This window comes from Chelon labrosus (assembly GCF_963514085.1).
Source record: "Chelon labrosus genome assembly, chromosome: 16".
Lineage (NCBI taxonomy): Eukaryota > Metazoa > Chordata > Actinopteri > Mugiliformes > Mugilidae > Chelon > Chelon labrosus.
In genome coordinates, this window is record NC_140349.1 from 22,716,879 (window position 1) to 22,861,057 (window position 144,179).

Sequence of the window (144,179 nt, forward strand, 5' to 3'; positions counted from 1 at the left end):
CCGGTAACTTTTTTGTCTTGAACGTCATTATGGTCTTGCGACCTAATAGACTTTGGTTTATGCTGGTGCAGTGGCTTTGAAACAGTCTGATCTGCCCGTTTTGGTAAACGGACAGACTGAATATAATAATAATAATGACCACACTACCTGTGGCGTGTTGCTGGACTCCCACTCCTCACCTGGCTGCGGCTACCTGCTAGCTACCACCTCCACTCGTCCATCATGTGGAATAACGGATTGGCAGTATGGTTTATCCTAGTCTGGATTGTCCTATCCAGTATACTAGGTCCATCGACAGCCCTTCACCAGTACACAGCTGCCGAGCTCCTCCAGCTGCGGATCCACCTGTCAGATCCTCCACCGGTGCTACATCTCTACCCGGACATTGCTCGGCTCCCCCGTCGGAAATACATCCACCGCGGGTCCCGCCTGAGACTCCACATCAACCACTCATCTGCCATCAACTCCATCTGGTCCACAACTCGCCGTCCTCGCAGAAAACCCGACAGACGAGCGAACTGCGGCATGTTAGCCAACCTAGCCAAGTCGGCTAACCATGTCTCCACCTCCGTTTGCAGTGATGCCAACTTCGGACTCTTCAACATCCGCTCACTCACAGGCAAAGGACTTCTTCTCCAGGACCTCCTCCTCGATTCCAAACTGGATTTCCTATGCTTGACAGAGACATGGCAGCAACCGAACGACTTTTCCCAGTTAAATGAATCCACTCCACCTGGGTTTGTTTACCTGTGTCAGCCCCGCCTCAACGGTCGAGGAGGAGGTCTCGCGATAATTCACCACGACAAATGGCGCGTGTCGCCTCTCTCTCTTCCCACATACTCATCATTTGAATCAGTGGCTCTGCAAATTACTGGACCAACACCAACTGTAGTAGCTGCTGTTTATCGTCCTCCCAAACCCAACAAGGATTTTATTGATGAGTTCTCCTCTCTTCTGCACACACTCTCCCAATGCCATTGTGCTTGGTGATTTTAATATACACATGGACAGCATCAACCATATTTTCACGAAGGATTTTACATCGTGCTTGGACAGTTTTGATTTTAAGCAACATATTAATTTCCCCACCCATTCCAAGGGCCATATCCTTGATCTGGTGTGCTGCTCTGGTCTCACCCCTTTTAACTGCTCTTCTACTCATCTCCCCATCTCTGACCATATGTTCATATCATTTAATCTGAATTTGTCCATTTCCAAAACTAAACCATCACGTATAATCTCTTTCCGTAACATCAAGGACATTAATCTGACAACCCTCACCACGGCCATGGAATCACTTCCCAGCATCACCTCCCCTTCCACATCTGATGAACTCATTCTCCACTACAACAACAGTCTCCACTCACTGTTGACTTCACTTGCTCCCATAAAAACTCGGACTGTATCATTCACCCGCTCTGCTCCCTGGTTTACACCTCAACTCCGCCTCCTCAAAACTAAAGGACGACAACTGGAACGTCTCTACAATAAAACCCGTCTCACCGTTCATAAGGAAATGTATCACCTCCACATCCTCCATTATAAGGACTCAATCAACACAGCCAAATCACAACACTATGCAGGTCTCATCAACGCTGGTGATGGGAACACTCGGACTCTGTTTTCTCTACTTAACAACTCCCTACACCCTCCGGACAACTTCCCCCAACACTTCTACTCTGCTCAACAATGTAATTCACTCATGAACTTTTTCAATGGTAAAATTGAAACTATCCATCAGCAACTGGACTCTCACATCTCTTACAGTGCACTCCCTCCTGTACCCCCCCGACCCCCTTCCTTTCAACCATTCTCTAATTTCCACCTTCCCTCTGTTACTGATGTATCAGAACTTATCAGAAAATCGAAACCATCCACCTGTCAACTCGACCCCCTTCCGACACCCCTGGTCAAAGCCTGTCTCCCCCACCTGTCTTCTCTGATCACCACCATCATCCACTCCTCCCTCACCTCTGGTTCTGTCCCACCATCTCTCAAATGTGCTGCAGTAACTCCGATTCTCAAGAAACCTGGTTCAGACCCCAGCAATTTCAATAACCTCCGGCCTATTTCCAATCTGCCATTCCTTTCTAAAATCCTGGAAAATACAGTTGCATCCCAACTCCACTCTCATCTCTCCGACAATAACCTCTACGAACAGTTCCAATCCGGTTTTCGTCCCCATCACAGCACTGAAACAGCTCTACTCAAAATAACCAACGACCTCCTCCTGGCAGCAGACTCTGGACTCCTATCTATTCTCATCCTCCTTGACCTTACCGCAGCTTTTGACACTATCTCCCACTCCATCCTTCTCCATAGACTGGCATCCATTGGACTATCTGGCACACCCCTGGACTGGTTTCACTCTTATCTCACTGGCCGAACTCAATTCATTCAACTAAAAACTTTTGCATCCCAGCCATCTCCCATCTCCTCTGGTGTACCACAAGGTTCTGTCCTCGGTCCAGTCCTCTTCATTATTTACCTCCTCCCCCTTGGTCACATATTCCATAAATACAATATCCACTTTCACTGCTATGCGGATGACACCCAGCTCTACCTTTCCTCTAACCCCACCTCCATCCTCCCTCCCACCTCCCTCTGTGACTGCCTCCAAGAAATCAAAACTTGGTTCTCCTCCAACTTTCTCAAACTGAACAGTGACAAAACTGAGGTTCTTCTCATTGGTTCTAAATCCACCCTCTCCAAAGCTAACAGTTTCACCATCACCATTGACAACTCCTCTGTCTCCCCCTCCCCTCAAGTCAAGAGTTTGGGTGTCGTCCTGGACGGCACTCTGTCTTTCCACTCTCACATTAATAACATTACCCGGTCTGCATATTTCCATCTCCGCAACATCAACCGTCTCCGCCCGTCCCTCACCGCCGACAACACCGCCATCCTGGTCCATTCCCTCGTCACCTCCTGCCTGGATTACTGCAACTCACTTCTCACTGGTCTCCCCCTCAAGTCCCTCCGTAAACTACAACTTGTGCAAAATGCTGCTGCCCGGATTATCACCAGGACCCCTTCTTCTCACCACATCACCCCTGTTCTCCAGCAGCTTCACTGGCTTCCCATCACCCACCGCATCACCTATAAAATTCTGCTCTTAACATTCAAAGCCCTCCACAACCTCGCCCCTCCTTATCTGACAGAACTTCTCCACGTCAACACACCCAGCCGGACTCTTAGATCATCTTCATCCATCAGCCTCACCATCCCTCCTGCCCGCATGACCACCATGGGGTCCAGAGCCTTCAGCCGTTCCGCCCCCCGCCTCTGGAATTCCCTTCCACCCATCATCCGCAACATCGACACTTTGGCAATTTTCAAATCTCATCTCAAAACCCACCTTTTTCTCCAATCATACCCTCCTTGACTGTCACTCTCTCCAGATTTTTAATTTTTAAACCAAATCTTTTATCTCTTTGTTGTATCTTTTAGTGTATTATAGTTTGTTAAATGCTTTTGATTTCTGTAATGTATTTTAAACCCTGTTTTACCTGTACGGTGACCTTGGGTGTTCTGAAAGGCGCCTAGAAATAAAATGTATTATTATTATTATTATTATTATTTACATAAAAATGTGTCCCACCGGCAAGACGCAGAAGAATAAAACACGTCACAAAGAAAAGTGTTCCAAATAGAAAAGAGAAAACAGCAATTAAAGGTTTCTGTGCTTGAGGATTGAGAGGATTATGCTGTATTTCATGTTTTGTGTACATGGTATTGAGGTATATGGATGAGGTATATAGATGTGTTGTTGAGATTTGGGTGGAGACAAAACATTAAGTGTGACCATACCACATGAGTAAATTACAGTACCTTTGACAAGCTCCTATAAACAATTCCACATCATTACACAAATCCTTTCTCCTACACAGGAGCAAATTCTCTTCAAAAATGTGAACGTAAATCCCTTCAAAAATAAATATAAACATACAGTATATTATTTGATACCCTGTAACCGTACATGAGAAAATCCTCCATTTCGTACAAACTTCATACAGCCCAGTCACCTCCTACATTTAAAAGAATAAATAAATAGTCTGGACCTTCAAAAATTTCTCTTCAGTATTGTCTTCACAGAACCTGCTTCATTAACATGCCAAAAAACAGTGCAACCATCTTATCGTTAGCCTCATAGCATAACTGCCTAAGTCATATTTTAACATTTTCGGAAAACAAGAAAAAACACAATTTTTAGCAGGCACATTGGTATTTTTTAACAGTGGATAGTGTAGCTAGCTCTTCATCTCTTCTTTCCTCCTTCCACTCTCTGGGGGACCGTAGCGTTGTCCCAATGAAAGCAGTAGTCTCATTTTTCTGCGTAAGCGTACAAGAGCCTGGCTGCTTTCACTTCTGGAAAAGGAATTCACCACCCTCTGTAAAACGTGAGGTGTTTTTCCTTGTCTAATTGCTGGATAATGTCATACTCCACTTGTCCCGGATGACCTCCAGTTTTCAGCGTTTTGTCCTTGAGTTCCTCCCAGTAATGGCTCCAGTTTCCATCGCTGTCTGCTCCGAAACCAAACACATGAACCTGTGAAAAGGAGAATGAACATATAACAGCCAATAAAACTGCATAATGTATAAAAGCTTGCTATACAAGTGTTCGCTTTTCCAATCAATACGCGCACAACAGCCAAAACAATGATCGAATGATGTGATCCTCGAGGTGGAGGAATGTTCAGTGAAATGATTTTGCAAATAAAGTGCACTCTGGAAAAAAATAAAAATCAAAGGTAGCAAAAGATAAAAACATCAGATCTCTGTGAAACAATGAGGAATAGTTACGTCACAGTAATTCATGCAACACATAAATAAAATATATATATGATTTTTCTCCATCTTGTTCTTGATCTATTAGTGGCGACAAAGTGTTTTAAAAAGTTGCGCGAGATGAGATGGTGGAAACCTGCTGTAGCTTAAGATGGACAGCGTACACACATGTTCATTGTCAGTTGACCTAATTTTCTGCTGTTTACTTGGGTGAGGGGAGGATTCAAAGGCGGTTTAAAGCCTTTATATGGTGTGACAGCCAAGTGAAGGCACAGGCAAACTCATGCAAATGAGTTTGCCTGTGCCAATCCTCAGCCACACAGCACAAGTAGTGGTTGTTGAACATGGGTTATACCCTCCCTGACAAGAACAGAAGCCACTGTGCATTGACATGTAAAGCACCTCAAAACCTTATGTCTGAATGAAGATTCATGCAGGTCACAGCATATCTGAGTGCTAAGTCCATTTGCCTTTGTTTTATGTGACAAACATATTGAGCTGCTCACCTTGGAGTACTTATTCAGAAACCAAGAACTTTTTCAACTTTGTAAATTCCTTACCTCCTTACCCCTTACCTCATGGCAAATGTTCAGTGCAAGAGCCACAGTTATAAAGCCAGTGGATGGATACCGGCCCTTCTTTCCCAGCCACGTGTCGTGAGCGTATCTTATGAAAGCCGGGTTGATCACCATCACCTGTTGACAATCAGAATCGGCCTTTAAACTCACACAGGTCGCTACCTTTGCAGGCGGTGAAGCGCTTAATGGTACTCACCAAATCCTTGTTGGCTACTATCTTTGATTTGACTGCCGCGTAGGACCTGTTGGGGACAGCATGAAATGACAAATTCAAATACTAGCCCTTGACACACCATCCAAAAGCTCATCACGCAGATGTGACCTGTGGGGCTATTCAAGGAGATTCTAATTTGCATAATGTATTTTATGTGAAACTCTACAGCAACATACATAACCATCCGCGTTTTTTCCAAGGACAGTTCATTCATTATTTCACCCATGTCCTCCCCACTTTAACTCCCCCTGACTTCTGACAGGGAAGCTTGTTCAACTGAAGATTACAAGCAGCTTATTGTTTTCTACTGTACCTGGGGGAACGTGAATTAAAGGTCATGGTTTCACACCAGAAATGGACAACAGGCGGACTCGCTGCCTAACATGCTGGTTTGCTTTGGATATAAATGGTGCATTGCAAGGAGAGGCGCAACGTGTCAAGAGACAGCAGGCAACTGCGGTAATGTGCTATGTTTTGAATGACAGTAGAAGTCCTCCCTAAGGGGAACCCCACCTGACACAGTTCTACCATCTCAATTGCATTACGTGTGCCTGACTTTTTAAAGTATATGAGCACGACAACGGTGCCAAATTCAAACTGATTAGAGGTGGGAGAGAATGACAAATGGAAGCACATAATGGTGAATATTAATAACGCTAAATAGCTTAGTGCTAGTCTAGTCTTGACAGTAGGGGATTGTTCACGTTGGGGGTAGCGGGAATGGAGGTTTAGGACCCAAACGCAGGACTTTGAAGGCAGAGGCCGGAGTAGACAAAAAAAGTATTTTAAAAAAAGACCAAAAAAAACAAAAGCGCTGCTGATGAGGCAGGATATCCAAAAACCAAAACACTAACCAAAAAACTATGAAAAAATTAGAACAAGACATGGAAAAATTATGGCATGGAAAACATGAAAAAACTATGGCACAAAACACACGAACTTGGCAAACAAACAGTATGACACGACAAGGAACAGAGGGGAAGGCAGGGCTATATAGACACACACACGAGGACCAGAGGGGTGACGAGACACAGGCGAAGCAAATCAAGAAACAAGACATGGTGAAACCAATGACCTATTCAAAAGGGAAAACACATGACAGGAAATCAAGAACTTAACAAAATACAATAAACAGAAACCCAAGAAACTAAACCGTGACCACCGTCAGGATTAAAATAACAAGTGTGTCTAGCTCTGGTCCTAGCTAGTCCAACAGGAATTGCTCCTATGTTGTAATCCAACACAGCCAATCTGATTGAAGTGGAATTGTAGTTTTGCATCATGACTCAGCATCTGTAAGCACGGGCTAAGCCCTCTAACTTGGCTTCCCTTGTCACGCAGAATGACACAGAATTCCCCTGAGGAAATTCTTTTAGGTGTATGGTTACTTGCCACTCTACTGCCTCCGTTACTGAGTTTTAATAATGCATTGAATTATGTTTAGCACATATATTATCTCTATTCATTCGTATTATTGTCCCTGTTGTGATGTCCTGTTTACCGCATTACATTAAACACACCTTATTGCAAACTGGGACAGCTCACTTATACATATAATTTAATACAGTCTAAAATGAAAACCTGAAAAGAAGGGGACTCACGTTCCATGAAATCCAGTCGTCATGGCCAGTATGAGCCACTCTATATCCTGTATCTTGAATGGAGCCAACACAAGGTGAGTGTTGTTGTCTAAATCCACAGCACTCTCTGGATATACAACACGATGAGTTGTTCTGGTCCCAACATCTTCTTCGTAGCCTTCAATGCGACCTCTGTTAATTCTGAACAGCACAGGGGGAATCATTCCACTGCTGGATATCTTTTTAAGAAGAGGCCCAAGTTTAAATATGATTTTCTTCTTGGTGAATATTTACCTGATTACATAATCATGGAAATCTATCAGACGTCCATTACGTGATCCCTTCAAGTTACCAGAATTTCCCACCACAGCACAGGTCTTGCAGCTGCCACTGCTGGGCTTTATAAGCCCTGGGGTTGTTGGGAATATCTGGAACAGGCTGTTCACTGTTTGGTTATATTTGTCGTAGTCTCGTCTTTCATACTGTAAGAGCTGGTGGAGACAGATGCAGACTGTTTATCTGGACTGGCACACAGGCGCATTTCCATCCACCGACTTCAACAACGCAGAGGAACTCTGTCCTTACCTTCCACCATTTGAAATCATCCTCCGAGAGGTTGTGGTTCGCAGACAAAAGCGGCTCAACGGGGGGTTTTATAGGGTGCGAGCACAGCCGATTGTTTGGGGATAAACAGGTGTCACAGAGGTTTCGATCGTCAACAGTGAACTGAAAATTTAATTCAGTGAGTCCTCTTAAAAACACAAGAATGCCTGTGAAGCACAGGACTAAAATGATCATCTTCCACTTTGGCATAATTCTGGATGTGTGACGCTTGTGGTCAGGGAAACGGCTCCGGTCTGTGACGACAAAGGGTACAGGAAATTTACACAGTGAGCAAGAACTGAGGAAATAACCGTCACTGGTTCAGAAAAGGAAGGACACATATAATCCATGTATATGAAGTCATCTTTACAGTCTGCAAGTCTGTAGTCGGAAGAAGATGAAAATGAGAAAAGAGGAAGATGATGAAGTAATAATAATATTAATATATAACAGTAATAATAATAATAATAATAAGAGGATGGTGAAGAAAACGAAGAAGAGAAAAAAGAATAGAAAGAGAAAGAAGATGAAATAATATGGCATTAAGTGTCAAACATAAACCAATGTATTAAGCTGATAGGTAATAAAATATAAATAACATATTTCAAAAAGCAATACAATTAATTGTATCCCTTACCTGATGAGTAAATGCGTTTCTGGTCCAATTAGCACTTTATAAGTGTGGCAGTATTGACTATTGGTTAAACTGGCATCTGATGGCTCCATATAAACCCTACAAGGATTTGTTTTTCGAGAATGTGATTGGTGGCCTGCACCTGTGCTGCAGGTGTGGAGGGGTGGGGTTTGATTGGCAGCAACACAACTGAAGAACAACAATGTTCTGCCCAGGTGTTGTTGTATTTCTCCATTATATGGTTATATCTTGAATAAATGTGTCCTAAGAAGAAAACTTTGAACGGATTTTAATTTTTTTCTTTTTCCTTTGTCCACTAGTAAAAAGAATTGGTCTCCAACTAGATCCCATTTATTTGTTTATAAAATCCAGCCAAAGTAAGAAAAAAAATGTGAGTGTACAAATGCTGAAAGAGAGGAGAAAAATATTCTGACTCCTTCCCGCGGCTAAAGGGGCAGGCTGAGTTTGACCAGCACCGGGGGACGTGATAAGGACTTGTGGTGCTATAATAAGCAGTCATAGAGCAAAGGATGAAGTTGACTAAGACGCTGATCAACACTGGCTCCAGTTTGAAATAATTAAGAACAAAACAAATTAGGGAAGGATATGCGTAATATGGAACTTAAAGCGGTGCGCCTTAACGGCAACTTAAAGACTTTGATTATAATGGATGTAATCAAACAAACCAGCACGTCAGATAGTAATGGACGGATGGAAGTGTTCGGTCCTGTGCTTCATAGCTCCTCCGCTAACGGACAAGACGCAGCAGGTGCGCAACGTCTCCAAGCGTAAAAACGTGATATTTATGAGCTGGTGAGTTAAAAAAAATATATGGGAATATACTACCAGTATTATACTAATCGTGCAGGCATATTATAATTTGGAATATTGAAAACATATTCCATTGTGTGTGGTTAACGGAGCTGGAAGTATTCCTGTGCGCCAAAGGCAATGGAACAAAAAATACATAAATGAATTAATTTTAATATATATATCAAATTAGATCCCATATATGTGAATGTATATGGGATATCTACATCTATATCTATATCTATATATAAAGAGAGAGAGAGAAATTGATAGGACAAAATCGAAAAAGAGACAATGAGGGGGAAACACACACATCAGTTTCCTCAGTCTTTATCAGTTATTTTCTCCGTAGAATTCTGTAGTTTTGGTGAAACAAATAAATAAAAATGTCCAACCATACGCATGGTCGTCACTGGACAAATCAAACACACATAAGGAATGTCCACTGTGACAAATGATAAGGCATCACCAAGAGATGGCGCTGCCCTCACAGAAACACCACAGACCCCCCAGATTCACAGCAGCTTCCAACCTCAGAATTAAATTTGCCACCAGCTTGGGTTTGCCTCTGGAGTTGATCCGGCGCAATAAAGTAACGTCCATGCACCACGCAGATGTTTACAAGTCTTATTTCTAAGGCGGTCTTGCATCAGAAAACACAGTGAAATGAAGGACATTGAAAGGTTTAAAGCATACGCTACATCTACAATCATTTTCAAAGCCTCTTCAGCTTGTGAGCCCCTTGAGGAATCAGGACTTGTCATGTTGCAGAATGTCAGCAAAATCACTGAGGCTTATCCTGTTGCCAAAGTAAAGAGTGAAGATAGAGGAACAAGCTTTGTGCAGTAAATAAATAACCGTCAGTTACAATGCAACATTTTGATAAAGCTTAATGTTTTTCCATTGCCAGATAGGCTCTCGGTATTGCACAGAATTTTAACAGTAATTAGAGTGTCTTCAAATGTCACTGAAAAGTGTTACTCTGTCCACTTAAAAGTTGGCACTGTTACCCACACTCAGAGACAAATGGCTGTTAGCCGTCTCAAAGCGTGGCTCGCCATCTCCAGCACTGCTCAGCACTGTTCGTATTGTAATACAAAGGGGCGTGTTATCGGTGATCTAAAAAGTGGAACAAGCAAGCGCACCTGTGCAACCATATTTTTAATAGGGGGAATTCAGTTAAGAAAAGGAAAAACACATGGAGCACTTTTGAATTCCTCAGACTATGTTTTCTGTGTGAAAAATCAAGAGTGTATTGCATTTTTACAAAGCATGGCTCAATATGTTGTAGTCACCAGACACCAGACTATTTTGTTTGGTAATTTGGAGCACAGTTCCATTGATTTCAACAGTAGAAGTAGAAAAAGATCTGTCAGTCACGTCAACTATTGAATACCCTAGCTAAAAAAAATAAAAAAAAGTACACTGAAATATACTTAAGTCTACCGCCATGTCCACTGCTTGTAAATGTACTAAAGTTGAAAAGTACTATTTTTGCTGTACTAGAAATGCACTTATATGCTGATGTTATGTCATAAGAGATACTTAATATATAAAGAAGTTGTAATAAGGGTACTTGACTGTACTATTTTGAGACATCATTATGATACACTTAAATGCATTTAAGTACACTTTTTATAAATGTGCTTGGTTCAACATCAAGTTCATTTTGCTCCACTTTTAAGATACATGTCAATATAGGTATAATGCTTAGGAAATATACTTGGAATTTAATAGAATTATGTGGTTAACACATTCTACATATAATTTAGATGAAGTCATAAAGTGTTTTACGTATATTTAAATACATATACACATACATATTTTTATTAAGACTTCTGTTACCTTATTAAATTAAACGTGTACTGACTATGTTTTGGCTATGACCATAAAATGTTAAATACACTATTTTACAAAGTGGAACAGTCAAGTAAATGAAGTGCTACGTAGTTGATGCTTGGTCTATAAGGACTGAACAACAAACAAAACGACAAATTCCCTTCATCACAGAATTTTATTAAACTTAAAAATTTTAAACAACATTTTCATTGTTACATTTCCTTTTAATCACTGCTCTCACGTCAAACACATTTGTGGTTAAATACACAAACCGTACTATCAACTATCTGATATTCTTAAAATCTGGAAAGAATAAAACAGATGTCAGTAAATCCCTTATAGTCATCCATAAATTCCATTTAAAATTACACTGTGCTCCTCATATTAGCAATATATCAATATATCTTTTTTTTCCCAACAATATCTTTATTGAATTTATCAAATTTAGAAAACCAAACAAAACATAAAGCCAGCAAAGTGACGCATATGAGACAGTGTGTTACCATACAGTGTAGGTCCTAAAAGGACGGAGAGTCTGTGAAACACAAATATTAAAACCCTACATTTGGTTTTCCCCTTTACACACATGTGGTCACCACAGTGCAAACAAACAGGGATAGAAAAAAAAACAACAACAAAAAACATACTAAACAAGGTGGTTGATAAGATCATGAGTCCATTCAAATATCATTACCGTACAATCTAGTGATTAAAGAATGAGGAAACAGAGTTATGCAGAGGGTGCCCTTATTCTGCTCCAGGTTCATTCAACAGATGGGATAAACTGTTGTTTTTAATATATTGAAGAAATCGACCCCATACCTTTTGAAATGTCTCCTACTTGTTTTTAAGAATGTAAGAAATCTTTTCCAGAGGTAAGCAAGAAGATCATTCCCTAAACCACCTGGCTTGCTCGTACATTTCCATGTTAAAGCTATTGTCCTCTTTGCTTGTAGAAGATGCATGTTTAAAAATATTTTTTTTCATGATATTTTAGGTTATGCACATGTGGGCAGAGGCCAAATAGAAAGAGTTTGGGTTCTAGCTCTATTCTGATCAGCAGGATCTCCTGCACCTTTAATCCAGCCTCTTCCCAAAACTCCCCCACTCTTGGGCACTGCCAAAGGATGTGAAAAATAGTGCCCTTATTTACACCACACCTATTGCAAATGTCTGGAATATTTGCATTACATTTGTTTAATTTTTCTGGGGTGAAATACACCCTCATCAGCCAGTTATACTGTAGAAGTATTATGCGAGTATTACCCGTCCCTGTCTGGGCTGTTTTACATGCGCTGTGCCACTGTTCCGATGTTAATTCCTTCTGTAGATCTGAATTCAATGCATTGAAGTTAGAGTCAGAAGACTCAGCTGAGGAGGCTTTCAGTAAATCATAAAATTCAGACATGATGCCATTTCCAAAATGATTCTTTGTCAGAGTTTTCTCCAGTAGGGTTGGGGCGGGCAGGACATGTAATGAATTTGATTTGCTCTAATAAAACTCCTTAACTGGAGATATTTGAAGAAATGTTTCCGAATTTGAAGAAGTTATTAAATAGATTTTTTATTTTGGGGAAAAAACTTAGTGGAGGTGGGGGGCATATTTTGAAATAAATATAAGAGTTTGGGATATTAATATTAAGTTCATATTCATTTTATCGTGTAGCCTACTGCTTAATATTTGGACGGATAGCGTAGATGCTTTAGCCACTTGAAGTACAGTTTATCTTATACATACACCTATGCTGACCTGTCTGTCTGACACTTTCAAGTTGTGATATGTTGATAATGAACAGCAACATCTACTGTCACCGTCTTTTAGAAGTCACATAACTGGATGGCACACACTGAACAGCTACGCAGTATCGTGAACATAATCTGTTGCATATTTGCTGATAAGCTAAAGTTAGCTGAGCATTAGCTGGCGAGCTCTCGTTGTGCAACTTCAACTGTCCAAGTTGGAAGTTGTTGCGTCCCGGTCTGTAATCTTCGACTCGGGCGTTTTGTATTCTGCAGTCCGTTTTGTTCGTTTTTCTTTTTTTCTTTTTTTTTTTTTTTGTTGACCACTTCATAGTTTTTATATCCGAACGAATCCTTGGTGTCATTTTTATTTTGTTTTCCTAAACCATAGCTCCTCCTTTATTAGTGTGAGGTACTAACACGCGCGCACGCAGGTGGATATGAAATGAAGTGATGAGTGCACACGTGGCATTTTTATCTTCGGGTCTTGGGTCAAGTCTTTTCAAGTCTTAAGGCTCAAGTCACAAGTCATTGTTGATGAAGTCCAAGTCGAGTTGCAAGTCTTTCTACAAATTGTCAAATCGAATCTAACGTCATTAAATTAACGGCTCCAGTCCAAGTCATGTGACTCGGGTCCACGCCTCTGCTGTAAAGAGGAAAAAAAAATAAAATTGAAAATGTACAAAAAGTTTATCCTATTTCTGTATACTCTTATAGCAATATTAGAAATGCGGATGAGTGGACTGTACTCTTGCGAACTGAAAAAAGTTGCTGTTTATGTTGTTATTATTGTTATTATAGTATGTACAGTCAATGTACGGTTTGTTTTTTAAACTGCTTTCTTTATAAAAAAACAAACAAAACCAAAAACTCACTGCTCACTGATTTGTACTAATTTATTATTGAAATGTTTTAAATTATTAACCCTAATACCTGATTTTACATTGTTACCATTAAGGGACAAAAGTGTCCTCCTCAAAAATGCCTTAAAAATAGCACACGTTAATATTTTTTTCTGATTTTCTTTTTTACATAAATGTTTTAATCAACTTCAGTCCTAATCATAAATGTTTGAGTCATTTAATTATTTCAGAAAAAAATAAAAATAAAAAATATTAACGTGTTATTTTTATGTCATTTTTTAAGAGGACACTTTTGTCCCTTAATGGTAGCAACATAACATTCATTCATTCATTCATCTTCTGTACCCGCTTATTCCTGTTAAGGGTCGCGGGGGTCTGCTGGAGCCTATCCCAGCTGTCATCGGGCGAGAGGCAGGGGCAACAATGTTTTGTAAAACTGACACTACAACAAACAAAACAAAACAAAAAAAACCCCATCAAAATCAATCAATCAATCATTGCCATATCCAGTGCTCAAAACTTGAAAAGGACACTTTTGTCCCTATGAGGGTTTTAATACACTTATTTTAATTGCACTGATTTGAATACTATTACGCTAAAAGTGTCTTGAAACTTCTGAAAGAAGGGAAAAGTTAGTGTCTTACAGGAAAACTATTAAGTGCAAGTGAAAATTCACTAAAAATCAACTGATCTTAAATGCATTCAAAGCACACCGAAATACACTTCATTTTTACCTGGGTAAAGTTGTCCCGTGCAGATTTAGGCATGCCTCTTAACTGCTGAGACGTCCTACTAAGCATAAGTCCTCAGAAGTGTCAACTGTACTGGGTAGGAGTTGTGATTGTAATCTAATTGTAAGATAATTGTATATTATATATAATCTGAGATGTCAATCATAGAGTGTACCAAGAATAGCAATGTCTGGTGAAGATGTAATTATGAGCCTCATACCATAGTGATGTTGAAAACACTCTGTTAGTGAGTGAGTGAATGAGGGGACAAGTGGCCAATATTTTACGTTCCTTCATACTTTCCTCACTGCTGATTGCTTTCTGGTTTAGCCCGTAATCCTTCTCCTTAATGCAGAGTTTCTTCTTTATCTGAAGCTTAAGACCCTAACCCTTTTTTTGTTTACTCATAGTTACTGTAGCCTACAGTATCTGCTTGGTTACATTTGCTCCCCGCTTGAGCTCAGACGAACCAGTAGTTTCTAGTCACATAAAATGCATTGCTACCGGTGTGCTAATGCAGGAATGTTGCCATGGAATAAGATTTTAAACTCCAGTGTACTTTGTACTTTGTATTGTCTTTGTACCACACAATATCTTCCAAAACATTCATTATGTGTGTAAATTGCACACACAGCTTTTTTTGTTGCCATGAGCAGCATAATACCCCCCTAGCTTGTATGACTCATGACTTTAAAGGATTATGAGCCGCCTCCACATATATTCATTATTTAACAGCGACTACAGAACAACTGCTTTCACTTGTTATAATTTAACTAAATTCAAATTTTCAGTTGTCTGATCATAGGCAGTTGACCTCAACTGCAGTCAGTGTTTGCACTTCAGCATATCTTTCATTTTACGCACCTGGAATGGCACTTCAATGTTGACTGGCTTATCACATAAGTCAGTCAACAGACATTCCTTTGGTGAATGTGTTCACAGAATGGTATAGGATTTTTTGACCTTGCACACTTTCACATTGTTTGAACTATGAGCTCTCAGTGGAAATGAAAAGCCACAATGTCGCTACGACATTTCATCATAATGTTATGAAGCCTCAGCTAAACTCGAATTGTAAGGACGGCAAAGGACCTCGGCTGTGTATCTCGCTGCGGCGGGAATCAGCAGCTTGTGATCTGAAAGAAGACTGACATCAAGAGACAGGTAATAATAAACCCTGACTCTACTTATTGATTTCATTCATTCAGTTATTCAAGACACTGATTCTGACATTCCTATGAAAATTGTAAATTGGATGCTGCAGCACAAACAAAATAACTAAATAGTAAATCCAGTGATACACTACATAACTGCCTAGTTTGCAAAGAAGATGACGTTTTCCTACTGTGGCAATCATCTGATTTAGTTCATCTTCATGAACGCTGGAGCGAGCGGCTTCAGTTTAGCCCAACACTGTCATTACCAGTTCTTTTCTTGCCTCTCAGTGACTTTACAGCGTGAGTTTAGTGTTTGTATTAGAACACATTAGTACAGCCATGCACTATATTCAAATGCAGGATGTACATGTCTGGTCCGGTAACACATCATTTGAATTTCATTGTGAGGTTTTATTTCAGTTGAACAGAAAGAAAAAAAATTATTACAATCACAGCCCATGTCTTAGAAACAAATTCAACTCCAAGGCATGGAGATGACTCGTCTGACTATGCCGCTTTTACTTTTTTGTTCATCACCGTATAAAGTCTGCCTAAACCAGCAGATCTCTCCCAGAGCACAATTGACTCCCAACAGAGCAACTCCAGACCAACTTTCCCTGGCAAAATGTCTAATGCAGTATTGCTGTAAAATCTTTCTCACCTGCATGACACTGTGTTCTAAAGTCACTTATAGAGGTGTTTAATTGAGATCATCATAAATGTATCATCAATTTCTATCAGCTCAAAACACGGCTGGCTTGACCATGAAAATGGGAATGAGGTCTGACTTCATTTGTTTTGCCTTCACTGGCACATTTGCTCAATGCAACAATTCCTTTTACACTTAGCACAGTTTTCACATGTTCACGTGACGTTGGTGTGACCATGGACTAATTTTAAACAAACGTTTCAGTTGTAACTGGTTTAATCTGCACGCACAACTTGATTAATATCCCCTTTTGTTTGCTTTTGCAGAATACCACAAAATAGAGAGCAGAAGACAGGGTTTGTGCTCAGGCATGTTTTGTAAAGTAGAAGAGAATCCTTCAAAAAAGCATGCGTCATTTTGTTGGATACTTTAACTTACATCAATCAAAGTTGCTACTTATGTGGGTGTAATTAATGCATGAGCCAACAAAAGAAGACAAATTAATGATCCGACAGATAGATCTGATAAGACCAAGATCAACAACAATCTAACAATATTATGGGTGAGGGAGACAATAGGTATCCAAAACCATATTGAAGATTTTATAGAAATTCCTGACTTTACTCTATAGCAGGTTTTTGAAGAACTGATACTCATGCCACGTTGTCACTATACAGTATTCATAAGGAACAGACTGCTGGGGAAAACCAGTCACGTCAGCCTCTGAGTCGCAAACGCTGGTAGTTAATGCAAACTGAAATGGAATACTGACACAAACACAGAGTGCATTCAGGTCTGGACAATGCTCTACACTGTTTACATATGGTTTAAGAAATGCTAAATTATGCCTTTTGATTGACGTAATCTGTCTGGCAAAACAAATTCTTACTGTGTAAAATCTTAACATTACAATGGTATATGATGATGTACCGACAGAATCCTAGGACAGGAATCCCCTTGTCAGGGGTCTTGTAGCGGACCGGACCATAATAACATATATATAACAACAACTTCAAATTTCCCCTTTGTTTTATTCCAAAGAAGTACAAGTAGTTTGTGAAAATGTATACATAAACTATCATTTACAAACATTTTATGAACAAACTGAAAGAAAATTAAGTGCAATTTCAACAATTTTATGCCCTAAAGCCACAAAACTTTTAGTAACAGGTACGTGGTACTAAAAATATATAATATTGCATTTCAATTTACTTTCATTATTTTGACATTTTAAAACAACAAGTTTATACATGAGAGTTGTGGCGGCAGCAATAGGAAGTTCCACCAAACCAAAATCATTTTTAAAAAGATCTTAAATCTCTCTGCCACAGTGTTCCTCGTCAGGCTAATGTTGGCAAGTGCCTGTTGCTTCTGAGGGGACATGGGCCTTCATCATGCAGGTTTTCACAAACTCACCCTCACAATGTGGCTTTGAGGCTAATGCTGTTTTGCTAGCAACAAAGCAACTAGCTTTCACTGCTGCGTCACTGACCTCTTCACTACGGGTAAAAACAGATTGCTGTTTCCTCAGACCCGCTAACAATTAATTTACCCTCTCTCTTCTCAGTTGTCCTTGCAGTGTGTTGTACTTTTTGTCATGATGTGTCTCATAATGAATATTATATTCTTTCAGCGCTGAAACTTGCTGCATACAGCAGCATTTTGACATTTCGGTAATGACGGCACCACGGAGGGTAACAAATTAGGATAAGCAGTTACTTCTATTGAAAAACTGCAGTAAAAGTCTTCTATGAAATTTTAGCATTTTTGCAAATTCATCCCACGGGCCAGACTGGATCCTCTGGTGGGCTGGATTTGGCCTGCGGGCTGTATGTTTGACACCCCTCAATTAGAGGATGCAAATTGTCAGCTAGACTTCCTAGTCATGGAGGTGGTGATTGGGTTGAAGTGGGATGTGCAACACCAGGTGTAAAAGACAGAACTGTAATTGTATTTAAAGCTTTAAAATTTACAAATTTAAATTGTATTTAGATCACAAACAGGGACATGGTTAGCTTTGGGAACAGAAACAGAAAGATCATTGGTCAAGTATGGTAATGGTGCAATTGAGAGTGAATATTCTGAGGCAGTGTCAGTCTGTCCGTGGATTTTCTACACCTACTCCTGATCCTCACAGGGTGAAGTCCACAGTCTTCGATATCTGAACGTTTTCTCTTGCACCACCAGCAAGGTTGGTGTTTGTTTTTCCAGGGGAACTATCTGGAGAAATGGTTTACTACAGCAGACAGTTTTTGTTGGCTCACATCTAGCTTCAGCATCAATTTAAACATTCAGTGTATCCAGTCGTCCAACTACCCCAGACCCTGAACCACTGCTGGTCCCGGTCATGGTTGACAAACTACGCCTCCTCCAGAAGGAGTGGTAATGCCATTTCTTTCCAGGGATGAACGAAAGGGTTTTTGTTCGCCACTGATGGATGATAATGCAATCGCAACAACTGATGGAGTTGTCAGCCTAGTTTAGGGAACACAACCATCTGTCTGCCCACCGCAGCAGAGCCCATTCTTCACGCACATGCATTGACAACTTTTTATTAGATGATAAACAAGCTTTTCTCTCTTCCATTGTTAATTGCCTTTTTCTCGCCATTTTTGTAGCAACACACTACTTTCTGCAGTACAATACTGTTCACCTGATGCTCATGAGGGTCTGGTACCACAGTGTGTTCCAACACTGCTTTTATGCAGACAGAGGGGGTTGTAAGTAATCAAGAAAAGTTGGAACACCTGTAGGAATTAGTAGCACCAGCTTTCAAGGCTGATTCAACCTTCATTGCTGCAGAACAGCTTTAAATTGTTAACCCACTTCGTGTTCGCTGAAAGAGGCCTTTTTGTATAATTCTGAAATGTACATTATTTTTTCAGATTTGGGTAACTAAACCTTTTTTTTAACCTCTGGCTGTTCAGTACTTACCTTTGTACCATTTCAAGCTATTCATTGGACTTGCACGACTTGAATTGCAATAAATAACAGGAAAAATTAGGAAATTAGGGTGTTCTAAAACGTTTGAGTGGTAGTGTATATATATATACACTACCGCTCAAACGTTTTATATATGTATATATATGTGTATATATATACAAATTCATCCCACGGGCCAGACTGGATCCTCTGGCGGGCTGGATTTGGCCTGCGGGCCGTATCTTTGACACCCCTCAATTAGAGGATGCAAATTCTCAGCTGGACTTCCTAGTCATGGAGGTGGTGATTGGGTTGAAGTGGGATGTGCATGTTACATTATATTACATATGATGTAATATATATATTACATCATATGTAATGCACTCATACGTTGTTAGACATCCGTCCTGACATTACCTACCCACCTCAGCTCCAGTCACCCACCACCCCTTTGACCATTTTTGAATTAAGCTGGAGTCAAGCATCTTTAAGCACTGCCAAGGTGGCGACTGCCAGAGGCACCACGCAGAGCTTCAGAGGAATCTCCACAACAAAAGGAGTTTAACATACTCAGATTTAACTCTAAAAATAGATTATTGCGGGCGGCACAGTGGCGAGGTGGTTAGCACTGATGCCTCACAGCGAGACGGTCGCCGGTTCAAATCCATGGGCCGGCTGGGCGTTTCTGTGTGGAGTTTGCATGTTCTCCCTGTGTCTGCGTGGGTTCTCTCCGGGTACTCCGGCTTCCTCCCACCATCCAAAGACATGCTCATTAGGTTCATTGGTGATTCTAAATTGGCCGTAGGTGTGCGTGTGAGTGTGAATGGTTGTCTGTCTCTGTGTTAGCCCTGCGATGGACTGGCGACCTGTCCAGGGTGTACCCCTGCCTCTCGCCCGATGACAGCTGGGATAGGCTCCAGCAGACCCCCGTGACCCTTAACAGGACTAAACAGGTATAGAAGATGAATGAATAGATTATAGATTATTATTAATAGATTATTGATGAATGATTCATTCTATATTAAAAGGGCTCATGCACTGTATTTTTCCACAGAAGAATGCCCGTTAATGATGTGTGGCTATAAGGAGATGCTGAGGGCTTAAAGGGAGGAGCACACTCAGCCAAGAAATAGTGGTTTCTTGGTCACTCATTTCCATCCATGTGACCCTGAATAACAGTATTCTTGTTGTACAGTCTCCATGGTATTCTGTTTAACTGACTCTTCTTCTTCTTCTTCTTTGATTTGTAATTCAACTGAGATGTAAAGAGATGTACAATAGTGTCTCTAAATATGTGAAACCAAGTAAGATCATTCAATTATCACTTGCACATAGGCTCCATCTCTGAATGGAGACGTACTCCCCAAAGCACAGAGGCTGCTGGCCTGTATGTATGAATAAAATGATGATGTGTCACAAATAGCTTCACTCTAAAAATGATTTCAGCTGCAGCCCCAGAGAACAGAAAAAAAAAACAGATTCCTATGAGAGAAGATATGTTCTTTATATAGGAACTGAAACCTGCACAGCCCACAACACAGTGCCATTACTCAGATGTTCAGCATCTTCACAGAATACGCAAAGTGTCTGCTGGCCAAATATCTTAAAGCAGTTGTGTAGCTTTGGCGACATCTGGCCTCTGAGGCTTTCAACGATACTGAATCTCCTTGTATAAAGCATTTCTAACCTGCAGAGTGAGCCTCTTGCAATCCCTTGAAAATACCAGTATATATACCTTATGAAAAACATTTCCACCATTTCCTAGTAAGAGTTAATCAGGAAGTTACACACAAAACCTCAAATATGGATAAATCAGTTGGTGGTCTAGCCTTGATGTGCTGTTACCCTGTAATCTAGTAATCTGGAGTCAGTTTATAGAGAGATGTGTTATCTACAGATTCTGAGGAGTGAAACTTCACTTAAAATAGACAGAGGGTTTAAAAGGAGGACTAACTCCATAACCACTACATTATTAAATGTTTTACTTTCTAAATTTTTTAAGGAGTGTTTACATTAGTAATGCAGCAGCAGTAAAATTGCCATTCTTGGCACTGCTTAGAGGGCCTTCAAAAGCAACGTGTGAGCTTGTGGTTATGACATGGGATGTAAAATACATAAAATAAGAGGCTTGGTATTCAGGCGATAACGTCGGCTGTGAGTTGTCAGAACACCATCACACATACGTAAGGCAACTGCAAGGCTAGCAGCTTAGCGAGCTAACAACAGTGGAACTTAATGCAGGAGATCCACCGTCATAAGAAACCTTTGTTTTTGAAAAAAACACGAAGAACAGCACAAGGGGTTGACCTGGCCTCCAAATTCACTAGATCCCAAACTGATCAAGTGTCTGTGTGATGATCCACAGAGGCCCCTCCCCTCAACTCATAGGACCCAAAGGCTCCCATTAACAACATTATGTTGCCAAACACCACAGGACACCCTCAGAAGGCCCATGTCCATTCTCTGATGAGGTACAACTGTTTTGGAGGCACAAGGGAGACCTACACAATATTAGGAAGGTGGTTATAATGTTATGCCTGATCAGGGTATGCATGTTTTTGTATGGTGCACACAACAACTAGAGGCCATGTGAATTAAGTGAATAAACAGCATTAGCCTTATTTTTATAGACTGTATTCAAGGCTAAACTGATACGCTCCTTTTTGCAGAAAGACCAGCAAAAACAGCTGGTGGCTTTTCACTGAGGAGCTTGGATGCACTTTTTAAGATTTATGACATTTCTTTCAAATGTCAACCAATTGTGCACTCAATGTCTGGAGTGGATATGTGCACTTAAGAATCATTGACCAAAAAAAGAAACAGAGAGAGAGAAAGAGAAAGAAACACTCTGAAATGTGTTTCAAGCAGACGACACTTTTATATTTATATGTGATCTGCATATTACAGATTGATAATAACATAACAACATAATAACATCCATAAATATTCCAAGTTAATGGTTAATGGATTCTACAGGTAAAAACACGGCTGTGCGATGGGATCACCAGTGTGGCCAATCTCTACATGGAGGAGGTTGAGACCAGAGCTCTGAACTCCTTCACAGGAAACACCCCCACCCACTGGTTCAGGTACGTGGACGACACTTGGGTTAAAATCAAGACACAGCAGGTGGAATCTTTCACACAGCACATCAATGCAGCGGACAGCAACATCAAGTTCACTGGGAAGGACATCAGCAGAGATAGTTTGGCCTTATTGGACTGTCTCATGCACGCGAAAGAAGACCAAAGCCTCAACATTGGAGTATATAGTAAAACCCACTAACACTGATCAGCATCTATTATTTGATTCCCACCACCGCCTGGAGCACAAACTGGGAGTCATCAGAACCTTACAGCACCGAGCACAATCTGTACCCACAAGGCCGGATGGTAAGGAGAAGGAAACACATCAAACAAACACTCAGGACATGTGGATAACCCTACTGAGCCTTTGTCAAAGGCCCAAAAAGACAGAGAGGAGGAGAACATCGAGAGGAAGAACACCGTAATCCCCTACGTGGCTGGTGCATTGGAGAAACTCAGGAAATACAACATTACAGTTTAGTTCAAAACAGTAACATACATAGGTAGAAACCTTGTTGGGGTTATACCCACCAAGTTTTCCTATTTAAACCTCAACTTCCCACCAGTCCCTTAGAAAATGAAGAAGCTACTCAAATGAGCGGCGAAACGTCCACAAGTCCAGTTGCCCTATTTCAAACGCTTTTTGGATATCCATAAATAGGTCCTTGCATTTCCACTTGGCATTAAAATGCGAGGCAAGTTTGGTGTAGTTCGTATATTTTCACAAACACTGGAATAGAAATCATTCTGTGCCTAATATTTTACAGTTCACTGTTGCTTTATTCGTGTAGATAAGTAGGAAAAGATTCTAAACATCTGAATAGATTTGTCATCTTCTGAATGTTTCCTTTCCTCACCTCTGTTTCCTCATCCTTTGCAGCCAGTGTCAGCATTGTCCCACAAAAATTACCTCACAACATGCACATTTGTCACAACACATAATGAAGATCACTAATGGAAGTGACATTATTGTCTTGTGCCGCTTTGTTGTCACGTATCCTCAGCAGACAGTGTTCATTTAGGGAAAAGCGTCTTGATGTCTGAATAAAGTGGTGCCCCGTGTGTGGCACATTAAGAGTTAAATTTCTAATTAAAGCAGTTTGAGGCGCTGCTGATAGTGTTGTCTGAGAATTACAAAGCACTGGAACTTTTACTATTGCCATTTAAAGTGCAAGTCTCCGGTTAAACCCTTGGATGTGTTTGATTAAATAGCAGTCAGGAAGTCATCACACTGATGTTTTCTTTTTCCTTTTTTTTTTGTGTTAAAAATGATGACAAGCAGAAATGATAAGAAAAAAAGACATGAGAATTATTAGACGGGCTTCTGCTGCCTCCTTCTTCCTGTTTATTTAAGAACCAATCAAGAGAAAAATCAATGGTGCTTGATGTGTATAGGTGTCTGCTGAGTTTGAGCATCACAGCAGTGAGTGTTTGCAGGCCTGTAGTGTCATATTTAAACTCATTTCACAGAGAGTTACTTGTGACGCTAATCATATTCATTAAAAAGTGAGATGTTTTTATCGAAGCACTTCATAGGCACGTTAATGAAGGACATCCATACGCTGTAGAAATGGATGCTTTTTGTGAGGCACACATTTGTGGTGTTTATTCTCTCCATCTATTTTCTATCACCAGGAAGGTCAGATCTGCCCAACAGTGCACTCAAGGTGAACTAACTGAAACTGAGCTGAAAGGATTTCTGTCACCGCCCGGGCAGCACAGATGGTAAATGGTCTGCACTTAAACAACGCTTTTTTAATGTTAGCTGTACAAAGCGCTTTACAATTCCCATTCATTCACACACCTATAGTGTACAAGCTATCGGCCTCCCATTCATTCCATTCAGTGTCTTGCCCTGAGAATAATGGGCACCGTTTTTCTCAAATGAGAAATAACATTTTATATTTTATATTAAATGTGTTCATCTCTGCTGCTGTTTCAATAGGGAGAGTGTAAGTTGGTGATGAATGAACATTTATTGAGGGAACATGAACATGCAAGGTAATAGTTTGGCGTTTAGATTCCAAGAGTGACTGTGTCATAGCCCAGGTTAACATCGAGTCTATATTAATGTAATAAAAATGTACATCAATATCAGTGAGTACACTTGTAGTACTTGTGTGCTAAATATAAGTGAAATAAATATATATTACAAACATACTAGTTAAAAGTGCATTGCTCCCCCAGTTGTACTGAATTGTACTTTCAATAATTCATTATCACTTATACTTTAATTGATTTTTTGTATATTTTAAGTATATTTTCAAAAAGATGCTTTTAGCACCTTACTTAGCAGTGTGCTTTGAATGCATTAAAGACGTGTTCATTTTTAGTGAATTTTCATATTGTCATTTGCACGTAATAGTTTTCTTACTATTTCTGAATTTAGACTTGATTTGAGCAAATTTTAATTTTAAATGCAATTCATGGACGACTATAAGCAATTTACTGACATCTGTTTTATATGCTTACTTACCAGATTTGAGGAATACCAGATAGTTGTCATGGTTCTGGTTTTTCGATTCCTGTGTTCATGTTTTGAGTTTCATTCATGTTTCATGTTTTTCAGTTTCCTGTTTTATTTTGTTAAGTTCTTGGTTTCCTGTCTTGTGTCCCTTCCCGCCTTTGTGATGGTCTTCCCCACCTTGATTAGTTTCACCTGTTTCTCGTCACCTTCCTGTCCTGTGATTTCCCACCTGTGTGATTGTCTGCCCCGCCCTGATTGTTTTCACCTGTGTCTCCTCTGCCCTTGTGTGTGTATATATAGTCCTGCTTTTCCTTTTGTCCTCTGTCGTGTCATACTGTTTTTTTTTTTTTTTTTTTTCATGTCTTGTCATGTTCAGGTCGTACATGTTTCATGCCTTCGCTTTATGTCTTGATTGGAATACGTGCTGTCTCAGCAGCTCTTTCTGTTTTGGTCTTGTTTTGTTTTTTAATTAAATACCTTTTTGTTTTTTGTTTTGCCAAAAATGGTACTTTAGTACGTTTATCGGGAGACATGGAAGTATACCAAGTAAACTTAAGTATATTTCAGTGTATTTTTTATTTTTTTTTTGACAGCATGGGAAGACGGAAATGATGAGCAAGTAGAGCGACTGCCCACATTCAGTGGAGAGGAACGGAGCATGAACGGAAATGGTTTCGTTACTGAACTTTCGCCTAAGCTTCATTCGTTGCTGACAAGCTGAATTATCAGGCAAATCAGGAGATTGCCAGAGAGGGCCCAGTAGTGCCAAAGTTCCCATCTTCATCTGATGGAATTAGTGTGCAGTAAGTTGAAAAACTGAAAGTTTGTCAGGGGACATGCATTACTAAAGAACTGTCAGCTAGGTTCTGCATTGTTTGACCATGGTCACTCTAGGGCAGGCAGTGATATTATGATGTTCAGTTGGTTCATCCACTTCCCCGGCCCGACTGATAACTATTCGTTGCACTGTAGGCTATTGGCACAACTGTCTTACTGCATGTTGCCCTTGTTCCTTCAGTTAGGTGCCTCCTAAATTCTAATTCTCCAGTATTTTTAGATGATGACGAACTGCTTGTAAAGCTATCGAGCTCTGTACTTGCTTTGTGCAAACTAGCATGCAAACAAGCTCAATTAAGATGGTGAACATGGTGAACATTATACTGCAGCCGCTGAATATCATCATATTTGCGTCACCATTTTGAGCATGTTAGCGTGCTAACTTTAGCATTTTGCCCAAGCACCACTGAGCCAAAGCACACCTGGACCGGACGTGAGCTTGGCTGTAGACTCTTAGCTTTGTTACCCATTGTTCAGGTTCTCTGTAGTGGGGTTGTAATTCAGAATCTACTTTCAGTTTGTTTTACTGACCTGTCTTTGAAAACAAAAGAAAACATGTATTCATTATTATCAATTGCTTTTGTCTGGCATTTACCTTTTGAGAGCACTGCCACTTGCGTATCAGTCACATGGTGTTTTGTGGGGTGGGTGGTGGGGTCACAGAACACTTAAACAAAGAAGCTGCAAACCTTAGAGGCCAGGATTTGCATCTTGAGTCCCAGTTACAAATAAAAACAAATAAATCTCTAAGCTGTAGCTTAAGCCATTGTCAATGCTTGAGTTCAATGCTACACAGCGCCATCGTATAGGGGGGAAAGGTGATGACAATTCTAAGGGCCCACAGCCCATCAGGGCCCACACACAGCCCCCAGTCGCCTCTACGACTAAATTATTATGCATAGGCTTAACTAATATATATTCATAGTAATGAATCCGAACTAAAATAAAGCCACAAAGTCACGCAATACTTTAATTTGAATAATTTCAATAACCCCCTTGGCCTCTTCTTAAAAAATGGTTTGGTCCACACCGCAGGTTCGAATTGAGCGCAAGCGAAGTGAGCGCGAGCTAACTCCAGCAGGGAGTGAGGGAGATCAAGATGATGGCACACAAAAACACAAATCTGGACAGCAGAAAAATATTTTTTGCCTGACAAGGGTGACATTACTCAAAAGAGCTTGCCCTCTACATACAATGGCAAAGTGAAGCTGTCTGCCTAGATCTATGGTAGCCTACTGAGTAAGCCCATTTAGATTTTGTGTATTCTTCATCAGTTTTCCCATGAAATGTAACATTTAATATTTACAAAAAGCAATATGTAATGGGGCAATAAAACTTTATGCTGTGCTGCTCCAGAATCAGCAGTGGCCGCTTCGTCTGAGTTTGACCCAGCAGCAGACCCTCACCCCCAGCAGTCCAATGATGATGGTGAGTGAGTGATGTAAACACTGGTTGGCTGTTTTGGTTTATTAGTGAACTGCTGTACCACTGGCAATTACTAAGACATTAATCAACCCCTTGGCCATTTTAATTCTATAATCAATAGCAAAATAAAGGCAAAAATGTTTTTGTGGTGTAATAACGTTTTGCAAATCAGAGAAATGGGATACTCTAACTCACTGTTGAGTGATTATACACTAGGCATCAACAGAAAAACAAAGAAAAAATGAATGGGGTAGAGGGGCCCACTCCGATATTCTTTCAGGGGGCCCAGAGTTCCTAGCAACTGCCCTGATGCTACATACTGCGTCCAGACATTTTTAAATCAGACAATATTTTTTAAAGGCTGCCAAGACCACCTTTACACCGAATGAGAAGCCGTGAATGCTTGTGAGTGCTACAAATAGTTGTCAGGCAAGCCTTAGCAACAGTTTGCAATTTGGCATGTGGGTAAGTCCTTTCCCCATTTGTGTTGTTTCACATTTCAAAGTCTATATTTCACACAATGCAGTTCCTGTTGAAATCAAATAATACGCTATCAAGCATTGCAAAACACACAAAGGTACCAGGACACGGACCGGCATGAGTCAACATTATGTGGCGTGTTGTCTGTATATCATTGTTATGCCCCGTCTAGGGGTGTCTAGGACACAACATGATTTAAGGTCCCCATCTTCCCCAAGTCCCAAGTAGCCACCAAGACACTACTGAATGCAATGTAAATAAAGAAAATTATTTAACAATGAGTGGATGGTATCTTCGGGGTGGACTAAGGCCAAAATAACAAACAAAACAACCCTACTTAGAAATAAATCAGATAACCTAGCAAATGCAAACAAAGGACAAAACACTTACCTACCTACCTAAATAAGCAGGAGAAAAGAAGGTAACAAAACTGGCAGTCCACCCCTACTACTCAAAGTAAATGAACAAACAAGCAAAAGCTGTGGCCGGTTGGGAGATGAGGAGGATGAGGAAAATCCTGCTGCCAGCACAGGCCCGCCATCTTGGCACACTTGTCCCTATCTTACCTGTTTACCTAGATAGGTTACAGTAGCTTTGCCAAATTCACATTTGGCAAGGTTGAGGGTGAGGGAGGCCTTGCGGAGACGGCTGAAAACGAGGGACAGTGTGTGGAGATGGTCAGACCAGGTGGAGGAGTAGACAACCACGTCATCTAAATAGGCTTCACAATTTTCAACTCCTAATAAAACGCTATGTATGACACGCTGAACCGTGGCGGGAGCGTTACGCAACCTGAATGGCATAACACAGACCAAAACACAGGGAGAACTCCAGGCACTCGTACTGGGAACAGCTAAACCATGTTCAACATGATAGTTCGCCTCTTGTTGCATCATGGCCGTTTAGTGGGATTGACTCTATATGTATGCTGCTTAATGGGTTTGTGTCCCTCCACGTCAGTGTCATGGCACAGGACAGAGGTTTGAGGTTACCTTCAATCAAAGCAATAATATCTGCACGAGCCGAATCGGACAGATGAGCCAAAAAACCCTCCAAATCATTCAGTACCTCTGAATTTTCCAAACGAGCAGCAGGCATCAAACCACTTTTCTCCGACAACCCGTCGTCAGAAAGATGTTACTGGAGAGGCGCAACAGATACGGACATCACAGGCACCAGAGGCAGCGGAGAAACACTCTCTCTGGAAAAGTAACGTTTTAGCATGTTAATGTGACAAACTCTGGACTTTCTCTTTCGATCGGGGGTTTGAACCACATAATCTGTGTCGCTGAGTTTTCTTTCCACCGTGTATGGACCGGAAAACTGGGACTGTAAACTGGATCCAGGTAGTGGAAGCAGGAGTGAAATACACAGAGGACAGACTTATTGTCATATTGACGCTTCATTTTTGTTTGGCTTTGTGCCAGATTTTCACGGGGCAAATGACAGGGTAGGGTTAGGGTTTAGGGCTGTGTAGACTCTTAGCTTTGTTACCCATTGTTCAGGTTCTCTGTAGTGGGGTTGTAATTCAGAATCTACTTTCAGTTTGTTTTACTGACCTGTCTTTGAAAACAAGAAAACATGTATTCATTATTATTAATTGCTTTTGTCTGCCTTTTATCTTTTGAGAGCACTGCCACTTACATATCAGTCACATGGTGTTTTGTGGGGTGGGTGGTGGGGTCACAGAACACTTAAACAAAGAAGCTGCAAACCTTAGAGGCCAGGATTTGCATCTTGAGTCCCAGTTACAAATAAAAACAAATAAATCTCTAAGCCGTAGCTTAAGCCACTGTCAATCCTTGAGTTCAATGCTACATACTGCGTCCTGACATTTTTAAATCAGCTAATATTTTTTAAAGGCTGCCAAGACCACCTTTACACTGAATGAGACGCTGTGAATGCCTAAATATAACTGGAAAGACATGCGTCATGCTTTAGTTGCTGAATGAGTGCTACAAATAGTTGTCAGCCAAGCCTTAGCAACAGTTTGCAGTTTGGCATGTCGGTAAATCCTTTCCCCATTTGTGTTGTTTAACATTTCAAAGCCTATATCTCACACAATGCAGTTCCTGTTGAAAACAAATAATACGCTATCAAGCATTGCAAAACACATGAAGGAACCAGGACATGGACTGCCATGAGTCAACATTATGTGGCGTGTCGTCTGTATATCATGTGGCGCTGAAAGTCATCGAGGATGAGGAGGCACTGTCCTTTGCAGCAGCTGCTTTGCAGAAGCAGAATTTTCCTCAAATTATCATCATGTCATGGGTTGCTTTTAACTCTCCCTGTATGGAAGTGCAGGTCACATGATTCATGCGGAGGACGCTGACACAAATCAAATGTGTCATTTGCCGTTAGAGCAGATGTGAAAGTGACCTGAATTAGAATGAAAAATGTCAGTCTCTGTGTGTGTGTGTGTGTGGTTGCGTGTGTGTGTTTCTACTGACAATCTGGATGCAGAATGCTTTTCTTTCCTCCCATTAATAAAAAACAATAATGCCAAATAAAAACTGAAAACCAATCTTGAACAATGAAGAACACGATGTTAATTAAATCCACTGTCAGGACACATTAAGGGCGAGAGAAGGCAAACCTAAATGTTTCTCTTTTGACCGAACAATGCGCGTAACATGCACAGCTGAAAAGATGAAGCAGCTCTTTGATCAGACAAAGGCCAGAGAGGAGGATGAGAAGGAGCGTGATGCAGGTGATGCAGAGGGGGAGAAGTATTAAATTCAAGCCGTGTTCCTTTGCTGGAAAGTGACAGGGAGACCTTTACTCTTTCACAAACAGTTTTGACACAATGTCCCGTGGTCCGTCACAAATGATCATTTCGTTTGTGATGAGGCTGGCACGAGTCATAAATCAGTATTTATGAATGTGCCATGCAGCTAAAAGGAGCCTGCAGTCAGGCCTTATGAATGTGTTAATCATCAGGTTATTAAGAGACCACGTTTAACTCCAGACTCAAAGGACTCCTACAGCGCCCATGCCTTACTGTCGCCTGTTATTTATAACCGTGCTCTTAGAATTAACAATTGCAAATCATCCACCTCATATATCAGATGGTGTTTTAAGCTGGACTTTCCACTTTAGTGCTGGATCTTCTTCTTTTTTTCACTTAACTCCACTTGACATGTCATGGACTTGTTTCACATTTCAAATCCTGTTTCTCACACAATGCAGTTCCTGATGAAAACAAGTAATACGATATAAAAGATCACAAAACACACAAAGGTAGCAGGACACAGACACGGAATGCCATGAGTCAACATTATGTGGCGTGTCGTCCGTATATCGCGTGGCGTTGAAAGTCATTGAGGATCAGCTGTGCGTGTTCCGTGCACTTGACATGTCACAGACTTGTTTTCCCCGGCAGTCCTGATATCTCTCCCTGTGGTCAGCTGTTTTCTTCTGAGTCTACAGCAGTCACATTTGAAAACCATAAACCTCCAGGCATTATGTAAAAATATTCTACTAGTCTGACATAGATTTTTTTTAAAGTGTGCATGATTTCTACCTCAGTTTCATTTTCATCTTAACAAAGCTCAATTGTAGCCGAGAGGATGTATCCAGCCATCTCTGTTGAAAATTACCGTCCATATGGCAAATTCTCAAACAATAAATTGTGAAATCCTCCAGACTGTGAAGTGTTTAATTGAACATTTGCTCCTGCACAGGTAAGCAGCAAGTCTCTTTTTTTCCAATAGAAGCATTTGTCACGTTCATTTGGAATTAAGAGCGTTAAAGCTGCACAGCATGTCGCATCATAACACCATCAAACGGCACCATGGTCACATTACGGTGAAAAAATACATCTTTTCTTAGTCCAAGTGCTTGTTATATGCTCTCTAGAAGACTGTATGCTCAGATGAAATGAAATGGTTTGTTTCACCCTTTTAGCCATTCAGGACTGCATTGGTTCTGGCTGGGTTTCTATAACCTTATATACCAGCCAAGTCCCCTCTGATAGATGATTAATGATCCGGTGACTTGCTTTGCCAGAATGGGGCCATCTACATTGCGACTCTGTCACTTAAGATGGTGAAGGTCAAAGCCCAATAACATACAGTGGGTTGTGGTATTAATGCATTATGATTCACACCAAATTATCAACTCTACAGTTCATTTCATCTTTTTGGCCTTATTGTTTAGAATCTTTAACCCACAAGCTCCACTCTTGTCAGTCCTGCTTCCCATTGTAGTAGACAGCTGCTTCAACAATACACTCCTGCAGAATAAAGGATACACAACAATCTGTCACATCACTGAAACATCCGGGAACATTGATTATCTCGTTACCGTGGCACCCGTCACAGGGTGGGATATATTAGACAGCAAGTGAACAGTCAGTTCTTCTTGAAACCGTTGGAAGCAGGAAACATGAGGAAGGGTATTTATCTGAGCGACTTTGACAAGGGCCAGATTGAGATGGCTAGGTGACTGAGTCAGAGCATGTGGGCAGGTCTTGTGGGGCGCTCTTGGTGTGCAGTATGTGCCAAGAATAGTGCAAGGAACAACAACCGGTGAACCCGCGACACGCAGGGTCATCTGCACTCTCCTGCGTCTCCGACCCCACAGGAGAGCTGCAACAGCACAAATATGCTGGCTCTCGCAGAGGGATGTCAGAGCACACACGCCGCAATCGCAGTGTGCCAGGGATGCTGCTGTGTAGCAGCAACTGGACCATGAAGCAATAAAAGAAGGAGGCCTGGTGTGACGAATCACATTTTCCTTTACATAAAGTGGATGGCCCGGTGCTTGTCCGTCATTTGCCTGGACAAGCAAGTGTGATGCTCTGGGCATCTGGGTCCTGGCGTTCAGTTCTATTTGAACACCTTCTATCTGCCTAAACATTGTTGCATGTCACCATGTGCATCACTTCATGGGAACATTACTCCCTGATACCGCTCCTATGTACATGTATGTGTAAGTTCAGGAATGGTTTGAAGACAAAGAGAACTGATGGCATGTGCAGGACAAAAGTCTGATGCATGTATCTGCCACAACCAAAACTTTTAGGACTTACAGGATGTGCCGCTGAAACCCTGGTGCACGATTCCATAGGACACTTTCAGAGGTCTGAGGAAGTCCATGGCTCAGGTCTTCTGGGCAACACAAGGGAAGCCTACGCAATATTAGGGAGGCGGTTTTGTTGTGGCTGTTGGGTGTATTTCTCAAGAGATTTGAAAGACATTCTTCAAGGACCCAGAAACATTTGCTACTGTCTGTTGGATGCATAATGTGGCAGAATGCTTTTACCTCAAAGCTGCACTGATATTTATCTACTAACAATGAAAACTATGTATAATGTAAAAGAGATCACTCACAAAGAACAGCACCAACTCATTAGTTCCCGTCAGTTCTTTCTAAGGAGGATTTTTTTCCTATTTCAGTTTTCGCTTTAACCTCATTTGAAGCAGCAGCTGTTTTTATACAGACAAGTTATCAACCTGCTAGTAGAATTAATGAAGCCTTTTGCTTAGTCAGATTAGATTAGTCAGAATCCACGTAATTATTTAGTGGTTAATAAGTGTCATTTATCATCATATTTCCACTCGGACATATTAAATCCACCAGAGGCACATGTTTAAGGTGTTATCAACCCAGAAAAAAAAATCTGTGATGCAAAAGAATCTGTTAATGACGCCTGTGCATGCTTCACTCCAGAACTGCTATGTTATGAGGTTTTTCGGGGAGAAACGGCATCAAATAAGATAAAATGACCTGTGTCCATTGTCTATCTTAAAATAAAATGCTGCGGTAATTGGTTTTGTCTACCAAAGCCCCTCTCCTTACTTCATCTTTATGTATTACTCGCAGCTTCCTGCCGCTGCACTGTATTCTCAGGTGAGCGAATGAGTTATTAAGTCTGGTAAACATGCGGCACCTCCACCCAGTCGGGGGAGATTTAAAAATGATGGATAAGAAGGAGATTAAAAATAAACAGACCTTGATGGGGGAGAATTTAACGTTTGCGAGGAGGGGCCCTGCGTGCTTAGCAATGTTTGTTTCATTTATGGAAATCTTTCAAGCCCTATTTAGTTCCCCTCAAATGAAAAAGCCTCGCTATTCATTTCCTGCTGAACAAGCAGCGATTATGCAATACCCTTGAATGTCAGTGATTTCCAGGCGGGCATGGATTACTGGGACTCTGTCAGTCACAGAATCCGCAGTTCCAGGTATAGGACGCTCGTCCCCTAACAGTGCAGTGGGGAACAGAATGGCTCTGACAGCTTTTGATCACGACGCCTGTGAGATAAATTATGCACACGCTGCACATTAATTATTCCTCTCGTCCCTCCAACCTGTTGTACTGTAGGATTTCCAAGCGCCCCCAAGAAAAATGAATCGTAAACAATCTCAAGATGCAGGATTTCACCAGCCGTCAGCGCTGAGCGCCAGCCGTAACACAGTGGCAAGGACAGAAACCCATCTGCCAGAGCCATCACAGCCCAACACTGCAAACTTCTTTCACTTGTCACCCGGAACTATTTTTCACTCCTGACATCTGTGTTGGCTTTCCATCTTGTCCGCAAATTGAATCTCAGATCCTCCTCCCTCCCAGTTTTCGCTCTGTAAAAATGAAAGACACACGTTGAATCTACAAACGCATCTCACAACGCACAGCACCCAAGGATGGATTTCTTGTCCTGTGGTGCAGCAAATTGTATTTTTTTTTCTCCCTCTCTCAGCTGGAGGATATATCAGCTGTAATTAATAAACATGAAGCAGGGCAGATTCTCTCTGAAATCTGGAAAACAATGGAAAAGGGATTTTTTCATTGCATGTGGAAACTCTAAAATTTAGAGAAATAAATATCCACGAGACAGATAAAGAATTTCATTTGTGAGCAAGCCGCAGATTGCCCATCTTAATATGTACTGGGAATTGTGTGTTTCATTCACACCTGCAAAGTATATATCAAACTGGATCTGTTGACAGGTCTCATTGTCTGGCTCACCTGTGCCTCCAGTCATACACTTACTCTAGCGCTGACACTGAATCACTGCGGAGTTCAAATTCAAAGACAGTTGGTTATGCGCACTGGCGCTCTCCATCTGTGAAACCCATTTCAGGGGGCAAATGGAAAATCACACCCTAAGCTATGCATCGGATCTTTTATGGGGGGGGGGCAGACAGACCACAGTAGCAAACAAATGTCAGCTCTGGGTGCTGAATTAGCACTTTGACAAAGCGTAAGAGGCACTGGAGACAGATGTGGCCGCCCCAGGACAGAGCTGGGACTGATAGGAAGCACAGAGGCAACTCACTGCTGCACTAAAAAAGAAAGGGTGGGGAAAAATGGACCCCTCCTCTTCACGGCTGTGTAAACCAGAGCAATGCAAATGACTTTATTACTCCTGGGAGTGCAATCAGTTGACTGGTGAACCGATGAGGCTGCTATTTATAATGAGTGAGACTGGCATCACGGTGTTGGATTGAGTTTTCTCTGCAAGCTGTGCTGTCACCGAGGTGCACAGTGTGGCCTTGGGCTGATTATCCTCTATACTGTCGTTTTCTTAAAAAGATCACATGCTTGTAAACAGAAAACTCCATAAAAACTGATTTCCGTTTCCCCTTGAATGAACAATGTGTGTCCTGAGCTTTCACTGTGTCTCACAAGGCTTTACATCGCTATGCAAAACGGAGCTCGGAGAAGAAATACCACCCACTTTTGCTTCTCTTTGAGACTGTCATTCCAAACCAAAGACTATTTTCTTGCTGCCAGTCAAGCAGGGATAGTACTTCAAGGTCTGCCAAGGTTGAAAGCAAAAGATGTCGCAGATGTAAGAGGCCTCTCTTGTGCTTCTTTGTTTCTTTGTTTCTCTTGACAATTTGTATAACCTTGCAGTCGCCTTTATTTCACTGTAACAAACGGGCAGATGAGCACTGCACACAGACATCACGCAGCATCGAATTTGTCACACGTCTCACACTTTGAGAAAAGGTCACCTGAGCGGTCTGTGATGTGCACAGTTCTGGATCTATATTGTATGTGACAATGACATCAAGCTAAGTAATGAAATGGATGGAAGACGCGGGGGGCGGGTGGAGGACAGCACTGTTTATGTCAGGGCTGCGTAAAAGGACTGTTGTGTGTCAGTTGTGTAAGGATTTTGCAACAAGCCCTGAAGCTGAGTTATTCCTCCAAGCGATGCCGCTGCTGCTGCGGCAGCCTCTCAGCACATCACGGCAAGGACCGATTTTAATGTACGAAAAGATTTTAGAGCATAATTATTCTCGCGGGCTTCAAATGCAAAGAAACAATCACGAGACAAATGCAGGTCGCACATGACAATCTTGCAAATGCAGATTATTTATTCATTATTGTGATGTAGAGGTTGCTTGTGCTGTTGTGTCTAAATGCATAATTAATCAGCGGCATCGAAGCACTGGAAGAAAATCTGACGAATGAGAATCAAAGAATGCGGACACAGAACTGAAATCAAACGGTGAGGAAGAAGGAAAGGTGGACACGGCGTCTGCAAAGTGTGTGCATATAGAGACTCATAGTCTTCTCTGCAGCAAAAAATAAAAAATAAAATAACGAAAGTCAAGCAGCGTGAACAGATTACACGGTTCGAGGGGATTACTTTTCACACTTGTGAACCTGAAGCTTAAAAATGCAGGTGCACGAAAACCCCACTCAGGGTGAAGAAAAAGAAGGAAACTAATTCCATCTGCCATCAGGAAGGCTACTAAAGTAAATGTTTATCAGATGGAAAATAATGAATGGATTTTTGCTAAAGCTAAGAATATTTTTTTAGCCTGTCAGATCAATGTAATACTGAGAAAAATCTATGGCTTTGGTTTGCGTTGTCTCACAGAATAAACTTTATTGATCCGCTGCCTCGTGTCTGAGATATAAAAATGAGAAGCTCTGGTTGGATTAGAGGTTAATGATGTCTGGTGGCATTTGTGTTGTGTCAAAGGATCAAACAGTCACATTAAAGCATGAAGTTATCCCCGCTTTGTGGCGTATAATAGAGGATGGATAAGCCCAAGCCGTCACTTCTCCTGGTTCCCATCTGTGGTTCAGATGTTCAGACCTGGTCCCCTGGAGACCCAACAGACAGGGATGAAATCCCACTGTTGGAGTACTCCCATAAATCCTTAGCGAGATCCCCATGCTTCTCCTTTATCCAATCTATGCACCACCAGCCCCCTCTAAACTACAGATGTGGAGAATTAAGAGATAAACAGAGTAGAATTAATCCAATTAGCTCTAATGGGCATGCCTGCAATGGAGTATATGAAGAGGAAGTGCCTTGAATACTCCCAAAGCCTGCTCTAATTACTGTAGCTGTGTTTACAAGAAGACGCTTCAAAGGTGAGTTATAAAGTAAAGCATGCAACATTTTATGAAGCAAGAAAGCAACTATTAAATAACAGCTTACATGAAGTGAGAAATGTGATGAAGTATTGTTATCTGCTGTCTTGTAGCAGCTTCTTTTTGTTTACATTTCTGCACTGCCCGTGCTTCTCTGCCAGTCGCACATTGGCGTCATTCTCACCAATTCTAGTGGTCATTTTAAAGTAGATATTAAAAAGTACGATGCTTTGTGTTGACCTAAGCCTTCCTGAGAAGTCATTGTGTCTGAGGACACATTTCTGTGAGGATGTTTTGCGCCTCCTCGCTGGCTCCCTGCGGCACTAAATGGCCAGGCTCCTGTGTATATGCCTGATCTCCTCCACCCTCACTCTTCAAAGGGGTGGAGGAGCTGTTGAGGTTGCAGCACCACAACTGCGGGTACTCGTCCTGCATTTCTGAGTTTTGTCGATTCTGTGGATTCTTTTAAAAGCCAACTCAAGACATACATTACATGTTCAGACAGGTGTGTGGGGATTATGTCTGTTTTTAATTTCAGTTAGTGCCTTTTGAATTGTCTGTAAAAAATAAAAAAAAATAAAAAATCTACCACTAGGAATGATGGAATACGATGTCACTGAGTTGAGCTGAATTGAGCTTCAACTGAGATTTTATTTTGTGTGTGTGTTTTGAATGTTTCTGTTAACTTTGTTTTATGTGCCTGCAGATTTGTATGTCATTGTCAAGCACTGTGTGATACTGTTTTGAAAAGAGCTATTGAAACAAAGATGTCATTCCTATTATTAATATCATTGTTTCTGTTATTTTGTTATAAATTAAACAGTAGAAACTCAGATTTTGGCCTTGAAATTGGCTCAAAAGCGATACAATTCAATATAATACATTATGATATGATATGATACAACAGAATACGATACGATACGATACGATATGTAACGATACTTAACAATATGATACAACACAATACGATACAATACAATACAATACAATACAATACAATACATTACGATACTTTGCGATACAATATGGTATGATATGATACAATAGGATGTGAAATTATATGTCATGGTATGATGCGATTTTATATTTTGCAACACGAAACAATACGATACGAACTTCCCGAAGGTGCCAGTGGAAAAGTCAGGTGATGACTAAATTCATTTATATTCATTGACTAGGGACTGTGAATGTCCCTATACAATTGGACGGCTTGTGTCTGAAGGTTGCTGAGATATTTTCTGACTGAACCAATGAGGTGGATCAACTGGCTGAATAATATCACCAGCCTTGAGCCCCCCGTGTAGTCAATAAAGCTGTTGCAGAGCACAACATGACTAAATCGTGTGGATATATTATTTAACTTTCATTATTTATTTTTACAGAGGAAAATGGTGCCCTAATGAGCATTTCTGGCAGTAGCACAGTGTGTGTGTGTGTTTGTGTGTGTGTGAGGCAAAATAAACTACAGTGTGTGTCCATGCTAATGAAGGAACATGTCAGTCAGTGCAACAGTCACTGATGGGAAAATACCAGGATTGGTCTCATTGTTGTTATAACAGTTTCAGACAATAAAAATGCTTCTTGCGTCGTCTGAATTGTGGCAAATTGTGTTACTAGAATCCACCAAGCCTAATGACAATCTAAATCCACTGTGGATTTTTTTTTTTTATGCAAACTTTCCACATTCTACAAAGTGACTGTGTGCACTTCCTCCTGCTGGTTTTTCAAATCTTGTTAGCTGTGAGGTGATCATGTTGACACACTGGTCTGGTCTAAACGAGTTATGACCAGCACCCATCAGGCAGCCCAATCCCCTTAATGCTATTAGGACAGCGTGAGACACTCAGGGCTCACACATCATTAGCTTTTATGCAAATCTCATCCTGCAGGAAGGTAAGCAGAAAGCAGGATGGGACTCCTGACTGACTCGTGCATTTCTTCACACTCACAGTATAACAGCATTTCACTAGTTTATAAGCCTGTGAGTGAAAGATTTGAATCCTGCAACGTTACAGTAATGCTGGACGTTGCTGCATGGCCATAGTCTGCTGGCACCTGTGGTAATGCAGCAATGTCACTATTGAAACTTTAACTCGAGAACTTTCCTTGTCGTGTTTTTTTAAAGCACAATAACCATTTCTGCTGCCGTGTTTGTCCTTCAGATGTTTTACATGAGAAATAATGAGCTCAGAGAGAAAGTGTTCTGCTATCGGGGACACACTACAAAAACACTCTTATAACAGCCCTTTACTTATCTTTATTTATTATTTATATTTCTTGACCAATTTTTTTCTGTTCAATATCAATGCTTTGTTTAAAATTAAATGCTAATATTTTATAATGCGTTTCTTTTTTTTGCAGCTGTAAAGGTCAGTGTTTTCAACATAAAAAATAAATCAGACGTTATACGTCTAATGCCTGAGCTGTTGTTGAGTGTGGCTGATGGCGATTGATTATTGCACAAGTTCTGTTCACAAATAGCGAGCAACTGCTGGACATAGTAGAGCATTTAGCCAAGGAGCCTGATATTACTTTCATGAGTCTGCAGAAAACAAAATAAAACTATTCATGGAGTGGCCAGAAAGCCCCATTAGCTTAACAATAACCATAATGGAAAATATATGCGTCTTGTGTTTCCAGCCTGTTGCACTGGTCCCAAGTGACCAAAAACAATGAAATGTCATGACCCCACGTCTTAAACAGGTTACGGAAATTGTGTGGTTAAAAAAAAAAACTAAAACAATAGGACACAATCTCAAGTGTCCAGCGCAACACACCCATCAACCACCCCAACCTCCACACCCATCTGTTAAGTACACTATACTCCATGCAAACATAGGCACATGTGATTTAAAAATACAAGCACTAACTGACTGCTTACCAGCCAAATCACACACTGTCATTATTTAACTTGATAGTTAATAACATATTTCAGTTGTATTTTATGTAGAAAACATTTAATTTGGTTAAAAAAAAAAAAACACCTTTATGTGTTCATATCTTCTACAACATCTTCTATTTTTTTATCTTATACAAACATTATTTTCCTTAACATGCCAACTTATCCTCAGGCACATTTTTGACACATTCAGGATATTAGTCTGTCTGTGTATCTTTTCCTGCATCCTCTCCCCCATCTTTGGTATCCATGGTGTATGAACAAAATCTTAATGAGAGGAACATATTCTCAATTCATGTATTTTATTCACTCCTATCTCAGTGTTTAGAGAATTCATCTCTCATTCATGCGTTCCCTCACTTTATAATCCATTTCGCTGCGCTATTTCAGAGTCTGCTTGAGCATTGTTGTAAATCTAGTGTCGTGATTAGTCGGCACTGGGGCTGCGAAGATAAAAAGACAAGGCCGAAAAAACCCCAGTGTATCACGACGAAACGAAAAGATCTCGAGTGCTCTGAGTGGATTGAAAGCTTTTTCCATGCAGGCTTGTCAAATTCCGTGGAAGAGGTGCTAAATTAAATACTGAACAGGCACCCCCACCCTCAACTCCACCCGCCCCCTTCCTTGAAACATCCGCTGTCGGGAAAAATTAAAGCTTGCTCTCTCAAAGCCTGTCCCAAAAGGAAAGGAACTTCAAATTAAAAAAGGGCAGACACAAACATGGCAGCCGGGACAAAGAGGTGCCTCCAGTGTGTCAAATGTCAAAGAAAATGCCAGGAAGAGTTTTATAATTGATATGTAGGACAGTGTCTCAACACTGCTCGTCTGACACACAGCGCAGTATAACACGGAATATATAATCCTGGAGCTGATGTGACAGAAATGACACATATTTAATTTAAAAGAGCTATGTAAGAGTCAGCAAAGTGTGAGTGCCTTTGAATGTTAATAGTGTAGATACACACTGTGCTTTTAAGGCCCGTTCTATGGTCTCAGTATGAGATGCTCTTGCTCCCAGCGCGGGGCTCCCAAGTGTACGTGTCAAACACACTTTGAAGTTCTTAGCAATCTGGCAAAAGTGCCTGTTAGTACCTCTGCAACACCAATGCTCCCCCTCTGCTAAGAAGTTAAGAGTGGCAAAGGAAAAAAGAAAGACGAAAAATGAAACACACGAGGGGGTGGAATAGAAGGGAGATTGTGCGGGCATCTGGTCAAACTACGCCAAAAAACAATGTTTGGTCCTCGGGTATGGGGTGTAGGGTGTTTGTGTGTCCCTGTGGTTTTGTTTTGATGCTGGTAGCATACTACTTTCTGTCACATAATGTTGGGTAAGGAAGCAGAAAGCAGTTGTGTTACTGAGATGTTGCTTGTGTGAAGTCAGTATTACATACATTACCTGATGACATTATGCTTAATCATTGTGGCACTAACAAAGACCATGCCTTAAAGGGGAATTACTGTTTTTTACAACCGGGACCTTATTTCTGGCATAAAATACGACCGTTTACTCACCCATATCGCTTTGGTGTCATTTGGAGTCATTCGGATGACATTTAGATCCACTTATATCCATACAGTGGGAGTGACTGGGGCACCGAAACGCAGCCTCTAACTAATGCATTATCTGCCGCGAAAGTCGTTCATTTCTCCAATATTTTGTTATGATATGCTAGTGCTATTCCCCGATGATAACAGGTAACTCTGGACTCAACGGGGAATAGCACTAGCGTATCATAACAAAATATTGGTGAAATGAACAAGTTTTGCGGCAGATAATGCGTTATTTAGAGGCTGCGTTGCGGTGCCCCAGCCACTCCCACTATAATGGTTATACGCTGATCTAAATATCGTCCGAATGACTCCATATGACACCAAAGCTATATGGGTGAGTAAACCATCATATTTTATCCCAGAAATAAGGTCCAGGTTGTAAAAAACGGTAATTCCCCTTTAACTGATGCAAGGAAGCTCACTGGTAGACAGCACCTGAGGGAAATAGAAAGGCTAGATGAGCAAGGTTGAGGGGATGGATGAAAGCGGTAGAGGAGTATTCAATTAAATTTTATTTATATAGCATCAATAACAATACAAAACACACAAGGCAAGACAAGTGAGTGTAATCACATGCACGGGAAAATACAAAGACAGGATGTCTTTTTTAAATGCAATGAGAAACCCAAAAATATAACAGGAAACCAAACTAAACAACAAAAAGGTACCAAAACACAAGATCATGACGCTTGTTCCTGAATCTAAGCTAAAATAATGAATACATCTAATACCAGCATCTCTATAACACATTGTTTTGTTATTGAACTTTATGATTAAGTGATTCAATTCTGGTTTAAATGTGGAACAATTCATTGATATTTAAAGAGGCATCACCAAATACACAAATCTCCACAAATATTGGCCAGATTGTCTTCAAGTGTCTTTGGATGTGAATAGAATCTAAAACTGTAGTAGCTAATTGTTTCTGTGACTCCCTGACTTTAATTTATTTATCAAATTAAAGTAAAATTTTTAGCTTTTGTTGGTTTTCATGTAAGGGCATCAGTCCAACTTCGCTCAGTCAAAGGCTGCCCAGAAAAAAACAAAAACAATTGAGCTTTAATCAGTCAAATGTATTTTAACTCTTTATATATATATATATATTTTTTTTTTGTTGTATTTTATAAACCCTAAACTTTATTTTAATTTTTTTTGTCAGGATCAATCCTCATCAGCATTGAGCAGGTTACTCAGGAAGTTTATTAGGTTATCATTTACCTAATAACCCTTTAAAAAGTAAGTTACTTTACTATTTTCCTCCCTCACAGAAAAAGGAAGCTGCACCCAGTGAGCTTTTGTTGTTAGCTGTCCAAATGTCAGCCGGTAGCAACAAAGTGTACCTCCCCGAATGTGTTGTTCAAATTAGTTTCCTTCACCACATACAGTGTTCTCTCGAGAGGTAGCAAACGCCTTCCTCTGTGGCAGCCTGACACTGCTCTTAGTAGAGATTTTTTGTATAGTGCGTCAAAATGAGGGTGAGTCAAGTGTGGAAATGGTTGACATCTCTTGCACAACTACAAGCTTCTTCAGATCTTGCCCACTTGACATGTTCCCGCCACTGTATCCTGCCCTGAAATCCTCCTTCTTTTGGTTAATGGGAGCGCGTATGAGTCTGTCTGTTGTCGCCGTCATCAGATTCTTTAGTAAATTGAATGTTGTATTTTTCCTCAGATGAAAGCATTTTGCTGCCGTGACAATTGATGACATTGTTCTTTGCATCTCTGACTAAGACAGGTTCAAAGTAATGACAATACTTTCCAGCTGTCGAAAGCGTACCTCATCCTTCATCCTTTGTTTAGCATTTTGGCCAGTTGCAGACATGACCTGCCTTATGCACAATTTATACTTTTGTGCCAGTTTGACACCATATCTACGGCGTCAGCCCTGCAGACCCTAACGCCGTAACCTGATGTTCCTGTAACCTCAAATTTCAGTGAAAGTTTCATTCGCCATTGTTAAAAGTGAAGCAGGAAGTAGAAACAAAAATTAACCAGACTGACTAAAAAGACACATCATTGACATGCATTTGGGTGGCATTTTTACAGAGCGAACCAGACTGATGAGCACATAAGTATGAATGGCTCATACCGGCGTAGGCTATGTGCCTAGGTTACGGCGTCTACCTCCTGCAGAGGCATACACCGGGAGATCAACCCACACTGGACAATCCATAAGTTTTCCTCATGCACCGCCTGCAGCACCCTTCTTATGCAATTATGTCATGATCTAAGCAGCAGATCGATTTGTTCCAGTGGAGCACCTTCATGCCCCCAAGGGATTTTAGCTCCATCCTAAAGAACAACCATCACATTTTAGCTTCATTGCACCTAAACCTGTGCGGACCATGATGAGGGCTTTTTCATTTTGTCTTATTTCAACATCTCTCTCGAATAAGCCTCTGCAAAATTTCACAATGATCTTTGCTCTCTGCTATAATAAAAACCTCTGCCGGATCAATTTGGACTTAGAGAGGCCAAGGCATGACAAGTGTCACACAATGCCAATAACCCATCTGGCGCCCATGCTGTGATCCGATGCAGAGAGACTTTTCACAGATCGACAGCAGAGGACTTCAGGAACAAAAATACTCTAAGATCAAAAGCGAGGGCATTGCCCGATCAATTTTCACAAGGCATCACCACAACACAACTGCGGTTTCAGATGAACTGGACTGGCTGCATTTTTGTCTTCACCGTTTTCCATCAGCAAAACAGATTCACACACCCTCCTCCTTGGAGACCCTCCCTCTCATCTCTCCTTAGAAGCTATGTAGCTCTCCAACAATCTCTACTGACTACAGACGCTCACTACTTTTGATTATACCCCCACTACCTACTGTCCTCGTATGAAGCTGCCCAATCAACCTACATGTCTAGTATATACGCATACACAAACACACACTGCCCCTGCAAGCACAATATAATTGGACAAAGATTTGAAGTAACAGCATCTCCCAGAGGAGAGATAGTTTTTCTCCTGGAAGCAGTGAATTGATAATCCCTTCTGTAAAATACTCCTGGGGTTCCCGGTCTCATGCAGAGCTGCTGCCGAATTGGTAGAGGCAGCATTCAGAGCTGCAACACTCAATTCTTCATATCTCACATCGTCTAATCCTAATTGCCCATGGCTGCGGAGCCACAAAACAGCGACATGCCAATAACGCAATTAATTACATGACATGAACTTTAATTTATTTGTCACGGTGTCCACAAATCTCGAGCAGTTTGCCGCTGCAGGGAAGAATTGGAAAGTTTTGCTTGATAACCACTGATGTAGCATGGCACTTTATTGACGGCAAACCCAATAATCTCTGGAACTGGTTGTCATGTGGTATTTCTCTCCCTGAAGACCATTTTTTATCATCACAGCTCCTAGACTAATGACCTTATTTGATTGAACTGGAAGAGAAACACGAGCGTTGGAGGAAGCAGTGAAATACGAATTCAGCTCCTAAGACTCGAGTGCCCACTGCTAGAGAACTGAAGGAGAAAACGGATGAGGGAGAGAGGAGGTGAAAAGACCCATCCTTGGAGAGGAGCCAAAAAGCACTCAGGTCCACTTTTTCACAGGTGTAATTAGTCGAGCTTGAGGAAAACAGTGAGAAAAAAAGAGTGGCACTTTACACACTGAATGATGAAGGGTGCACATGCTCAAAGTCAATAGCACTTGATGATGGAGGGGCGATTGAAGAAAAGCGATAGGGAGGAAGTCAACAGAGAGTTGGCCAAGAAACTGGTAAACCTTTTGCATTGTGAGATGAGATACCGTAGTTATCCAAGTGACCTTGGGTCTATGTGAGAAGGATATTGCCAGAGGGCCGTACACCTCATGCTGGGAGATATTGCTATTTGGCACACAGATACTGCAGCTGAAGCCCAGCATGCAATGCACTCTGTTAAAAACAACAACAGTCTTGTGGGTCTTTTATTGTGGTGATCCATGTTGCACACAGAACAGAACATGTTTGTATACTTAATGTTGTTTCGGTGGAAATGAACATTTTCCATCTGTTGTTTTTCTCTCATCGTGAAAAAAAAGACCAGATTTCCCTGCAGTCTGAGGATGTGCGAAACCACTGAGAGCCAGCCTTTCAGCCTCACATATTATTAAATTAGCTTATGCTTCATTTAACCTGTATCTACTTCAGACATGGAAAGTCGCAGACATTATAATAATTCAATGCCTTGCACCTTTTTCCTGCAAGTATTCTTGATTTGTATTCCACTTTCCTTAGAAATGGGCACACAAGCTGTCAGTACACCAAACCCATTGTAGATTTTATATACCAGAGACACTTCAGGCTGTCTTCAGACAAGAGTTACGAAGATTGCCTTTCTAATCTATGAGGTCTAATAATACAATAAATGCTGACTGCAAGCTGTGTTGGTTCTCTGGCAAGCACACTTCAGAAATTGATAGATATAAAGCTCATTCAAAGGTAAAAATCTGGACAAAGTTTGAGACCACAAAATCTATCTTCCATTCATTGTTAATTGAACATCTCCAGGCTAGCATTTGGGGAGAATTGTTAATGTTCGCAGTATTGATTGGCCTGCGCCGGGCCTTTCGAAGTAGGCCTTGCAGAGCTGCATAAGGCGCACAAATCCAATCTAACCCTCTTTTTTTTTGGTAATTACGAGCTGACATTATCCCCTGCATTAAAATTTCATGACCCAGGGACAAAGGGGCAGCATCGAAAAGTAAATCAGACGAGGACGCCAATCGAAGAATGAACCGGTCAGTCTAATTTCCAAAAACTTCCATAGTAGTAACCTCAAAGCTAAAAACCTTAAAACTTTGCCACATACACAATGCCAATATGAAGTCTAAACTAACTCGGCAAACAGTTTGGAGGGTGGTGTTTTTTTTTTTTTGTCTTTCCAAATTAAAGAGAGAAAACTGAAGCGTGACTGTGAAGTGAAGTGGATTGGACTAAACATTGAGTGTATTTGCTTAGCTTAGTGTTTCCGGGTATGCTAGCCAAGCAAGTTGTCAACTTACCAAGCACTACTTTAGTGAGCATCAATAATTAATTGGATTACAAGTTACATTCAAAATACAGTAAATTAGAACTCAGGCGACCTTTTAAACAAACTGATCTAAATGTACTTAAGTTGCTTTAAAGGATATCAGTCAAACCAGTGCTGTTCCTGCTGTGACATAACAAAATATCTGCAGAAAAAAAAGCGTGCATTGTAGATGCTGGCCTACATAGCTCAGTAGAATACTTCATCCAACTGAGCCATTGTTAACACAATTAATTTAACCTTTTCCTGACAGATATGCCAAGAAAATGTTGAATTTGGTCAGTGTGTGGCAGCAAGCCGTGGGCTCTATCAGAGAAGCAGCTCCATTCTGTTCTTTTGAATTTGAGGAACGCTACACTCCAGGCACTTTTTTTTTTGTGTACAGCTTACTACAACCTTTAAACACGGTAATACGTGACAGACATTTGGGTTAGTCATTACATTTTTCTGTTTCCTGCAACTAACAAGGTCAGCACTGCTTTTTTACATCAACTGAGGACCTCAGTTTGGGACTCCTTTTAGAAGAGTCTCAACTCACCTACGGAGCTGATAGTAGCTTCATTAGCTGTTGAATTATTCAGATTCTCCTTATTGTCTGTAAAGATTGTTAGAAATGAGAAACCAGCTTTTGTCAGTCTTGACTTTTAATGCCATGTGTGCTGTGTCAAGTGTAGCAAAAGGTAGGAGCTTTGTGACCTGACCCTTGCTAACTGATATCACATATTGCACTACTGTGATTTAAGTTGCCTTCAGAGGGGATTCTGTTTAGCATCTCTGTGAAAAAAGTCCATATTGACAGCCCCCTCTTGTGGGACTCACGACTTCGTTGAAAGTGGAAATTCATATATTGCAAAGGTCAGCGCTCATGAGTTGTATTGTGTTTGCTGCATACTCTGTATGTCGGAACAAAAATCTGTGATTTTAATTTTTTTTGGGATACAATATTATGAGCCAGTTTCTACACTTCGAAGAAAGCACCATGGCAACAAATGCCACCATATTCACCATCACAACAACACGTTGCCGAAAGCAAGAAAAAAAAGACTATATTTGACAGTGCATCACTCCACTCACTAAATGGAGCTCTTCTTTGCTGCCCTGCTTCCAGTTTAACCATGCTGTCTGCACCTCCCCACTCACTCTTCACACACTCCATTTCCACAAACCCCTTACGCACACACACACACACTTGTTTCCCTTGCTATCTTCAGAAAGACATTTATGGACATAATGCATCTCTTAGCCCCCTACTTTCACCTTAACTATCCCAGCAAAGTGCAAACACCCAGTTTTGAATTAAAACCATGTCTGAACCTCAAACAGCTCATTGAGGGAATATAAAAAGGACTGATCAAACTGTCCTCGTTCGGTCTAAAACTGAAGCGTGTCCCCAAAAAGACAGCTGGATAAATACATGCGTACACACACGTTTGTATGACTATCATTGTGAGGACATTCAGTGACATAATGCATTCCCTAGTCCCTTACCAATCTCACCTAATTGTCTGACCTTAGCTCTTTTACCCTAAAGCAGAGTCTTGACACTAAACAGCCTTGTAAAGAAGCAAGAATCGGCCAAAATGTCCTCACTTTCCACAAATGTCTTCATTCTGATGGTGCAAAATGTAAACCGGTCCTCAGAAAGATATGCCAGCAGTCTTCATTCCACCCTGTATGTTCAGCTGGCCTGTCAAGTCCCCAACCAGCCAAGTGGCCACCCATCTGCTGAACCTCAGACAGCATGCAAACGAGAGAGGAACTGTTCTATCAAATCATGAACTTATCTGCATGCAAACAGTGGCTTTCGGGGGCCCCTGGGGTCTCGGGCCCCAGGGCATGCTGCAGAAATGCTGGCGTAGGCAAAGCTGCACTGATGTGAGATACAGTTTGATTAAGCAAATTATGCACTTTCTTTTTAACATCGCGTATTTCTATTTGTATGTATGTGCAGTATGTCTAGTAGCTGATGCTAGTAAAAGGGTTAATTAATTTGATTTGTTTTGTTTACTTTAGTCACATCGACTTTAGCTTGGCACAGTATTTTTTTTGTTTGTTTGTGCTCAGAATTCTCTCTATAGTAAACAAGAAGGTTTCAAACCAGTTCAGGTATTCACAGGCCTTGAACTACAACTCATTTTTCTGACAGAAATAATTAGCTACATACATTTTAAAAGCAGCCCTTACCGAGGAGCTACAGGAACTGCAGTCACCTGGCATAACGGGCATAAATCTGACCAACAGGTCTCCGCTGGCCCGAGGCCATTATGGCCCAAGTGAACATTACCATGGGTTGAGTTCACTTAAAGTCTCTGCAGTTAAGCTACCAGTCACCTTATTATCCTATTAGTCTGCCGCGCTTACCAACTGTAGTGATCCTGTAAGCAAGTTTAGAAGGAAAGTCTGCAACTATATATCTACTATATCTGATGGATCAAACGGTGTAAGTCGTGAAATAAAGTCTAAACTTAACAGTGGTGCAGAATGTTAGATGTGGTCAATCAAAGTCTGTCACTTATTCCCATTTGGTGTTTAATAATATAAGCCCAATGCAATTACATTAAAGAAAATGGGTGGAAGATATAAAGGTGGCCCATAAATACGTAGATGAGATGAATTCTTTATTATAGAAGCTATCCTGCAGCACTAAGGCTATAGGACCTGGTCTCGCATGCCAAAAAAAAAATAATTAAAAAAAATGATGATGTGAGTGAGTGAGGATGCTGAGGGGCGTAGCAGTGTTGTGCCCCTCATGGTCAGCGCTCAGGAACGAAAATGCCTCTCACTGCCTGGGAGCGAGGAGCGGTTCGCAGCCATCCTCCTCTTTCACGGAAACAAAAAGAAAAAAGGAAAGAGACGCGTGGATGCGTTGGTTACACAAGGGGAGTAAACCTCGTCCCGGTGTTCTCGGATTCAAAGAGGCAGCGGTGTGAGGTTGTGCCAGTTTGGAGCTTGCGCGTTTAAATTGGACCTTTCAAGCTGTGGCTGGGCTGATCTGCTCGCCCGCTTCGCTCTCCGTGGAGGAGCTTCTGCTTCTGCTTCTGCTGCTGCTGCTGCTGCCCTCGCCACAACGCGCGGAAGATAACGGGACTGTACTCTCAACTCGGGACGGACTTTAGGTGAGAATGGACACACATGTACGTTTTCTACTTTTATTGTTTTAACCTTGCACAGCGCGTTAGGATCACCGTGTGTATTCTAATAATAGCCTTTAAATCTCGATGCTTTTAACTGAGCAGCGCGCACGCAGGCTTTAAGTCTTAAAGCGCTGCTGACCAGGTGTTGCACTGTAACTTTCTACTCCCAAAAATAATGTGCCCAAATTTAAAGACTTGAACGCCTCTTAGAAAGCATGCTTTTGTTGTTCTGATTTTTAAATTCACCCATGCACATTTATAGTTATTTGTGTTTATGTTTGTGGTGTAAGTCAAGCCAGAGCTTTTTAGACTTCAGTGTGAGGCAGTTTCTGGTTTGCAGGCACTAGCCCATACTGTAGAATCATGTTGAGAGAAAAAAAGAAAAAAGAAAAAAAAGAACTTCTTCTCTGAGGACTGGTTTCAATTTCTTGGCTTTAGATTCTTTGGTGGGGGGTTCCCGACTAAGGCATGGAGTCCTTATCTTTCAGACTTGATAAGCTACATACCATCCATCCGCTTTGCTCCAAGCTTCAGCAACTGTTGCATATAGAACGGAGATATCTCTGCACTGAACACATTAACAGCATCTGTCTGGTGTCCTGGAAACTGCCTCATTAAGTACAACAGCAATTTTCACTGACAGAAATACTTTTAATTCACTGTAAACATGAATCACTCTGTGTTTCCTTGTCTCTGTAATGCCCCAGTGTTAGTAAACTCCAGGTTTATGGGTTATGAGTCAGCGATGATCCTCTCTGTTGTGTATTTTGCACGAGATGTCACCTCACTTATTAATGAAGGCGTCCGCGGCCCTCTGGTTAATTTCCCACCATAACCTCGCCTTGCCATTATAAATAATAAGCAAGTGGAATACATTAGCTCTGGCTTCTTCCCCACCACGTCTCCATTCAGATTGGATGGCGTGACCTTGGGGGACAGCGCTGCAGTATTTAGGAGGGGAGGGTGGCAGAGATGGAGATGGGGCGCCTTGGTGGCATCCATTATCAAGGAACCCAATTACATGAGGAGAATGTAGCTGCCATAAGCAATTGCCATTTGTTACAGTATATAAGATAGAGGAGCTATTTTGAGAGCAAGTGTTAATGTGCACTTCCGATATGTCTTTGCAGCCTTCCTCATGTGCATATATACGTGCTGTAATTTAAAAGCAGTGTAATTCCTCTGAACCGAAGTCCTCTGTGGGCTCCTTTTAACAATGGTGCTGGGAAGAGGCAATGAGTCACAGTGAATCATGGCAACCCTCACCAGCTGCCAGCCAGATGAAGACATGCGGCAAGGAAAAATCTGATGAAACTGCAGTCGTAGTTGTGCCGCTGTTTCCACTTCAAAGCGGCAAGCGACGAGCAGAAAACACGCAGCGTTCCACGAGGGCGCCTAAGAGCTCATTCAAAGTTTGCGCGAGTTTCCCTAACGACGCGAATGCCACTTTCCAGATCTTTCCTGCAAGGTATTTCCTCTTTCTTCTTCGGGTTGCCATGCTGTGAAGGCTGAGTTAAGTCAGCGCGGGCTTCGCTGTAATCAGTTATTCAGCTCTGGCATTCAGGCTCTCAGCTCCAGACAGAGGAATCCCCGGGGTTCGCCACAGACCCAATCAGGCCCTTTAAGCACAAGGCTTTACGACAAGGTCTGGGACCAAGACTGGAGCAGCAAAATGTTTCCAGTCCCTGTGGTGGTGGTGGTGGTAGTGGTGGTGGTGGTGGTGGTCTAAATGCATACATAGCATGTGCAAGTGTATTTCACCAACAGTTAGTGTCTTTTGTTCAGGCCTCTCGGTTCACTCACACTCTGTCTTTTTCCTTCAAAGCGTTCCCCTTGGACTTCTCCCTGGCTTTTTGATTTGCCCTCTGTTTCCACTTAACAGACCTGGCTATTTTCCAAGAAACACCTCAGCACCATTCTTTTTTTTTTTCTTCCCCTAAGCATGAGCAGACTTCCTATAATCCAGGCACGCATGGAGAATATCTGGCATGTGCTGTCTGTGAGCATGTTCAAAGCAGGATTGTACTATATCTCAACTACCTCACTTGGGAGGTCATCACAGACGATTGCAAAATGACAGTTTAAGCGCGACGTGATTGCCATCGTAATCTTTCCCCAGAGCAATCAGCGACGTCGAGAAGACGCATCAGTCCTGCAATTAGTCTTGTCAAATTACCGCGTGGCTTTTATCTGCAGCTTGTTTGATAATGCTTATTGGCAGGTGCCTTTGGAGGAGCCGGGGAAGGGACTCCACAGCTGATGCATTATGTAAAATCCTACTGTACAGTACAGCAGATGTTCCACCCTGCCTAGATAACCATGCATCAAGCATTATCGGGACTTTTTCCTCACAACTTTTCCTCATTTTGACGGGCACGTGCGCCGCCCTTGGCTTTCATCATTTTGTCGTCAACCTGAGCTATTTTTCTGCAAACAGTCCCCCCTCGCTGTCCCGATCGTTTTCTGGTGCAATCACTTTAGCCTGAGAGCGTGCGTCTCTCCTCCAGCATCATAATCAATGTATTGCATCTTCTCTGCCTTTTATTCTCCGACACTCGTGTTGACAAGCCTGCAGCCTCGGTGACCTTGTCAGGGAAAAAAAGCCTTCATTCTTCACTCAGATTGAGACTCACCTTTACTGTATGTGCAGTACAGTATTCACTGTCGCGTTGCGCGGCTTTGCTCAACATTGGTCCCACTTTCTGAATGCTTTTCACTTGCTTTTTCTTGTCACCGCCAGGGTTTTAGTTGCCAGCTTAAAAGGGGAAAAAGGATTTTGTCAGTGGGCTTAGCAAGCATTCTTTTTTTTTTTTTTTGGTGGGAATCTGAAGGAAAGGCTAATTGTTATGCCTCAGAGGTCCATTGTTAATTAGAAGTTATCTCGGGCTGCTCTCACATGGTCACTGCTCTAATTGGCAGTCAAAGCTGTGCACCACCTGGCCTAGCCTTTAACTCACCAGGTGCTCCCAGCAAAACCGACGGCCTTGGCATTATGAGCGCGGACTCTTAAAAGAAGACAGACAGCAAAGGGTGAGAGAGATGGAGAGAGGGGAAGACAGGAAGGAGGAAAAGTCAATGAAGTGTGTGCAGCATGCCAGGCAACTTCGCTAAAATGGCAGAGTAAAATGGTTATTTCATGCTACGTTGCTAAAAGAAAAGATTTTTGAAGCCGGCGTGAAAAAAAAAACGAGGTTTCAGAGAAATTAGTGCAATCTTTTTAAACACATGTCGTCACACATCAACTCTTTGATTCAAATTTCCTTCTTCCATATGTGAAGGAACCTGTAGATGCTGTGCAGAGTGCCGATGTGCCACCTCAAAGCCCCATGTGAGGGGAAAATGAACAACAATTAGCAGCAGAAAGGCTTTTAAGGTCTGTTTCAGCATCTGTCCGCAGAACAGATGAGATAAAAACAATAATCCAGTGACGTATTTTACTATTCGTGGAGGAAGACGAATGTTAAAATCTATTCTCGTGAACTATTCCTCTGAGTCTGGCCTTTTTATTCAGTGGAGACACCGCGGAGAAAAGGCAGCGATTTAATCACTAGATAGTGCAGCTGCTTTACACAATGAATTGGAAACTCACACCAGGAACCCGCACAGTAAGCTGAATAGCGTGAGATTTTATTTATTTATTTATTTTTCTTCCACATGTGATCCAGAGACACGTTAAGAGAAAATTCAACCATGACCCTCATAAATCTGGACTAACTTGTCAAAGAGCACGTTTAGTCCTTTCAAAAGGCCGGAGAGGTGTGACCCATGTATGACACAAACAAACCTCTGATAAAATGTGCCTTGCATCGCTGTGCTCCGGAGGACAAAAGACCTTTTGTCTTTTCCGCAGCACAAAGTCAATAGCTTTGTTTTGTTTGCTGCCAAAGCATCAAAAGTTCACACTTATTCCCAAATGTGTTGTCCTTTTGTTCTTTGATCACAATGGGGATTTGAGATGTAAAGCAGATTTAGATGCTGCGCTATAGCTTGACGCCTAGAACAGAGAGAAGTGCTGGAAAAATGCTTTGTAAATGTGTTTCGTTAGGAGCCATAGGCAGAACGCTGAACAGCAGAGCAGAAGATGATGGGGACCTGTGTGACTTGTTGTTGTTGCTGCCGTTTCTTTTCCTTTTTGTTAAGTTCCTTTTTCTAGGAACTGTTGTGTTCGGGCCCGGAGCTTTGGTAACATATGTTTTATGATGTTCTGCATATGCAGTACATAAGCAAGAGGACTTATATGCGACTGTTTCTTCAGTTCAGCATCAGTAACAATAAGTGATAAATAAGTTACAAGTGTCAGTTTAAAAAAAAGATGTCAAAAAATGGAAACGAATAATGGAAACGATGAATAGTAACAAAAAGAGCAAATCAGTGGCTTATACAGACTAATTATAATAAACAGGGCTATCACTGCTGTAATTACTGGCAGTTGAATCATTACTTCCCCTAGTGCTCCACTGCAACCGTCGTTAATAACAGTTCATTAATTAAACATACTATGGAAAACAGCAGCCCTGCTCTGTGGAAACGACTTCTCCTTGACTGGACCTGCAGACTTACAGAGTGTAGCTTAATTTTGCTCCGGAGGTCATTTCAGGAATAATGAGCAGGAGAAATGTAAATACTCCTCTTCGCTTAGCGGCCAAAGCACTTAGAATACCTGAGACGAGCCAAATTTGAGATTTGGGTTCATAATGAGGTGCTTATATTAATACATGCTGGGCTAGTGGAGTGGAAAAGGGACCTTTATGCAGTGCCAATAAAATAGATTGAGATATCGATCACTGTTTAAAACCAATTAGTTTCTGTGTGTGAAATGAGAAGGCAGATATCAACCTCATATATAAGTAAAGAGCTGGGCATGGGATGAGGTAGTATTACTTTAACATAAACGCGGGAAGGTAGACTGCTAAAAAAAAAGCTGTATTGACTTTCTTTGATCAGCGCACATTGACATACATCGTAGGGGGTCAATGCCACCGAAAGCATTTATACCTGTGCGCTTGTGTGTCCATATTGTTCTGTAATTAAGTCACCGAATCATTAGACAACGACAGGCCAGGTGTGTTGAGTTTTACTCTGTATTTCACACAATGGCAAGTGAAACTGAGTGGGTCATGTTGTAATTTAAGATAATAGAATAGAATGTCTTTATTGTCATTGTACAGGTTCAGTGAAATTAAGGTGACCTGAGGTCATAAAGGTTGAACAACAATTGTTTTCACTGAAATCACTGCACCACAGAACATTGAGAAGACATCTGAGTAGATGCTGTGTATGAGCCTGAACAAAGGAGAACTTTCTATGCTTGTCTGGCTGCTGAGTCACGAGAGCTCGGAAATTAATTATAGACCAATCGCAGACGTTATAGTCCGCTGGATGTAGTTACATTTCTGGGGAGGTGAGCGTCAGGGCAGGATCTGGTGTAATGTCTGTAGCTATGGCATACCTTCACTGTCAATGTGCTGCGGTTTTACAAATTACGCAGTTCATTGTACCTCAAGCGAGGCAGGATTTTTTTATGACTTCATTAATTGACTGTTTGACCTGTAGGCTGTATCAGAAACAAGTCTTAAACACAATACTTACTTTGCTCCTCCTCGTGCATTGGCTATGGGAATGCTGCGAACAATATGAGGTTGCCACTGTGGAATCACCAAAAACTGCAGTTACCCTAATGACCACTTGAGGGTGGCTTCAAAAGTGAGTCGTCATCTTCAGATTCCATGTTAAAATGTCTTATTTTACAGCAGAAATAAACGTGTTTACAGCAGTGACGTGTGGTGAGGTTCGTTGCTGGTGAGGCACAGATTTACAGTTATGAACCCAATAGAATAGCTTAAATTCACCAATCAGTTGGCTGCGTCCACACTAACTGATTAAGTTCCATATCTCAAATGAGCATATACAGGTATAAAGTACATATTTGGCCAAAGGAACAATGTCAAATCAACAGCAAATCAGTTCATTCATACTCATTCAACATGAGAGTACCCAGTGATAAAAACAAACAGCACAAATGGAAATATTTGAATTTAAAACCAAATCATCACCTTAATCAAATATATTATATATAGTAGTACTGAGTTGTTAAATCTTTATAATCTGATGATTTGACATTTTTAATACAGGGCGTTCAACAAAATATCTTCCATCATTTACCCCTTCTTGTTTAGACTGAAGGGTAGTTTTGAGAATACTTTAAGATAAACTTAAAAAAATGTTTTGAGGTGTTTTTATACAGATATACAGTTCTCCATTTTTGGCATTCACACAGAGAAAAAATTCCATTAAATGGACCGCGGCAGTGCACTTGACTGACCGTAGAAGAAGAGCAATGGCATGAACCCGTGGCTCACTAGCGCCCTCTTCCATGAGGCAGAAATACTGGCTGCTTCATCTTGTGCTATTTCAGTGCGGTTTAAAGGGGAACTACTGTTTTTTACAACCTGGACCTTATTTCTGGCATAAAATACGGTTGTTTACTCATCCATAGAACCTTTGTGTTCCTTCGGGAGATATTCTGATCTGCGTATATCCATGTAGTGGGAGTGACTGGGGCACCGAAACGCAGATTGACCTAACCGCTAACTCCGGACTCAACGGGGAATAGCACTAGCGTACGATAACAAAATACTGGTGAAATGAACGAGTTTCGCGGCAGATAATGCGTTATTTAGAGGCTGCGTTTCGTAATAATATAATAAAAATGTGTACAACCATTATATTGATGACATACAGAGAGTCAGCCACAGGCACCCACCAAGGACACGAGCCTAACCCAGTTTGTGGGAGATTGCACAATTTGAGGTGAAGCTCAGCTTGCTGCTGCCTCAACACATCTCTCCCTGTCATTAAATGATCAAAATGACTGAAGTCATACAGAAATTATATTTGTATCACAGACCAATGAACAAATAGTATAATTTATTTTATCAATAGTATAATTTATTTTATTGTAATTTATAAGTCCAATATTTATAAACTTGAATTAGAGTCGATACGACTCTGAGCTTGAAAAGTCAAGGCAGAGTGAAACTGTCCAATCAGATATTGGAGGTTGCCCTTATTTCCGTAGCATGTGTTGTAGATTTTCAGGTCAGACTATGGCGCAGGCTCTTCTGTGACCCAGGTGGGTTTAATTAACTTTATCATGGAGTGGAAAATAATGGTAAATATTTCATGTCCTGTATATGAATGCCTTTCAGGACCTGCAGTGGGTATAAAGAGAGCAGAGTGGAAGCCTTGTGACTTGATTGTCACTCTCCAGTTAGATTAAGGTGTAAAAGCGGGGTCAAAATTCATATTCATACTGGAACTTCAGTGTCACAGTCATTCTGAGAACTCTGAGCGCTGTACGTTCCATTGTTGTGACCTTGGATTTAAGATTTCCGTGGAAAGCAAGCGGAGTCTGAAGTGCGGTCATGGTAAACAGATGAAACAGAAGAAGAAAGCATGCAGTACTTAATCAATACCAGCATCCCCTTTCACATACATAGTCATGTGATCTACTAATATAAGAAATACTGATTATAGTGTCTTTAATGCACATACATTAGACTGATATTGATTTTCTCATTTCACTCTGGGAAATGCAGGAAACAAGTGCATTCCACTAAAGCTACATCTTCATATACAGCCTATAGGGCCTAAACACATCTCCATCGCAGGCTTCCATAATGGTTATGAATAATTACTGTCTTCGGTTCAGCTCTGTAATCAGTACTGGAGATGCATCTGGTAGGCTTCTGCGTGGACATACAGTGGATATCAGAAGTGTACAGGCCCTTTCTAATTTTCTCCTTTTTATTGCCTTGAAGGCTGAAATGAAAACCTATTTAATTAAACTTGAATTTTCCATTTCCATTTGGACATGCCGAAGTAACGAGCTAAAGGTAAAAATGAGAGGCAGCTAATTTCTGACAATGCGTTGAAAAAAAAAAAAAAAAAACTGCTTTGTGAGGGTGAACACTAACACGTCTGGCTTTGATAACACCCTTGACATTTCCAGATACGTTTCCATCCATATGAGAGAGTCAGAATCTAGGAATTGTTCCTCATTTCCCTCGTCAGCCTGAACAGTTTCCGTATGCACACTCTTTTGCAAAAGTACAGGACCAGGATAAATGCTATTCTTTAGTCTTGGCCAGTGGCTGATTTGGCTGTGTGCGCTTGTGTGCTTTGGTTTTGTTGTCTTCTCGAAAGGAAAAAATTCATCTTTGACATGAGTAGTGTGTTTTTGCTCCAGAGGGCAGGCGATATCCCCCCCAAAAAAACTGTCTTGGTATTTGAAGCCATTCATCTTCCCTTCTACCCTGACCACACTGTCTGTCCAGCCTCGTGGCATGATGCAGCACCCGAAGAAGGAACAGTGTCATTTATAGTTATGGATCGGTTTAATCACTGAAGTCCTTCAGCAGTTTTGCTGAACGTACATGAATCTATTCAAGGAGATCTCTGCATGTAATCATTTGTTTGCCCACTCTTTTATTCAGTTACATTTCCTTGCCTGTCCTCTGGGTCCTTGCAGAGCATCATTACGACATACTCACTCAGTGCCAATTTGCAGCACTTCTGTTAAGGATGATTGCTGTCTCTGGTATTGTGAGGTCATTTCTCTTTATTGCACACTGTGTTTTAAGGGAGGACAGTAATGTAGGTGCACCTAAATCTAGATTTGATAGGATAATTAACATGTGTCTCAGCCAACTATAACAAGTGAAGGTTCTAAATGCTAACTGTTGCCTGTGAATTCAGCTTTATATCATTTTAATTATGTAAGAAGGCCACATTAAACCAGTCCAACACAAAAACCATATAGTTAACTCACAATGAGACAGCTTTACAGTTATTATTATATTATATACTCTGAATTAAACAAATTGTGTTAAATACTGACATTAAGAGGTGTATTTTGTTACTTTGTTACTGACTGTTTCCTCGGTTCCTAGTCTTTATGCAAAGCTTAGCTAGCCAGCTGCTGGCTGTGGCCTTAATGGACACATATGAGATTAATATTGATTTTTCATGTTGCTGTCTCCAAGAAAGTGAATCAAAATATTGCTTTTAGGATACGGTACCTTTACAGACTCATCCCCTTTAAGAGCAAAGTCCTTGTGACACTGTGAAGCTAATGTGTAATGTTAATTCACGTGGCTGAAGATCACAGTTGTCATCAGTCATTTCAACAATATCCAAAGGATTTCAGATGCGTCATTATTAAATAAAAAGTGACATCTGTGACATAAAGAAACACCTTGTTACAGAGATTAATGGTACATCTACACATGTGCTTTACCTCATTAGGATGCTCGACTTGCGTATTTCCATTTTATAGTACTTAATACTATTGGATTTTGGAGATAAATATTATGCTGTACTCCAACTCATTTATTTTCAGTTTCTCGTTACTTTGCAGATGTATCATCCCAAAGTATAAATCAGTCTAATAGGTTATGACATAATAATTGTAGATTAAGGCACCTGGCAATATATAACGTAGATTAAATACCACGCATTTATCAGCTGCAACTGTGATATAAAATATGCTATTCTGTATAAATGAGTATATTTTTAATTTTGCTGCCTTTTATTATCTGCAGTGTGCTGGATGTTCTTTGAAAACACTGGTGTATGAGCTTAAAAGTGGCTTCTACCTTCTTTAGATGAAATATTGGCTTCTTTTGAGACCAAGATGTTAAAACTCAACATTCCTTTAAGCCCCAGATGTTTCTGATAGTTTCTAGAGTGCATATTCTTGCATAATTAAGATGAACTGGATTTTATTTTTAGGGGGAAGTGGTGTCTGCCTCACCACCTGACTGCTCAGCCTAAAAACCTTGCAAACATGCAAATGAGCTGGTACATCCACGGAGCGGGATTCCTGCACTGGGTTGTTGATATTGATGCTGGCCTCTTTGCTTCCCTGGTGCGTCTGCCTCTGCTCTGCACAGTCATTCATCTCAGAGAAACCCCCTGATCTCGGCAAGATCCTGCTGCTATATTACCTCCAGTCTTGGATTACAGATTTCATTGTGTTTCGGGCTACATTAATGAGAATCTTCTAATTTCCATCTTTTAATCTCAGGGTTTTTAAAAATCCTATTCAAGATGTGTGATTTAACTGGAGCATTTAGCACCACTGGCAACTCGTAATATGTCAAATGACGTTTGGATGTATAATAATGTAGGAGCGAATGTAAATAAAAACCTTGTTTTATACAGCATGTTATGTTATGTATGAAGTAGTCTGGGATACAGCCGTGGCTGATCCTTAGGAATTACTGCGTCTCCAGAGATAAACAGGCCTTCATCTAAAACATGCGTATAGATTTCAACTGTATTTCTTTGTAAATGTTCAATTTTGTAAATGTTTTATGATAGATAGATAGATAGATAGATAGTTAGACGACTTTATTGATCCCTTTGGGAGGTTCCCGCAGGGAAATTGACATCTCCATCGCAACCAGCACTTTCAGACATACATGTAGGAAACAGTATAAAAAGCCCAGAATACCAATACACCCAGTGAAGAATAATAAAAATAGTAATACAAAAATAAATATTGACTGTACATGCATGGTTGTTGCATAAATAGAGAAATAAATATTGTGACTGTACATACACTGTTATTGCACTTTACTTTACTATTGCAGATTAGTTAAAAAAGTCATTCAGGCCCTTTCCTTTTTGTCCTCCTTCCCCCAAGTGAGTGGTGGTTGTACAGTCTGATGGCACGGGGGACAAAAGAGTTCCTCAGTCTATTTGTCCTGCACCTTGGGAGGAGCCCTTCTTGTTTTCTATCTACTGTATAAACTAGCCATTAATGTAAGCTCAACACAGTTTGGGTCCATTCAGGATGCTGAACAACACACTGAACAGCAATATTAGTAAAAGTGTGTGTATTAATTAGTACATGGAAATAGTATTTTTCAAGAAAGCATTTCGCCGTTAGGCACTTAGTGACCTCACTTGATGAACCAGATTTGCTTCTCAGGGTGTCCAAACCTTAATTAGGCAGTGATAGACAATAATTTTAACAGGTGATTAACTATAAACGTACGCCCATGAATGACCAAAAGCTTTTGTGTACCCACCTGTAAACATATTTAATTCTGTTGTAAAGTTTATCATTCGTAACATGGAGGCCTGTGAGGCTTGACTCGCTTTTGAAAACAGCCTCAAGTGGCCATTTGAAGAATTGCAATTGCAAACAAACGTCCCCACCCACAAATTCTATGAGTCAGAAAGTCTGTCTGGTGCACCTCTGACTGGAAATGATTGAGCTCTGGCAAACATCTGCTGGGCCAATATTTTCATTTGGGAAGAATAATAGAGTTGTAGTCAAACAAGTGATCTGAGCCCTGTGGAGTTGAATTTGTTTACCAATCTCTGATTGGTTATTGGACATTGCGTGCTAAAGTGTTTTTTTCCTTCTCTGTATCAGTGGAAACATACCCCATAATGAAATCCAAATGGCACATTACAATCGTCCCTCGCCACTTCACGGTTCACTTTTTGCAGACTCGCTACTTCGCGGGTTTTTAATTCATACATATCTAATTTTATATCACGGAAATTTTGCTATATCACGGGAAAATACAGCCAATAATTTAGTTTTTTTTTTTAATTTGAATATATTAATTAGAATTAGAATTATTACGTATGTATGTTTAAGAATGTAGAAAGTGTTTAAGAGCATAGAAAGTGTTTTTAAGAGTATGGAAAGGATTAATAAGAGTGTGGGAAGGGTTCATAAAGCTTTAGAATACATATACAGCAGTTTACTTAATAAAATAAATACATATAAAACAGTATAAATATTAAAATAAATATGTGGTCGCTACTTCACGGATTCTCACTTTTCGCGGGGGTCTGGAGCGTAAACCCTGCCATAAATGAGGGAACACTGTACCAGGTTTTGATAGGAACTGAGAGTCTGTATACTGTAGAGCTTGCACTAGTGTCACATGTTGAAAAATAGATATAATCTCATGTTGTGGCAGTCATGCTGACATTCATCCGTCCTTATTTTTGACCACTCAGAGCAAAATGTCATTCAAAATTGCTGTTGACTGCTGTTTATGAGTAATTGGAACACAGCCCTCTTTTTAATGTGTGGCTGCAGCAGTAGCAGTATGTCAAACCGGAACAATAACATCCTGACTTTTATCCTCCCTCTTGACATGGACCCAGTATTTTATTTTTATCTTTCTACTTTCAAGAGGTGAGAGGATCTCTAAATCATTCTCACTGCCTTGTATCGTAAATGTTAAAAAAAAAAAAAAATAGATAAATAAAACAGGTATATCTTAGAACTTATGTTTATCAGTTCATATAAATTTCTTAAAAATCTGGTGAGTCCCAAATATTTTGTTATGTAGCATTTACTGACTCCTAAATGATTTAATGTTGTTAGGCCATTGTCAGTCATCAGGTCATACTATATCTTTATCTATATCTATATCTTGCTTGAGTGTAGACACATTTCATGTCTCACCCAAAAGGTTTCTTGAAGTCATGGCTTCAACAGTAAATTAAGAACGTAACCAATGTTTTTTGCCTGAACCGAAGAACCACAGCCACCCTGGCTCCTTTCATGCCAACCTTGATGTCTTGTGTTGCACACATACATAATCGGGAAAGGTTTGGCTGCGCAGAAAAGTCGTATTCTGGGAAACCGAGTTGGTGGACAGTGCAGATTCCACCTCGAAAGTCATATCCAGTGAGTGAAGAGATGATTTTGCAGCTTGTGGTACTACCCCGCCTTTGATTCACTGTTGTGCTGGACCTACCCACTGAGCCTCACAGCGTGACAGACTTCATCTTATTTCTTACAATTGGAGGCAAAAACTGGCGCCAGTGTGGCTTTCCCTCTGTGTAGTTTTGATTTTTATTGATCAAACAGCTAAATTCTTGTGTGAAGCTCGTGTCACAGATGTTGCTATCAAAGCTGACTAGCAAGAAAAGGAGACAGGGGAAAGGAAATGAAACAGACAGACCCTCACCCCCAGTTAATCAAATGACCTGAGTACGTGGAAAGGAAAAGTTTCTTTGTGTCTGGATCCAGTTAAGACGTGAATCACACCTACAACTTTTCTCATCACCCAAGAAAACACACACTTTGTGTGATTAGGTAAGTCTCTCCATCTCATAGGGGCTAGTAATCAGCTTAGAGGATAATGCCACCATTATTGAGGTTTCCTTATCTCCAGTTGCTAGTGATCACATGTATCCGCCCCTGACATTTTCCCTTTGCTATCTACAAATTACAATTTGCCGATTTTCTCCCAAAAGCATTAAGAGACTCCGTGGAGACGTGATATTTTGTGTTCATCCACCTGAAGAAATGTGATGAAAGTTTGGCAAAACCCAAATTCCCGTCACATTCAAGCTTTCCCTCACTGTGTGGCGCATATTCTCACCTCCCCCTCCCGTTTAAACATGACCCGAGGGTGAGTTACTGTTCCATGATGTAAAGTAATAATTCAGGCAATTAATACACTGACACTGATGTAATCAGGCCTGCGTCGACTTGCAGAGGATGCATGGGGCTGACAGAATGCCGTTCATTTGTTTTTGTTATTCTCTGTTCAGTGGAGAACTAAAACTCTCAAAGGGCTGACATGTTTGACTCTCGTATGGACAGCAGATAAGTATAAGCTCACGTTTGCTTATCTGTCAGCGCCTTCTGCTTCCATATTGTTTTTCCTCCTTTAAAACTTCCCCACATTTGAATAATTCCTTTTCTGTTATTTGCTCTTTGTTGCTGACTATCACTGTAATGTCTACAATCAAACCACAGACTTATTTATTATTTTTTCTGGAAATGTCTACTATATGGCAGTTATTTTTTATTTTTTATTTTTTAAACCAGATGATATATGCTTCTCTGCGGTACAGAAAAAGAAATGCATCATAACAGGAGAAACTCAAAAGCTTGCTTCTGACAAAATCTAATATAATACAGTTTGACAAAGCTAATAAGAAGTACAGAGTATAGTTATTAGTCATGGGTTTCCTGTGGTCATGTGAACTGTGACAAGTCTCTTTTTGAGTCAAGATTAGTCTTGGTTGAACAGAAGGACTAACATCTGAGTTTGACTATCAGGCCAGTGTTCACATGTTGTCTTGTAGTAGTAAGAAATTGTCAAAGCCGTGTTCCTAACCTGATCAGAAAGTTACTGGTCATCGGGACAGTGTTGCCAGATTGGGCTCTTTGGAATTGTAGTTTGTGGGTTAAGATGATAATAATAGTAATCCTTATTTCAATAGCACTGTTTGAAAAATGCTGAACAAAGACATACAAATCTGCAGTTTTAAAAACAGTCACATAAAATGTTCAAACCAACTTAATCTCGATTAAAACTAGGAAAGACTAGCAGATAAAAGTATGTTTTGAGTAAACATTTTAAGGAGATCAGCTGATTTCCTTGGGCAGATCATTCCACAGCCGTGGGGCCTTAATTGTGATCGCCCTGTCCCCTTTTGATTTCAGGTTGGCCCCTGAAACAGACGGTTCACCTCTGGTTTGGGATCATTTTGGCAGTTTTTCTACTTTCTCTCTACTTTTTGATGCTGATTTGGAACAAAAGCAAGGTCTATTTTACTTTTCATGATAATCTAATAATTGGTGGGTTTTTTTTAGCAGCTTTTGGGCTGAAAAAACATCAGTTGTATCTGGCAATACCGTGACAGGAGTGAAGGTGCTCCTAGGTACAGTGGTCCTTTGCACTAAGGTAGAAATTTAACTACATCACAGTAACGTGCTGATTTGTAGCAGGTATGAGGCTTAACCACAGTTTAGAATGTTAAGATTTTCTAATTAGCATGAAAAACAAGCTGCGGCTGAAAAAATTGTCATTGGTTTTGAAGGTAATTGTTTTATAAAATCTAATTATATTTCAAATTTTGACTTCATGGTGGAGCAAGTGGAAAAGGACATGGGTCAGAAAACTCATTAGTGTTCATTCTCTGGATTTTCACAACAATCCATCCTGTAGTGGTTTAGACTTTACTCTGGAGCCAAGTTGCTACCATTGGTAAATGACTAGGAAAAACCTACAGGTAAATTTTATAAAACAGTTAAGATACGATATAAGATGTAAGATATAAGATAAGTCTTTATTCATCCCACTGTGGGGAAATGTGCAGTGTTGTAGCCACATACATTCCAAAGGACTGCACACAAGAGATAAAAATGTAAAACAGAATAATGTTTTGTCATTTTTGTCATTTATCTTGGAGAACTTTTAGTGATGGGCTGACACTTTGGAGTTCAGAACTGGTCGCCTCTTGTTTGCTGCAAAACATATTACTTTGTCGAAGCCATCAGCGGGCCTCCATTATTCTTTGCACCGAAGAAATTGCTGCGCTTGTTGCAGAATGTTTTTATTTAGTTTGAGCAGTCACTTATTGTGACTGTTGTAGCTTAGAAGTCACGCTCAGTGCTGTCTTTCATAAGCGAAAGTGTTGATGCTTTTATTTTGTTCAGAATGCATTGCAGTATGTTTGAAGTGTACATTCTGAGCACCGCTCATCAGCCTAATCAACATGTTGAGGCAGGAGCCAGAAGTATAATTGTAATCAAGATTCAATCTCCTCATCTTTGATTACAGATAAAACCCAGTATGGAGGAACTAAAAAAAGCAGCTGATACTAATCTGATTAATTTACGAGGCCAAAAAAGAAATTTGCTCATTAATACAGAGCGTGGAACTAATGAAGAGTGTTTACATCCATCTGATTACAATGCAGAGAGAGTCCACTGATCTTTTCATGCTTGAGCCATGATCACAAATTTTTTACCATGATCAAAGCCTGTCACAGGGATGCTGTTTCCCATGACTACCTATTGATCAGTGGTATGGGATGTGCATGACTACACATTTGAGTAGTTTTGTCAATGGTGAAATAAACTGAAGCTATATGGTGACAGATGCAGGGATGCATTTTGTCCACAGACCCCAGTTTGCTCACCTCTCCAGGCTGTTTCACAAAACAGTATAAATCAGTGTGGGTACATTAGGAGGGGAGGATATCTGACAAGGGTCTAAAACACAGAGGAGCTCTATATTTTGAGAGTGCGAGAGTGTGAGAGTGCCAAACAACACCATGCATCAATGCAAAACCCGAGGTTGCGCTGTCCTGAAAACCCAAATAAACACTGGCAATACGTTTTAATATAACTCCAGTGCCTTGTGGAGCTGTGTTAAAAGTTAATGTGAGTAGACAGGTAGCAGAAAAGCTAACTATTTTTCAAACAACTAGGGGGAAACGCATTTTACTATACTATAATATATGAACTAATATGCAGATGGAGCAACATGCTAAACAGAGATTGCTGGCAGAATATGTAAAAATGCATTTCCAGAAAAATATTGAAACTGCCTTCTCCAGAGGATAAAACCTGCACTCTGAGCTGATTTTATTTTATTTATTTATTTATTTATTTATTGCTAAAAGAAATCCCTAGAAATCCCCTATTCAGCTCCAAGGTAGATTATGTAAGATTTATGTAAAATAGCACCCCCTGCAGGCACAGCACAGAGTGACGAATCAGGACCAAAACAAAAACACCCTCCCAGCCTGAGCTCTTGGTTTATCTAGCGGACAGGATGCAGGAGGCAGAATAAATATACCCCAAACCCAAGTCTTAAGCTGACAATCCTCCAGCAGCACAGTATGCTGTACATAGACCCAGCTAGCATAGCAGAGGAGACGGATCGTGTCAACCCCCGGGTCCTGAGGACTTGCGCTTCACAGCTGTCTGGCATCCTGCACTTCATCTTCAACCTGAGTCTGCAGCTGGAAAGGATACCGGTGCTGTGGAAAACATCCTGCATAGTGCCGGTGCCCAAGAAGCCCATCCCATCTGGCCTCAACGACTTCAGACCGGTTGCACTGACGTCACATGTCATGAAGGTCCTCAAGAGACTCGTCCTGGCTCAGCTGAGACCCCTGGTGACCCCTGTCTTGGACCCTCTTCAGTTTGCGTATCAGCCTCATGTTGGTGTGGATGATGCTGTCATCTCCCTGCTGCACCGTGCTCACTCTCACCTGGATGGTGGGAAGGGCTCTGTGAGGATCATGTTCTTTGATTTCTCCAGTGCTTTTAACACCATTCAGCCCTTTCTGATGAGTGAGAAGCTGCTCAGGATGGGTGTCAGCTCCTCCATTGTCTCCTGGATTACTGATTATTTCTCTGACAGGCCCCAGTTTGTGCAGCTGGGGGGCTCCCTGTCCGATACTGTTGTCAGTAAGGTGGGGGCACCACAGGGGACTGTCCTGTCTCCATTTCTGTTCACTCTTTACACCTCTGATTTCCAGTACAGCTCTGGGTCCTGCCACCTGCAGAAGTTCTCTGATGAATCTGCAGTGGATGGGTGTATTAGTGATGGACATGAGGAGGAGTACAGGACACTGATCGGAGACTTTGTAGAGTGGTCCCAGACAAACCACCTACTCCTGAATGTGGACAAGACCAAGGAGCTGGTCACTGACTTCAGGAGGAAGAGGACACCAGCAGTGCCCATCACCATCCAGGGCCTGGATGTGGAAGTAGTGGACCACTATAAGTACCTGGGCGTCCACATGAACAGCAGACTGGACTGGAGGGACAACAGTGATGCTGTGTACAAGAAGGGACTGAGTAGGCTCTACTTCCTGGGGAAGCTTAGGTCTTTCAACGTATGCAGCAAGTTGCTGGAGATGTTCTACCAGACTGTTGTTGCGAGTGCCCTGTACTTTGCTGTGGTTTGTTGGGGGAGCAGCACCAGCAAAAAGGACATAAGTAGGATCGACAAATTGATCCGAAAGGCTGGTCATGTCATTGGCAGTGAGTTGGAGACGTTTGTCTCAGTAAGGGACAGGAGGACACTAGACAAACTGCTCTCCATCATGGACAATCCGTCACATCCACTACACCAGACAATAGAGGGGCAGCGGAGCTCATTCTCAAACAGACTGATCCAGCTCCGCTCCCACAGTGAACGCTACAGGACTGCTTTCATACCATTCTCAGTCCAGCTGTACAACAACTCACCTTTCTGTAACAGATAACTCCATGTTAGTCATGGTTATGGACACTATTGCACCTTACTATCATCCCTGTGTATCTAATATATATTCTTCCATCTCTATTTCTTGTACATTTGTCTATATACTAATATGCTAATTTGTACATTTTGCTTATACTATTTTATTTTATTTTACTAGTTTTTATTTACTTATTTTTATTTTATTTTATTTAATCTTTCTTTTATCCGTGGTTCTTAAGAGTGTTACTGCTACTGTGACCAAGCAATTTCCCTTGTGGATGAATAAAGTTTATCTAAGTCTAAGTCTAAGAGACCATAACGTTTAAGCACAAAGCTACTGTATGCTTATCTTTATCTAGCCATTGTAGCAGGAGCTATAGTCTATCAGATGTCTGTAGCATTTGATAGCATTGTATCTATAAACCCTTAAGCCATTCTCCAGTCTTCTTGTTTAATGTTGTGTAATGCTGTAGTTAATTGTGTTTGCCCATATGGTGGATGTTTGCTTATTGTTGAATTTTGTGGTGTGGCACGAGGGACACGGTGCCAGTGTTACTAGGTTAGTCTACTGCATTGGTTTAGATCAGGGATTCCCAAAGTGTGGTGCGCGCACCCCCAGGGGTGTGCAAGCTGCCTCGAGGGGGTGCGCGAGATGAAAAACGTAATGGCGGAGAAGAATCTTCTAGCATCATGAAAAGTAATGGCAATGAAATAACTTATACTATTTTTCCATTGGTCTGTGATATAAATGCAATTTCATCATTTTTATAGTCAGAATCGCTGAATTTACGTATTTCTTGTGTGAATACAGGGAGCGACCATATAGGGAGCGACGCGAGTTGAGGCAGCAGGGAGCGGAGCCTCACCTCAGATTGCGCAATCTCTCACAAACTAGGTTCGGCTCGTGTCCTTGGCACGTGCCAGTGGCTAACTCTCTGTATGCCATCAATATAGTGGTTGTGCACATTTTTATCATGTGTCCTAATCTTCCATAGCCTGTATTTCATGTATGAGTGTAACATATTTAGTCTTGTTTAACCAGCATTAAACTGCACTGAAAAACAAGGAGATGAGGCAGCCAGTACTTCTGCCTCATGGAAGAGGGCGCTAGTGAGCCACTGGTTCATGCTGTTGCTCTTCCACACTGAGTCAACTGTACTGGTCCGTTTATTGGGATTTTTTTCTCTGTGTGAGAGCCAAAAATACATGAGTTTAAGGCACAAGTGAGCAGCTTAACGTGGAAGTACAGACAATGTACCTTATACCTGTGTATTGAATACTCATTTGAGATATGAAACGTAACCAGTTAGTGTGAAAGCAGCCAGTTGAATGGCAAATTTAATGCTATTCCATTGCGTTCATAATTGTAAATCTGTGCCACGAACCTCACCGCACGTCACTGGTGCGCACCTAACTGAGCCACCTGCGCTACTCTTGAAAATTCTCAGATGGATCCTCTTTTTTTTAATATCTGTTCCTGAGCCTATATGCTCTTTGTTATTTATGTTGTGGGTCGTGTGTAACTTTATTGCAATTTAATTCAAATTACTGGCGTCCAACGGGTTGTGTTAGCTCCACGGTCTTTTAAAGTTGCTGCAAGTTTTGTTTAACGCGGCTGAAAATATTATAACATGTCCCTCAACTTATGTTTTTCTGCCTGTCATTGTTGCCTTTTTTTTTTATTATTTTTTTTTTTTTTTAAAGGTGTGGGGGATTGGGGGTGTGTCAACCCGGTTGGGACATAGAAGGGGGTGCGCGGCCAAAAAAGTTTGGGAACCGCTGGTTTAGATGATGGACTGTATAAAGATGGACGACACAGCTCCTCAAAAGTGAAGTCAAAGCAAGTAGAGCATCCCCTGGTGGTTGGCTGCAGTATAGGTCATAAGCTACACCCCCTCCTTGATTGATAACATGTCTCCATGTGGCTCCACTGTTGGACGTACCCCCGGGAAAATAGCGTCAGTTTGGCCAATGCAAGGAAGTGGGGATGCATTGTCCATATTTATATACAGTCTATGTTCAGACCATCAAGTATCTTGATTATTTCATTGAGTGCTGTGATAAATAAAGCTCTCTAGATGGTAAATACTTGCTAACCCTGTCATGGTAAATACACCAGAAAGCATATGGGCCCTGCTAGTGCCATCTTGTGTTTGAGGTGGTGTTGTCAATTATTTTTTTATTTTTGGCATTTATTTAATTCCATTTAATCTCGGTGTAAGCCCTAATATCCTGCACGTCATTTAAAATATTACCATGTCCAATACATACTTCTAAGGATGGTATTTTGTATGCACATCTATAAACCTACTCAGTAGAGGCTGAACTGGGACCAAACCCTGGTTGTTCCTTTGAGCATTTTTTAATGCAGCTAAATTACAGCTGATCCCAGGTGGACAGCTCTGGTGCACAAGAAGGCAATTAACCAGAGGGATTAGAGCAGAGCTCATACTCTAAAATACGCTTTTTTTTGGGTCCTGTTTTAAAAAGCTAAAGACGTCAGTAATTTATATATCTGCTTGTTTATTGGATTTTACAGCAGTTATCTTATTTGGATAGCAGTGATACAGATGTAGTGATTAGTTGTTTTCAGAGCCCTTCATGTTGCACAGTCACAGTCATTCACAAATAGAATTATGACTAACACAGTTTGTAATGTTCTATTTCAGAATTATTGATGCCATCGACTTTGTCAGCTTTAAAGAGCATGCAGAACTGAACAACAAATGAGCCTGACAGCTGGGAGAACTTTGATGCAAAATCTGAAAGTGGTATCAAGCAATTTGGGAATTTTCTTTGACTAAAGATGTTCAGTATATTTTTTTACTAAGCCCTGCCACTGTCTGAAAACTTAAAGTTCAGAAAAGAGAATCCAGGACGTTTATGAAAAGGAAACTATTACTGTTTCTAAGTGACACGAACATGCTCGCAGTTTGTCATGAATAATTTTGTCAGCCAAAGCAACGGGACGATTGTGTAATAAGTGAAAGAAGTATGTAAGACAGAAATGTGCAAAAAGCATCCTGGCCTTCAACACATGCAACATTTAGATGTCTTCACTTTTAGGTGACCTTGTCCTTATGTCCTGTTCTTTGTCTGCCATAAAAGAGCTCTGCAGACATCAGATGGCTGAAAATGTAACCTGTAACCTTAACTGAGCCATAAAATGTGTTCCGTCTTCTCGTGCTTCTCAGTGAAATGCATTTACTTGACTTTTGGGTTGACATTTATGCAAAGTACTTCATCCGAGCTGAGTGGGGGGATTGAAGAAATGTGGGTTAATTGAGGAACGTGTTGGCAGCAAAATCCACTCCACATGGATTGTGAACAAGTAGCTCGCTGGCAAATCACTTTGCACCGCTTGCTGATCGTTCCTCGTCTTTAGTGAATAACAAGATGTTCTTAGCATCTTCCCACAATTGCTCCGACCTTCATATTACTATCAAGTTCCACAGCGGCTCCCTTTAGCCGCAGAGTGTTTCTGTTGTCAGTCTTTTAAATGGCTTGAGCAGCATTACGTTTGATTCCACTATTGAGTGTGATTATCAATCTTATATTATTTTGATTCTACTTCAGCATTTAAATTGTATTATCTGTTCATTCAGTGCTATAAGAATAACTGAAATACATGTGATTAGGTTTCCTGGTAGCCTAATTGTTGCAATGCACTTTCCACTCATTTCTTGTCTGCTTCCCTACTATCGCCAGAGCTTGAATGAAAGCTTAAAGATTCACACAATATCCGTTTTTCATTGGCCGAGATGGCAGAAACACTGGCGCTATTTCTTAATGCATTTGCACATTTGCGCATTTATTTAGCGTGTAGAAAAGTTAGTCAGGTGAAAAATCAGTTGAGCTGATTTGGGATCATATTGGTGTTTTTTTATTACTTTTCTAACCTGATTTGAAACAAAACTGAAATGCATTTAGTCCTTTCCAAGACTGTGTGTGTTTGTGTGTGCATGTGCAGCATGCCTAATAGACGGTTTATACTTCTGCGTTAAGTTGACACAGAGGCAATGGCAACAGTGCAGACCCCTATGCAGACCACTACGCACCGTAGCTGACGTGCACCTGCCCAGAAATGTAACTTCGTGCCGCGCCGTCGCAGAACGCAAGAGCTGTGATTGGTCCACTTGGTAATAGCGTGTTTCCGCTTTAGTATTTCTGGCTGCTTCATCCATCTCCAGATTGATTGGTTTGGATCAATAAAGATGGAACACATTGAGGAAAGGTTACCTGGGGAGGTTCGGAGATACAAACATTTGAATGACTAGACTCAAAGTTTCAGTCGCCATTGTTGTAAGTGAAGCAGGAAGTAGAAACAAAAATGAAACCGACTGGCAAAAAAGACACAGCGCCAACTAGTGTTTGGGTGGTGTTTTTACAGAGCAAGTCAGGCTCACGAGCGCACAAGTATAAATGGCTTGCACTGGTGTAGGCTACGTGCGTAGGTTACGGCGTCTATGTCCTGCAGAGGTATAAACTCCTTAAGTGCTCTGCTTGTGCAAAGAGGAAGGGTTAGGGTTAGGGTTAGGGTCCTTGTTGCTGCTCTGTCCATTAAAAGCATTTTAGGAGCCAAAGCAGCCACGTCATACCTCTGCTTCCTCTTCACACCGTGGAGCAGAAGGTCGAGGACAAACTGCTTCTGTGTAGGGGGGAAAGCTGTGTGCAATGCAGGTGGATGCTCCTGTGGTTTCCCGGATAGCACTCTGTCTTGCCAACAGGATGCAGTTGGTACGATTCCAGGGGCCACCTCAAGGCATCGCCCTTTTATGCCTTATTTGCTTTGTTATATCAGATATGACTTTCATGTTGTATAAGTCATCCAGGTTGTAAAATTGATGTTATAAAATAATGCAAGCAGCAGGCATCTGATGACACAGCTCCACTTTCCCCATTAAATAAATGTCTTGTTTAAACACTATTACCCTGCTAGGCAGTTATACGAGACAGAATATTAGACCTTTAACTATTGCCACATTATTACATGTACAGTATATCCACTGTTGGTAATATAGACCAATGGTTACATCTGAATCTGCACTTAAGCAAGAAACGTGAACTTTTATACTGCACAAGCTGACATTTTCTCATGTAAATATTTGAAGGTCTGGCCCTTAGGTTAACACTGTTTGATCAATAAAGATGGAACACATCAAGGAAAGGTTACCTGGGGAGGTTCGGAGATACAAACATCTGAATGACTCAACTCGAAGTTTCAGTCGCTATTGTTGAAAGTGAAGCAGGAAGTAGAAACAAAAATGAAACCGACAGGCAAAAAAGACACAGCGCCAACTAGTGCTTGGGTGGTGTTTTTACAGAGCAAGTCAGACTGACGAGCGCACAAGTATAAATGGCTTGCACTGGCGTAGGCTACGTGCGTAGGTTACGGCGTCTATGTCCCGCAGAGGTATAAACTCCTAAAGTGCTCTGCTTGTGCAAAGAGGAAGATTCCTATTGACTGACAGACTAATGACTATTGTCATGAGTCTGCCTCCACACGACAAGCAGCCTTTGGTTCAGCTGCCGCTTTTAAGGAGTAGAGAAACTCCATAAGCCTATCAGTGGACTTCCTGACTCATCAAATGACTTCATAGTAAATATGTGAGTAGCTGTGGTGATTGGCTGCTGTGGTTTGTTGCTGGAGGAGTACTATACTTCCATTGCATTGCTTTTTATGAGCGAGCTACGCTAGCGTGAGCAATCTGGGTGGTTAATGTGTTAAATATAGCTTCAGTATTTTGTGTGTTTTTTTGCACGTTGGCTTTTTTTGAACAGCGTCCGGGGTGAAAACCATCAGCTGTATATGGCAACACTGGGACCAGCATAAGATAAGATGCAATGGTTACAATATTATATGATGCACTGAGCATTGCAGCAGTGTGCTCATTAATCACTTACTGTACTTTTTCACATTGGCTACATGTAGCTGCAGCCTTCACTCACACCAATGAACCTAACCAGCAAGTCTTTGGACAGTGGGAGGAAGTACCTGGAGAGAACCTACGCAGACACAGGGAGAACATGCAAACTCCACACAGAAAGGTCCCAGTCAGCCTGGATTCAAACTCCTGCACCATTTCACCCAGTTCCATTAGACTGACCAAAAACAGCTGCTCATGTCCCCTGGGTGCAGCTGTGTCATGCTGTAGTCGCATGCCACGTCCTTGTTACTGCTCTGTCCATTAAAAGCATTTTAGGAGCCAAAGCAGCCACGTCATACCTCTGCTTCCTCTTCACACCGTGGAGCAGAAGGTCGAGAATAAACTGCTTCTGTGTAGGGGGGAAAAGCTGTGTGCGATGCAGGTGGATGCTCCTGTGGTTTCCCGGATAGCATTCTGTCTTGCCAACAGGATGCAGTTGGAACGATTCCAGGGGCCACCTCAAGGCATCGCCCTTTTATGCCTTATTTGCTTTGTTATATCAGATATGACTTTCATGTTGTATAAGTCATCCAGGTTGTAAAATTGATGTTATAAAATAATGCAAGCAGCAGGCATCTGATGACACAGCCCCACTTTCCCCATTAAATAAATGTCTTGTTTAAACACTATTACCCTGCTAGGCAGTTATACGAGACAGAATATTAGACCTTTAACTATTGCCACATTATTACATGTACAGTATATCCACTGTTGATAATATAGACCAACGGTTACGTCTGAATCTGAACTTAAGCAAGAAACGTGAACTTTTATACTGCACAAGCTGACATTTTGTCATGTAAATATTTGAAGGTCTGGCCCTTAGGTTAACACTGTTTGATCAATAAAGATGGAACACATCAAGGAAAGGTTACCTGGGGAGGTTCGGAGATACAAACATCTGAATGACTCAACTCGAAGTTTCAGTCGCTATTGTTGAAAGTGAAGCAGAAAGTAGAAACAAAAATGAAACCGACTGGCAAAAAAGACACAGCGCCAACTAGTGTTTGGGTGGTGTTTTTACAGAGCAAGTCAGGCTGACGAGCGCACAAGTATAAATGGCTTGCACTGGCGTAGGCTACGTGCGTAGGTTACGGCGTCCAAGTCCCGCAGAGGTATAAACTCCTAAAGTGCTCTGCTTGTGCAAAGAGGAAGATTCCTATTGACTGACAGACTAATGACTATTGTCATGAGTCTGCCTCCACACGACAAGCAGCCTTTGGTTCAGCTGCCGCTTTTAAGGAGTAGAGAAACTCCATAAGCCTATCAGTGGACTTCCTGACTCATCAAATGACTTCATAGTAAATATGTGAGTAGCTGTGGTGATTGGCTGCTGTGGTTTGTTGCTGGAGGATTACTATACTTCCATTGCATTGCTTTTTATGAGCGAGCTACGCTAGCGTGAGCAATCTGGGTGGTTAATGTGTTAAATATAGCTTCAGTATTTTGTGTGTTTTTTAGCTTTTTTTGAACAGCATCCGGGGTGAAAACCGTCAGCTGTATATGGCAAGACTGGGACCAGCATAAGATAAGATGCAATGGTTACAATAGTATATGATGCACTGAGCATTGCAGCAGTGTGCTCATTAATCACTTACTGTACTTTATCAACAGGAATTTAATCTCTGACCAATTTATGAAGTTTAGATATTTTGTTTGGGAAAAAAATGCTGGTTGTCAAATCTGCATTAAAGCTTGGTGAATTATTAAAGGCTTTAATGGCCAACTGACAAATCAGTTAATGACAGAGAGATAAACTGACAATGAACACAACAGTTAGTTGCTGTAGAAACATCAGTAGATTCCTCAAAAAGGAAAACGTCACATCATAAAACACAATTTTACAGCTTTCACTGCAAAATAGACCAAATCCAAGAGTCCATTTGTTTTTCTCCAATAAAAAAAAACTGGAACAAAATTTTTAACAGTGTATTTAATAGCAACACTAAAGAGCATGTGAATTATGTCAATAAAGTTCACATTGTCTACATGTAGCTGCAGCTTTCACTCACACCAATGAACCTAACCAGCATGTCTTTGGACAGTGGGGGGAAGCCAGAGTACCTGGAGAGAACCCACGCAGATACAGGGAGAACATGCAAACTCCACAGAGAAAGACCCTAGTCAGCCTGGATTCGAACTCCTGCACCATTTCACCCAGTTCCATTAGACTGACCAAAAAAAGACTGACTGCTCATGTCCCCTGGGTGCAGCTGTGTCATGCTGTAGTCACATGCCACGTCCTTGTTGCTGCTCTGTCCATTAAAAGCATTTTAGGAGCCAAAGCAGCCACGTCATATCTCTGCTTCTTCTTCACACCGTGGAGCAGAAGGACGAGGCACCAACACTTCAATAAATATTAATTTCATGCCAGTTGTCAATAAATATTGGCATTTGTACACAATTTCACGCTTCTGAGACACTGATTGTTCCTGCAAAAATAAACCTGGTGCTTCAAGATAGCCAAATTGAGAAAGAGATAAAAGAGGAGAGGTTACAGATTTTATAAGAGACGTCAAAGCTTAATGAATCTGGCTATTCCATCAAATTGAGAACCGGATCAGAAACAGCTTTTAGAAGCTAAACCTAGGTTACTATTAATGAAATTGCTTAATATAAAATATGGAAGGTACAGATCTGCAAAGATTTTTATTATATAAATTGATTGCCATTGTAAAGTTAAAGCAAACTAAAGGAATATCAATTGATGGGAAGAAAAAAAAACATAATGGGTTTGACCCTTGAATGTAGACCAACATTGCTAGAGTTCCAGTACTGGGCTCTTATGCAAGCCCAGGATTAGATTAGTGGGATTCAGTATGATCAATGTGATTTCTAATCCACTGAATTAGTTTTCTAATGGGTTCGTGCTATCGATCCAAAGGTCTGTTACTTACTGACATCTTCTGACTAAATGAAAAGACTGTCTTTTCCCGTGTCACTGTGTGTCATAGAGAGAAATGTAACTGTGGTTACACTGGAGCTGATCAGTTAAGGAAATCAAAATGGTGAAACTTTATCAGGTTAACATTGATTATTTGAGTGTATCTAAATTCTCTCAGTTCTCTCATGTCCCCTGGACCAGCTCCTTGATACTTCCTCTCATTTAAATGACTGCGATAGCACTCTGTGGAGCTTCACAAACTGCTTCTGTGTAGGGGGGAAAGCTGTGGGCGATGCAGGTGGATGCTCCTGTGGTTTCCCAGATAGCACTCTGTTTTGCCAAAAGGATGCAGTTGGTATGATTCCAGGGGCCACCTCAAAGCATCGCCCTTTTATCCCTCATTAGCTTTGTTATATCAGATATGAGTATCATATTGTATAAGTCATCCAGGTTGTAAAATTGATGTTATGAAATAATGCAAGCAGCAGGCAGCTGATGACACAGCCCCACTTTCCCCATTAAATAAATGTCTTTTTTTAAACACTATTACCCTGCTAGGTAGTTATACGAGACAGAATATTAGACCTTTAACTATTGCCACATTATTACATGTACAGTATCTGAATCTGCACTTAAGCAGAAAACTTTTATATTGCACAAGCAGACATTTTCTCATGTGAATATTTGAAGGTCTGGCCCTTGTGTTGCCACATGGAAACAATTACTTTATCTCAGTTTTACTGTCGGCTGTGAAATCCATGTCTTCATAGTTTTATTTTGGAAAAGGGGCGGTGGGATTGCTGTTTGTGTGAATGAGAGATGGGGCAATTCCGCTCATATACCTGTGAAGGAGCGAGTCTGTACACCTGACATTGACGTTCTAGCTGTGGGAATATGTTCATATTATTTACAGAGGGACTTTACCATTGTTATCTTTGTTGGTGTATACATCCCTCCCTCAGCGGAGCATGTGACACTATCCACGCCACTGTTGCTATGCAAGGCCCTCATCATTTCTGGGGATTTTAATCATGTCACCTTGTACACTGTTTTTGCCCTCTTTCCACCAGTTTGTTCATTGTACAACCCGGCAAAATGAAATTCACACTACTGTATGCTAATACGCTAATACAAAGGATGCATTCACTGCCACTGTTCCGCCCTGGCTGGGATGGATATCACAACCTGGTGCTGTTAACACCAGAGCATGTTCCTGCAGTGAAGAGGTGCCCTGTCTCCTCAAGGACATTAGGAGGTGGAGACAGGAAGCCAGCGACATTCTGCAGGACTGCTTCGAGACCACCAACTGGGATGTGCTCTGCCAGCCCCATGGGAATGACATACAAAGCATGATGGGCTGCATCATGGACCATATCAACTTTTGTGAGGATACAGCGATCCCTACAAGGGCTGTCCGCTGTTATCCTAACAATAAGCCCTGGATCACCAGCCAGCTGAAGGATCTGCTGAACCAGAAGAAGCAGGCCTTCCGATCTGGAGATAAGGATGAGCTGAAGGGAATACAGTGACAACTCAAGGTCAAGCTGAGGGAGTATAACAGGTGGTTTATGGTTCTGCTTCAATTTAGCTAGCTATGGCGACAGCCCAGACACTATCCTGCCACCTGCAGAGGTTCTCTGATGACTCTGCAGTGGTTAGGTGTATTAGAGACAGGAGGTGGAGTATAGGACACTGATCAGAGACTTTGGGGAGTGATCTCAGGCAAGCCATCAGTAGGATTGACAAATTGATCAGAAAGTTTGATCACATTGCAGAGTTGAAGACATTTGTGGGAGTGAGGGACATGAGGACACTGGACAAACTGAGCTTCAGTAATACATATCTGAAGAGATGTCTTATGGTTTTTAGATCTAGCATGAAGTAGATGGATGTTGGATAAAAATGATCTGATAAGACAAATGAGTTTACAGAGAAACAATAGGATCAAGTGTTTACATGGTAATTAGGAGCTGATACACTGATCAGGCATAACATTATGACTACCTTTTCTAGAAAAGTCAATAAAATATGATGTACTCGAATAGAGAAGATTTTGCCTTCTTCTTGGGATTTGTACTGTTCTATATATCTGTCACATCTGGATTGTAATTGATTACATTCAAATGCATTATTGATAATCCCTGAATAACGGACGACAAATTCCACCACTTACAGACCACAGCACCGCCACCATGGTGAGACAAACTAGGTTTTGGTGGATTTCTGACACAGGGAGAAATCTCCAAATCCGTCCACCAATCCACATGCACCCTTCCTGAGTGGTTGGAGGAGAGGCAGCAGGTGTCACATTATTAACAACCTGCAGTGGTCCGATAACACTGTGGCAATAGATTAGACAAGGCAGAGCTTGCTCTTCTTCCCGTGGTGGTTTAGGTTATTTAATGCAGCCTGTCTTAATCCCACACTCTGCAACTGAAAAGTCTGCCCAAAAACGTCCATCTGTTCCCTGCATATAGGCGTTCTCAACGTCTTAAAAAGTTTTGGGGACATTTGATTTGACTGGTTTTGAATAGCAGTCATAAGAGATTTTAAATTTTCAGCTTTTCTCTTCTCATTATTATCACCTCATTTAGGTAAACGTCAATAGAATGTGTGAGCATACTGGGTATTTAACCATGGACGGTTCGCACCAGTTTCTCTTGGTAACTAGTAGAACATGTAACAGTGCTGATAGAAAATATCTCCTCCTACACTGCCCTCTACTCCCTTCTCTCCTTTTATACTTGCATGCATAATAAATATCATTTTCATAATAGAGACGGGGAAGCCAGTGAACAGCAGAGACCCTACCAAAAGTTTTAATGAATGGTATGCAAAGTACAACAAGTGTTTTGGCATTTTAATTTTTTGGCAGAATAGCTAATAGATGAGCAGGAGCTGAGAACATTTTTTTTTTGTTTTTTGTTTTTTTGCAGGAATTAGGCGAACAAAACTATTTCCTGGACAAATAGGTGACGCTACAGCCACATCACTAGCATGATGCCATACCAAATCGAAGACATAAATTCTGCACACAAATGCATGTTGAAGTATTTAAGTGTTTATTCTCAGTGTATCAGCAGTAGTATAAGCAACTTATAATTCAAATCACACAATTAAATACTAACATATTCTGTAATATGACCATACTGACCAAGAACCTTTTTTTTATTTTTAATGTCATTTATTGATCCCTCATGGGGAAATTCTTTCCGTGCATTTAACTCATCCGTTCGTTCACACTCGAGTGTGTAGACTCAGAGCAGTGAGCTGTCATGTGTGCGGCACTCAGGGAGCCTCAAGGCACCTCAGACATGGACATATTGTCATGCGAACCCGTGACCTCGCGGCCCCAAAGCTGCTTTGTCGAGTAGCTATCGTGAGGCTGTCTGCCACACAGGTGTCTCAATGTTCTGCTATCTGTGGTGGAAACCGACACAGACGTACATATTTACATATATACATATACATATATTGTAGAGGGAAGACTCACCAGAGTACAATATACTATGGACAGAGAGCAAGGAGTCTGATGAAGAGCAGTAAGTTGATTAAATAATCAACAGGGTTTTACCATGTTGATTATTAGTCAGGTGCATCGCCTACTTAATTTGTGAAATGAGTGAAATTAATGAAAAAACAAAACATAAACCATGCTGAATGTTCTCCACTGTGTTTTGGAGTCACGTATGGTATGGGTGAGCTACAGGCTCTCCTCTCTTTGTGTCACACACACAGAAAAAATGGGGAGGGTGGTCAAACTTACATGTCAAACAACATGTCAAAAAGTGATATTTTGATTGTAAGAATATATAAAATGTCTTTATCTAGTGGCTCTGCTGCTGCAAATATTATAGTAGTCGTATTTTATTGTATGTCTTTTCTTCTTTCAGTAGAGAACCGGATAAGAAGTAGCATTAAGATAAAGATTGAATTCACACAATGCCCACATCTGACTGGTAGCTACATGCCGATTGCGGAAAGCAGAGAGAAAATTGCAACCACCCTAAAATCATTTTGCTTCAGTTGTATTCAACATAATAATTTTATCTCTATGAAATGTACTGATGCCAATGTTAATGTGACACTAAAAGGTGTACAGACAAAATTTAGTATTTTGTCTGCTAAAGCTAAATATGCTTAGCTGGCGGATTTTGTCATTCGTCAGTTAAAGTTAATTTCAGTCAGTGCTCGTGACACTGTCCTCCTCTGTGAAGCTGCCAATGAGCTGGCAGAGAAGATGGAGAGCATCAAGGGAAAGTGGAGGCTAGAAAGTGAGCTGCAAAAGCCTGAAATGTCACCAGTCAGACCTGCAATCATCCAGCTATTGTTATTGATCAACCACAATATGAATTCCCTGGGACTGATTGAGTGTAGCTGGAGGTAGAGAGTTAGAGTTAGCTCATACCTGAACTTCAAAACTGACTCTTCACGAGTCCATGAGCTTTATACTGGTCTGCCAGCAGCGTAGTTCTTTTGTATGACCATCCTCACAATTCCACACGTTGTGTGTAGCAGCGACTCTGCAATGTGGAAAGCTTTAATTTCTTTAGGTGCTGTCAATCACTGTTTGTAGCTGCTTAAACAAACCGATAACCAATTAGCCTAATTGTGAATGTGAATTGTGAGGATAGACCCACAACCAATCAACCAGTAGATCTTTGCTGTAGTATAATCACTTCCCAATGTAGTCACTCCAGACCATAGACTGTGTAAAGATGGATGACAGAACAGCTCCTCAAAAGTGAAGCCAAAGCAAGTAGAGCTCCCCCTGGTGTCCGACTGCAGTATAGGTCATAAGTTCCAAGTTAAGAAGTTAAGAACGGTTTCTGTCATTTTAGGTAGTTAATATAATGCTGATGCATCCATTTTTCTGATAAGTTTAATTTTAGATAGCTACTTGATGATATCGATCCGATATCAAGTAAATACAGGCAAGTAACGCCGATACCGATATCGATACTTTTTAATAATTACGGTGGATGCATTATCAGTCTGAATTAATCTCAATCTGAATGAATTTTCATGACATTTAAGTGTTTTTGTGATTTGCCTTTTGGATTATTAATCAGTTAAAATCCAGTACAGAATTCGGGCAAAGTTTATAAGTAAATAGAAAATACTTTATTGTCACAATAAAAGTTTTGGTTCAAAAACAACACAAAATGATCACTTGAGGACAAATAAAAACAATAATTTTTCAGGCAGAGTGTTCAGAAACTACAATACAATTATAAAACTAAATCTATCCCTTCATTGCACTTCTTTCTGGATTTGGATGTACAAAATGATAACTCCACAACTATATTATAAATAATGTAAGTAAGTGTTTAGGAAGTGCAGTACAACAGAAAAATAAGACAACATTTCTCCCCGAGTGCACTTTTTTTCTTCTTTTCAGGGTTGTGTCGGGGCCAGGGGCCGGGGGATTTTAAAAATTTTCATATGCTTATACAAGTTTGTTGTGTTACCACTGTATCTTACAGCCTTTTTACAAATAGTACAACTTGCTGGCGTTTCATTTTCGGCCCGAAGATATAACCAAACAGCTCTACTATTTCTCTCTGCCATTCTCCTGCTCCGTCTCTGTGTTGTGTGTAATGCGCTGCTGCTGGCCGGGCCTGGCTGCAGTGGGCGGTGTTAGGTCACCTGACGTCGCAGAGTCACGTGACGGTACAACAAACACACGAGGTTGGAGGAGGAGCAAAATGAGCCTGCTCTGCTCTGTGACAGCAGCGGCATTTAGACATAGTCAGGTTGAAACTGAAACTTATGTATCGATCTCATTACATTGGTATCGATCAATCTCGATACCAACATTGGTATCGATATTATCGATATTTGGATCGATCCGCCCACCACTAGAGAACAGTATTCATTTAAAGAGTGAGTCTGGTGGAAGTGTGGGTGGGTCATCGATATCACGGCTCCGCGTGGCTCCACTCTCGGACCGTAGTGCGCAGACTCTTGCTCCAAACTCGCAAGATGGCGCCACCCATATCCCCGGGAAAATAGCGTCAGTTCAGCCATTGCAAGGAAGTGCGGACGTGTTCATATTTTTATACAGTCTATGCTCCAGGCCAACCTTCCCAAACTGAAATTTGTCTGGGCTGGGCTATCCTCTTTCTAGTGTCTTTCCTGAAACAATCAAGGTGCTAAAGGAGCAACGTTTAGTGCAATTCCTGGAGTTTTCAGAGATGCAAATACACACAATGAACAACGGAAGATGACAAATTTTCCAGTGTGGCAGCAGTTGCTGTGTATGAAGAGTAGGTTGTCCACGAACCAGAAGGTCTAGATGTTCCCGAGAAAGACACTGAACACCGAGTCAATCCCCGTGCCTGGCACTGGTGTGTGAATGAATGGGTAGATTACAGTCATTGTGACTGTGAAGTGCTTTCAGTATCAATAAGTAGAACAGCACTTTAATATAAATACAAGACCATTTCCAAGGCAGAGACCGAAAATGATGATCAGTAGTTAAGAAACTATCATTTAGTGTTGAAGGAATGAAGTGGCTGTCTTCTGAAACATGTGCATGCTCAATTTTAATTCTTCTATAAGGACATCAGGCCAATTCCTGCTGTGCCACGATACTCAACGTAAACATGAGTTGTTTAAATTTTTTAACAAACAACCAACGCATTCAGTCTCTCGAGAGGACAGCCTGCTTTTCACGTTCTTTTTGACAGAAGTGGATTTTTTCCAAATGCAGAAGTGAATCTGGAACAAGATCAGAGGCAGACTGAACTCCTCAGCGGATCTGACTGGCAAGTTGATAGAAAAAAATCATTCAATAGCAAAAAACAAAATGATAAAAACTCTTGTTGATGTACTGTAGTGACAGATCTACCATCCCACCTGATGTTTGAATAACGGACGTCAGAAATTTAACAAAGACAGTGTGCTTGTGCCGTGCAGTTGAATAAGATCCCTTCCACTCGGAAACATGCTGCCTGAAAATGCTTCTTTGCTGTGCGCCAAATCTCTGAGGTCCCTGGAGGCTTCTTCCACACTGTAACCTATTTTGCCATGTGTAGTAAGTCTTCAGTAAACATGCTTTTGTGGCTCGTGTTTTCACATCTACATGAAGAAGAAAATGTCTAGCCCTCTGGTGTAAAACAGCAAAAGATCCCATGATGAAAAAACACTGAACATAAAGAATCATAAGAATCATGATGGATATTTTATGTCACCAGAAATGCAAATAGACTGGCCTCCCACACCTTCCCCGGTGCTAATGATTAATAGCACACATTGCCTTTTGGATGGGGAACTTCCTTGACATAACACATTAATACTGGCGCCTGTTTTACATTCTCATCCTGGCTGCATCGAGCTATCAGTGGAAGTGCAGGAAAAACATTTGTCTGCATGCAAAATGGCCAAAATAAAGATATAAAAAAAGAGTTAAGCAGGAGGGAGAATATGCCAGTATCGTGGGAACACGTATTCCATATTGACAAACATGCAAATGGACTAACCGTTCCACTGCATCAGTGGCATCCAACATCCTGCACTTTGTCAGTGATTAAATGCACAGACGTCTTATTTTGGAACATGCCTTGCAATGCACATCAATAATTAAACTGCTTCACATTCTCCAAATGTAAAGAAAATACATTTGAGCGTGTGCACAATGATTGGGGGTTTTCAACTAGAGAGTAAACATGAAAAAATAAATTTCAGGGGAGGCTGGAGCTGCAGCTACGTCTACCTGAGCTTGGTTTTACTGCACCAGGAGATTTGATTCCAATCTGAAAATCATCAGCTGCCTGGTACTGGGCTGGGAAGAGCCATTGGCTTGTACAGAGTGCGCCCCCTGTTCCTCATATCATGTCTGGATCAGATACTTTTGTATTACCATATTGATGTATTTTGTTCTTCCTGTATTGTGACTATAGTGCAGAGAGAAGAAAATATCATTGAGAATGTTAAAGGTTCAGATATCATGATTTTTTCATTAATTTTTTATTTGGTAATTGTCTGATCAGCCTGTGCAGAATACAGACCTTTAAAAACACCTGGCTTAGAGGGAAAAATGTGAGTATTATGAAAGCAAAATGTATCAAAGTGCAATAGAAAGAAATGAATATTAATTAGTCATGACTTTTAAGTGTGTGTTCACTGAAGCTTGTTGACTGGATCTTTGTGAAGCCAAGAGGCGGTAGTGAGTTTAAGTACATTATTATTATGTGTTAACTCGAACTTTAGTTCTCAGATATACAGAACATGAGTTCAACATTTAAACCACCATTAACTCAAAGGTATAAACACAGCATTTGTTGGCTTGTGTACTCAATGTCCTAACCTGGTCTGAACTCCCTGGGCTGATGAGGGCAAGAGAGAGAGGCATAGCAAGCCTGAGAGCTAATGAAGAGAGAGAGCGGCGAGCAGGAAGCAACAAATCAGGAAAATAAAATGTTGGTTCCATCCTGGCATGGATGTTATTTTCCAAAGCACCAATCGTCGTGTCCACTCCCCCCACACAGCCTGGTAAGAGGATTATATTAGAGTCAACTTTATTGTCAGTGTGCTAAGTACAGGTACAGAGCCAAAGAAATACAAATAGCCCCTAACCAGCTCACTGCTCTGTGTGTATAAAAGGATGGGATGGGTTATGTGTACATGGAGAATAAGAGGTAATTTCAATTGTTATCGTCATATTGTTGTCTGGGCTGGGCTATCCTCTTTCTAGTGTCTTTCCTGAAACAATCAAGGTGCTAAAGGAGCAACGTTTAGTGCAATTCCTGGAGTTTTCAGAGATGCAAATACACACAATGAACAACGGAAGATGACAAATTTTCCAGTGTGGCAGCAGTTGCTGTGTATGAAGAGTAGGTTGTCCACGAACCAGAAGGTCTAGATGTTCCCGAGAAAGACACTGAACACCGAGTCAATCCCCGTGCCTGGCACTGGTGTGTGAATGAATGGGTAGATTACAGTCATTGTGACTGTGAAGTGCTTTCAGTATCAATAAGTAGAACAGCACTTTAATATAAATACAAGACCATTTCCAAGGCAGAGACCGAAAATGATGATCAGTAGTTAAGAAACTATCATTTAGTGTTGAAGGAATGAAGTGGCTGTCTTCTGAAACATGTGCATGCTCAATTTTAATTCTTCTATAAGGACATCAGGCCAATTCCTGCTGTGCCACGATACTCAACGTAAACATGAGTTGTTTAAATTTTTTAACAAACAACCAACGCATTCAGTCTCTCGAGAGGACAGCCTGCTTTTCACGTTCTTTTTGACAGAAGTGGATTTTTTCCAAATGCAGAAGTGAATCTGGAACAAGATCAGAGGCAGACTGAACTCCTCAGCGGATCTGACTGGCAAGTTGATAGAAAAAAATCATTCAATAGCAAAAAACAAAATGATAAAAACTCTTGTTGATGTACTGTAGTGACAGATCTACCATCCCACCTGATGTTTGAATAACGGACGTCAGAAATTTAACAAAGACAGTGTGCTTGTGCCGTGCAGTTGAATAAGATCCCTTCCACTCGGAAACATGCTGCCTGAAAATGCTTCTTTGCTGTGCGCCAAATCTCTAAGGTCCCTGGAGGCTTCTTCCACACTGTAACCTATTTTGCCATGTGTAGTAAGTCTTCAGTAAACATGCTTTTGTGGCTCGTGTTTTCACATCTACATGAAGAAGAAAATGTCTAGCCCTCTGGTGTAAAACAGCAAAAGATCCCATGATGAAAAAACACTGAACATAAAGAATCATAAGAATCATGATGGATATTTTATGTCACCAGAAATGCAAATAGACTGGCCTCCCACACCTTCCCCGGTGCTAATGATTAATAGCACACATTGCCTTTTGGATGGGGAACTTCCTTGACATAACACATTAATACTGGCGCCTGTTTTACATTCTCATCCTGGCTGCATCGAGCTATCAGTGGAAGTGCAGGAAAAACATTTGTCTGCATGCAAAATGGCCAAAATAAAGATATAAAAAAAGAGTTAAGCAGGAGGGAGAATATGCCAGTATCGTGGGAACACGTATTCCATATTGACAAACATGCAAATGGACTAACCGTTCCACTGCATCAGTGGCATCCAACATCCTGCACTTTGTCAGTGATTAAATGCACAGACGTCTTATTTTGGAACATGCCTTGCAATGCACATCAATAATTAAACTGCTTCACATTCTCCAAATGTAAAGAAAATACATTTGAGCGTGTGCACAATGATTGGGGGTTTTCAACTAGAGAGTAAACATGAAAAAATAAATTTCAGGGGAGGCTGGAGCTGCAGCTACGTCTACCTGAGCTTGGTTTTACTGCACCAGGAGATTTGATTCCAATCTGAAAATCATCAGCTGCCTGGTACTGGGCTGGGAAGAGCCATTGGCTTGTACAGAGTGCGCCCCCTGTTCCTCATATCATGTCTGGATCAGATACTTTTGTATTACCATATTGATGTATTTTGTTCTTCCTGTATTGTGACTATAGTGCAGAGAGAAGAAAATATCATTGAGAATGTTAAAGGTTCAGATATCATGATTTTTTCATTAATTTTTTATTTGGTAATTGTCTGATCAGCCTGTGCAGAATACAGACCTTTAAAAACACCTGGCTTAGAGGGAAAAATGTGAGTATTATGAAAGCAAAATGTATCAAAGTGCAATAGAAAGAAATGAATATTAATTAGTCATGACTTTTAAGTGTGTGTTCACTGAAGCTTGTTGACTGGATCTTTGTGAAGCCAAGAGGCGGTAGTGAGTTTAAGTACATTATTATTATGTGTTAACTCGAACTTTAGTTCTCAGATATACAGAACATGAGTTCAACATTTAAACCACCATTAACTCAAAGGTATAAACACAGCATTTGTTGGCTTGTGTACTCAATGTCCTAACCTGGTCTGAACTCCCTGGGCTGATGAGGGCAAGAGAGAGAGGCATAGCAAGCCTGAGAGCTAATGAAGAGAGAGAGCGGCGAGCAGGAAGCAACAAATCAGGAAAATAAAATGTTGGTTCCATCCTGGCATGGATGTTATTTTCCAAAGCACCAATCGTCGTGTCCACTCCCCCCACACAGCCTGGTAAGAGGATTATATTAGAGTCAACTTTATTGTCAGTGTGCTAAGTACAGGTACAGAGCCAAAGAAATACAAATAGCCCCTAACCAGCTCACTGCTCTGTGTGTATAAAAGGATGGGATGGGTTATGTGTACATGGAGAATAAGAGGTAATTTCAATTGTTATCGTCATATTGTTGTTGTGCATAGTAGCTCTGCATGGTATGTTTATAATTATGTATCAGCCTGTAACATACAGCGAGAATATTAATAGTAAATTATCGATGTTATCGACCTGCCAGTGCATCAGTCATCACAAACTCATGCTGTGCACGGAAAGCATTCAATAGTGGGCCTGCCAGAGGTTGCAAACATACCAGATTTTGATTTTGGTAAAATACTAATACTCAAGACTTGGAACAGCACTGCTTTTAAAATTAGGCTTGGTTTTGACAAGGTGGTACTTACACCGATCAGGCATAACATTATGGAGAAGTGAATGACGTTGACTATCTTGTGACAATTCAGTGTTCTGCTGGGAAACTTTTGGACCTGACATTCATGTGGATGTTACTTAGACATGTACCACCCCACCCCATAGCAATGAAACTCCTTGATGGCTGCAGCCATCCCCAGCAGGATGCAGACTGACACAGGCACAAACACAAGAACGCTTTAGGAGCAACTCAAAAAAACATGAAGAACAGCACAAGGTGTTGACCTGGCCTCCAAATTCACTAGATCCCAAACTGATCAAGTATCTGTGGGATGATCCACAGAGGCCCCTCCCCTCAACCCATAGGACCCAAAGGCCCCCACTAACAACATTCTGTTGCCAGACACCACAGGACACTCTCAGAAGGCCCATGTCCATTCTCTGATGAATGTTTTGGAGGCACAAGGGAGACCTACACAATAAAAGAAATGTGGTCATAATGTTGTGCCTGATCCTGCTACTGTTTGAAAGTGAGACTTCAGACGATTTATTCAAATCTAAAGCTACTTAGGGGGGATACTGGAGGTTAAGAAAAAAAAAAAGAAGAAGAATTTTAAGGTGTTTAAAATGGTAAGTCTGACCTGAGGGAATTGCTGAGAAACCCAGTGGGAAGGGTCATCTCAGAATGTGCTTGTACTCATTGACGCCAGCCTGAAGTGAATAAAGCAGCTGCACAGGGAGGTAAGACACCGGAAAAAACTTTATCGCTTTAGGCAACTGCTGGTGCATGGGCGGGTGTGAAGGACGTGACGAATGAGAGTCTGCAGTAATCAGTGGAAATGCAATGAGGGCGATAATGTAATTTTGAAATAATTAGATATGTAATCTGCTGAGCCAGGGCAAATGAGTAAAGGTTTAATGGAGACATGCTAGTAAGACTAACATCAACAAGGCAGATACAAATGATACAAATCCTCAGGTGAGTGTCCCACAAATGTTAATATCCTTTAGCAATAAAAAAAAAAAAAAGAAAGAAAGCATAGAAAGAAAAGAAATATACAATTTGCAGTAAATCTGATCTTAAAAATAGTACTTAAAGGCGGACGAGTTTTGCCTAAAGGCAAAGACAGGGCTTATTTGTAGGCTGTTGACTCATGCAGTGATGATCGTGTTGCTTGTTATATTGATTCATTGATTCAGGGAAGACACATCGCTACCTGAGTTACTGTCCCTGATAAAGTGTATGAGCACTATAGGCTGTAGGCTAAAGTCTGGCCTTTTATTTATTGTTCTTATGTTTCTGTAAAACAACATGCTGGACAAGGCGCACATAAACCAAAAAGGAGCAAACAAGGCCACCCACCGCCCCCACCTCAACCTCTAACACTGTCAATACAGTTCCAAAGCGGATCAGAGTATTGCCTGAGGGGGTCACCTCAGCACTACAGGACTGCTTCGACACCACTGACTGGAACATCTTCAGGGACGCGGTCACCTACAGCAATCAGACTGAGCTGCAGGGGTATGCAGACACAGTGACTGCATACATCAGCATGAGTATGGACGATGTGACTGTAACAAAAACCATCACTGTGCGTGCCAACCACAATCCATGCCTGACTGGCAAGTTCCACTGCCTCCTCAAAACCGACCTGTGTGAGCATGCTAGTCACATACACAAATCCAGACATGTAAATCAATAGCATGCAAAGCACGTGCCCCATCACAGTTTTTTAAAAATCTAAAAATAACACATTGCTGTTGGGGAGTGAATATTCTCACCTTCCAAATGTCAAGAGCCAGATAAACAGCCGCATTTTAAATGTGACCACTTTGCATCTCCCATTTTATCCACTGAATTTTGAAAGGGCGTCAGGAAGCCAGGAGTCGCATAATGTTTCCAGCCTGCTGAGAGCCGCATAAACCCTCTGTCAGATCAATAGAATCTAAAAGAGTAGCTTCACAGGAAGCATTTTTTTTTACTAATGTTTTAAAAAGCTCAACACATAGACTAATGGTTGTTTGTATACTGTGTGTGTGTTATTTTTTATCTAAGCCACCTTCAGTTTAATCCATTCATCCGACGACTGATTCATTAGAGTATTTATTACATTCCCCTCTATGAACTGAAACACTTCTCTATCTGTTCAAATCTCAAATAGGTCTGCCCACACCTTTCAGTCCCTCAGTGCCTCCTGAATCCACTTGATGTGCTCGAGCAGGAAACATAACCATGCTTCTGCTTTTTATTAAAATAAAGATCTGGGCTGAAAGCCAATATCTGTGAAAATGAAATACTCCCCACCAAAGGCAGAGACTACAGCATGAAGGCTCATAAGATGTGATGCCATCAAACGTAAAAATCTGGAGCTTTTTCATTTTATTTTATTTTTTTCTTTCCCCTGAGTGATATTATTAGTTGTGGAGCAGAGATTTCACAGAAAAAAAAAATCTCTCCGGGTTTGCCTTCAACGTATCTCCTTATCCATCCCGCCTGGTGCGGTTTCAGATATTGAATGTTGATGATAGCAAAGAGTTTTCTTACTTCTGGGTTGGCCATATTTCCCTTCACATTAAAGTGGCCTTCACAAATATTTCGGGTTGATTTGGAGGCAGACAGTGGTGATGACAGTGAATGCGGTTTAATACTACAGGTCACGTACTTCTGGTGAGAGCAGACGCGTGTAACACTTGGCCTTTGCGTCATCAACATCTCTGCGGCTCTCTGTGGCTGCCCCTTCTTGTTCCATTACTTCCATGACAAAAACAATTCCTGTCCCAATTTGCAGACACATTTTTGATGAACAGTAGCAGTTAAACATATGGCATTTTCCATGTGCACTTCATAAAAGTCCCTTTGTGCCAATTAAATTCTTGTAATGCGAGGCTACAGCAGCGGGAAATGTTCATTTCTGCACTAATATCCAGACATCTGTAGAGATTACATTAGCAATAACTAAAATTTGTTGGGGACTGTTCTTAGCTGTGGATTAATACACATTTGGCGGTCTATTGAATATTTATGCCAGCTGCATGCTGTTTTGTATGTAGGACTGACTACACTCTACATAACTGCAGTGCTCATGTTCATAATTGTAAAAATGTCACCCACTACAATAGCATTTAATAGGCAAAGCACAGATGGACTTTTACGATGCAGCGTGTTTAACTGCTACTGTTCATCAAAAGCGTGTCTACAAATTGGCACAAGAGTCGTTTTTGGCGTGGAAGTTCATGATGAAGAGAATACTGTATTGTAATATTCGTACTACTTTCATCTGTCTCAGTCCCGATTGTGTGATTTAAAAGACAACTATTTAAATGAAAATCTGTTAGATTGTCACTTTCAGCAGCCAGACTGCTTTATTTTCACATCAAGTGTTTCCAAAGCTCTTTACTGACATGGAATAAGTAGCATTGCAGGCTTTATCTGTCTGGTAAAGTACAGAGGTTTCCATTATGCAAATTGCCTCTTTAGGCCAAGTTTAGAATGGCTTCAGCCCTGCACGGAAAAAAATAAATAAAATGAATGCAGCTCAATCATTCACTTGAAAGAGACCACTCTGGTTACACAGTGGGGACTCTTAACATTGACTGATGCACAACATCAGTGAGCAAAAAAAAAAAGTTTAACCTTCCTCAGCTGTCATCTGGCATGGAACGGAAGTCGCTCTGTGTCTACTCGTTCCAGAAATGTGACAAAATATACAGTAAAATAATTGACAGCATAATAAAATTCTCACAGTATTATTATCAGTAATAATAGTAGTGATGTGCCAAACCAAAAATCAGTGAGTAATAGTGAAAACGCTGCTTCTCATGTAGTGAGAAACAGAGCTCAAGGCTTTTGTCATCAGTCCAAGAGGGCACTGATTCAACGGGAGATGATTATACTTTAAATGTTTTAGTGGTATATTTACCATTTAGACTGTGATAAAGATGGATGACGGAAGAGCTCCTCAAAAGCGAAGTCAAAGCAAGTAGAGCTCCCCCTGGTGACTGGCTGCAGTATAGGTCATAAGCTCCACCCCCTCCATGTTAGTGGATGGGACTTGGGCCGAACTACAACACTAAAGTATACATAAAATAGATGTTCAAGGGTAGTTTCTGTCATTTTAGGTAGTTAATGTAATGCTGATACATATTCAAGTGTCCATTTTTCTGATAGGTTTCGTTTTAGTTTGATGCTATAAACAGGATGTGACATCATGATGACTACCAGTTGCCATGCCAACCGTTCCATGAAGCAGTCTGTAGGACCGGGACAATAGGAAAGAGTTAATAAATACAGTATAAAATCCACAGTTTCTTTGTAACTAGTGGAGGTAGAGCAGAGGGCAGTATTAATTAAGGAGGAAGCATAAGCAGGTCATCGGCTCTGCGTGGCTCCAGTCCGTACTGCGCACACTCTGGTTCCAAACTCGCAAGATGGTGTCCGTTGTATCCACGGGAAACTAGCGTCAGTTTGGCCAGTGCAAGGAAGGGGGACGCTTTGTACATATTTATATACAGTCTATGGTTATTTAACGTTCTATGTGAAAGTACGTCCAATATTCAATAACATTCAATACAGAGTATTAAAGTCATGTTTGTAGGTCTGACCTGGTGAGTTTTCCATTTTGACATTTACCTAAAAAACTATTCTGATGCTGACAATTGAAGTTACACTGCCATCACGATCCCTCTTAGAGTTAAGTCTCACTGAGCCACTGGCTTGGCTCTCTCTGTCAGCTCTGCAGAGGTCCCTCTCTAAAGTATACAATACATAGGAATCTTCAGAACTGCAGAATGTTGATTTCCTAAATTGTTCACAAGTAGCAAGAGGCGAGCCGGAGAGAAGAAACTATTTCCGCCAAACACCAACTGAAAACACTTCACTGTAACTACACCCTGCAAAGTTGATGACTTCTCAAAACTGAAGATTAGGTGGAAAATCACTGCCCGTGCACTTTTTTTTTTTCTCCTCCTGCTACTTGCCACCTCTTCACTTTCTCTCTTCCCAACCCCCCTCCCCACCGCCACAACTTCCCCTAGTCTCTGAAGTGTGAACAGACGCTTTGCTGTCTCAGCTTGGCAATCTTTGATCAGCGCGAGGTTGCCAGCCTTCAGTCCGACAAGGTCAGGGGACCAGGGTGATGGTCGGTGTGTTGTCAAAAAGCGGGGAGTCGCAACCTGTTTGAGAATATATTCCGCTTGCTCTCCCATCTACCTGGACCCTTAATGCCACAGCCTTCAAACTGAGTGGAGTCAACAGCCTGTTTTAGAGAAGCAGGCCTATTCACTGATGTGTCCCCAGGTATCCTTGTCAAACGTGCTGTGTTAGACATTAACCAACCTTGGGCTGTATGCTAATCTGCAGTCTGTTGTCAGTTACAAAGCCTCGATCAGCAGACGTGGTCCCTTACATATAAGCCTTCCTGTGCACTGGCCTGTGTCAGTGCAGCTGATAAACGGCTGTAGAGTTGGTTTTTCTGCTCCCATAGCAAGAATGAAATCAAAAGGCAAGCTGTGTCGCTGCACAGTCTTTCTCAGGCAATCTTAAACCCAATCCTCTTTGCTTCCCTCCAGGGTGGACTATGAATGACCTGATCAATTTCTAATCAGGACCGACCTCGCAGCCTTTCTCTCAACGTAATAGAGTTTCCCACAAATGTTCTGTAAGGAGGGCTCGTGCAGAAATTGTTAAGAGCAAAGGGCAGGTAGCGTGTTTTCTGTGGTTCATTTTTCTGATACATTTCTCACCCTGAGTTGGTGATGATGGCATTCTATCTCCAGTGTGGATCTGTCGTAAATATAGAAGTATTTGCGGAATCCTTAACAGAGCTGCAACATCAGAATGAAATCCAGCGCTGTGTAAAGGCGGAGGTTGGCCTTTTCATGTTGAAAAATCAAACCCCAGGAGGTTTGCCTGCTTTGTCGGTCCCGGAAAGTCATGGTCTGAAAATAAAAAAAATAAAAATAAAGTTTATTCTGGGAATTGCGTCACTAGCGCGTTTCTGACTCACTATATAGGATCTATAGTAGCTCAAATTTTATTTACTATTTCTGTGGTTTCAAACCTTTTTACGTCAGACTTACCATCACCTCAGCCCTGGCTGCCTTGTTATTTTATTCAATTAGTGCACAGCTGGGTGGTTCTTTCTAATTCACTCGTTTAATGTATCAATTAGTTTTAGCTATGCACCTTATTTCAACCACTCATTCATGCTTAGATATTTCAACCATTTGTCCATCACTCACTGATGAAGTTCAACCATTTATTCAGTTATTTTAGCTATTTTAGCTAGCAAAATCACTGGCTATGAATACTTTATTTTATATACTGATCAGATAAATTTGGCACTGTTAATTGAATGTATGTATCTTTCAATGTATCAATAACACAAGTGTGTATGTTTGGATGTGCAGTACTTAGCTTAGCTACTGGTTGGCTCTTCTAATTCAACCACCTACTGCATCTATTACTTTGATTTATTTCATCTGTTTATCCATGACCTTAATCTTAACAGTCTTTCATCAAGTTCTCTTAGCTCTGTATTCTGGCTAAACCACCTGATAGCACCATGTAGTCCACTGATAGGCAGATGGAGCTTCTCTACTCTTTATAATGCTGCACCAAAAGCTGCCTATCATGTGAAGGCAGTATAATGACAACTGGCATCTTCCTCTTTGCACAAACAGCACATTCAGCGCACTCATGCTTGCACGCACTCTTTCTCTCTCACGCGCATCTCTCTCTCTCTGCCTCAGTCTGAGTGACTGAAGGGATCAGGAAGGAGTAAGTGCACTTTGGTCATGTTTTAAATTAGCACTGACTGGAAATGTTCACCAAAATGATCCCAAACCAGACCAAATTATCTGGTGAACAACTCAAATTTTACCCATAAAATAAAATTCAAAACCGCCAACTGGGGCAATGTGGCAACACTGTGCATAACTTCTTTGCTGTAGCTCTGCCATAGCTCTGGATCCTTGCTCTCAGCGTCCAAACGAGCACAGAAAACTCTCCCTGCCTCTGCCTCCTACATGCTATCTACTCAGATGTCTTCTCTCTTTTCTGTGTTGCAGTGGTTTAAAGGTAAAGGTAACTTTTCGTCAGCATTCATTAGCTCCAACATGAGCCGCTCAGTTCCGTTTGCCATTGTGTGAGGCACATGGAGAAAGCCAACCCAGCTGAATAGTAGCCAAACAGTGGTTTAGTGGTGTAATGACAGGACAATACTGACACATGTAAGGAGAGATGTTTAATTGTTGCTTCAGTGACCACTTACCTCATATATGTCTGTGGGGTTTTTTGTACTGACCACATACTGTGTTTGTACATTTGTGTTGTTCTTGAACTGTAATGACAGCAATGCTACTTACTTAGGGCTGTCAGTAGATTCAAATATCCAATAGCCATTCATCGCAGGATAACCTAAATGAATCTGATTTTTTTTTTTATGTTTTAAATGTTCCTGGAAGGGATCATATTTTAAATTTGTATTACACTTGTCAACATCTCAGCTGAAAGGTCCCTGCTCAGTTCACCACTCAGTTGCCATCGACAATAACCATAGATAACTCTTTGTTGAGAAAAGCATCCAGCGGAGCTGAAGAGTTAAAGGCTCTATTAATGTGCCAGGGGCCAAGGTGCTACTCACATATGTGCAGGTATTACAGCATGCATCATATATGCATATAGTACACTGTATGTTTCATTGCAGTTTTAACCCTTATGCCCTCCTCAAATTTACTACCCTCTGGCATAAATGTACACGCACAAAGAAGCTGCCATAAAATCCTCATAATCAACAACTTCAGACTTGTTCAAAACTACCAAAATTTCAATAGTTTTCAGGATTTTAACGCTTTAAAAGACAGTCTAATGATTTATTAGATAATATTTCATTATTTTTTACACAAAAACTGAATATTTTCCATAAAATAAACAGTAGGGGGTAGGGCTTTGGTCATATTCATCATATTTTCAGGGGGTTAAAGGGCGGATAAAATATTGATGGATGAGGATTTTATGGCTGTTTTTTGCACGTGTACATTTTTGCCACGAAGATGTCCAGAGGACACCTAAAATCACAATCTCTGAGTTTTCTTTTGGATGATATTGCTCTGAACCTTCAGAGCAGTTATTTCTCCTCAACTGTCTGATGGAAACATGCAGACACACATGTACCTTGGGTTCTGTGGCAACTACTATGGGGACACTTGCCCAGTAGAGTCTGCCATGGCAACCACACCCGTTGCAGTTCTCATAGGCAGTTATATGGTTTAATATTCAACTTTATTGAACTTAAAGCTTTGATATAAAATGCTTTTTGGACGCCTGGTAACTTGATCCTTGGACACAAAGTTGTGTGGGATAAGCAGTATACTTTGTTTCATCTGATTGTTTCATTCACAGCAGTCCCCAGATGCTCAGACCAATGATGTATGCCGTCCATAAATAACCAATAGTTCAAAACTTGTATCGTTTACCAGAACTTAACTTAACAAAAAAAAAAAAAGTAACACAAGAAGTAGTCATAATGTATGTATTATTACTATTTTTATGACGAGTCTTAATCGTATGTCATTTTTCACTGGGAACACAAAATAGCTTAACATGAAATGAACGCAGCATGAGGGTTAAAGCTGAACAGTATCCGTGTTTTGGGCTGTTTGCTTTTCCCTGTATGTGTCTTACAAAAATGTCCCTTTGTTTGCCTTCTAGGTGGATCATTAAAGACTGAACGGCGTATCAGTCACTGACCTCACAGAGTCACCATCTGAGCAGTCAGTAAAACTTACCAAATCTGATTAACCAGGAGCCATTAAGCTGTCAGAACCACCGTGGATTTAACTTCCTTTGATGGGTTTCATTAAGGACGTTTATGAACCAAATCCTGAGAAGTCTGGAAAAGAAGAACAGTGGGGTCTGTGCATTCGACATCAGTGATATATCTGAGCTCATTGTGCTCTGTGGTCAGCGGGGCTGATTTTTTTCTCATACCTTTGGGACTCTAGATTTGTCATGATGCTATTTTTGTCCGTTGCCATCCCAAATGTTCCCACTGACTGATTTTTTGACTGTGACGGCATGTTGCTGACCAGGCAGAGGAGTATCAGGACTTTTGTTCTCCTGGTTTGTGTCATTACATTTACAACATTCCTGTTCAGTTACACTTTCCGAGATCCTTCGCTCTACTTCTTCAAGTACGCATCCCGCCTGTCGGACAGCTTCTTTTCCAAAGGGATATGTGCCTGTCAGCAGTGCATAGCAGAGTTGGAGGATGACCCGTGGTTCGCCGAACACTTCAATCAGTCCGTCCACCCTCTGATGACCAGGGAGAACAGCGTCCTCTCTGATGAGACCTTTAAGTGGTGGCAGGTAAGATTAAGGGGATGTGTTTACAGGATTTGCAATGCAGTCCTGCAGAGGATTGGAAAAGAACATGCATGTTCAGCTTCTGGGAGCAGATGAGGTGCTGAAAAGAAAAGATCATGAATAAAGAACAGAGATCACACTCTGCTGTAATGCTCCCAAGAAGCGTTTGTTTTTCACCAGATTGATTGTTTCAAATCCAAGGAATCTTTAGCGGGATCAAGTTGTGAAGCAAACTCCCACGCACAATTTGTTCACATTTAAGAAGTGAGATGGAGGATGTGGAGTTGGTAGTTATTTTTCTCACCGTCGCTCCTAAATCTGTAGACAAAGGGAAACACTTTCAGTCATAACTTGAGTGCATAATTGATATCAAACCACTTCACCCACTTAGGATCACTCCCTGAAATCAGTCTCAGTCAGATGGTATGTCTGGCAGAGCATTTGCCCTGATTTAGACAACCGTGATGTCTAGTTTAGATACCAAAAAAGAAAAAAGAAATAAAAGGTATATACTTATTGATTTTCTTGCTGGAGTTATTAATAAGATTATTGATTGGACTGATTGTTTGTACTAGAATAGGAATGAATCCATCAGGCCATTAGCTTAGCTTAGCATATACGAAGCATGGCCCTCTTCAAAGTTTGCCAAATATGGCTGCCAGCAACCCTTTAATTAAGCATACTTTATTTTTTATTTTTGCTGCTCTCAGCCATGTGTCTGCAAGGGTCTGCAAAACGTACATTTCATCATCTGCCCGACTCAGTCCTGATCCCTAAAATTTGCCAACAGCATGTCCGCTAAAAAACAGCTTGTTTCGAGAAGGGGCTGCGCGAAGAGATTTGCCATTATCCACTTCACAATTCATCACGAAACGAGTACAGCGCAAGGACACGCAGATGGCGTTAAACTCCTGGCTTAATAAACATTCCAAATTTGTTCGAGAAATCCTGTGTCCGCCCACTGCGCTTGGACAAACTCCGGCTGTGGGCTAGTGCATGCTGCCCGCTCTGTAACAAGCTGCTATACTCCAAAGATATTGTAGCTAAAAAGCGTCAAGTCCCAAGTAGGCTTTAGAAACATGATTAGTGAAGGCTTTGTCTACGTAGCAGGCATACTCAAACCCTGTGATCAAGAACACATCAGCCCATGAATCATCCTCATCATATCATTTGTTCCTGTTTAATTCTGTCTGTACTTGAAACAAAGTAGACATTACACATTAACCTGGCCAGATCTGTTACTTTCTTTTTAACTGTATTTGCAATTTATTGAAGTCTGCATCTTGTAAATACATGACTTGAAAGTAAGCAAGCCAGACTAGATGTACTTAAATTTTTAGTTGAACATTGCTGTCTGACACTGCAGTCAGCAGATTATTTCTTATCTCTGCCTCTTCAAAGATGGATTTTGTCACCTGTGTGATAGCTCAGTGTCACTGTTAAATAGCTTGAGAGATAAACCCTTGTATTCTTGGGAGTGACAGGAAAGCCATTTTTTTCTTCTTGTTATTTGGTGACATTTCTTTCTATGTAACTCCATCTTGGCTCCACTGGATACATCTTAATGCTTCTAATGCCGTCTAAATTTAGCATGTCATCCGCGGAGGATCATAAAACAAACTTAAAATATCAACCCGGGCTTGTAAAATAGAACAGCTCTTAAAGTGTTTCATGGAGGATTTCATGTATAAATCCACTTTCTTGTAAAATAGAATTCATGGCAGCCATATAACTGATTACATGCCAGTCTTGATTTAATTCCATCAAACCAATATATACCGTACTTACCACGCACCCCGTTATTAGTGCAGCTCTGTAAATTAGAAAAAGCCTATTCACAAAATTTATGTCACACAATTATCCTACCTACGTCTGGAAGGCAGCCAGTGCCTTAGGTATTCCCACATTCACCTCACACCATGTCCAATTAGAGGCAAGAATAGAAAAATTACTGCAAGGTTGCCTCCTGTCACTACTCATTTCAGTTAAAGCTTCTCACAGAGCGCTTGATGAGGCAAGTGTCACTTATCAGCAGTAGACCGGCCAGATGGTTTGGACTGCACCGCTGCAAGGCAAGGGCATGACCTCCAGGTGCACCAAGGCTCTTTCTCCCAATGTGTTGTCAAAGCTTAGGCGTTACATGGCTTTATGTAAATCTGGTAAAGGAAAGGTTCTCATCAGAGGAGCAGTCTGTTTTCTTTTCAAGGCTGGTAATGAAAAGAATACTAGAATATTACTATATAGTGATAAAAATCTGTACTCCGTAAGTAATATCAGGGAATACCGTCGATGGCTGCATTGTCTTTATTTTGTGCATGCTGGCTCAGTCCGAGGGCCACGCCAAAACAATGACAGTTAACAAGTTTAATGAAAAGAGATACAGAGGGAGGGAGGGAGAGGATGGATGAGCGGATCGTCTTCTTAGGCTCCTTGGGGTGAGTGGCCAGAGACATTGGGATTCTGTCTGCCTGAGCAAGTTATGGAGCCCAGATGGTGCCTGAAAAGAAGAGGGAAAGGGAAGGAGTTGGGTAAGGGTAGGAGGATGAAGAGATGAAAGGACAAGTGGGTGGGGTACTTGGGGAGGAGGATGAATGGATGAGAGGGAAGGGTGAGGAAGGGTGGGTTATAGGTACTGGGTGTAGATAATAAATATATAATATATAAATAATAATAATAATAATAAAAGGGGGATGGTTGAGGCATGGCCCTGTTCCTCAACCTCAGTTAACTTGTTAACTTCATTTAACACACCTGAGCTTTCCCTACTGTGACAGGTCAACATGTCTGCCATGAAAAAAATAGTTTTCAGTTGGTGGAAATGTCTCCACAAATAAATTCTAGACCATGAGTCACTAAAACTCATGCACTGACACTCGTGAGGCCGTTGCAGAACATTCTGTATCTGCTCTGTGTTTCAGCCTGCCACGGCACAATATGTAATAGCACACAAAGCACACATGTTCCCACGTTTATGTGCTGTCGCTCCGAGTTCAAAGCCACCAGAATAAGGCCAGGCCCAAAGAGTCCCCGCAGACTGAGCTAAGCCGCCCCCGAGGTTATTTCGCAAACGCGCTCGGTGTCTCGAGCTCCGTTGCCCTTGTTCAATCACTTCTACTTAAAGTGGCCCCGGAGCTGTGGCGCTCTCTCTGAGGCCTGTCTGTGCTGTGTGTCACCAGTGGTTGCAGTCAGAGAGGGAGCCGGCCAACTTCTCTGAAGTGGTGGAGGAGCTGTTCCAAGTCATCCCCGATGAGGTGCTTTACATGGACGCCAGCCCCAGGCGCTGCAGGGTCTGCGCTGTGGTGGGGAACTCTGGGAACCTGAAGGGGTCCCGGTACGGCAGGCTCATCGACGCCAGTGATTTCATCATAAGGTCAGTCAGCACTTATATCTGTGGTCGGATTTTTGGAATAACACAGTTGCACACCCTTGCCATTTACTGTGTTATTAACATTTCTTCACTGACAATAAAATTCTTCTACATGTATGTTATTTGGGTTAAAATTATAGTTATTGCTTCTTTGCTCTTTGGTCTCTCTGATTATTCTTGGAATTATTTTATTGGAGACATCTTAAGACACACCTCTATATATAGATATGGCATTATAGAAATATAGAATAGATGTACTCATCTAACTTTCTTCCACATTTGGTTAACCTGTAGGTTTGTTTGAATTGCCTCACTGCTTGTGCTCAGTAGTCTATTACCAGCAGATATTCACATTTGATAAGGCTCAGTACATCTTTAACATTTTTCCTTCAGTCTGTTCAACTTTAAGCATAGATTTCTTGCAAAATGTACACTTTATCAGCACTGATCGCATCAAAATCTTTAGCAAAAAAATGTTTAATTTATCCGGGGTTCCACAATAAAGAGGCCGGAAGGAATAAGGGCATGGTGTGAATGGAGCCAGGCTTTCTGGGCTCTGTTCACATCGGGCATTAAAATGCTTCTTGGCTGATCTGATCTGAATTGTACAGGTCCAAGTATAGGTGTGAACATGCCTTGAGGACACACTGAGATCTGATCGCTCCGGCCATATTTGAAGGCTGTAGAGTCAATCCTAGAGTCATTCGTGACCCCAGGCAAAAATGTCCACACGAGATTTGGTCCCAGAGAGTTACCCAGTAAGTTAACTGATTTTATTCAGATCTCTCCCCCGTAGTTAAGCCATTCCGCTATTTAGTATTATAATGAATCCTCATTATCTTCTTTACTTTCCACTGTCTTGCTTCACTTCGCTTGTCCTCTTCCTCTTTTTTTTTCTTTTTCACCCCAGAGAGATAACTTCTTTTCATTTTGAAATCAGTGCCTTTGTCATACTTTAAGGAATCCCATCCCACGTGATGGGATTAGATGTGCACTTTGACATGGCTGAAGTATCACGTTTGTCAGCCCTCGGTAACCCTCAACTGGCCTTGGGCTCCGAGCAGTTCCTTGCCTTGCCTGTTGACATGCTGCGCCTCTGGTAATCTGTGCCTACACATGTCCTACCGACACTGAAGGACTGAAGGCCTACTCATCTGACCTACTCATTTTGCTCTACGACACTACACTGGCTGTTCCTTACCTGGAGAGCTTTTTAATATCATTTGCTCAGGTAGAATAACATAAACAAAAAACAGAAAAAAAACCTTTCCAGGAGTAATGGTGCAAAACAAACCACCACCTCCACAGTGTTGTGTATGCCAGACATTCAGACATGTAAAATTGTTTCCCATTTCCTGTCCAATCAACTTTGCTTGGTTTGTCTGAATCGGAGCAGACAGCACATCCCCATTCACCTGAGAATTCATCCAGCTGCTTCTGTCTTCCGTCGCATCATCAATAAACATGAGTGACCCAGAGCCATTTTGAGCCATGCACGCTCAGGCATCACACTGCCTCCACCGTGTTTTATAGATGATGTCGTGTCTTTTCAAATAGTGTTTTTCTTCTCATCATTCTGGTGCGGGTTTATTTTAGTTTCATCTGTGCAAAAAAAGTGTTGTTTTTTTATTTGTTTGCTTTTGGCAAAGTATGATCTGACCCCGAGATCATCCACCACTGTTGTCATCTGTGGAGCTGACCAGTGCATCCTTTTTTGTTTTTTTCTCAGCACGTACCGTTGTACAGTTGATTTGGCAACTCTAGTGTTCCTGCTATCTCTCCGATGTATTTGCTTCGTTCTTGCAGCCTCAGGGTGGCCTGTTTGACTTCCACTGAGAGCTCCTTTGAACACATATTCTTAAATCACGGCAGCAGTTTCCAAATACAAATGTCACAATTGGAAACAACTCTGGGTAATGTGTCTGCCTAATGGATGAAGAAATAATGAAGGAATATTCCACACCTGGCCTAGAAAACAGTCATTATTCAGCTCCTGAAAATGGATTCAAATGGTAGCATTTCCTAAATCGTTCCCCCATTTATTCATGTATAATGCAAATATGCTTTGTTGAGCAGCTGTTACTGTCCAAACATGCATGAACCTAACTGTGAATGTGATCACAAGTGGTGTATCAAAATGCATGTGGACACGTTAAAATCTCAGGTTCGAGATGACTGACATACAAAACACCTCACCCCCCCTTGGACATTTGTTTCTGCTGTGTCCTGGAGTTTAATACTCACGTCACTGTTCTATCCTTGATAAACATTATCTCAACAAATCAAAATAAATTTTATTAACAGGGTTAGTAGATCAAAAGAAGTTTGCACGTTTGAATATTCAAATGTCAAACTTGTGCCTTAGGGCAGGAGGAAACGTCAGCGGTGCCTGTCTGTCTCTGTTATCAGTCACACAAATTGGGTATGAATTGGCAAAGCTGCAAAACTGCTGGCATCAAGATCAGGATAAACAAAGATTCCCATTCAGACTTTGTTGATACAGGCTGAATTGCCAGCATGACTCTGTATGTACTGATATGCTAAGTGAGTTGAACGCTGCAGGAGTGAAAACGCACATTACTAAAGAGCAACGTCATATTCCCTTGAATCGCTCTCAGTGTGTTATTTAACAATTCTGAAGAAGATTCTTACTCTCATTTTGACTTACATGTTTTAAACACCAATAATAGGATATCAGTGGAAAAATATAAGGGGAACGCAGTGACACACAGTGAAAAATAATGCAGTTCAAATATCCACAATGCAATTCACCCAGCTCCTTCTTTATAAGCCTGCTTTATAGTCCATTTTGCACATTGAACCATCTTTGGCTTATCGGCTAAAGCCTCTTGTTTGTTGGCCGATTGCAAAGATAAAATAGATTTGAGTCATGAAAGAAGTATTGCATCCGCTCGTGTTAGACAACATTAAGCTCCGGGGCTTTTTCAATAATGAAATTCTAAAGAGGATACGTCTGTGACGCAGCACAAAGTCACCACAGCGAGTAAAGTCGGATGTAAATTAGGGTTATGGTTGTTCTTGTGAGTCACGATAATTGTCAAATTAATGCATAGCAGTCGATTTATAAAAAGAAACGTGAAAATGATGCTAACTTTATTGAGATGGAGGTAGCGGAGTCGGACTTCCTTTTTCTTTAATCTCAGGTGCATAGGTGAGATAGGTTTTTTCTCACTGCTAAGTATTAGCTGCTGCTATGTACATAACCTATATCTAGACTGGATGACAACTTTCACACATAACTGTGTATTCCATCACCATATATTCTATTCCAGTGGTTTTCAAAGTGATATATATCATATATGATTCATTATTAATATATCAAGAGACAGAACAGACCAACAGCCCCGCTGTGCAGGACACTGCTGCAAAAAAAACTAAGAACTCCTAGCCAACTAAAATCAGAAAATATGGGGCAGCACTTATGCTAAACGAATGTAATAGTTACTGAATAGTGAATAAAAGTAAGAAAAAACATTCTAAAAGTTGATGTTTCTTTGCATATTCTGTAGCATTGTCTGTGGGTTTGCAAAGGGGGTCCTTGGCCAGAAGATAATGCTGTCTGGGGGGCCTTGGCATGGAAAAGTCCTGTTTCTATTTTCATTCATATTTATTTCATTCAGTTCAGTTCCATTCTGACTGATATTCAGATTATAATATATATTTTATACAGTTTTTACTGTTTATACAGTGCGTCTTGCAGAGCTGAAAACCAAATCTTACTGCACTGTGCAACCTGTGATCTGAAATGACAATAAAGGATATTCTGTTCTATTCTCTGTTCTAGATGTTGCACCACAGTCTCTATTAATTTTGGATCGCATGAGGGGGTGCATTCACTGTTCCCAGATCTTGCACAATATTATAAACTACACAGTGTAGTGAGTGTTGTGCAAATGTGAGGTTAGGCAGAAGAATGTGTGAGTTACATGTGCTGGGCTCAGACCCAAAATTGGAGAACTTTAATGTTAATTTGTTAATTTGTGGTTGTGTCTCAGCAGGTAGAGCGGGTTGTCCACAAACCAGAGGGTTTGTGGTTTGGTATATGGCCCTCCATGTGGAAGTGCCATTGAGCAAGACACTGAACCCTGAGTTGCTCCGAGTGCTTGGTGTTTGTGTGTGTGTGTGTTTATGTATGTGAGCTATATAAATACAAGCTATTCACCATTAACATCAAAAACTAAATCTGGTAGATACAATAGGGTCTGTGAAAAAAATCTTTGCTTTAAAAGAGAATGAGTCTGATTTTGTCGGTGGTGCGAGAACCCTGTTAAGATGTATAACAAATGGGCTTCATAATGATGTGGCTGACACAAAGCTCCTACCAAGAGAGTAACCACAAACACTGCCTAAATATGCAAAAACAAATTACACCCAGTATTCTTGCACGACTCTTAATTTATCCCAGCTTGGCTTTGTCAGCCTGCTGTGACGTGGTGCCTCTTTATAAAGCTATATTACTGCACTTATCTCCTCCAGCAGCCCCCGCTGTGACAGCAGCATGGTATTGTCTACCAATTCAATTATCAGATGACAGGGACAAGAGTTATTACGTTTCTATTAGCAGAAGAGTTTTCTGCAGAAGCCAGCTTTGGAAATAGGCTGTTTTTTGTTTTTAGTTTTATTTACTCTGCCGGAGCATCACATTTGGAGTCATGCTTGGTTGGAAGCTGCGGTGCTCTGCGGAAAGGTCACCCTAAATATTGAGGAACAAGCAGATGCACACTAAGGTGTGGAATATACGTGGTTTTGTTAAGAATATGAACTTGTGTCTTGACTGACTCAAAGCCTGCAGGCGTGGAATATGCAAATTACCAAAGAAGTGCTATTCCTTGAGTTTTTATCTGCATATTGTACAACTTGAAATCATTTTACAGTCTGCTTTTGAATTATCTAGTAAGTATCCCGAGATTGTTTCTGCACAGAAAGAACTGACTGACAGTTAACGTTGTAGAAGAGGCTGCGAGCGAATGACTGGCATTTTTGAAGTGAAAGTTTTGAATGTAATGGGAACGCCGTGCAGTGAGCGTGAGCAGACTGAAAGACAATTCAGATATCCGCACTGCAATTCACCCCGATCCTCAAAAGCCTTCTTTACAGACCATTATGATTATCGAATGACGCCTGCCTATCAGCCAAAGCCCCCTGTTTGCTCAGCAGATTGCTGTGGAAAAACAAATATGAATCATAAAAGAAGCTTTTATATCTGCCTCTGACAGAATGGAAGATATAAACCATGGACACACTAGTTGATCAAATTCTGTGTCTTCTACGACACTCGTTGCCACTAAAAACATATTTATTGGACCCCTTATCTTTGAGAAACGTGCAAACCACTATACCGACTTTCAGTTTGTGCCTGAACGCAGATAAGAACTACATTTTCAGCACAAAGTCAATGATTTTATCTGGTGAATGTGAAAATTAAACTTGGAACTTTAAACTCATAGATAGGGGATTAACACTTCATCTCTCCTGTTGCTCAGACACACAGCAGAGATAAGGAAGAACAATTTGGACCAAATAGCAAACAAATCTGGCCTGGCAGATGGTGGTCTCAAATCAAGTGCAATGAAAACAAATACTTACATGGATAACACAGTAGACATAAATTAGACTGTTAAATAATGCAACACAGTGGAGATGGAGGAAGCAAAAAAAGAGAATATCTAGCCTTGGTGCAAAGCCAGAAGGTCACAGGAACAAGTGGTGTAACACCCTAAGGTGTGGGTAACATACTCGAGGACAACACTCTGTCCAGATGTTGTTTTTGCCCAAATTGAGACAAATGGGGATATGTATTTTTCCAAAACCGCTCTGAGCACTTTTGTGCAGAGAATATCTGCAATCACATCCTCTCAGTTCCTCTGCATACTCTGAGCATATTTCATGTGAAAAGAAGCAGGCTGTCTTGGATGTATGATTGTCTCATCATTTATATTTACTCTGCTGAATTGGGGATCAGTCAAGCTTATATTCTACACCATGATGTAAGCCCTCACAAATAACTTCATTAAGATGGATCTTTGAGCCAGGAGATGTAATAGGTAGGCACATCGCATTTGCGTCTCAAAATCCCTGTTGGAAATTGCTTTTAAAACCAGGATTTTCACTGAAGTGACGCTGAAGCTCTCTAGCTTGAGGTGGCTTCTGAGTCCACCTCTCAACCAGTAATGATGCTCTTTAAACTTGTTTATAAGAAAATGAAGTTTTTCCTTTCTCAGCAAGAACGTTATTAGCATAACTATATGTTCCTGGCTGCCGACGATTGACCAGGACACTGCATGCAAGCATGCAAGGGCCTCTTACTCAACAACCAGCTCTGTTTGAGGACAGATACCGTGTACTTTGTGTTGGTAATCAGTGCCCTAAAGCTCAAACAGTATTGAAAGTGCAATTTTTTTTATTTTTTTTTGTATTATTCCTCCTCCTCATTATTGTTATTATTACGGCACAAAGAGAGCAAGGTTTTCAAAGATCCATCATTACAAACATTTATAATAAAGGCTCCAATTTCAGGTGCACTCAATTCACACTGCAATCATTCCTGTGCTTTGCCCAGTGCACCTCATTGCTATGGTGATACAAAGAACAATGGAGCTCAGAGGCTTGATTACTATTTTGTGCTACCTGTGCTATAAATTGATGCCACCAGGGCACTGTTAGGAGCTCAGGAACAGCTATCAAATGTCTAATTGCTGACCTAGATTACAGGCAATTTGCTGACATTACTTTACCTTCATTTTATTTAAATGTTTGTATCAAACTTATTTTGATGAAGCTGCTCGCCTGCACCGTGAACTGCTTTAGAATGGTAAATTGTCTTGTTTTTATGTAGCACCACAGTCACCCCCCATAGAAGAACCAGATAGAACCATCTGATTGCACCAACCATCGTCACTGGCTAAACATAACAAGCTAGCAAGCACTCTGAGGAGCTAGGTCATTAGCATGTCAGTGGACGGTTCTTGTTGTCTTTGCATAGAAAATGTGTGCATGAAAAGCACATATCATGTTTGAACAAACAAATGAATGAAATAACCATTGCTTCTTGGTTTTGCCATCCATAGATTAAAAAGGTCAATGTGCCTGCAGATCCAAAAGTTCTTCATAGGACGCTGGTGGCTGGGTCACAACTGTATACCTTGCAACCTGGCAAGATGTGATCTCATAATCTGATAGCAATATATGAATTATTATTATTAATGTGACTAAAATTATAGAAACAAGCACATAGCTTACCATACTTAAGTTAGTCCAAAATTTCAGCTAAAACTGCATACACAACTGCTGTCAAGTCTCACTGAATGAATGCCTAACAAGTGTGACAAAATCCGGCAGCTTTCTCGTTAGCGCTCCCTTAACAAGTCTGAGAGCTCATTATTTGTTTGCACTTTCTACAAGGTGAGAGTTCCTTTAACAAACGACACGAGGTAAGGCACAGTGAGGCTTGTGCAGGTGTGTGTCCGTCCAGAAAGGACGTTCATTGTTGTTGCCCTTCCTACTCTGTTATCTGGTAGAGAACTAAACGATGACTGACGAGAATTGATTGTAACATCCCGCTACTCACCTGCAAAGCTCACAGTATATTAGACAGCCTTTCTCTGGGTTTTGTGGTCCAAAGGGCTGGACTTCTTGTATTTCCCCAGACCAAAAGGAGGCAGGTGAAAGTCAGGTGTGGTTCCAGGACAACTGCAAGCCATCTGTAGCAAACAAACAGGCAGTCCCACACCGCTCACCAAGTAACCTTGAGTCGAGTGCAACTTTAATATTCATCCTGCTAATTGCAAAGCCTCAGGCTTTAAAACCCACACCTGGGGTTCCTTTACATCACTTCAAATGTTGCTTCATTCTGGCCCCACTGCTTTGCTCGTCTGATAAAAATGTACACAGTGTTCCCTCCTCATCGTGGTTATTAGCCAGCTGGAAGTGCATAGACGGTTTGAAAATTTACACACATTCTGGCTTACAAAGGAGAAGTGTGCTAAGAGCAGCAAGCCGGCGAGCATGCGGAGAATTGAGACAGCACCGAAACACCGTTGACCTTTAACGTGTTAGTTGGTTATTACACGCGCCATGATCTGGCTGCACCTTGAAGCATGGGGACGCGTTACGGAACACCGGGGTTCCTGGCTTTGAGCATTTTGAGTACAACTGAATGATAATTAGAAAAATAATGTCTAACAACCTGCTGGCAGGCAAACAGCCTTGACATTAAAGGTGTCATTAATCATTCAACAGCATCACCGTCTCTTTTTCTCACTTTTCATAAAAGAAGAAAAACAACCCAGGGAGAAAACTGCACCGGTGTGAGATTTCAGTCCCAGTCTGACTACAGGCTAAACGTCTGGCCCAAATCCGTATGATCTTGATATTGTTTCAAGCTTAAAACAGTTTCACTGCAAGACAAATACAGTAATAATGTAGTCAGTGTAGCAAGACTCAATTCCTAGCAGTCTGGTAACAGGTGAGGATTTCATTTTGGGGTAGATTTCAACTGATGCAGGGGGAAAAAATGCCTCTGCACGCCACTGAATAGTCCTACAACCAATAGGAGGAACAGGGTGTGACAGTGTTTGTCCTTTATTATCTTTTACCGATGAAACAGCAGTTTCCAAAAAGCTCGCTTCTCAGGTGACAGTCATTTGGTTGTAAACAAATTCAACCCAACAGCAATCAGATGATGAGTTTAACAACAGGCTAGGGAAGGGTAGGGAAGTTGTTCTGCAGCTTTCAATCTAGTGATAATCTCAGTATCATTCATTTGTTTATTGCATATTTACTAATCAGTTGTTTAGCAATTGTTGTTCTGGGCGTGTGGATGCCACTGCTGCTGCTGGTGGGCCAGAATACAGTAAAGCTGTTTGCACTCATTCGCTGCTGCAACAAAGTTTTCTAGTTTTCTTCTATGTATATATGTCTACATCACTTGGACTCTGCATTAAACAGATTTCCTCTTCCAGCTCCCTAGTGTGTAAATAGAGCAGGTAATTGTCAGGGGAATTCACAGCAAGGGAGTTGGTGTGATGATGCGTGTCATTTTAGGCCTCTTGCTCGCTCTACCCCAACGCCACCCCTCGCCTTGACCAAACGGAGTGTTTCAAGTAGTGACACCTTGTCTGACTTGAAACATCTCCTGATGTCTGCTACAGGACATATGTGAAAAGGCAATTCTGGGCACTGTCTGGGGATTGTGCGTGAAGATGAAGCTTAACCAGTTTTTACTTATTTGAAAAGCACCATTGCACCGTGATCCATCACACTGCACGATATTGTAGTTTAACCACCTCAAAGGAGGTATTTTGTTCTGGTTCTCATTTAATTCAAACATTTTTTAGCACCTATTCGACCTGTTTTGGATTAATGTACACAGGAATTCTTGTGGGTGTACAATGAAGTCTGCACTGGGACGTCAGCAGCAGGTCTTTTGGGTCAAGTGGGTTGACTGGAGATCATTCAATCAGATCAATCAGATGGGGACGTGGAGAGTTTGGAGGTGCGGCCAACATCTTGGGCAAGTTTCCCCGAAGCCTGCTCAGTGATATCAGTTCTTGCACTATGGTGGCGTGTAAGATCTTGCTGTATGAAGCTGCTTCCATGAAGGGATGTGCTTGGTCTCTAACAATGTGTATGTGGCTTATACACTTTCTTGTCCAGGGTTTGCCAGCAGAACATAGCACTGCGGTGAGACTGTGCGGTCAATGTTATTCACTTCACCATGGAGTAGTTTTAATGTTGTGACCAATGGGTGTATTTTAGCTGTAAATACTCAGCCACAGAGGTGAGCCGTCAGTGGAATAGATAAACCCAGAACCGCCAATAATCCATTGAATCGGGTGTGCTGCAACATTGAACTCAGACCCAGCAATCGCCCAAGGATGACTCAGCAATGGCAACATTGACCTTATAAAGCCTAATAAATAATTAATTTACTATCTCATTCAGAGATGTTTCATTAATGCATGTTCTTCTTCTGTCTGAAGTGAAGCTATTGATGTTTTTTGCGCTGTCCATCTGATATTATGAACAGCCTCAGCAGCATTCACAGGCCGATGTTAAAAGTAAATCTTCTGTCTGGCTGAAAATACATCGAGACATAAAAGAGTTCCTGTTTGCAGTGAAATATTTCAAATCTGAAAAAGCCGTCTGGGAGAAAAAAGAATCTATGTTCAATGAAAGCTGCAGACTTCAGTCGGAATGAGGCTGATGTTATGATGTTATGAGCTTTTAAAAGTCACATAAGTTGAGCCGGGCTGATTGATTCTCATTATACTGGCACTTCACACTTCCAAAAAGGCTCCATATAGTTCTGCTAGAAATCAGTGGTCAAGACACTGATCATCAGTAAAAAAAGATTTCTGTGATTTCTTTGGAAGACTGTTATAGATCCTCTAAGAGTGAGGACTCTCTTAGAGTTCCAGCAGAGAGCTACCACTAAATCTTAATCAGTATGTGATGGGCACAAAAATGTTACTCCTAATCATTAAATACTTTCATTTCACATTGCTGCATTCTGTGTTTCCTGAGTCTTTGTGCATTCCAGGTAAAAAGCCTGGGTTTACTGTACGTGAGAAAGCCATCTTGTTGGTGACTCCTCAAAAGCTCAATATACTGTACATCTGCTTCAGTTTGTCCATCTGGTACACATTTCCAGTGCCAGGGGGAGTTGGAGCATAAGTTGAATATTGATTAGCCCGTTCTGAATTATTCGCCTCTTCAGTGTAGTTGACACCGCACGCCCCCGCAAGATTAAGTGAACAAGCAGCCCACAGAATCCTCTTAGGCTAACTTGTTGAGTGTCCTTGCAGATTTGCATTATCATAGCATTGACCCCTGTAGTGAGGAATGGCAAGATGTACGTGGTCTTCGGCGCGGCGGCTCTCAAAAGCAACAGAAAAGTGAAGGAAAATAAAAAGAATAAGTGTTTCTTCTTTTATTCAAAAGCAATTTTGTGCAGTTGTTATTGAAATGGAAGAGAAAATAATAGAAAAGCGCCCTGACGGTGTCTTTCAGCTATTGTGTTTGGTGTTAAATGAGATAGAGTTTGGCTCTTGGGGAAATGAAAGAAGAAAAAGATAATGCGGTGTCTATTGATGTTTCCTGTCGAGTGTCAGGAAAAGAGCATTATGTTCCATTATAGCCTAATCTTGCTTCCTGTTGTCTCCCATCGGCCTACATAATAGCAGAGGTGTGAATTAAGAGCTAAGAGCTAAAAGCTAATGTTACATGTACAATGTTACCATGACAGTAAGTAATGTGGTGCAGCTGAAGAATATCTCTGAATGTGCTGCTGGAGTGATGAAGTCTTCCCATTCTGCTATCTGACATGATATGGCCTTGGTCCTCCTTAGCCCTCATTGCCATACATTTTCATCTGGCCTTGTCGGCAAGATTCCACTTGTTGAGCAGTTTCAAAATTCCCAGGTGTGTCTCTTAGCGTTAGGGAATAAATCCTCCAATGTAGTCCTGTCAGGAAACTTTTTTTTCCCCGTAAATCATCTTATCAATGCTGCATGTTGTCTATCCATTACAGTTTTAGCACAGCCAGAACCTTGAAACTGTTTTGGTTCAGATGAGCCTCCACAAAGCAACAAAAGGAACACCCAACAACCGTTGAGTGTTTACTTAGAGTAAACCGGTAGCTTTTGATCTCTTGGTTTTAAGTGAACTGAACTCTATTCATGAGCTTTGTACATAAAGTAACACAGTTCATTTGACTTAAATGCAACAGCTTATGATGCAAGCTCATAATAATCAGCACAATGTTGACACTTTACATAGTCGACAGCTTTATTGCTTGTGAGAGAACACTGTGCTCTGGGAGCAACTAGCATTCTGCGTTTTCACCGCTGATCTGCATCATGTCTCTTTTTTCATCCACTTTTTCATCCACTTTCAATTTAGGGGCTTCATTTTTTAGTTCACTTTTCAACCTGCTAATGCACTCATGTCTCAGCTTTTCTGGTTTATGCTTGAAATCACCACCTGACATTTTAGCAGACATTTTTTTTTAATTAAAGTTCAGTAGAAAGTAATGCTTTTCAGCAATGAAATCTATATTCTTGACCTGAATACATATGCTGGAAACAGACAGCTCATGTGCTACATACTGTGTGCTGTAGATATGTATAGCCTGTAAAAAAACAGGCTGCGACTCAGCACCATCAATAACATTTAATAGCACTCCACAGCAAGTTGCAAGATAGGATGGTGTAGCCAGGTTAAAAAAACAAAAACGGAAAAGCCCTTTCCATGTACTGCAGTTAAAGGTCTGATAACTCTGACAACACAATTCACCAGCATATTGTTGATTTGCAGCCTCCTTCTCTCTGTCACTGCAGGGAGTTTTGTGAAGTTTTTAATTAACTGCCGTTGAGAGGATTTGGACCGTTGCTTCTTTCAGATGAGTGTGCATTGCAGTAGTTCTTTCGTTGTATTTCAGGACTAACTTACATATTCTGCATGTCACGGTGGAATGGGCTTCATCTTAAATTAAGTATTTCCACACACTTGATGAACTGCTGCTAGTTTGCTGCAATGACCCTCTGGGCTCCTCACCTGCCTTCTCGGAGGCGTCCATGTTGTTATTGCCACGTGATCAGTGACTAGTCAACATTATGGTTAAAGCGTCATGCCGCAGCAGTTAAGTCAACAAACCCACCAGTCGACTAGTCCGTACAACCCCCACAAGGTACCTTTTCCCTCTGAAGTCGGTGGAGACCAAAACTGAGTTAAATGAGAGTGACTTTACTGTGCTAGACTTGTCACCATGTTAGAATCTAATACATTTTCCAAATAAACTTAAAAGGCTTCAATACTTAACACATGTGCAGTGCTGTGAAAATGTGTTTCTTTTGCCAATGGCTAAACACTCCACTACAGTATGTGGAGTGTGTCCTTAGCAGACTCTAGTCTAAGATAAGAGGGCGTAATATAAGTAGTTCACTAACGCAGACCATGCCTTAATTGATGCGAGGAAGTTTATTGGCAGACAGGACGTTAGGGAAAATGGATGGGGTCGAGGGGAAAGGATGAAAGGGGTCGAAGAAAGGGGATGAGAGGGGTGGAATGCATAGATGGATGACGGTCTTTAGATGCAGAGGAACCCAGGGAGTGAGACTCAGGGTGGGGGCACATTTCAGAAGGCTTTGGTTCTTTGTTCCCTGATTCCTGTAATGAAAGATGGAAGAGGAAGAAAAGAAAATAGAGGGATGGGGACGGTGGGGGTTGAGAGCTGTGACGAACAGAGGGGGAGAGGGTTAGGACACAGTTTTATAGGTAGGCACAAGAAATAGAATGACATAGGTTGTGGTCTTGTTCCTGAACTTAAGTCATAATACCTTCATAAGAATCCCTAACTGCCTAAGGCAACTGCCGTTTGGTCTACAGAAGTAAATAGAAATTACTTAAGTAGTGAAATATTGTACAACCATATTATTATAACTATGGGCTGTTACAAGTCCTTATGGCGAAGCTTATTTGCATTAGCCTGGAGCACAAAAGTAACCATCTACTAGGGATGCAATATTGATTTTGGTTTAAGTCCTGGACATGGCTGCCCAAAGCAGTTCTCCTTTTCCAGAATACTACATTTGTATTTGTTTCATTTGTTTTAGTTGTATTTGCACAAAACTCTCTTTTAGATATGGAGTTATTTCTAAATATGCAGACTCATGGTCAATTCTTTTAATCAGAGAAGCTGCATCTTACAGTATATGCTACAATGTTACGAGAAATAGCCAAAGAATTTTCATCGACTATAACCAGCCTCGAATGCTCCTTGCAGGAGGTCGTTTTTGAGTCCTGACAGGCTCGGGCTGAAAATGTCAAGTTGCTATGTAGCTGTCATCCCAGAGTCCATAATGAGGAAGATGATATTGCTCAGACCAGGGCGCTCAAAAAGGCGATGCTAGTCACACGAGGGGTCAGCTTCATGAATTTTCTCTCCTCTGTCACTTCCTGGTGTTGACCGAAAGCAACTGCCTCTGTCAAACTATGTTCCCGCCAATTACTGCCCTGGTTTGAGAGGATTGTTGGACATAATAACAGGGAGGCATCGCCCAGTTTGCCAGGCAGTAATTGTTGAGCTTTTAATGGATACTGGATTTCTCTGAATTGCTGTTAGGATGTCCAAAGAAATTCAGAGGCAAGACCTTTTACTTTGATTTTCTCCCTCTTTAGTCTTTCTGCGCTGTCTTTCTTTTTTTGTAGTCGTGATCATGGCCATCTTTGCATGCCTTACTGCCATGTGGTTTGACTGAAATCTTGGAATCTTTCAAATTAAACACATGGTCCGGTACAGCAGCAGCTTTCATTTGATTATAGGGATTAGTGTAACAAAAGCCAAATGTTTTGCATCTTTGTAACATGTGTGTTAAACAGCGCTCAACTTGAACTGTTCAAGAAGAAAAATGAAGATGGAAAAATAACTCAAGAAATCGGAAATGAGAATGTCAGACAAGTAACAAGTAACAAAAACCTTCCTCTTCTTCTTCCTCTTCCTCTTCCTCTTCCTTGGCCCCTGCAGAATGAACCAGGCTATCACTGCTGGCTTCGAGCAGGATGTGGGCACTAGAACAACTCATCATCTCATGTATCCAGAAAGTGCCAAAGACCTGGACAATACCACCAGTCTGGTTCTGGTCCCTTTCAAGACTCTGGACCTGCAGTGGATTACCAGTGCTCTGACCACTGGTACTATTAAACAGTAAGTGCTCTTATTAAATATTAAAGCTGCAGTTGTTTTGATATTTACAATGAATTAAATGATGGCGCTCAGTGTAAAAGGTGTTGATTCCACTGGGAATTACAACACAACTGTGGTTGTCATGGCAAGTTGGACAGTATTAAATTTGGAATGTGTTTTGGGGCTATAGGGGGATGAGGCGTCAGCTCCGGCTTCTGCCTTCAAAGTCTTAAAACTCAGCTTGAAGAGAGAGCAAATGTTGAGCAGATGCAAACACATAGGGAGGGTCTAGTTTTCACTCGCCACAACATTATGCTCAGGATCTGCAATGGCTTCTTTAACCATGAAAATTATACAGTCTCAGTTTTTGCATATCAGCCTGCTTGCACGTGTGACATCACTGCAGTATACAATATATTTTAAGGGAAACTTTTCATATGCAAACTGAATGTGACACCTCACGGTTGCTGCACACACTTCTTTTTCATTTATCCTGTGACTTCACTAACAGCTCCTGATGGTACGTATATCCAAAAAACAAAGCTGAAACAAAGCCAATTGGACTTTCTTGAAGACAGTTCACCACACATCCAAGTGTCTTCTTCAGTTCTAGATGACTGGAGGGGAGTTAGGATTTCATTAGGAGCCCACCTGAAACTCACATGACTGATCTGGTTGAGGCATTGGTGTTTATATCCTATTTTTCCTATAACAAATTGTACTCTAACGAAGCCATTAATGGCCAGAGACTTCTATCACTAACACCACCACTCCAAAACCTGCTGGCTTACAACACAAAAAACCCTTTGCTTTAAAGAGATCACCAACAAAGAGAGTCAAAAGAAGCTGCAAAGCTTGACCAAAGGAGCAAATGTCCAATTTCCAAAAGCTGCAGTTCTTAAAGTGGCCACACGAGGCTGAATGAAAGCGAGTCAGTCCTCATGTTAATACAGTATGTCAACGTTTACAGCAGAAATAAACATGTTTGCAACATGATATAAAGGTTGGGGTTGGTCTCTGTGGCTAGTTAAATCATTTATGGCAACTGAACACGGGTGATTTTTGAATTATCTGCAGGTTAGTTGGAGCCAGATAGCATAAAGCCGCTCTATGTAAGGCATAAAGCCGAAATTATGCTTCCGCGTTGACACAGCGCGTCCGTGCGTACGGACCTATTACGGACCTATTGCGTCCTTGCGGACCCCCGTGCGTCCTACGCAAGGGCCAGACGCGCACCTCCCAAAAATCCTCGACGCGCGTCAGGCGACGCAACAGCAACGCAGCAGCAACGCAGCGGCATTGGCTGTGATTGGTCCGCTAACTACATCCGCTGGAGACCGCTTTTCCGGTTTCCACTCATAAACATAATTGTCTCCTTTGTCGTGCCCTAATTTGCAATAGAAGTATTTCTTCCTCTGCTTGAATAATTTGGAGCTCCAACGCCAGTCTCTCTGTCTCGGTGTCCATCGTTCACTGTGACTACGGCAAAAGCCGGAAGGTAAATAACGAGGCGAGATAGTCACAAGAGTGTCGGTCGGTCGGTCACAAAAAACCATAGCGCCCTCTACCGGTGTGGCATGCATTTCGACACGTAAACCCCACGCAGAACCATCACGGTCTCACACTGCGTCCAAGCAACTGCGTGGCCATTGCGTGACCATTGCGTGATCACTACGCGGAAGCATAATTCAACCTTAAGTGAGGGTTGTCCGCCTTTGTATACAGACAGTGGGTAAAAAATAAAACCGTGTGCAGATTGTACACCAAACCCCAGATAATGGTTAATCGTGCCACCAAAGAAACAGACATGCTTCATTTTTCACGTCACTGAAATCAGAGCTCGAGAATTTTCACTGGCCTGGAAATGTAAAAGCTGCGAATTCATTATCATGCCTGCTGCGTCTGCTCATTTACACTCTTCAGATACCAGATTGTCATAACAATCACAGTCGCTCAGTGTTGCTATTTGTCACGTTGCCACAACATGGGTAATCACTCAGTTTATGTCTTCCAGTAAATTTCTCCTTCAGCTGCTTCGCTCTCAGTGACCTGTAGTCATTAACTCGATTACTGGACATCTCGGAGATAAAATGAAGCCACTGCCAATAACTCAATCACGCCAACACGTTAGATGGTGGAAGTATCCAAACAATGTTGCCTATAAATGTGTCTTCCGGCTCTGCCAAAGCAATCATTTGGCATCAATAAATTTCACTTTATTGTCAGAATTAGCAGCCATTTGATTTTAAAGGGCTGCTGTGAATTGTTTTGTTACATTTTCTAGTCTTGTTAAATAAAGCGGGGCTCTATTAAAGGACAGGACTGCATGGATTGGACACTGAGCCGATTATTGCTTATCCACGTTAGTACAATACAACTGCATTCACATTCCTGACTTTGAGCAGTACTACCCTTGAAATTCAATTACTTCTTTATACAAAACTGCTAATTCTGCACGTGCTGTCACCTGTTGCACACTATGACTTTTTCATAGAGATTCACCAAAAAAATAAAATAAACTATGTTATTTGAATTTTAATGAGACACACTGCACTGCAGCAGAGACAGTATCCTTGATAAACCTTTTTTTTAATTAGGCACATTTGTCTACCATGTAATTACTTTTACAATTCAGTCGTTGGTATGCCATCCATGCTCACATGAGCACAGGCACAGTGTGGAATTTACATGAACCTTTTTTGCTTCTTTCATCATGAAAATGATTTACACTCAATTTTTGCATGTCAGCCTGCTTGCGTGTGAATCCACTGCAGGGTCTTTTGAAGACACTTTTCATATGCAAACTGAATGTGACCACCTCACGGATGCTGCACACGCCTCTATTTAAATTATTCCATGTCTTCACTTGCAGCTCCGTACTGAAGAGACATCGAGCATGTTTCACTGCTCGTGATAGCTGTCCTCACACATGTCTAACGAGGAAAGACGACAGTAATTTAGTTTTAGACATTGATTAAAATCCTGTGCTCCAATAGTTAAGAATGTGGGAGCAACACTTCTAGGATTCTCTCCACTGATTCCCTGTTCTTTTCGGAATAGATTTTAAGACTTTACAGATCACATTTTAAGTACGTCTGGCTCTGGCCCCAAGCTACATACCAGAAATGTTAACCCTGTATGAGCCAGCCTTGCAGCAGTAGCTCCTCAGGTGGGTCAAGACTTCTAATCTAAAGGTGCTTTTGACATCAGGGCTTCTCTTCTTTGAAGCGACATGCCAGGGGAGATAAGCCTTGCAGAGTCAGTGACTTCTATAATATCATTTCTTAAAACTCATTTCTATATATCTGCTTTTATTATCAGTTTACTGTATTGCTTTTATTCTTTTTGTCAGTTCTTTTTTACAGTTCTTCCCTTAAATTGTTCATCAGTCTGCTTTAATCTGCCTAGTTCGTGCACTGTGCATACTTTGTTTGTAATTGTGTTTAATATGTTGAAGTTATTTTTATTATTACTTCATGTTCCATTTTTGACTATTAAAGCCTTATTAAAACATTTCATTTCAGCCCTCACTGTTGTCTTTTGTTACAGAACGTACATGCCTGTTAAGTCCAGGATAAAGGCAAACAAAGATAAAGTAAGTATACATACATCTATTAAACACGCATTACTTTCGCTTGAATGAATATGTATTGCATCCTACCTGATCAACACTATGTAAACACCTGAACCTTACATTCACATGTGATTGTCTAAAACAGTGGTCACCCAGTCAATACTAATTGTATTGACAGAATCATTTACTCACATCCACATTCTTAGAGATTATAATGAGAGGTTTTTGCAATGCAGCAGGAACACTGATGGTTGTCATTGTGTTGAAGCCATGATAGGACCTCCCACGTGAAAAATAGTGGTGACCACTAGATGCCACTAAATTCCACTAAGGCATCCAGCCCAGCCCAGTTAAAAACAGTCCCACACTTTACCAAACAGCGCATTGCACTTTTGACTGTATTTAATGTTTATGTTATAATAACTAGAACCTTCTGGTGTTCCTTTTGGCCGTCAGGGCCAGCAAAGCTTTCTCTGCTTGTACTAAACTTTTCCCATTAATCTTATTAAATTATTCCCAGTAGCCTATTCTTTTCATTTTATGGCTGGTCTGTCTCTCATCTGCGGTGTTTCTGGCAGTGTAACTTTGCATTAAAGCTTTTATCCTATCATATTTCAGCTGTCATGTATCGTTGGAGTCAAAGAAATCTGCCATCCTTTAACCAATCACATTTCAAGTTCATATTCTTAGGCCTTCTCTGTGGAAAACAGTAGTGTCAGTGTTTTCGTGTCCTCTGATTGGAGGGTCAGAGAGCCGCTCTGTTTAAGCCAAGCTAGCGGTTCATGTTCATCTGTTGAGAACTGCACAAACAAAACATCTAATTACATTTACATCTTTTGTGTCTATTTTTTTGCTATTTTATTGGGTCGATATCAGGGTTGGGTCAGATTACTTTGAAATGTAATCCATTACTGACTACAAATTACATGGCAATTTTTGTAATCAGTAACGTAATCAGTTGGATTACCAAAAACATGTAACGTAATCTGATTACTTTTAGATTACTTCAATAAATATGCACCTTAAGTAAAAGACACCGTCACAGAATTGATCAATGAATTCTCTTTTTATTTTTCTCTTTATTATTTCATTACATCTAAGAAAACTTTTTGTTCTCAGTAAAGCTGAGAAAGCATTCCTTTGTGAATGAACTAAAAACTGTATTAACTAAAAACTTTAGATTTATTACTAAGTACTTTCTTTACTCTGAACATATCCGTTTTTCAGACCATATCCTCATATCAACCTGTTTAACTCTTTTCTCACATCATACTGAATGTTTACAACTAAAAACATTCCTAAAACATTTTTCTATCTTTTCTCATATTTCTGAACATTTCTCATAACATATCCACAACATGTCTTTCAAAATCTCAAAATAAGTCTGTAAATAAGTCTGTAAACATATCATAGAACAAAAGTGAACATGTTCTTTTTACAACATATTAGGATTTTTTCATGCCCAGGCTGTCATAAACAAGTTGCATTGTTTGCATGATAAAATGTAATCAGGTAATCCCTAACAATGTAACTGTAATCTGATTACACAATTTTTGTATTGTAATCTGGGCTGATTATAGTTACTTGATTTTTGTAATCTGATTACGTAATCCAGATTACATGTAATCCATTACTACCCAACCCTGGTCGATATTGATGCTTCCGCTGGATTTGATGTATTTGATACTGGTGCACAGGTGCAGCGAAGCATTGAGTGACACGAGACTTTTTGAATTGTTCGAAGTGAGTTTCTTGCATTAGTAATGGCATTCATCTCACTATATGAGATACCCGTCTATGATACCACATCCTGTTTTATTGCGTATCCATATGATGTTGATGGTTTCTATAGCAGTGGTGTCATAACGATTATATTAAGAGGTGTTTTGAATGAGGTTGGAGGTCATTGAAGGCCTAGGTGGAAAATGCACGGCCTGCCTCTGTCAAGATAGTCGTTAGTTCCAGCCCTTAATTGTTTTATACATATCAGTTTAGGGCTGCATCGACTACTGTAACAACTAGTCGTCAAAAAAAAAAAAAAAAAAAAACATGCACACAATGTGACTACTATGGCAGCCTGCCAGGGTCTAATGTACTCCGCCATGGTCTCATAACAAACCGGACAGTTTGCCAATATATCATCAGGCTAATACAGAAAAAAAATTACTAATTACAATCACACAATCAACCAATTCAGAATTGTCAAAATGGAACAAAAAAGAAAATGTATTGAAATAAAACCAAGAAAATGAAAATGGTGGCAGTGGAACAGAAACCACAGCAGTCTCAACACCATTAACACAAATGAACAACAAAATCAAACTAAATAACGAAAATTGAAAATGAAATGAATAATAAAAACAAAAATGTAAATGTACATGAAGTTCAAATAAAACTGATGAAAATGAAAACGAAATAAAACTGAATATAACAAAAATGAAATGAAACTAAATAAAATGAAAGTGAACAAAAATGGAAACGATGCACAATGCAACACAGAAAATGAACTCTGTACATGAACAGTGAAATAAAAATGAAAACAAATGACCATAAAATAAACAAAGACAGTGATCTGAAAATGTTTAGAATCAAACTAAAGACAACTGAACTGGTCCTTACCCTGATGGGGCTGTAGATGCCTCTACTACCTTCAGCGAACACCATGGCTGCTGTGTCTAAATACGGAGCTGAATGTCTTACAACGAGTCGGACGAAACGGGTAAAAGCACTCAGGAAATCCTTGATACGCAAGTAAACGAACTGACTTCAGGATGAAGAATGAAGAAGAAAAGAGAGCTGAACAAAGAATTCTGTCTATGATGAGTCAGCAAAGTCAGTGAGTGAACATTCTAGAACATCTGTAGATGACCTTTGACACAAATACACAGATGGAGTAAGACACTATGGGATGTGTCCAATGACCAGTGATTACAGGACATTTGTATGGCGGACCACAAGTGAAATGAAAACATTTTACTAACCAATAATTAATTATAGAATATACACAGGCATTATTTAATCTGATTACAAGCATACATATTAATGTAGAAATAAAAGTACTAAATTACAGAGTTTATTATTTTATGTTTTAATGGACATCCAGTAGACCATCTATAAAAAATATTTACCAGTGAATGATTGATCCATCAATAAATAGTTAAATGATTCACTTATTAACTGTTATTTGTTGTTTTAGTAAATACATTTTTAATTCAACAAAAGACTAAATTCACTAATTAATTAGTATTCAGATTTTAAAGGACACTTTTTCTTCACGTTTTCATTTTTATTTTCACACTGCCTTTCATTTTACTAGCCATTCAATTTGCTCTGTCCTTTAGCGTCTCCTTTTAGCCTCTACATTTAGTTTCTCCAGTGGTGGGCCGTCAGGGCCAGCAGAGCCTTCTCCGCTGGCCTAAAATTGATCAAAATCACTGACTTACATTTTAATATTTTCCCATTAATCTTATTAAATTATTTCCAATAGTCTATTCTTTTCATTTTATGGCTTGTTTGTCTCTCTGCTGTGGTGCCTCTGGCAGTGTAACTTTACATTAGAGCTTTTATCCAATCATATTTCAGCCGTCATGTGTTGCCGGAGTCAAAGAAACCTGCCTGGGCCTTCACAATGACGCTGTTCCTTTAACCAATCACATTTCAAGTTCATATTGTAAGGCCTTCTCTGTGGCCTATGGTAGTGTCAGTGTTTTCGTGTCCTCTGATTGGAGGGTCAGAGAGCTGCAGCTGGAGGAGAGGCTATTGATGTGGTTGGAGATCTTCTTAGAAAGACATTTTCACCATAGACTTTGAAGGACAATCTGGATATTGTGAGGAAAGGCCACCCAATCCTGGTGCTAGCTCGCCTGACCCAGCTGGGAAAACTTTCAGGACAGGGACTATGAGCGCTACCCTTGGCTGACAGGCTCTGAGGAGAACTCTAAATTGTTTCTTCAGTGCTGGTGACTAAAATGAATTACATCTTTTGTGTCTATTTTTGCCATTTTTTGGGTCGACATTGATGCTTCTGCTGGCTTTGACGTATGTGATGCTGGTGCATAGCCGCAGTGAATTAGTTAGTGAGAGGAGAAGGCCTAGGTGGAAAATGCACGGCCCGCCACTGGTTATTTATGTAAATTATGTGAGCAATCCAGAATACAGAGCTGAACCTCTTTTCTGAATTAGGAGTAAAAATTCCTCTGACTCTTTTGCAGGTGTTGATTTACAATCCAACATTTTTCAAATACGTCTATGAGTCTTGGCTTGAGGGTCACGGGCGATATCCTTCAACTGGCTTCCTCGGCCTGATGCTCGCTATCCACATATGTGATGAGGTATGTTGAGCTGCTCTAATAAGTAACATGTGACCTTGTCCAAAAGGGCCACTCAGATTTCTCATTCAGCTTTAAAAGGGTGTCTTTTATCTTGATTTATATCTCACTTGGATCTGAAGTGATGTGAAAACTAAACAATCTCCACAGATGAATAAGTGTATACATCTTGTGTGGATGATGCCCCACAATGATGGTGTTGATGAAGTGTTTTTTTTAACCTTGTCTGCTCCAGGTCAATGTGTTTGGATTTGGTGCAGACCAGCATGGAAACTGGCACCACTACTGGGAGAACAACCGACTGGCCGGGGCGTTCCGACACACTGGAGTCCATGATGGAGATTATGAATATAATGTCACCCTGCTACTGGCAGACAAGCACAAAATCCAAATCTTTGAAGGCAGATGATACCCAGCCTGTATGTGCAGTGAGATGACCATCAAATGAACCCCAGCAGCCTTTAATGTTTGTTTCCAAAGATATTTTCATAAATTTGATCCATCCATAAATTTGCTTAAGTTGAGCAAATGTCATTTCTATTGACACACCAACAGAGCTTTTGTCTCTGTGGGCATAGACCGGGCCTGGCCATCAGCAAGACAAAAGCAACACTCCCCCTTTTCAGCATCCATAATCCCAGCTCCAGAGCGTCTGGGACTGAGCAAGCAAGAAGACAAGAGCAGATTTCCGTCAACAAGCATGCTGAATATGAAAAGCTAACACATTGTCTTTTCTATACAACAGAGATGGGCATTATGGGCACCTGAAGCTTGCCACCTGCATGTTTTCCTCACAACAGGCTCTGCTGAGAGCAGTCAGACAACGTACCAGATTTATGGACTTGGAGAGAAGAGGGACTTGTGTGGAATTGATGATTGTCATTCATGCAGTAAGAGAATCTAGCGGACGCTGTTAAAGTCCAAATTGACAGCCAACAAACATAAAAGATTTTTTTATTTTACTTTAGACGTTTCATAACAAAACCTTATGAACTGCACTCTAAATAGTATTTATGAATGATGTGTCAGTGAAGGTGTTTTATATTATAGCAATTGCAGATGTGAGAGAGAATCAGCTCTTTTTTCATCACACTGACTGATTTTGACATAAATTACTCAAATTGCAGAGCTCCTTGCAGCTGGCTTGTCTGATTGCAGCAGTAAAATACAGTAGGACTAGGCTAAAGGGACATTTAAATCAAGCCCAAAATCAGCCCCAAAGCATTATAATGTGACATTTGCAGAATACCCACAAGGTCATAGCCTTATTTTTTTAAAAGCACTTAAGTCATAAGCCTGAGTAGGAAGAATCTGGACCTCCAAGACCTCCCAACATTATATTACCAGTAGTAATTCAGTTAGAATGACTCCAGGGCAAAGGTAATATTCATCTGATGGTCGATACTGATGTCTGAGGATAAAATGTCTTGACAACTATCAGATAAATAATTTATGGTCCCCAGAAGATGTGACCGAATGACCTTGCTGATCCCCTATCCTCTGGTCCCACCATTTGCACAACATTTGTGATTTTGAGTGATATATCAAAACTTGATGAATTCTAATGAAATTTAGTAGTCTGTTGTTGTCAGACTCAGGTCTTATCAGAATATGAGTCTGGTAACAAACCCACTGCATTTCAGTATGGGGATTCAACTGATACAAAGACAAAAAGGCCTCTGTGTGCAATTGGATGATAATGCATGCAATCGAATGATTTGACTATCCTGGCAGATCTTTGCTGGGGCATAATCAGTTCCCAGCCGAGAGACTCCAGACCAACTTTCTGGACTCTGATTCTGACACAAAAATGGGGTGGGCAGGGGAAGTTTGGGCCAGCTTCCAGGCTAAAAATACAGGACAACTGTGGTGATTGCTTAAATTTTCATCTAGCACTAATCTAATTTGTCTGATACTTTGGTTTATGACTAAATACCTGAATATCTAATGGCATAATAACATGCTAGCACAAAGCACAGGTGTATAGCATGCTAGCATGCTAACATGCTGTACTGAGCTGGTGACCATGGTAAACCTTCCCTTTACTCAACTTCACCATATTATTATATGGTCAAATGTAGTTTAGCATTTATATCAAAGCTCTTGAGTTGAACTGTAGAACCTGTTACCTGCTACAAATTCACTGATCACGTACTGACTTGCCCCTCAGTGCTGCTCTGGTCACCCATGCCCTGTTAAATATTTGTATCACTGCACAGCTTAAAGGGAATGAAAACTGGCTATATTGTTCTTGGTCTGGTGTTAGGGGTTGATTTTTATTCTCCTCTACTACTGGAGATCTAAAAGGTTGTTTTGTACCAAAGCAATCAGTGTGATTTTCATCATTCAGTGTGATTAGCAAATGACAAGGTTTTTAATAACAGAGGTGCAACACAAATGTTCTCCATCATTCATCCTGAACACCAGACATATTATACAGCCAGTGCAGGGGTGCCTTATGATTGAAATCAGTGACGTACTCTACATTTTTGTAGTACATTGTGACAAACTATTTTGTAATGAAAAGCAGATTTTAAGTGCCTTTAATGGGAAGTTTTCATATCAGTTATTATTATCTTGTGTATGTGGATTAACATGTTTATCTTTATGTAAGTTATCCTTGTGTACTTTTATGTTATCTGTATACACAGTGTAGATTTTAAAGAATCATGTGCATGATGCATACAGCATAGCCATTGTCGGCAACATGTCGGCACACTTGCAGATTCGATGAGACAATGTTTTGTCCAGGCTCGAGGTGTCTGTATTAGTTACGCTTGCTGAACCTGTTGAAGATGTGTGAACACTGGATGCTTGATGGATCACAGAGGCACTCTTTCCCGCTCTCATGTTCTCATTTTCACCCACAAACGTCCGATCTGAAGTGTGTTATTTCGTCAGGGGGCGCGCACCTAATAGGCTATGATTTTCTCCATGTGCCTTGAAACATAATGGAGGCATTTGCTTGGTCACCATGTTTGTGATCTTTGACATGTCCATGTGAGAGAGGGGCCGTACAATTTTTTTTCTGCCTGCCACCTTGTTTACATGCAACTGCCACAGAAGACAACAGTGGCGTACATTTGTTCTACAGGGAATACTGTCACCTAGTGGACGAGAGCACGAGGACACTTGGCATTAACTAATGCTGTGCTCACTGATTAATCTTTAAAACAAAATACAAATTAAGGTAAGATGAAATAAAATAATCCTTTATTTTTTTCCCAGTGGGGAAACATTGAGGCTGAAGAAGCTCTTTCACATTAAATAGATCTATAGTGTATTTTTTCCTCATTTGAAGAAGTTCACGGACACTGACTCGTGTGGGAGGGATGGATAATGATATGAATTATTCAGTTATTCATCATTCAATGGACTCCCACAGTGCAGTGAATTACAACTGTGGATTTTATGCGGAAATGTGTGAAAAGGACACCTACATTGAATATTAATAAATATATCTAAGATTGGGAAAAAATGGTTATTTTAATTTTCCTCAACAGTATATTAATAGTTAATGCAGATTTTACACCTCATGTCTACTACTTTGATCATGTTTCCCCTGTTTTTCCCATTCTTTGAGGTTTCTGTTTTCCCTCATAGATAGTAACTCATCTCCTTTATAACATCTTCTTTGTCTCAGAAACATGGTCATTAATCAGTAAAGGGGGTGTGCAGTCGGGATGCCCCTCTATGTGTTGTTGACTGCAGTACGTCCCACTGTTGCTACAGGCTTTTAGAGAAAATGTGTGAACTCCAGCAGGCTTCAGAGGTTTTCGTTTCCTCTAATCCTCAGCTTTCACAACAGTGCTTTCAGTGTGAATTACACGACGTGATAGCATCAGGGTGTAGAATTGGATAGAAATGATTGTATGCTTAGGTGAGATTAAATCTGCGCTATGGTTGTTATCCCTGAAGAGCTGTCCCCAAGTGCTGTGAAACAATTAGGTTCTTTTCTTTCTTTCTTTCTTTTTTTTATTTTTTTTTGGTTAATTATGACAATACAGCTGTGCAATAGCTGATTAAGTAGTCATACTTCTTATTAATATAGTTTTTTATTTTTTTTATTTCCCAAGACATTTATTGTTCTTGTATCTTTTACTGTGAGGCACAGAATGCATTAAAGGCTATGACGTCCTCGTCATTCCCATTGTATTTATAGTTCAGCCTTTATGGACTATACATGTCACATTAAACTTTTAAAATGCTCAGTGTGGCTCACTGATTATCTATGTATAAGCTCATAATAATGACATGGAAAGGTAATATAATATGATAATACATAATGAATGCACCAAACTGGAGGGAGTTAGTTTAGTTTCTTCTTGATTTACGGTAAGGTGTTTTTTGGTTGGATGTTCAAATTCATGCAATACCATCCATAAGGCGTCTGATCGGTGCCAGATTAATTCTGCAGCATGACAATGAGACCAAGCACACAGCCAGAATCATAAAGAACTGACTTCTGCAGCAGGTTGAAGAGGAAGTTCTGCAGCAGATGGCCTGACCCCCACAGCATCCTAATCTCTTCATCAAGGAGTCAGTCTGGGGTTACATCAAGAGAAGTAAGCCGCAAAACATCCACAGAAGTTCCTTAACCTCCTTAACCTCCTGAACCCCACGGACCCGGTACCGGGTCCGGGAGAGCGCTACAATGATTACTGCGTATCAAAAGTTATTGAAAAAGTGGCACCTGTGTGCATGGGATTATTGTTAGCATAGTGTTATCCTCTTACAAATAGGAAAAAAAATAGGCGAGGGTAGAAATTTCACATTTCTCCTTTCATTTATTGCAATTTACTCAACTATAACAGACACAACATTTCTGACACTGGGAATACATTCCCTGAGGTCCAGATGTTCCCAGACTAGAAGGAAATGCATATGAACCATGTAATTGTGTCACAATTCTTCATTTGCTTTGGGTATGTATTTTTAGGCGTTTTTCTTAAAATATGGCCTGGGCTTAACAGGTTAAGCCACATACAATGGGATTCGAGCCGCTCTGATTTGATTTGACCTCATTATCAGGATATACTTCTGAACTTTGTCTTTTACAACAATAAATTTTTTTTAAAAAGTTCTATCTAAATCTATCTGGCTTCAAGGTGAAAAAAGAGAGACAACTGCTCCATGCACTGACTCCACACAACACTGGAAACTACATTGCATTTTGTGCATCTGTCATATCCCTTGTGTCTTATCTCTATACTGTTCTGCCTAAAACAACATCCCTGCTAACTACCATGAAACACTCAGTGCAGGTGTAACTGTTAAAGACTTTGAAAGCAGCCTCACTTCCCTCTGCTCTGCTGGTGTAAAAGTATACACTTCAACCAAGGGTTAAAATGGTTATGCTATAAAAAACAATACTGCATACAGTATGTTTAGAATGTAAAAAAAAAAAGAAAAGAAAACAACAACAAACTAAATATAAAATATGAATAATTAAACTAAACGTGGCCGAGTTATTATTTATGTAATATGAAATATATACTTTTAGATCCAGCTGCACACTAGCATTTACATTTTAAGTGCTATCATTAACTGAGTTTGTGCAATTTATATACACTATACTATAGCACAAAAAAAAAAAAGAAAGGGAAACACCTTATGTCACTTTTAAGGATGATTGATGACCTTGAACTCGATGAACTCGGTCAAGGGATGTGTGGTGGGGGGCGGGGGTGTGGGGGTGGGGGATAGGAGGGGGCGTGGGAATGGGGTGTGGAAGTAGGCGAAAGGGGCGGGGAGATAGGAGGATACTGGAAATGACTGTGTTTAGCGTAAAAGGATAAGTCGATGGAGGTCAAAGGTAAGCATATGGGAATACCTCAGATAATTATTTATGAGGTGACAGGTGAAACAGTAGAGTGTGTCAGTGTTTTGATGAAGTTGTAAGTGGCTCAATCCACTCTGGCCCTCTGCCACACAGGAAGACGCGCACGCACACACATGCAGACACACAGGCAGACACGCACACACTCTTCTCAGAAACCGACACACACGCACGCACGCACGCATGCACACCCCATACTTCCCGGGACTAGTCCAGACACGTTTAAATGGAAGACTATGAGCATGCACAGACATATTTCTATACAGTCGCGTGATGCCAACCGAGCCCACCCATGTTCTGAGCGCGGTGAAAAGCTAACGTTAGCTGAAGATAGTTTCAGTCGATGAGATCGTTTCAGTGCTTCATGCTTCAGTCCGAGCCAGATTTAAAAAATAAAAATGAGCAAGAGAGCGTACACGTCCACGATCATTAGTGAGACGCCTGTGAGCGTCATTCAGGAAGCCTCAGTGTGGAAGGCGCCGAGAAAATTGATGGTGTTTAAGTGCAGATTTCAGCAGCCTCTGACGGGCCCGCTCCTGGAAGAGTGGGTTTTGGAGAGGGGTGAGAAATGGGGGTATTCTTTCAACTACCACACCAGTGCACTGTGTATGTATCACTTCTATCCGGGGAAAACCTTCGGTCCTGACACCCCGAAAACCATAATCACTTCAAATGACTGCTGAGTATCCCAGCCAGCATTTCCATGTGGGCCCCACAAGGGTTTAATATGGGCTATGTGGGTACTTAGTGGGCATGGGCTTGAACTGCAGGTCCCATGTGGTTTCAGTTACATGGAAAGCCCATGTGGGCTGACTGCATGGGCCCTAGTTTACATCATGTTATTAGTCTATGACATAATCCTCCACCGTCCATAGGGCCATCTCAATCACAGATCTGACAATATTTTTTTTTTTTTGTTAGATGATTCTGACCAGACTACCAAGACTGTATTGTACATAGATAAACAATGACATCAATTTGAGAACCACTGGTCGTGGTAGCTAACGTTGGTAAACATGGTACCAGAGGTAGGGATGCACCGATCCGATATTGGTATCGGGTATCGGCCCCGATATTGGAAAAAATAGCTGGATCGGGTATCGGTAAAATTAACCGATCCACGGGCCGATCCAGTTTTCTTTTCTTTTCTTTTCTTTTTTTCCTCCGTCGCAGCAAATCCTTCGTCATTCGTTAGCAGCATGGTGGAACGAGTTGGAGATCCTGTAGTAGTCCAGTAGGTGGCGGTATGTCGTAAAGATATGATCCGCCATTAAACAGAAGAAGAAGAAGAACGAGCTGGAGCGTTTAACATGGAGCGAGCGAAAGAGTCGGGTGTGTGGAGGCATTTCACGGGTTATATTCTCAGGTTCAGCTGCTTTTGTATTTTGAATTCCTGCAGTACTTTGCACTTAATATACCGTATTTTCCGCACTATAAGGCGCACTTAAAAGCCTTTAATTTTCTCAAAAAACGACAGTGCGCCTTATAATCCGGAGCGCTTTATATATGGATTCATTCTGGTTGTGTTTACTGACCTCGAAGCGATTTTGTGTCGTACACGGCGCTCACGGCGCTCAAAGCAGCACCGCTTGCAGCATTACGGCTACCGTAGTCAGGAGAATCACGGAGCAATGCTCAGCAATGCAGGATGAAGGCAGAAGCATCAAACGAGGTGAAAATCATTATAAATCGGGTCATGTCGAGAGCTGTAGTTACACCAAGGGAGTTTTGGTCGGTTCTGTACGCGCCAGCATGCGGGACTTGTAGTTCGTTTAATTACGTATTTTCCATAGCGTTTTACTGAACTATCTGGCGACAAACTGTGACATTCTTGACATGTAAAATCATTTTTTATTCTGAAAAACAACATATGTATAATCCAAGGCACAAGTCGATCGGGACCAGAAAATAATTTATCTTTCGCCATAGACTGCCGTTCATATTTTTTCAAAAGATAGGTCCCATAACCCGGAAGTAGAGGGGGCGGGACTTCGGCTCTCTTAATGCGCCTTATAGTCCGGTGCGCCTTATATATGAAAAAAGATCGAAAATAGACCATTCATTGACAGAGCGCCTTGTAATCCAGTGCGCCCTATAGTGCGGAAAATACGGTATGTTTTACATGTTTACAGTGTTTGGTAACTTGTTTTGATTACTGTTTTGTTTCTACTACTACATTTTATTTATTTAAATTTATTTTAAGAAGTTTGATTACATTTTATTTTCAATTTGGATGCACAATTGTTCAAATAACAAATAAATAAGTATTCAATACATTACATCTATGTTATTTTGTCTTAGTTAGGAAAGTCTGGTGCCTTTAGATTCTTCTACATGGTGGAAGGAAGGTATAAGGTGGAAGGTATGCAGTTTATTATATTAATTCAACGGTATCGGATCGGTATCGGGTATCGACAGATATACAAAGCCCAGGCATCGGTATCGGTATCGGGACTGAAAAAGTCGGATCGGTGCATCCCTAACCAGAGGCCTGGGAGTTTGAGGGTTCTGCGCAGTATCTTAGCTGTTCCTAGGACTGCGCTCTTCTGGACTGAGGCTTCTGATGTTGTTCCTGGGATCTGTTGGAGCCACTCCCCCAGTTTGGGGGTCACTGCCCCGAGTGCGCCTACTACCACGGGGATCACGCTCGCCTTTTATATATATATATATATATGTGTGTGTGTGTTTCTAATAATAATACCCTGCTCTGTATTTTTGACAGTTTCAGCCAGCCCTGTAAGTAGCTTAATTACTGTAGCCTTACCTTTCACAAAGTGGTCACTGCAGACAATGGCGCTGTCGGACTCCGCTCTCCCTGATCGAAGACGTGGATCAAAGAAGTTTTTCAGTCAAGTTCGTCACCATTTTTCCATCAGTTTTTGCAATTGATCCCCTTTGTGGGTTACCACATTGGCAATCCTAAAGAAACTTTTTTGTTTTTCCCGGTTTGACCGGTTTGTACAGCCATATACTGCACAAAACTTGGGCATTTTCCTACTGTTGTCCTGCCGGTATCCTGCCTGCAAGACACTTCCTGCCCCCCATCTGCTGTCGTGACGTTCGGCGTGACGTCATCTGCAAACCACCTATGAGATTGGAGCTTCTTGGGGACAGAAGTTAAAACTGTATTGTAAACAGATGGCAGATTAAACCTCAGTCCATCTCAGGCCCGGAGTGGCTAATCGGGAGGACCGGGACAATTCCCGGTGGGCCGGTCTGACGCGAGGGCCGGTGTTCAATTATTATTTTTATTTATTTATTTATTTTGGGCTGGTGTTCAGTCATGGCACTGAGTGGGTATCACGTGTATGCTGTTTCCGCTGTCGCTGGGCCGTCTCCACTTGCAGCTATTTTCTTTTTCTTTTTTTTTGCAGAAGCAGCCTGACGTAACACGTCCGTGCACACCGCACACTGTCAGTGGTGTTTGGAGCCTGGCTCCAGCCCCAGAAGTGCAAGGGAGTTTGCAAAATGGAAAATAAAAAGAGCAAGGGTGGTGCAGAAAAAGCGAGAATTAAAAAGAGAAAAGCACCGGAGACAGAAGCAGCCAAATGTGCAAAAATCGGCAGCTTTTTCAATAAAAACGTGCTCGCGGTCTGAAACGACCAATGAGGATGATGGTAAGACAAGAAACGGGTAAGACAAGATGTTGAACAAAATGCAACTTTACCTGCACCGTTCAAGTTAATTAATTAGCCTATCAAGTCAATGAATTGCGTGGCGTTGTAACATACAGCCTGTCTAACCTAGCGTTACATAATTTAAATAATAGTAGACTATGATGCGATGCCCCATAACTGGCCACAAACTTTGTCTTGGTTGGCCACGTTTCTTTGAACTATTCTTGTGCAGAGGAAAAAAAGATAATGGCATCATTAGAAAGTTATGTTATACTGTGAATAACAAACTTGCAGAGAACAGTGCAATACTTATTTTATTCGTTCTTCATGTTTAAGGATTAGATATCTGTGAACACTAATTTGCTTGATATTTGATTTTGCAGAAAAGGACATGCTGATGTTGTATTTGTGAATCTGATTTGTGAAAGTTCTGATTATAATGTTATTACAGAGTGCAACCCTTTTTTTATTTTTTCAAATTTAATTTGTTGAAAAGTATGTTGTGTTGCAAAGAATAATGGTGGAGATTTGCACTAATGTTGAAATAAATCCACATTGTGAAGCAACCATTACTTCCACTGAATTGGAATTATTTTAGAAAACATACACGGAATTACAAGGCTTTAGAGAACAGTGCGCTATTGTAGGCTTAACATGTAAAGTTATAATTACATTATTTTAATATAATAGGTCGTGATCTAAAGTGGGCCGGTCTGAGGCAGGAAACTCCAGGGCTGAAAATGAGTCCCACTCCGGCCCTGGTCCACCTCCTCTGTTTAGTGAAGGTTTTTCCAGTCTGACATTGATGGACGTTGTTATCTTCAAAGGAGTGTCCTTTGTCTTTCAGGTGTAGGTGGACCGCTGAATCGTTTCCTGATGAGCTGGCTCTCCTGTGTTGGTACATGCGTTTGTGGATGGGTTGTTTGGTTTCCCCAGTGTATAAATCTGTACACTCCTCACTGCACTGAACAGCGTACACCACATTACTCTGTTTTTGCCTGGGTGTTTTGTCTTTTGGGTGGACCAGTCTTTGCCTAAGTGTATTCCCTGGTTTGAAATAAACTGGAATACGGTGATTTTTGAAAATTCTCCTGAGTTTCTCGGACACTCCAGCCATGTAGGGGATGACGATGTCTTTTTGAGCCTTTTCAGAAGGCCCAGTTGGGATATCCACATGTCTTAAGTGCCCGTTTAATGTGTTTTTTTGCTCCTTCTCCTTGCCATCCAGTTTTGTGGGTACAGTCTGTTCTCTGTGCTGGAGCGTTCTGATGACCCCTAGTTTGTGTTCCAGGGGGTGGTGGGACTCAAATATAAGTGCTGATCAGTGTGGGTGAGTTTTCTATGCACTTCAATGTTGAGGCTTTGGTCTTCTTCCACATGCACCAGACAGTCCAGGAAAGCCGAACTGCCTCTGCTGATGTCCTCCCAAGTGAACTTGATGTTGCTGTCCGCTGCATTGATGTGCTGTGTGAAAGATTCCACTTCCTGCGTCTTGATTTTAACCCGAGTGTCGTCCACGTACCTGAACCAGTGGGTGGGGGTGTTTCCTGTTAAAGAGTTCAGAGCTCTGGTCTCGACCTCCTCCATGTAGAGATTGGCCACAATAGGTGACACTGGTGACCCCATTGCACAGCTGTGTTTTTGCCTGTGGAATCCTCTATTAAATTGGAAATAGGTAGTCGTCAGGCACAGTTCGAGCAACACGCAGAGTTGGTCTGGGGTGAGGGTGGTCCTACCAGCCAAGGAGTCATCCTTTAGTCTTTCCCTTACTACTCTTGTGGCTTCTCCGGTGGGGATGCACGTGAAGAGGGAGGTTACATCATAGGAAACAATGGTTTCCTCTGGACCCAGTGTGATGTTACTAACTTTGTGGATGAAATCCCTGGAGTTTTCCATCTGGTGGGGAGTGTTGCCCACCAACGGAGACAGGATGGATGCCAGGTGTTTAGCGATGTTGTATGCGACCGAGTTTATGCTGCTGACGATAGGTCTGAGAGGTGCTCCTTCCTTGTGTATATTTGGAAGTCCATAAATACACAGGATGGCATCCCCGGGATACAAACGATGGTAAAGGCATCTATCGATTGCCTTCTCCTTCTCCGACTGTTGTAGATAGTTTATTATTTTGGTTTTGTAGGTGTTGGTTGGGTCTCGTCTCAGTGTCTCATATGTGTCCTTGTCGCTGAGGAGGTTGTCAATTTTTGTGTGGTAATCCGTTGTGTTTAACACCACGGTGCATCTTCCCTTGTCGGCTGGCAGGATGGTTTTGTCCTGGTCTCTTTGTAGTGACACCAGTGCCTTCCCTCCCTAGGTGGTGATGTTGGAAGGTGGCATTTTAGCACTGGCAAGGGCTGCTGTTACCTTCAGTCTCAGTTGTTCTGCTTCTGTGTTGGTGAGTTTGTTGTTCTTTATCGCTGATTCTGTTGCAATGATGAGGTACGCCACTGGAATTTGATCTGGTGTGATGGCAAAGTTCAGGCCTCTGGCTAAAACATCTTTTTCTGGCTGAGTGAGCTCTCTGTCTGACAGGTTCTGGACCCACTTCTCCTGGATGTCATGCTGTGTGGTGTGGTCCTCCTTTCTCCTCCATGTCAGTTCTTTAGGCTTGTGTTGGCTGTTGTGTTGTGCTTGTAAAAACAGAAATTTCCGTTTCTGCCATTCCTTACCTCTTGTGTGTTGCGCAGTTTGGGCTCTTTCCACAAGAGAGAATCAAAGCAGTAGAATTCAGGGCTATGTTTAATAGTGAAAGTAAGAGCATTTCCACACGTACAATGTGAAGGGAACTCAAGGGATTGGGACCAAACAGCTGCGTAGTCTTGTCTTCCTATAGGTCCAGATCCTCTACAGTACGCCTACAGAGCCAACAGAGCTCCAGAAGATGCAATTTCCAGCATGCTCCACCTCTCACAGTCTCACCTTGAGTAGAAGAACACATACTGCACGCTTCAACACCATCATCCCACAGCAGCTGGTAGTCATTAGACTAGTGTTGGTAACTGGCTGTGTGATTTCGTGATTGGAGCATTTTAGGCCGAAGCGTGCACAGTGTCTGTTGCCTTCTGTTGCTGCTGTTTGTTGCTCCATTGTATTCAGGGCTTGACTGTGACAGAATTGTGTGAAATATTATATTCAGAGGTTTACATTGGCAGGCTTATGTATGTTGTATCTATAGCCCTTGTGATAGGGTTGCCAACCGTACCTTGAAAAACGGAACCGTCCCGTATTTAGAAACAAAAGTACGCGTCCCGTATTAAGCTGAAACAGAACGCACTTTGTCTCGTATTACCGTGAGAACCCAAAATAGTGTGTAAAATGTCAGTGGAATGAATGAACAACAGGGCGCTTTATACGAACATTTACGGTAAACTTATGCCCAGCCCGTCTCCTGTTCTATGACCAATGAGATGACAGCAGGAATCCCACTCATCTCATTGGTCGAGGTATGTTGCTTGAGAAGAAGATACCGGAAGACAACCGACAACAAAGCAACAACTTTTCTTCACATTTTCTGTTTGCACTTTTCTTATTGCACTATTACAAGAGGATTGTTCCACTTTCTATTGTTTTATATTAATTTATACAGTTTTAAGTTAAGCAGGACAGGTTTCTGTTTAAGAAAGACTTATTTTATTTTATTTTTTAAAAAAATTGCTGAATAATAATTTGTTTTCCATGTGTTCATATCACTCAAAAATATGCATCTAATTCAATTTAGGTTCGAGTCAAATAGTTAAAATATAATTTCACACAGGGCTAAAATGTTTCACCACACCAGCATGGGTGAAGGCAGCTGGGTCGGCCAGGCTAAGCCCTGACCCTTATTTATTTTTCATGGAGTTGGCAACCCTACTTGTGTTGAATACTTTTACATATATTCGCGGAATGAGTGTAGTTAATGCGGGCGTGTACGTATATATACCAAGGGTGGTCCGATGCGACCTCCATAATGAAATGCACCAAAATTCAAAGGACCTTCTCTTAAGTGTTGAGCATCCCCATAGCACCTGCAACAGAAAATCTTTGGAGCCGCCACTGCATCTACTGCACGAGAGAATGCACAATTATCCATAGTCATGCGCTGTATTAGACTATCCATATGTAATAACTACACGACACTGTAAGGGCCGGTACAAAATTCCTCAGGGGCCGGACCCGGCCCAGTGGCCGCCAATTGAATAGCCCGGCCATAGAGAATACTTTACATTTAACACTTCCAGCATTTGCCAAGCTTAAACATGTAAGATTTAAAATATTTATCATACTAACGGTTAAATCAGTCAACTCTGTTGCAGGCAAATTAGGGTAAATATTTATAGTCCTCAAATGTAATACATTTTAAAACCATGTCTTTCCTATGAGAACTTCTGTCTTTAAATCCACTAATTCAACTTTAAGTTTTCTAAGATAAAGACTCTTTTTTCACATTTAATTGGAAAGTTGCCAGTTCAGTTTGCATTTTCTCTAAATATAGCTCCAAAAATGAATGAAATCCTTTGAAATTTAGTGAGAATGTTAGTTATGACACAGCTTCTGGTTAATTTGTCAACAATAAAACATATTTCACTATAGCTTTTTTGAAACAAAACTTGGTGAAACAGAGTTGACGGTGATGTGAACAGAGTTGACATGAATAACAGAGTTGACAAACCATGCGTAAAAGGCCAGAAACAGTAACATTAAAACTTTTTAAATGTAGAAATATTTTATAGAACATCTGAAAATCTATAAATTCATCAATTTGAGCAAGAACAACACACCAAAATAACAAATGTCACCCTCCTCACTCCCTCGAAAAATTAATCACTGGCGATTTCAGCCCATATTTCTTTGTCTATTTCAACATGGTGCCCTGTCACTTGGGTGGTTGTGAGATGATTCTGACAACATCATCAAAGGGATACCACAAAGTATCCTGTATTTCATCATATATTACATACTATCATGTTGACGGGTACTAATAATCAACAAACTACACTTCTCACTTGATCTATAACTTTGCCGACTGGACTGTAATTATACACTCATTGACCTATGCAATCACCTAACCATTCACAAATCTGACCTGGATGTCTGTGGTTCAGGGTCTGGCTCAGGACTTGGTGGAGGTGTTTCAAAAGTTCTCTGCCTTCTTGCTCTGCACCTCTGCTGAGCCTCTCTCCAATACCTCCGCTTATGCCTCTGCTCCCTTTCACTCAGATTAGCCACTGTGCTGGTTAACCCTGCATTTCTCTTTTTCTTCCATCTCTCCCTGTCATTTTCCAAATTTGCTGCCCTCATTTCAGGGTCAGCATTTCGCCGTGCCCTGTATTCCGTTGCCTTTCTACTGCTGACACCTTCATCTTCACCTACCTAGAAAATAATAACATTTTCTTGACCTGGAAAGCTATATCAGAAATCTTGCCTTTACAGTAAAATTACCCAGAACCCACAATAAATGCATAAACTAAAGCAAAATGCTTAGAAGTGATTGGGAACATCTGACTCTGTTAGTCACTGTCAACTCTGTTATCATTAAAAGTTTGACACATGTAACAGCGTTGACGATAACAGTTGACATTTTCCACCATTTTGTGCTTTAACTCCACGTGCTAGCTTAAAACCAGATACCACATTTCATGAATAAAACCATAATTTTATTAATTTTCATCATATAATTGTTTACAAAAAATTATGGACAGACTCACTAGAATATCATAGTAACAGATTTGACATATAATTAATCTACTGTTGGTGTATTCTCAACATTTTGTACAAATTAATGAGACAGCTTAACATACCATAGAATAGAATAGAATAGAATAGAATGTCTTTATTTGTCATTGCACAAGTACAACGAAATTAACCGTCTCTTAAAGTGCATAAAAAAAAGAGAACATAAAAGAAAGAAAAGGATAAAAAACATACCACATGTGCACTAGCATTCACATTCACACATTCAAGAGAGCACTGAGCCGCTGCGTCCATGCGCGCCGCCATCTTCCCTCCAATCTTTTCTGCAAGAGGAAGTGACATCACTGGGTGCAGGTCACATGTTTTTATTTGAATGCTGTAGGTTTTTTTAATGTGGTTTTTTAACAGAGATAACAGAGTTTGGGGGGGAGTGGGAATCATTTAATATTTTATCATTTGATATTTTAATATAAATTGTGCCTAAAATACACACCAAACATTATTATTGGTGAACATTCAATATAATTAGCAATATTATTTAAAACAGATCCAGTGAAGACTTTTTTAGGGGGAAATAACCAAAGGTTTTTCTGGGAGACACAAAATGTACCCGCAGTTCTTAAATGACCCATATATGTCTATGGTCTATGGTTAGCCGAGCTCTGACGTGTGCATCAGTGTAATCGGGGTACCAGGAAATTGTGCACCGACAAAAGTTCTGCAATGTTTGGAACGCAAACTGCAATGAGAGATAAGAGCCAATTAATAATGTCACTCGCCACCAAGTGGTCAGGGGTGTGAAATGCAATCTGTCAAAATGACAGACGGCCTTCAGATTTTTCCGTCACATTTTAAAAAAAAATAAAAAAGTCAGTGACGGAAAATATTCGGTTAACGCGATCCCTGGTCTGGACCTTCAGAAATTTCTCTTCAGTATTGTCTTCACAGAACCTGCTTCATTAACATGCCAAAAAATAGTGCAACCTTCGTATCACTGGCCTCATAGCATAACTGCCTAAGTCATATTTTAACATTTTCGGAAAACAAGAAAAAACACAATTTTTAGCAGGCACATTGGTGTTTTTTTAAGAATGGCCAGTGAAGCCAGCTTTTAATTCATCTCTTCTTTCCTCCTTCCACTCTCTGGGAGATCGTAGCATTGTCCCAATGAAAGCAGAAGTCTCATTTTTCTGCATTATAGCCTACGAGAGCCTGGCTGCTTTCAATTCTGGAAAAGCCTCCCACCTTCTGTAAAACGTGAGGTGTTTTTCCTTGTCTAATTGCTGGATAATGTCATACTCCACTTGTCCCGGATGTATTCCAGTTTTGTACTTTTTGTCCTTGAGTTCCTCCCAGTAATGACTCCAGTTTCCATCGCTGTCTGCTCCGAAACCAAACACATGGACCTGTGAAAAGGAGAATGAACATATAACATTAATTAACATGATAGAAATGATTACGCAAATACAGTGCACAAACCATAATGGGAAAAAAAAAAAAAACAAGATAGCAAAAGACAAAAACATCAGATTTCTGTGAAATGACGAGGAAACTTTATCTCACAGTAATTCATGTAACACATAAATCAGGGATGGGCAACTGGCCCATGTTCATTGTCGGTTGACCTAATTTTCTGCTGTTTACTTGGGTGAGGGGAGGATTCAAAGGTGGTTTAAAGCCTTTATATGGTGTGACAGCCAAGTGAAGGCACAGGCAAACTGATGCAAATGAGTTTGCCTGTGCCAATCCTCAGCCACACAGCACAAGTAGTGGTTGTTGAACATGGGTTATACCCTCCCTGACAAGAACAGAAGCCACTGTGCATTGACGTGTAAAGCACCTCAAAACCTCGTATGGAGGAAGTCAGGGTCTATCATTTTCCGCTATGTGAATTTTTTCCTTCAGTTTGGTGACATTAGGAAGGGGTCGCTTGGCGTGTGGCTAAATATAAACTTTCCAAAAGCTCACTGTCCAAACATTTAACCTCAGATCTTCTGTTCTGTTGTACTCAAGTAAGGTAGTAGTTGACAATGTCTGAATGAAGATTCATGCAGGTCACTGCATATCTGACTGCTAAGTCCATTTGCCTTTGTTTTATGCGACAAACATATTGAGCTGCTCACCTTGGAGTACTTATTCAGAAACCAAGTACTTTTCCTCGCAAAGGCAGCTCCATTTCAAAGGCTGAACTTACCTCATAGCAAATGTTCAGTGCAAGAGCCACAGTTATAAAGCCAGTGGATGGATACCGGCCCTTCTTTCTCAGCCACGTGTCATGAATGTATCTTATGAAAGCCGGGTTGATCACCTTCACCTGTTGACAATCAGAATCGGCCTTTAAACTCACATGGCTCGCTACCTTTGCAGGCGGTGAAGCGCTTAATGGTACTCACCAAATCCTTGTTGGCTACTATCTTTGATTTTATTGCCGTGTAGGACCTGTTGGGGACAGCATGAAATGACAAATTCAAATACTAGCCCTTGACACAACATCCAAAAGCTCATCACACAGATGTGACCTGTGGGCCTATTCAAGGAGATTCTAATTTGCGTAATGTATTTTATGTGAAACTCTACAGCAACATACATAACCATCCGCGTTTTTTCCAAGGACAGTTCATTCATTATTTCACCCATGTCCTCCCCCTCTTTAACTCCCCCTGACTTCTGACAGGGAAGCTTGTAAAACTGAAGATTACAAGCAGCTTATTGTTTTCTACTGTACCTGGGGGAATGTGAATTACAGGTCATGGTTTCACACCAGAAATGAATGACAGGCGAACATGCTGGTTTGCTTTGGATATACAGTTGTGTTCAAAATAATAGCAGTATTTTTTAAAACGTGAGTAAAGCTCAAAATCCTTATAATATTTTTTATTTCCATTCATTGGGAACACTGCACATTATATTTCAAAACATGAAGAAAAATGTATCAATATTTTAATAACTTTACAGAAAATGAAGGAAGAAATGATATTGGGCTGTTCAAAAAAATAGTAGTGTCTGCATTTTTCATTACAAACTCCAATATTTACTCAATAAACTAAAAAAACGTTAAGATTTAGCATTCCTGTGAATCACTAAACTAATATTTAGTTGAATAACCACTGTTTTTGAGAACTGCTCCACATCTGCATCGAGTCGACCAACTTCTGGCACCTGTAAACAGGTATTCCAGCCCAGGATGATTTGACAACGTTCCACAGTTCCTCTGCATTTCTTGGTTTTGCCTCAGAAACAGCATTTTTGATGTCACCCCACAAGTGTTCTATTGGATTAAGGTCCGGGGATTGGGCTGGCCACTCCATAACCTTAATTTTGTTGGTCTGGAACCAAGATGCTGCTCGCTTACTGGTGTGTTTGGGGTCATTGTCTTGTTGAAACACCCATTTCAAGGCCATTTCCTCTTCAGCATAAGGCAGCATGACCTCTTCAAGTATTTTGACATAAGCAAATTGATCCATGATCCTTGGTATGCGATAAATAGGCCCGACACCATAGTAAGAGAAACAGCCCCATATCATGATGCTTCCAGCACCATGCTTCACGGTCTTCAGAGTGTACTGTGGCTTGAATTCAGTGTTTGGGGGTTGTCTGACAAACTCTCTGCAGTCCTTGGACCCAAAAAGAACAATCTTACTTTCATCAGTCCACAAAATGTTTCTCCATTTCTCTTTAGGCCAGTCGATATGTTCTTTGGCAAATTGTATCCTCTTCAGCACGTCTTTTTTTTTTTATCAGTGGGACTTTGCGGGGGCTTCTTGCCGATAGATTAGCCTCACACAAGCGTCTTCTAATTGTCACAGTACTCACAGGTAACTTCAGATCGTCTCTGATCTCCCTGGAGCTGATCATTGGCTGAGTCTTTGCCATTCTGGCTATTGTTCGATCCATTCGAATGGTAGTCTTCCGTTTTCTTCCACGCCTCTCTGGTTTGGCTTTCCATTTTAAAGCACTGGAGATCATTTTAGCTGAGCAGCCTATCATTTTCTGCACTTCTTTATATGTTTTCCCCTCTCCAATCAACGTTTTAATTAAAGCACGCTGTTCTTCTGAACAATGTCTGGCACGACCCATCTTTCTCAGGTTTTCAGAGAGAATTGCATGTACAACATGTACTGGCTTCATCCTTAAATAAGGGCCACATGAATGACACCTGTTTCTTCACATAATGAATGACCTCACTGATTGAACTCCACACTGCTATTATTTTGAACATGCCCCTTTCACTTAATTATTCAATTACACAGACTCAGGAGCATTCATATCATGAATGTTGGGTCTGTTGGTTTGTCTGACTCTACTACACCTACTGGTAAATTATTTGATATGTAATAATATGATTTATACCAAAATGTGCTATGTTTCGAATGACAGTAGAAGTCCTCCCTAAGGGGCCCCCCACCTGACACAGTTCTGCCATCTGAATTACATTACACGCCGTGCGCCTGACTTTTTAATATGAGCACGACAACGGTGCCAAATTCAAACTGATTAGAGGTGGGAGAGAATGACAAAGAGGAAGAGGAGAAACGAAAGAACATAATAGATAGTATTAATAACACTAAATAGCTTAGTGCTAGTCTAGTCTTGACAATAGGGGATTGACAGGATTAAAATAACTACAGTGTGTCTAGCTCTGGTCCTAGCTAGTCCAACAGGAATTGCTCCTATGTTGTGATCCAACACAGCCAATCTGAAGTGGAATTGTAGTTTTGCATCATGACTCAGCATCTGTAAGCACGGGCTAAGTCCTCTAACTTGGCTTCCCTTGTCACGCAGAATGACACGCAGGAAGATCTATTCCCCTGAAGAAATTCTTTTAGGTGTCTGGTTACTTGCCACTCTACTGCCTCCGTTACTGAGTTTTAATAATGCGTTTAATTATGTTTATACACTGAAAAAAATTTGGAGTGATATTTACTTGGATATTTACTTGCACTTAGAAATTTTAAGTAAATTCTACAAGAGCGATCATCAAGTAAACTTTACTTGCGGATATAAGTTTCTTTTACTAGCAAAAGTAAAGTTGTGGAAAATCCCCACCTCCTTCCCCTCACATCAGTGGAGGCGGAGTCCTAAAGTCTATTTAGGCAGCCAGTTCACCTGTGTGAGTCCTTTTTCCCTTGCCTGAGAACAAAGGAGCTGGCTGGCCTCATCACTCATTCTCAATTGTTTGAGCTGTGTATTTGATGTAAGCTATTCCTTTTATTCCACACACTCTTAGTATATTTAATAGTTAAATTATTAACATGTTAAGTTCTACCTTTTACTAAGTTGAGCAGTGTTTTGTATAGATTAAATCTCTTCTGTTTGTTTGTTAATTGATCCTTATGTTTGAGTTGTGTGGATTAATATTTTGCTGTTCTTTCATTTTCTCCTTTTTTCATCAGAATTCAACCAGCTTAAAACAATAAATGAACATAACTGGATTCCCTGTGTTTGTGCATTGTTCTGACCAACAACCCAATGCGTTGATCCACCATAACTCTGAACCAGTTACTTACCCCTCACTAAGTTAATATTTTACACAAGTAATTTACTGATGATTATTAATATGGTAATTGAATTTTCCTCTCTCTTTCTTTGTAAGTTTTACTTAGACTCTGACTACTTCAAACTGAAAAATCTCACCTGAAATCAATGGCTTTTCAAGGTAATTTTGAAATACTTTTTTTTAACTTTTATTTATGGACTATATTTAAGTAACATTTACACAACATTTTACATACTTTTTCTGCAGTTTAAATTGCCTAAATTTGTTCTTAATGTTTTTGTTTATTGAAACAATGACTTTAAAAAATGAGGCAACTGTTAAATTTAACAACACCTTTATTTTTCTTAAGTGAAAAAAATAATTTTTTCAATAAAACATTTTCCAAGAAGTTTTGTTAACATCCGTGTTCTTCTGTGAGTTTGAGGGGCGTTTTTTCTGCAGTGAGCGGTATCTTAGCTTCAAACGTCCAAAAATACATCAGTAATCAATAAAATGTCTCCATACTGCTCGTCTAAAGTAATCGAAGTGCCCTGTAGCTCG

At 40.9% G+C, this 144,179-nt stretch overlaps 2 protein-coding genes and 1 pseudogene across 3 annotated transcripts in view; 1 reads left to right on the forward strand and 2 right to left on the reverse strand.

Annotated features, from left to right (window-relative positions):
- Positions 1-3,813: 3,813 nt before the first annotated feature.
- LOC311501465 (CMP-N-acetylneuraminate-beta-galactosamide-alpha-2,3-sialyltransferase 1-like) lies at positions 3,814-90,429 on the reverse strand (the record flags this gene model as incomplete). The annotated part of the gene is made up of 8 exons (XM_084563309.1): positions 3,814-4,549; positions 5,364-5,483; positions 5,563-5,608; positions 7,182-7,361; positions 7,455-7,651; positions 7,746-8,079; positions 89,126-89,193; positions 90,343-90,429. The coding sequence occupies 8 exons, from the start codon at positions 90,427-90,429 to the stop codon at positions 4,382-4,384; spliced, it is 1,200 nt and encodes a 399-aa protein (XP_084419435.1). The 3' UTR covers positions 3,814-4,381.
- Positions 90,430-96,204: 5,775 nt separating this feature from the next.
- On the forward strand, positions 96,205-126,452 carry LOC311501466 (CMP-N-acetylneuraminate-beta-galactosamide-alpha-2,3-sialyltransferase 1-like). The gene is made up of 7 exons (XM_084563310.1): positions 96,205-97,131; positions 97,754-97,769; positions 100,165-100,413; positions 114,956-115,135; positions 118,664-118,709; positions 122,900-123,019; positions 123,252-126,452. Exons 1-7 carry the CDS (start codon positions 96,756-96,758, stop codon positions 123,423-123,425), a joined length of 1,161 nt encoding a protein of 386 aa, XP_084419436.1. The 5' UTR covers positions 96,205-96,755; the 3' UTR covers positions 123,426-126,452.
- A 2,186-nt stretch (positions 126,453-128,638) lies between these two features.
- Positions 128,639-144,179, reverse strand: part of LOC311501467 — a 17,729-nt pseudogene continuing 2,188 nt past the window's right edge. Inside the window, exons 3-9 of the transcript in view lie at positions 140,536-140,581; positions 140,337-140,456; positions 139,388-139,548; positions 134,834-135,086; positions 134,209-134,779; positions 131,620-131,670; positions 128,639-128,781 (exon numbers count right to left, since the gene is read on the reverse strand). The product of the transcript in view is annotated as an uncharacterized misc_RNA (transcript). The remainder of the gene's footprint in view (positions 128,782-131,619; positions 131,671-134,208; positions 134,780-134,833; positions 135,087-139,387; positions 139,549-140,336; positions 140,457-140,535; positions 140,582-144,179) is intronic.

Excerpts from the sequence above, each read along its gene's own strand:
- LOC311501466 (XM_084563310.1), top strand. The coding sequence starts at position 96,756 with ATGTTGCTGACCAGGCAGAGGAGTATCAGGACTTTTGTTCTCCTGGTT. Across the intron at positions 100,414-114,955 it reads GCCAGTGATTTCATCATAAG|AATGAACCAGGCTATCACTG; the intron begins GTCAGTCAGCAC and ends TGGCCCCTGCAG. Across the intron at positions 118,710-122,899 it reads TAAAGGCAAACAAAGATAAA|GTGTTGATTTACAATCCAAC; the intron begins GTAAGTATACAT and ends ACTCTTTTGCAG.